The sequence below is a fragment of the Brachyistius frenatus genome, unplaced genomic scaffold (assembly GCF_029030835.1).
Source record: "Brachyistius frenatus isolate BFR_SWC_R1_liver_20210118 unplaced genomic scaffold, ASM2903083v1 Contig_13, whole genome shotgun sequence".
Classification (NCBI taxonomy): domain Eukaryota; kingdom Metazoa; phylum Chordata; class Actinopteri; family Embiotocidae; genus Brachyistius; species Brachyistius frenatus.
Window position 1 is genome coordinate 3,094,395 of NW_027210612.1, and position 119,384 is coordinate 3,213,778.

At 39.0% G+C, this 119,384-nt stretch overlaps 2 protein-coding genes across 2 annotated transcripts; one reads left to right on the plus strand and one right to left on the minus strand.

The window, feature by feature from the left end:
• Positions 1-10,951: 10,951 nt before the first annotated feature.
• On the plus strand, positions 10,952-55,221 carry LOC138617644 (VPS10 domain-containing receptor SorCS3-like). The gene is made up of 27 exons (XM_069692801.1): positions 10,952-11,765; positions 28,396-28,463; positions 32,240-32,339; positions 32,506-32,664; positions 32,843-32,916; positions 33,765-33,829; positions 34,481-34,599; positions 36,784-36,873; positions 37,108-37,287; positions 37,894-38,040; positions 38,944-39,046; positions 39,408-39,484; positions 39,597-39,688; positions 40,485-40,592; positions 40,862-40,979; positions 41,134-41,267; positions 41,882-41,995; positions 42,999-43,170; positions 44,648-44,834; positions 45,225-45,358; positions 45,781-45,904; positions 46,212-46,324; positions 46,652-46,786; positions 47,405-47,504; positions 48,385-48,490; positions 48,581-48,750; positions 53,792-55,221. The coding sequence occupies exons 1-27, from the start codon at positions 11,070-11,072 to the stop codon at positions 53,854-53,856; spliced, it is 3,750 nt and encodes a 1,249-aa protein (XP_069548902.1). The 5' UTR covers positions 10,952-11,069; the 3' UTR covers positions 53,857-55,221.
• A 1,600-nt stretch (positions 55,222-56,821) lies between these two features.
• On the minus strand, positions 56,822-101,674 carry LOC138617645 (VPS10 domain-containing receptor SorCS1-like). The gene is made up of 27 exons (XM_069692802.1): positions 100,842-101,674; positions 86,067-86,134; positions 84,930-85,029; positions 84,540-84,698; positions 82,998-83,071; positions 79,447-79,511; positions 78,826-78,944; positions 78,399-78,488; positions 77,340-77,519; positions 74,887-75,033; positions 74,182-74,284; positions 73,761-73,837; positions 73,056-73,147; positions 72,793-72,900; positions 72,376-72,493; positions 72,081-72,214; positions 70,940-71,053; positions 69,782-69,953; positions 69,311-69,497; positions 68,456-68,589; positions 68,235-68,358; positions 66,745-66,857; positions 65,777-65,911; positions 62,033-62,132; positions 61,543-61,651; positions 60,230-60,384; positions 56,822-58,826 (listed from the first exon to the last, which is right to left on the minus strand). The coding sequence occupies exons 1-27, from the start codon at positions 101,529-101,531 to the stop codon at positions 58,768-58,770; spliced, it is 3,726 nt and encodes a 1,241-aa protein (XP_069548903.1). The 5' UTR covers positions 101,532-101,674; the 3' UTR covers positions 56,822-58,767.
• Positions 101,675-119,384: the final 17,710 nt, after the last annotated feature.

Genomic DNA, 119,384 nt, shown 5'->3' on the forward strand with positions numbered 1-119,384 from the left:
TTCAGGCGATACTCACCAAGTTGTAAAGTTTAAAGTTCATCATAAATTCCCCTTGAATGGTAAATACCGTTGGCGAGCAGAGTTTCATGATACCAGAGTTACCAGTTTTAGGAAAACTGGCAAAGAATGTTGGTAAATATATTTGTATAACATAATGATTAGCAAACAATTGGTGGAATATTCTTTTCTTCTTTGCAGTCAATTTTTCATTGATTAAGTTCAATCAATGTACTTATTACCTGTACCTGTTAAAGATCACCAGTTAGATGACGTTTCCTGACTTATAACAGTATGGGGACCTTTATTCTATAAATTGCATTTATATACTACAAATTTGCAACAGTTTTGAAACACAGTGGTGCCTAGTTTATTATAATTTTGCATCACCAGTGGTAATGAATGTGTCTGCCATGTAGCAAATTGTTTATGCTGTGCGAATCTGCTAAATGTCATAACTTTGCATTTGTTTTCCTCCAATATCCGATCTTGCAATATAATATATGCCCATAGCAACTGAAACATGATCAAACTCTTTTTTTTTTTTAACTCTTGGTTAAGGTCAGGGAAAGATTGTGGTCTCTGTTTAATATTGAAAAGCCAACATTGACTTGAAATTTATCTTATTTAACATGTAACCTAAACCCCTCTTCATATGTTGCCCTGCTTTGTACAGCCACCATTCACCCTCCTTGCAAAAACATAGCACATCTTAAACGGGTAGAATATTTGCAGTGAGCATAATCCAGGCTTCAATTACATTTCTTAAGGACATAAGTGGCAAAACAAATTAAACCAGAGAGCAACAAATATAATTGTTATTCATTGTGCTGCAATAACTTTCTGAACTTGGTTTACATAAGACTTTGGACCCTGACAGCAGGGTTCATTGTAATAAAGAGCATGAGTGAGGTTGGATGCTGATGTTGGGTAATAAAACTTGATAGGCTAACAGTTGACAATCCAATTCATGCCAAAGGTCGTGGATGAGGTTGAGATTAAGGCGTAGTATGGGCAAATCTAGTTTTAGTTGAACCAAACTCAAGAAACAAACTCATTGCTTTGTTGCATTATCATGTAATTGTCCTAAAGTGTTGCCAAGCACACTATTGTCTAAAATAATCCTGTAGCCCCTGTATATTTCCCTTAATTGCAATTAAGAGGCAAACCATGGATAAGGATGTCCACATACCTTTGGCAATTTAACACTATGTAATGCTAAAATATATTGATTGGAACTTTTAAAATTTGATTATATTATGCTTTAAACTAATTCAGGTAAATCTATTCAACATTGTACTATGATTCTATTTTCATTCAGTGCAATATTTTATGATAAAATAAATGTTTTTTAGTTATCTCTTTGTTAGTCTAGTCTCTAGTGTAGTCCTCAGGCTCTCTTATTCTTCTTCCATTTCATTTGTCTCCATATTTCAGCCTGAATTGACCCCGGCTTTATAATTAGCTGCCTGTTCTGCTCTGCTGTGGTCTTTTAGGTATAGGCAATGCATTTGCATTGTGAGAACTGAGAATACAACTTTCTCACTCTTTTTATCTGTGTGGTTTATTGCGAGATTTACAGTGCAGCCTGTTAATGTGACCCCTTGATATTCCAATTGAAAAGTTGAAAAAAAGAAAATGGATTCTAACTAATACGCGAGTCTCATGGTGTGCAGTTGCATGTCGGGTGGGATAATGAGGCTAATGCAACAAGTAAAAGTGGTGGCTTGTTTATTCCAATGACTGTCCAATGAGATAAAAATACTAAAAAAAAATAAAAAAAAACTTTTTTGCTTAATTTTTTTAAATTTTATTTACAAGCAATTGTGTATGAGTGTTTGCAGCCACTAAACTAATGATGTCATTTTCACATCCAAGTGAATTATTGATCTCAGTGTATTTGCTGGCTGCTAAAATCCACCACACACATGCAGTGTATAGTGTAAGCATAAACATGCAGATGATGAGGCAGTGAAATGGGGGTTGTGGATGAGTTTACGAGCGTTTGCCTTTCGCTCTGGAGGTCAGATTATACAGTTTCATTGTTCAACATGATCATGTTCTTGTAGTGCTTTCATTAACATTGTAGTTGTTAAAGTCAGATACCATGGCAACATTTCGACAGCAACAGGGTTGGAAATGAATCATCAGACAACTGTACAGGTTGTAAAAAGTTAACAGATTTTCTAGGCTCATAAGAGTCAAAAATGAGATTGAAAGCCTCTGAAATTTTGTACCTTCATTCAGAAAAAGCAGTACGAGTGGATTCTGCAGCATTCTGTTGCTATTAGCGACCACTACTTGAGTTCCATACTACCTAAGTTTCGCTGACACTGGTAGTTAGCAACATAGCACACAAAAAATATAGATAAGGATATTTTATATACTCCACAAACGGCCATATTGACATTTTATTTGTTGGTATTCATGTGCTACAACTACGTTGTTAATTTGTCATTGAATTATTTTTTTCTGCTATTTGCAGAAGAGCTACCCGCTGCAAGCCAGCTGTTATGCTCGCTGACTATGTGTTGATCGACACATTACGATTACGGTTAGGTAAATAATATTCTGTTCTCGACAGGTGTTAAATGTATGGTACCCATAGAGTGACTGGGTTGTTACAAATCTTTAATTCTGCAGAAACTTTCATGGTCTCCTACTCTTATGTGCTGACAACTAAGAATAAACTTCCGCTTCAAGCGAACAGCAGTGCATTGGAACACCCGCTTGCAGCAATCACACTGCGTCTTCTTCAGGAAATTGAATTTGTTGTCTGATACTGCTTTCACAGTTGCTTCTAGTAATGACTTCAAAGGTAGTCCTCAGTCTTCACTGGAGGTTTGTTAAACTTGCAACAGAAAGTGCCCAACTACAGCAAGTAGTTACAGGTCAAAGTGAGACCTGGATGTCAGTAAACTATGGTGAATGTTTACAACAGGCCATTTTGGGAGATACTTTTACAAGGTGTCCAACCTGGGGGGTGTCTGCCTGTGTTTCTTAACACGTAGACCTCTTTCTACTGACGTTTTGTTCACATTCGGAAAGTGTTTCAATCAGACACAAGAGCTGTCTTCTGTCACTGGGTCAGTAAATACCTTCTACCATTGTAAGCTGTTGTTCCTTGTTGAACCATAGTGTCTGGTTTTCTATTTCTACAGGTGTTACTTGGAGTTGGTACTTTAGATGGTGCTGTGCTGAGAGAAGACGTTGATATGGTGAGTGATATAACGTATTACTTTTGATGGTAAGTCATGTTATGTAATTAGTTTTCCAATGAGAATTCTTCAAAGAACATTTATAATTATTGCAGATTGGAATGATAGGTAAATCTACAAAAATAAGAAAAAAACAACGAGCCTTTATTGAAACTACTATTTGCAGAATTTTACTTCAAAATTTTATGCAGTGGTAGATTATTGGTGATGATAATGATATGTGGCAAACTGCATGCTTCGACCAGTATTGTGTCATTTAGCAAAGAGCAAAAACATGACCTAAGAGCGATTTAAAATATATTATGATCACGTGGAGCGTGGGGCTTAACACCCATTGATAGTCAATGTTCAATAACAAGAACAGAGTGTAATCCAGGGTTTGCAGAATTGTATTTTATCTGTGTGGGGACTGAGTTGCACTGAGCCACATAAGATACAGTAGCTTGAGCATGGATATTCGGGGGTGTATTTGTTCTGTTTTCAGTTTAATTTGTCCTCTCTTGCATATCTTCTCGGGTGTGTATTTCTTATGGTCCCAGACAGTTTTCATTTGTATGTGTGTGAGTGTGAAGACGCACAATATATCTTCATATAGGTCTGAGCATGTAACGTATAGTAGCTTTGACAGATCGAAACCAAAATCATTTCTCACATCACGCCAGGGTGGGCAGTGTAGATTTTTGATTAACAGCTGTAATCGAACTTGAGCCCCTCTTTCTGAGCCATTTCCCATCGGCTGTCCAAAAAAGAACCCGGTTGGATTTCAAGCTGTCTCAAACTTCAAAAGGGGTGAGATGGGAAAGAAGCGAGGAAGTGCAAGTGGAGACACAGACAGAGAGGCTGGGGTGGGTTGGAGGGGGTGGGAATGTACTTGAAAGGAAGACAGAGAAACCACGAAAGAAAGGGAGACAAAAAGGAGATATGTGTGTGCGAATGCGTACGTGTGGTGGTAGGAAAAGGGCTGTTGGGGGTAAGCAATTGCCTGCCAATAGACCCCCCCCAAAAAAAGGGATGGGAGCAGAGAACACATCACCTTTGGCCAAGTTCTAAAGTGCTCATTTAAAAAATCTCTGAAAAGTTGCAGAGGTTTTTAAACAGTATTGACTTTCCTTTCAGTCGGGGCGGAAAGCCTAAAGGAAACTCGCTGAAAGTCCAAGTTAGCCCACACAGCTGATGTGTAAATGTGGGACAAAATCCATAATGGGGAAGACATTTCTCTCTCCCAGCTTCTCTCTTGTCAGCATAAAATATAACAGGACAGTAAACTGATACAACCATTACTTGTTTATGATGCTGTGGCAGAGAGGATAGGAAGGATGTTTTTTTTTAATCAGTTCTCATTCCGAACACGTCCAGGTTCCTTTTAATTTGCCATGTTACACTGCTATAAATCTGCCCCAAAATCATCCTAATACTAACAAGGGAGGGAAGGGATTTGGACGAACTCAGTGTCAAGCTGGTTTTTATCACTTTTCTAATCTAATCTATTCCTGTTGTTGTTTGCCATCCAATCATACTGGAACTAACTTTAATAAGAATACAGCTCGATTTCTAAATCTATGCACACATATATTCTCCCACAGTATGGTCTGACATCCTAAGCAGTATCTGTGAACATAGAGGTGTCAAAAAGCTGGAAACCACAGAATCAGGATTGTGTCCATTTTAACCTTAATTTAAAAACATTATTTGTATAAAAGAATTATGTACTGTACCAACTGTTCTTTTGCAAAAAAAAAACAACAACCTATCATTTCTGAAACGAGCAGTAAATGAATAGTTTCTCCTCACAGATTCCTTCTTAATTTCACTGTAATGCAATTGCTCATTTTATGGCTTCACTGTCTTTGAAGGGTTTAATTCTGAATAAGTATACATGTGTTAAATGGTAAGTATAGCACTTTATCATCTTAGCAGTCTCAAAGCGCTTTACAGTTTTGCCTCCCATTCACACACCAATGACGGAGCTCCCATGCAAGGTGCTTGTCTGCCATTAGGAGCAACTTGGGGTTTAGTGTCTTGCGCTCAGACACTTTGGCATGTGGAAAGGGGGTCCTGTGGATCAGACTGTTAATCTTACGATGAGTGGGCAACCCACTCTACCATCTGAGCCAAAGCTGCCCCAGTTTACATGTACAAATATAGGAGTTGCTGCTGTACTTATTGATCACTTGACATTCAAAATGAGTTCCATTTGCTTGAAGAACTGTGGACATGATTGTATTTTGCCATGGTTGGTTGGTTAGTGGCTAGCAGTGGGCGATATGGTCATGAAAAATAATATCACAATATTTTGGAGTATTTCTGCACGAACAATATTCTTGATGATTTGACAAAATACCAAAAAAACTAACATTTTATTATTTTTGACTGAAAGTTCAAGAAGATACAATTGAAAAGAAACAAGTGCTATTGCTTTGTATGTCAGCATAAAAGTAACCGTTTGCCTTTAAATATTTAGTAAAAATTAACACATTACAGTGTTTTGTTGAACATCTGATCTTTAGTAGCCAAACCACGCACATGACTGAAGCTCCACTGATCGGAACTGCAAGTGTATACAACTGTAAATCTATACTTTATTAAAAACATAATACAAATTATTATCGTGATCAGTACAATATGGCACAGCCCTAGAAGTGGCACTAACTGGGCTAAGGTTAAAAAAGATGTCAGATTTTCATTCATTCATGCATTTCTGCCCTCCCCCCTTGAAAAGAAATGCTGGTATTTTCCTTTATGAGGCAGATTAGGCATTTTCAAAGTGGGTCAAATAATTTCAGTTTGATACCAGATGGTGTTCGCTCTCCAGTGGCAATAAACAAACGTGTTCATTAAGAATGAACAGACCAGCTTTTTAATTGTGTCGATTTGTCAGTCCTAATTGCTGGGCAGAGTGCGGTGACATATTCTGTCAAACAAAAGATTTAAAAACTGTACGTGTGGCCACATAGAGAAAATAGAGAAAATAATTCATTCATTCATTTTTTAATTCTTCTCAGGGTTGTTACTTTTCTCAGAATATGCTTGGCAGCGGACAGGAAGGTTGTCAGTCCATCACGTGGTTGACAGACACAGACAGTCAGATACATTCCTGACAAAGTATGTCAGTTTCAGGCCTGAATTTCCCCCAACCTGTACGTGGGAGTAGCACTGAGACAACATGAAATCTCAGCACTGTATAGAAACTGTAGAGGAGAAATGACAGCACTATCTGCTGCAGGTACACTAAACCCCTTCTTAAAGGATCTTTCTGTTATTTTACAGTGTGGATATCATTTTTGTAGTTTTTGTCATGAATCCTAATAGTGATAATAACATTTTACTGAGTGATGTAACAGCTGAAAGAAGTGAGACAGGACAAAATAAATATTCAAAATAAGGGAGAAATGTAAAATTAGTTCTCAAACTCTTTATGTGCAATGAGCAACTGTGCCTCCCTGATAATAATTGCTTTGCCAATCATTATTATATTAAATAAATCTTTTATTTAAACAGGGAATCTCATTGTGATTAAGTCTCTTTTTCAAGAAAGACCCGTGTGCAAAACGAATACAGTTTAACACATTCACAGAAATACATTATACATTTTCATATCTAAGAAAAGCACATGCAAGTGTAATTTCAAATATCGGAGTACATTCATATTAAATATGGCAGTAAAATAAGAGACTATAACTTTAATTTGTATTGAATAGTGTTGCAGTTATATGCAGCAACGTATTTGAACCCAGTTTTTCTGAGGTCCGTGTGAAATACCTGAGCAACCTGGTATCCTGAGCCAACGCTGTAAGTCCTGTATTTAGACGTAAACAGCAGAGGTTACTAGGCAGCTTTACAAAACCTTACAAATAAAAAACATATATTATGGCTCCTTTCTGTTTGTTAAGGAGGACTATCCCACCTTTTTGGATAAGGTGCAATGGCGAGTGAGAGAAGTATCACTTGTGATAAAACTCAGTGTACCATGAGTCAAGAGGCTTAATTTTGTTTTGAGAAAAAAAACTTAAATGACAGGATTTTGTTCCCTAGTAACTATTTTTTTAGTGTAACATGCATATCATAGGGAGACGTTTGGGGTGGATGGCGGGCATACAAAGCTTTGTCAGTAGAGACTCAGGTTTGAATTCTGAGTCATGGGTAACAAAGGTAGGAGTGTGGTTTTGATCAAGTGTTAATAAATTAATGCGTGCTTTAAATTTTGTAATATTTAAACAAGACCAAAATCTTTTCCTAACCTTAATCAAGTGTTGCGAGTGTGCAAAAGTAACCATGAAATGCATTTTTATGCTTACTTGCTAATAGAGAATATATTGCAAGAGCACAGATTGTAATGTTGGGACAACAAATTCAATATTTGGCTTGGGAACATTTGACTGATATTCTCAATATCAATGTTCTCCAGTGTTCATTTCCACTGTTTTCTCATTATGTTGATAGAAAGTATAATTCCAATGGTGTCATATTTCTCACTAACTCCATTTTCTGTTGTCAAATTTGTTTATAAATTTAAATTGCAAGAGACAAAATTGAGGGACACTTTTATTTTATCTCAAAGAATGATACAGATAGTGTAACTGTAGGCTTACAACCTAACTGTTTATGCTTTTTGTCCCACCGTCTCTGTTTTCCCTGGTGCAATCTTATCAGCACAGATACACACAAAGGCCAAACTATGATAATCCAAGTAGCGATCTGCTGGAAATGCCCTTTTAATAATGGATTATGTCGAAGAATATAGATGACGGAGGAAAAACTATAATTGACCCTGGCATGTCGGACACATTTATGCAAACTGAAACATTACAGCTGTGTGCCAACGACGAATTACAGCTTCAGGAGATCAAATAAACTGTATTGATCTCCTGACAGGCTCGTCCCAGTGTTCATCATGTACAGAAAAAGGCTCAAGAACAAAGACATCAAAGGGATGATAGTGACTCACCAATGAGGGAAGTTATATTTTCAATGACAGGGCCAGTTTATTACAGTAGCAAACTGTCCTAAACGACCCCTCCCTCTGTGATTTTAAAATGCTTTCTTTCATCTAGATGATGAAGGCAGTACAAAATAAGTGTTTTGCCACCTGCAATAAAAGAAAGTTTCTCTATTTAATGGCATGGGTATAGCCGAGGAGGGAGTGCACCTTGCTGTTCATCTCCTGCATGCGAGTGTGAGCTGTCTGGGTGATGGCCATTATGGTTCCTGCTACTGCCTGTGCGTCCGCTCCGCCGGGATCACTGAAGTGTTGGAACTAACAAGCTTGGGATGCAGACAGCGGATGCACAAATGGGATTTTGTCCTGAAAGCTTTAGAGTTCGCTCCCTGTCTTGGGGAAGAAACAGGAGAGAGGATGGTACCGTTTGCAGCGACTCGCTGAGTTGTGCGCCAACAGAAATGAGATGATTACATCTGATAATCTTGCTAATGATCTACACTGGGGAGGAGAGCACATAAAATTGAATGAGCTACACCGATGTACACAGCTTTCAGCCTCCCCCTCTCATCTCTCTTTTTCTCTTACTCTCGTTCACCGTAGCTCAGATTTATGCAGAATCTGAGGTTCTCCACCCAGGAAGATTTGCAATATTCCTTTATAGTTTAAACACACAGGATGTGGGACACAGACACACACACACAGAGACGCACGTGGAAACTCACCCCCCAGATCTTTCTTCATAGTAACACAACTGCTCATCTCATCTTCCTTTCTCTCTGTCTCTCTCTGTCTCTCTCTCACACACACACACACACACACACACACACACACACACACACACACACACACACACACACACACACACACACACACACACACACACACACACACACACACACATGCATGCGCACAAAGAAGCAAACAGCAAATCCCCACAATGCTCCTGGCCCAAGGTTAGTACAGATTAAAAGATGTGCCATTGATGGAAGAGGCTCCTCCTCTTTCCACGGCCTGTCACAGCGTGTTTGGGAACAACCCACTTCATTTTAGCAGCATAATGGGTAAACAGGGTGTGATCAGTCCAATTACCCCCTCATTGCAAAGGTGTTCTTGCGGGAATGGCCTGTAGAGAGAGTTAGCTGTCTGGCGTGCGGCAGAGTTGCAACACTAGCACCTGCTGCCCGGAGCCTTCAGTTGTATGAATCTCAATTTGTTTGTACAGCTGTGGCAAAAAAAAAAAAAAACGGTGACCAAGACGTGAGCCCTCTGAGGAGGACAGCACCGCTGGTTGGTCCTGATTGCTGTTTTCACTGCACTGCCCGTGAATGTGTGAAATCAGAAGGTGCTGTTCTCAGCAATGAGCTCATGCCAATGTCAGTTCTTCTAGCGAATTGTTTTGAGATTGTTCTTTCTGTGCAGCTTTCAAGCAGTGCGTTTTACAGCCAAGTAGATGCATGATTTTGACGCCAAGAGTTGAGCCACAGTACAGTAACAAGATGCAGTCCTGAATATGAATTCTGACATACTTGTTTTCATGTGTTGTGTTCACTATCAAATGAACAGTAAGACAGGACAGTTGGCTTCTGCAGTCAGTCTCAGGACTACTTGACATTTTTATGCAAGTGTGAAAGTCACTGAGTATCTTCAGGCTCTGGAATGTTTTACCCTTGATGAGAAGTAGTAATTGCTCCCAGTTTATTTCAAAATGTCTATAAATATCATAACAGGTTACATTTTTGTCCTGCTTTTGTGATGTGTTTTCATCTTTGAAGAAGATGGAGCTGCTTCTCTTCGTGGCTCTCCCTTGGGCAGCTGTCTGGCAGATGATGCAAATGTATGTTTTACCTCCTTATCGCCATGTATCCTAATAACTTTTTCAAGTCCAAAAATAAGGCTTTTCCTCCCCAGCTCTGACATACAATTTCAGCAACAACTGACAGACAGCGCTGTCAGCAGGAAGTAAGAATTGCCTTTCAGGATTCATTGGCTCCACTAATTGAGACTAATACCTTTGAAATAGCATATTGATTTGGAGGAAGCTCAATTTTTTCAAATGTGCACTATAAAAATGAATGTATAATACAAAATGCGAAGGTGTCAAGATTAAAAGAGAGTTGTTGGAGGCTTGTTGCCTCTGTGGCAGCTCACGTCATGACGATGATGCCAAACATATCATAGTTTGACTTCAAAGCTGCTTTTGTTTCCTGGGCTGCTGTGCAGTAATAGGCCTGAGGCACATTGTTAGTGGTCTAATTAAACAAAAACCAAAAAAAAATCACCAGAAATACAGGTAGAATACTCCTGCACCACTCCACCTTAAAATGGTATCAGCCGTAAATCTTTATCAGGAGGTCCAACTGAATATCCCCCAAATGTAGTCTCACATGCGCACGCGCTCGCACAGTTGACAGGTGAATCCGATGTTGATTGATGCAAGCAAATGATGTTTTTGCTGTCGTTTCAGTGTCAATTTTTTTTTGCCAGAGAGTGAACACTGCTCTGAAAAGCCCAAATTAATTTGGCTGTCAACGGCTTCAGAGTCAATCAAGCACTGATTTGGATAAGTTTTATAGGTTTACCTAAACAGTCTAAGATGTTACTGAATAAAACCTCCGTTGTCCCTGACAAAAACAAAATCGTGTAATATTTTCAAAATTATTTCAGCATTTTAAAGCGAACGTCCTCATGAACAATGAGCTCGAACCGTTCCTGCAGTCACTCTCCGTCGGTGCGTTTGCCTGATGCGCAGCGCCTCCCCAACTGGTCCGTCACTTTGACAAATTCCTGGACGTGAGCGGTTCTGCTGAATGGCTTCTTGCTCATAAAGATGATCCCTTGAATATTTTAGAAGTTGAACTGCTCTGTCGCTCCATATTTTCTCCCCACTTGTAGACTATCAGATTTGGAAGCACACAATGGGACTTTGGGCATTTTGGAGTTTTTCTCTTTTGGCTTTTGTGTTGCTCTACCCTTTTCACCCTAAGTTTGTGGCTCAAGCGGAAATAACTTTTTCAAGAACAATCGACAGATTTTATCGCCTGGAGGTAACGCCACTGGAGACACGTGCAACCAGAAAATCAACGGAGATCAAAGTCTCACTCAAAGTCGACAATAGCACTAAAGTTTTTAGCGCTTTTGAAACGGAAGCACTCGGTCCTTCGAAACCGAACAATGGCCAGCAAGTGGACAATGCAACACAGAGTGGAAATGAGGCACCGATCGGCATCAAACCAAACTATCACAGCGGTGTCCAAATACCTGATAAAAAGTATGGTAACATTTTCGAGGACAACCAGGGACGAGCTACAGCGAATATGATGTTAGAAGACACATTTTCTGTCAGAGGAAAGAAAGCAAAAAGGAGTGTGGTTGCAACACACAGCGAAAACGTGGACAGGAGTATAAGTGGAGAAGCGCAGTCAAGAGAGAGGTTTGTGGAGACTGTTCAAGGTGTTTCCAACACCAGAGCCGAATACCGGCGTACCGGGGAGGAAGCCAGAGGGTCAAACCCGAAGCAAAGTGAGCCTCACCTGGACACTTCTACTTTTGCTTTGTCGGGAGACTCGGCACACAACCAAGCGATGGTGTACTGGTCCGGGCACAACAGCAGCGTGAGTTTCAGTTTTATAAAATCATTAAGGTTTTAGAGACCACGAAAATGCCCCTCACACTAATTACATTCAAACATTTTTCTGCTTGAAATGCTAATTTTGAACATTTTAACAGATTTACATTAATGTCACATTTTTACGCACAGCTACCTCAGTGCGCACGAAGGGAATTCATCCTTAGAAATACATTATTTCAGTGGAACAGTGGCTTGAACTGAACAATGCATTTGCTCTTATTACATTTATGCTTATGTTTTCTGTTATTGCCTATACGTGGACATTATGAGTGTATGCGCACTGCGCGCCTGTTTGCGTGGATGCCTGGTGGATGTGACAAGTGCACAGTCACATCCAGGATTCCCTCACGTTTTTGTTTTTTTTAAAACTAGAGTCGAATCCGTTATTTCAACAAAGTCTTTATCACCTGAAGTTTAAATGAACAGTTCATGTAAATTCGATGTGACACCGAGCTGAGGGGAAGTACAGGCGTTTTGGCAGCAATCACAACACATTAATTATTTATGAAATAATCAAGTAATGTCTCTCAGGATGGTGTAGTAGGTACAATTAAAAAGGATTGTGTCCAACCTCCCTTAATGTGACGCTGATGAAACACTGTCTGACCTTTGGGCAAATTAAACTTGCCATTGTCACTGACATTTAACTCACACATCCAAATTGCCTGCATGAATACACTAGTGCAGCACGTTTGTTGTTAAGATTACAAGCTTTACACTTCAAAACAGCTTAATGGGAATGTACACAACTTAAATGGATCACAAGTCATTGCAATAATCATCCATATCCCCCCCCCTCCACCACAAACACATGGACACACATTCACCGTCACAGACAGACACACACCTACCCACATCAAGGCTGCATGCACACACACACACACACACACACACACACACACACACACACACACACACACACACACACACACACACACACACACACACACACACACACACACACATTGTGGTTGCACGCAATTTTACCATCACAAAGACAAAGCATGGAGATTGTATCTCCCACTTTACATATACAGCATGCAAAAGTGTTTGTGAGCACCTGCATATATCAGGCTCAAAGATCTTACAACTACAAACAGGCTTGTACAAAAGAAGTGAACTGCTCTGCATTTTTACTTCAGGTAATTTAGATCACCTTGGTTTGCTGGGCAGAAGGGTGTGTGGCAGAAACATTAGTCTGGGACCACATGTTAAGATTTCTCTGTCCCAGAAAAACTGCAAATATTCCTACATTATCCAGGAATACAGATTTATTTCACTGGGTGGCTACAATTAATAATTCATCTCTAATTGCATTTTATTATCTGCTACTTCTTCTCTTTTGTGGTGTATTTCATAATGTTAGAGGCACCACAAGCTCAGGCCATGTTGATGCATCATTTGAGGACAGTCCAGAGAGACGCCTAATAAAATCTGATTTGTGGGATGCGTCGTGAAATATGTTGTTGCTTTGAGATGTCTTCACCAACGATGGGCCCTTTGTACTGCAGGACACTGTTCACTGCATCACCACTGATGGGCTTGTCACTGCAGCCAGTCAACATTTGAGATTTATACAGTCTGAACTCCCGTCTGTGGTCCCAAAAGTACGACTGAAACTGCAGAGCTTGAATTGATGGCATTTTATGGCTAGATGTTAGAGCTCTGGCTATATTAGATGTAAATGACTGATAATAAATCCAATCTTAAAGGGACATTTGAAGGAAAATTACTTCATTCCTGTGGTCTAGGGTAATTCTATCAAATATTCACTCCAAGACTTTGCCTGTGATCGGGCCAAGATGTAAAATCCCACAGGGAGTGAAATGAAAAAGATGTAGAAGGTGATGGTGCAAGCGCCAGCGAGGGAACTCCAGAGTTCAGATTTGATCAAGAATTTCATCGTACAAAACCTCAAATCTGTCCACAAATCAGTCTGCCAACTATTATTCGATTTCTGTGATTGTCTGAGACATCAAAGCCTGGAGTCATAGTTCTCTGGTCTCTGACTTTAAAAGAGATAACATTGATTGGACTCGACCATGGGAATAAAACATATACTGCACAAATTCCCTTTTAAATTCATGCTTCTTAACTACATGTAGTAACGATTGGCTGTGCATGTTTCTTACTCCTTAAATATGTCCTGAATGTGAATAGAGAGGGCGATGGAAAAATTCATGATTTTTAAAGATGTGTGCTATAAATATAAATATATAGAAAATGAACTAATGAAAAATACTAAGAAATACACTTGGCTGGGGATGTCCTGGATGGCAAATCAATATTTAAGTTTTTTTTTTTTTTTTGCCCCACATGGATGTTAAGTCCTGAATATGATTATGTTGGTAATCTTTTTTAAACTGCCATTGCAGTACATCCTATTGTCAAGGGAGGTTGAGCCCACCCTTCGCACCCCCCTAAAGGCAAAAGTCTTGGTGTGTAAGCCAACTGGTGATCAGGGAGTTATTGGCAGCCAAATGATTTTAGGCTCCTGATTGACCATTTTTACAAGCTCCTCGCAGACAGCTGACCAAACTAGGACAGTGTGCTGAAGCGGAGGACATTAATGAGCATCTTTATTGACTACACCTCCCCTGAGCTTCTGCTGCAGAAATGTAGCGGTGTAACTAATGTCCAAATACAATGAGAATGAAGGACTGGTCGTCTTCATTTGCCTGCTATTAGACTCTTGGCCAGCCATCGATAAGGCCAGTTCTCCTTGGACCCTGAGAAAATCTTTTGTTGTTGTTGTTGTTGTTGTTATTTCTTCTGAGGTGGCGAGAGTCAAACCAATCTGTCAGTTCTGTAACATCGTCGTTTTTTGCTGCTACTGACTGGGAATCAGACAGGCCTCCGGAGCCGTGTTGTCCGCATGCTTAATCAGAATGAGGCCGTTATTGTTGCACATAATCTCATTGGTATAAACAGACAATAAAAAAGAGGAAATGGCATGGCCCTGGGGGACACCTGTGTTTAAAAGCGGTTCATTAGATAGACAGCCATTCCATTTAACATGTCAGAGCTGGTTGCACAGAAACTCCTTGATCCATAAAATCAAATGGAATGGGTTCCCAATTCACAGAGGCGTTTGACCAGAGTTTGGCGCTGTTACAGGATGATGAAAAGTGCATTAAAAAAAAAGCTGCCACTGTTGTGGTGTTCGGATACAACAAAAGGAAAAGTTTCAATGTGTGTTTGTTTTTATGATAATTTCCCACATTTCTCTTTCATGTTCTGGTCTGTTGCTTCTACAGTCATAATTTGGAGGAAGATGCCTCTAATAATAAAAAAAAAAAAAAAATCACTTGATGCTCAGTGAAAGGGGCTAATATGTGACACTCTAAAGCTTTTAATCCATGCACTTTTAATCATCCTCCATCTCTCAGGTTGCTTGCTAAGGGAATTTTGATCCATACTATGTTTAATAAAAGCCAAAACGGTTCATTCTCTCAATCGAGTACAAATTATTTCCCTCCACTGGCACACGTTAGATAGTTCTGACGCACCTCAGTATTTGAGAATGATTAATTTCTTTTAATTTTTAATTTCGTATTCACATGATGATCAGTTAGCTTCCTGATTTGTTTTAATGAATGTGGATTTTAAAGTTGTTGCCAATGGAGAACAAAAAAACAAAAAACAAAATATATATATATATTTTTTTACTGCCAGCCATTTTCATCCCCTACCTGCGTGTCCCTTGGGGTGTCAGCACCACACATCTGTTCATTAATCCAGCCCGTCTCGAGCCTCTAGGGTTGCCCTCTCCGCTGATGTGACTGTAAGATGCTGATAGAAACAGCATCAGTTCTTTGTGCTGCGTAAGGGGAGGGAAGGCTAGCTGTAGACATAGCCAGCGGGTGTGACCACTGCACAAGTGGGTGCACCATTTGATGTGGTTGTATCCATTCTTCCCAGCTATTGTGATATGTTATTTTCATGTGACGCAGTTATGTGTTAACTGTTGTTTGACTCGTATTGCTGTCACAGGATCCTCAGCCTTTACTACAGATTGCTGTTGTGAGTATGGATGGAAATGATAAATAATGTTAATTAGAGCCAAGTTGAGCTATCTACTATAACTCTCTCAGCATAGTAACACTGGTGAGTAATGGCACACGTATTGCTATGGCTATGGCTGAGACTGCGACAGACATAGTACTGTAACATTGATCAAGACAGTGTTGCAAAGCCAGATATTCCCACCAGTATTTGAACCTGCTACTTTTATCAGATATGAAAAGTTCAGGAATGGCTTCATCACTACGCTCAGCCAACCACGTCAGTTCACACGTATTAAAAACACAGTCTTGCGAATGAAAACAGCCAGTAGCCACAAACACAGTCATAATCAGAACAACAGTGATGCCCACATACTGTAACACCAACGAGCCAAACCTCGTGTTCAATGATAAAGCAAAAACATTGATTATCTTGTAGCAATAATAGAGGTACATACAGGATGTATTTGACGTTAAGGGAACTGTTGGTTTTTGTCATAAGTGTGTTGGATGTGTAAGAAATTGGCCGCCGTAAACATGAGAGACATTGCTAGTGGCCAGATAGTTATGGCCGGATGACCCGGTCAGAGTATTTAGAAAATGCCAAGGCTTGTGGGGTGCTCCCAGGCAGCCGAGATGAATATCAGCAATCTGATCCGAAGCAGCTCCGACAATTTGCAAGACTAACGTGCTAACATTGATGTTGGCACGGTAACGCTCCACAATAATGTCTTGCTATTCTTAGATGGAAGTAAGATCAAATTCATTTCATGTGTCTGGCGTGACTGTTGAAGTGTCACAAAAGTTATCTCATACATATTTACAGTACTTATCAGTACCTATCCCTGCAGCTATGTCTAAGGCTACATTCGGAGCTTGGCCCTGATGTGTTACAAGTAGATTGGTAGTTGCTAAAGAAAACTATTCATCAGGGACTGGAAGGGCATTTTTTAAACATGTGGAGAAAAAGGCAGTATTTCCCCTCGTTACTTTCTTTTTGCTGTGGTATTATTTATTGGCACACAGGATACCAGTTTCACCCTCTCTGCAGCAATAATTCAGTGAAATCCCAGTTTTTACTTCTCAAATGACATGCATGTGTGCCCCCTTTTTTTTGTCATGAATCATTTGTGCTCAGGGACCATAATGCATCACATCAACATATCCTCTCAGCACTTCTCAGCACTTAGACTTTAGTTTTGCCTCACAAAGTGCATTTTAAGCAGCAAATAAAGGCTTGCATCACTTGTATGTTCAGACACACTGTCATCGCTTGATTTCTTTCTGCTTCCCTGTCAGTTGTTTCTCTCTCTCTCTCTCTCTCTCTCTCTCTCTCTCTCTCTCTCTCTCTCTCTCTCTCTCTCTCTCTCTCTCTCTCTCTCTCTCTCTCTCTCTCTCTCTCTCTCTCTCTCACTGTTTAAAACCTTCACACACATGTAGTACACACTTTTATGTTTTATTGTTAATCAAAGAGACGAAGCGGGTGCAGAATCATATTTGACAGGTTTGCATGTGCTTAATTAGTTTAATAAGTGTCACAGTGAGTTAGACACATACTATAGTTGTGATTAGGTTATGAAAACAAATTTATGCGCTTTCTGATTGGGAAAATCATAAAATTGAAAGTCAAATTGGGAGGCAACTATATTAATCATCGTAGAGACACAAACTGTGCCGCTTTATGAAAAAAGTTTTTATATCTAAAGGTCATTGCTGATTTTGTCTTTAGTTTCATCACTCCTAATATTGGGCAAACCAGGTGACCCTGCTTCTGTAACATTGTGTAGAGATTCAGTGAGCCTTGAAGCAGCACATTGCCTGAAGCAACACAGCAGCTACTATCATGTTTAAAGATGACTAGGATTGCTCAGGTGGCAGTCAGCTTAGATAATGGTTTGACTTTGCAGTTTACAGTGACAGGAATGTATTAGTTGCACGAGGAAATGGTTTTCATCATATCAAGCGAGATACAAAAGACCCCAAACTGAAGCACTACAATCTGTGCAATCAATGGAAATGATGAAGAACTTCCAAACACAAAATGGCACATTTAAAAAAAAATACAATGCTCACTCAATGGGTGTGCTGGAAAAAATATTTTAAAATGACTGGCTGCTTTTGCTTTGGAAAAAAAATAAAATGTTGAGTTATAGTCAGAATCAGGCCATATAAATGAGCATATGAATATGGATCAAAATTATGGCAAAATATTAATCAGAATCTTTGCATCGGCAGGACTTGACAGAACCTACACATCATTTACATGAGTCACTGATTGTATTGTAACACTTCTGAATTGTCATCATTTATGATCGTCAGGAGAGTATAAATCTTTTGAACAACAAAATAAAATCGAATTGTACTCCAGCGTCACTCGAGTTACCATTTCATACATCCTCTCAGGCTGAGGCAAATAGCCTTTAATTACTGATTTCATGCTGTGATTTTCTGCTTGAAGCTCTCTGGTAGTTAAACTTGCTGTTCAGAATGTTTAAATGACCATCTTTGATTATATTCCCATTCATTTCTGTCCTTCTTTGCCATACCTATTTTTTTTTTCAAAGGTTAAAATGTTATCAAAGACATAATTGAAATTTCATCAAGTTTGATTGTGCTTTTGTTGCCTACTGTTGTACAATCATGTCTCTTTTCTGATATGGAGATGTTCTATAAACAAAGAGTTGATATCTCAGCCATTAGGATGGTATGGACAGCCGATCTTTGAAATGAATGTTTGAAAAGTGGTGTTTGATGCTTTATTATCAACACTTTTCAACAAGCAAGTAAACAAAGACCAAGGCAAACAAACAAATAGCTCAAAAGTCACATCATATACCAAGCAGGTATAACATCCATTATTCAATGAACATCAATTAAAGCCAACATACTTATCAAAAAGACAATATTTTCCCACTCTGGGCCACATTATCAACCATGCCTTCTTGGAATTATGTTTATTTACGAAAAATTTAGGATCAAAAGTATGTTTTGATAGAAAGATGCTGCCTAGATTATGTTTTTATCACCAGAATGAGGAAACATAATTTCCCACACATCACAAAATGCTGACACTGAATGTGCTGTACCTTCAAAATGAAATACACTGATTATGCATTTCTACAGTAGCCCTGGGAGCTCAGGGCTCTGCAGCTTAAGAAAATACATGGAAATAGACAAAACACAAACAAAGAAAAAGTCTTTATCAAGATGACAACAAGCACAGAATTTAGAAAATGTTCTGCAAATATGCACAACACAACAAAAATGTTTCCAAAGGACACTTAAAAGTAAAAAAACATGTCTCGGCATGCTTGTTGCTATGGTTTGTGTTTATGACGGTGTTGAGGTGTGCTATCCATCAATGGTGTTAGAACATGAGCTAAAATAAAATATATGTTTCTGGTATATTTTCCAGATGTTTGTTCCTTAAGTGTCCTTTGGAAACACTTCCATTGTGTTTTCTGTAATGGGTTGAGTTTTCTGAATTTGCAGCACCTTCTCTAAATGTGTTTTCAAATTGAAGACGTTTTTGTAATTTGCTTGTTTTTTTGTACATTTGCATGCAGAGAGCTCTCAGGGCCGCCATATATTTCTCCCGTTTTTCCACAATATTGGACTGTACAACAAAATATCTGCTTGTAGCAACCAAAGCATGCTAAAAGCCTTTTATGGTTTATGTACTCACCAGGCTTTGTTTATTGTTATGGAGAGATGGGGTTCTTACATTTTGAAAAAGGCACCAGTTACTTGAAGCATTTAAGAAATCGTATTCCCCCACTCACCTTAACCGAAGTATTTTTACTGTCCAAACCACATGTGGAACTTGAAGATACAAACCCTAACCAAATTCACTGCATGAATAATTGACGCTCCATAGGAAATCATTTGCAGTCGTTGCATCCTACTGGGTGTAGACCTCGGGTTAATTTTGAAACTATTGGAGCAGCTGAAACTCCACCACCACTGCAACTACATTAAAAAGTCCGCCCCTCAGAGTTGCTGAGTGAACGGTAATGCAAATGGGGTGTCCAGACTATAATCACAGTGAAAACTGAGGCTGTGAGCAATGCTCTTTTGGAGCCAAGCTCACAAACCCCAGTCTCTGATGTCAAATACCTGTACTTTGAATGTCCACCAGTGTTGCAAGACAAGACTAAACATTTTTCATGGTAATAATTTTTTTTTTCAGTGTTGGGGAAGATTCAGACATCTCTTAACTGCTATGCTCTGATGGCTGAATATAAATGCAAAATTCATTAAAAAAAAAAAAAAAAAAAAAAGCTCTTGGTTGGTCTGTTTTATCGGTATACTTCATCCAAAACCAATGACAATTATCTTTACTAAATCTCTTGGATAACAATAGATTAAAATTCAATATGTTGTCACATATAAACAGATGGAAGGTTTTAGGCTTTTTCAACTTCATTGTATTAATCTGAAATGACATATCATTTGGTTGACCATTGTCGAGCCCACTGAACTTAGTTACCTGCCATTCTACATGGATAGTAATAGGGGCCTCTTCACTTGACTGTATCTACATCTTTTTGACAGGGTAATCCACCTAAATGGTACAGAAAATAGTCCAAAATTAGCACAAGACACTCAAAACAAAATGTACCTGCCCAATCAAATAAAAGTACCACAACTGGGAAGAAAAGCACTGACAGCCACTCCTTATCATTTCAGTTTGGTATGACAACGTAGCATTTTGTTTTCTGGTAAAAAAAAAAAAAAAAACTAACAAAAAAAACCCATTCCTACCAAACATAATCCTAGCAGCAGTTATATTTCCCTCAGAACACAACTGGCAAAACTTGCCACTTCGAATAGAAATTACATTTCTACAGGAAATAAAAACTCAATGATGTTAACTGAACCCCAAATTCCCAGTCTCTGCATCCATGCATCATGAATAATACAAATACATAACAGGGGAAGACAGACAAAACAAAGTTATGTGGGACACATTTAGTTCATGATCTGAGTCTTTCAGCACTTTTGGCAGTGAAGGGGGTCATTTTAGGTGGAGGGCTTTTCTCTTCCAAAATCTCAAATTGGACTCACTACTGCCTTTGGCTCCAGCTCAGACCCCCCCGGGCAGAAGCCGAGCCATTAGGAGCCAAAGCTGTGAAGGAACAGACGAGAGTAGAAGAAATGTCTGAATGGTCTTACATTGCACAAATTTCTCCAGAATGCAAATTAGTGTTCAAACTTTAAAAAACTGTTCTTTTTTTTAATATATTGATTTTATATTATCATGTCTCTCCTTTGTACATTTCCAGTTTTGATTGTAATCTGTTGCTCAGTGAATTACAGGATAACGCACCAACACAAGTAAATGTATTGTAGTCATGCTACTGCACCTCCAACCTCTGAACTCCACTCTGCATACTCTAACAAACCAGAGAGGCACAGAACAAAAAAGCTTGTGAGGAGAAAAATGCTAATGTTGTATTTTCTGGCTCTCAATGCCACTTACAATGCATCAAATTAATTTTAAATTGCACAGGACGTAACTAAAACTTTGTCAGATGTGTCAAAACATTTAAATGACTTCTGAAATTGCCATCAGATTTGTCCTTGAATGCTGCGTTCCTCATTTTCCACCTTTTTAGTGCAAACTGTTATGCGCCATGGCATGACAACATTAAAAGGCGGAAGAAAAGGAACCAAGTGCAGTTCATATTTCGATATGTAGTCTATTAAATGTATCTCGTTGACTTTTTACCCCGAATTTTCTTCAACAACATGAAGCAGAGACAAATCACAATCGTTTATCCAACCAAGGGCAAACAGTAGTTTATTGTGTGTTGTTTTTAGCAGGAAAGAAGCACAACATCTTCTTTAGAATAGAGCTGTATTTGGAGTGAAACTCTTTTTTTATGTAACCCATTTCATTAATTTCCCCTCTCCATAATGGACTGAATTGATTGGTGAAACCTCTCAAGCTTGAAGCATTACGGTTATATGACCAAAGCTCAGAAGTGGGGTGGATAAGCAAACATAGAGACAGCAGACTAATGCACAAGGGACATTTTGCTGGGGTTTACTTGATGAAAGCAGCATCCCCCAGAGTATGTTTTCACCCACAAATGTACAAACAATCAATTTGGTCCTCAGATAAGATGAGGACAGAGTCAGGCCTCTCTTCGACCGCACCATTTCTCTTAAAAGACATTTGTCTCTCTACTAAGTGCTCTACTTTGTTGATGTCCTCACATAGCCACAATCAAGATGTTGTGTTTTTCCTCCCTCCACCCACTTGCAGTGCATCTTGATTTTGCCCTCGCTGCTGTCAAGCCTTAAAGACATTTATGCAAATTTTCAACCAATACTGTATTTCTTTTCTCTGCAGGTGTTTGCATCACATAATTTCTAATGGATGCATGAATATATTAATGTTCTTATAAGAAAAAAAGGAATAACAATTTATTACTGGCATGTTGGATATGTTGTGACACTGGCGTTGTTAAGTGTTGATCTTATTTCGATAGATAGATTACCATCTCTATTACAAGATTTCAAGCATGTATTTTTAATTCCCACTCGACTCCACAAAGGACACAAAACAATCATTTTTTCTTGTGCTTGGATGCTGATCTTTCCCCTCATAGCACAAGAGATGAAAACAAAAGTGATTGTCACAATCGACCTGAAATGTTCTCAGTGTGGGTAGGAGGACATTAATTAGACAGTTGACTTAAAGAAAGAACTGTGTTTGTCAAATTACTCAAATGACTATTCCTTGCCCTTGGCTTCTGTCTTCCCTCTGTTAATGAAGTTGAGAATGTAATGAGTTTAACAACAAATTAAACTGCTTTTATTTTGTGTCTTAGGGATTGCATCTTCGTGAACAGGCGAGTGAAATGCAGTGTAGTGAGGTGAACAATGGAACCCCAGTTTGCTCTTCTCACATTGATATGCCGGCCTTTGGTGTTTGATAATAGCCAGGATGCATTAAGGGGTCTCTGTGGATCAGCATTATTGGGTAGACTTGGCTCTTCTCGCTGTGTTCGTTTTTCACTTCACTTCCTCTCTCAGACCACTTCCTCTGCTTTTTATTTAAAACAGTAATGGTAGAGAGTACATTTTTCGGGCAATCTACTCTTGAGTCAGGTATGAAAGTGTGGGAATTAGGAATGAAATTACAAACTCCCTTTCCATAAAAGTTGGGTTATTCATTATTGTTGAACCTTTATTTGAATAAAAAAAAGTACTAAGAAAATAGTATGTATTCACTAACCAATCTAATCTTGTTTTGTAAATATAAACACAATTTTTAATTGAATGCCTGCAAACAAAAAACAAAAAAGCTGTGACATGGACAAAATAAGAGCGAAAAGTTTAAAGAATACTCAAGCTGCACCATTTTGAAACATTCCACATTAAGCAGCATGATTGAGCATCCACCAAAGGCTCAGTCTTTGCAAGATGGGTACCACCACTTTGTGCCCGACTTTGTGCAAGAGATTTGTCGAACCGTTCAAAAAGAAAATTTCTCTGTAATTCTGATACGCAAAGAAAAAAACCATACATCAGTTCCTGCATAGAACGGGCCAACCAGTCATGAACTGGGCCCGAACTCATCTCAAGTGGTCCAAAAGTGTGTAGAAATGAGACATATTTCTAGTCTGGTATTACCAGACAGAAATTCAACTCATGAATATGTAGGTTTGGCCACACTGTATTGATGATTGTTTCCTATTGTTGAGCGTATACCTCCGGTTAATTGAAAACTATTGGAAGAGCCTTTAACCAGTCGGCATTGACCACCATATACTGTATGTTGTGCACTGAAACTCTGCCACTGCTGTCATTGCTGAAGCTACTTTAATTTCATCGGATCCCAATTGTCACTGATTGGTCCGCCCTTCAGAGTGGCTAAGCAAACCCGAATGTTAACGGGGTTTCCAGACTGTACTTTAACAACTGTGAGCTGACAGAGCATGTTTTCTAGACTGGCCTGACTGCAATCCAGATTTGTCTCCTTTTGAAAACAACTGGTGCATCATGAAGAGGAGAATCAGACAACAGACTGTCAAGCTGCTGAAGTTTTGTGTCAGGCAAGAAAGGGCAAAGTTCCACTAGCAAAAATTCACAGTTCACAAACAATTAAAAAAGAATAATTAAAAGGAAAGATGAGACATTTATATTAATAAACATATCTCTGTTTCTCTACAAAATACAAAAAAGTTGGTCAATGCATATATTGGAAATAATTCCATATCCTTTTGTCATTTGAATAAAGACAAATAAATCACAGATTCAATTTTTATAGCATTTTTAATAGCATTTCTTTTATATCCCTTATTTTGATGATTAATTTATTTGTCTTTGATCTGTTTTACAGTAATATCGTCAAGTCGTCTTTGTTACAGATTTTTTTTTTAGGCCCGAATATATATACCTTAGCCAGTAATGATACATTGGCATCATTTTTCTTTTCTTTCCCAGAAAAAAACACACATATCTGACTCTTTGATGCTAAATGCTCTGATATTTACCAACTGTGTCTGTTTGGTGTTGAGAAGGTCATGTACAGGAGGGTTTTGAAAAGTTTCTACTGTACGCAGTTTCCTGCTGTTGACAAAAACATCCCTATAAAAGCTCAGAGTTAAACAGATTGTGAAGTTGTAGGCTGGAATTTCAAACTATTAGCTGAAATTGAAATTTGCTGTAAAGCTTGATATAGCTCCCTATTATAAAAGTATCAATTAACGCTGCTTGAAAAGATAAGTAGTGGGGCATTTTAGAGGGTAAAAATAATGTATCACTTCTCCCTGCTGTGATGGCAACATTGTTCCTTGATTGTTTCAAACCTAGCCTGCCATTTCTTTACTGCAGTTTTATATTACCTTCTTGAATTGGAAGTTTGTAAAACCCCAAAAGTGACACTTACAGCACACCTACTGCCAAAGCAAAGAAAACAGCAACCTCATTCGAGGCTTGTCAGATTATGTTTGAATCAATCACTTCTTTTGACCTTTTACCTACCTTTATGAAATCTGCTTAGGTCAACAAAACTGACCTCCAGACAACTGTCAGAGAAAGGCAGCATATCTGGGTAAAAATCAACTCATGAAAGCTTATATTTCAGAGAAGATTTAATTGGTGTAGACACATTTCAGCGAGTTGTCAGACATTTTGATGTTGTGGTTCGACTCAGAGGAGCTAAGTAAACAGGGGTTCCTCCCAGGAGATTGGTCTCTCTGTATGCATGTGTTTACCCTACAGTGCAACATACAAAGCGTATGTGTATTCATGAGAATGTAAATGTGTATACCATTTTAGTGATGAACTTTTAAGGGACTAAAGGTAACTAAAATAGAGATATGTGTCAATGCTTCTGTGAGCAACAGCCGTTAGTCGTGTTATTACAAAGACCCTAACATCATTCACTGCTATCAACTCTGGGGGTCCCTTGGAAATTAATTTAGCTCCTTCACTTGTCCCCTCTGGTTAGGTTCAAAAACAGTGCCAGATCAACATAAAAGTGGCAGAATTCCTCACATTTCTAAAGATTGTTACTCATTTCCATGATGTGTTACTTCTGTGAAAAAAAAAAAAAAAAAAAAGACAACAGTCTGGAGGTGTGATGTGTAGAGTAAGGGATCCTTTTCTTCCCTTGACTACCCAATTAGACAGAAGCAATATTTAAGGGGTGCCGTCTTAATGATGCATTACTGGGGGATGAATAAGCAAGAGGTTCCATTTGATGCTTGGTGCTAGAAAGCACAATATAACTCTGCTGATGTGCAGCAATAGTCTGTTATTTTATTTTATTAATAGACATATTGCAGTACAGTACACTGAGATGATTCATACCTAAATTGCGAGCTGTGTCCACCAACATGGTGTTGAGCTGCCTCTTATGTCCCACTGAAGCACCTATAAATTGGAGCATTTCTCTTAAAAAAAGAAAAAAAAAAATTATCGATGTGGAATTTGGAAAGACATAATTTTGGTCCAACAGTGTGTATCCGTGGCTGCATACGCTGCATGCCTGAACGCCTGTGCAAGTGGAGTGTGTCGATCTGCGCGCGGGAGAGGAATTCGCGTTTAGCTGATACAGTATATCACTGTGACATTATGCCTGTGAAACCTTTGTTGCCATGGAGGCTGTCTATTCAGGCATCTGAGAGAGTCAAAATCTTTGCATGGCCAAACAGCACCTGACTGTGATATGCCTTTCATGTTTAGTTTTTTTCTTCTTCTTTACCTCATGAAATAGTCTGGTTGTAAAAGAAAAAAAAAACACAGCGATAGAAGGTATCTGGAGAGCTCCCTGTAAAAGGAAGAAAGAGAGACCGAGTGAATGAACGAAAGAAAGAAAAAAGGAAGCAAAGAAGGGAAAGAAAGCGACAAGAATAGAATGTTAGGATAAAAGGATGACTAAACTCCTCGGAGGGTGAGAGCCAATCTGAAAAATGATTGGTTGACTTTCCCGGGGCAAAGCTCTCTTTGCTCACATCAATAAAACATAAACATGAATAAATGCACTGCTTTTGGCCTTCCAGGGTCCTTACTTAATTTCATGTATGCAAGTGAGCGATGATATGCATGGAGAGTCGTATTTACCTAGAAGGCTTAAAATAATTCTGGAAGCCATTTTGTGTTTGTTTGTTCCCAGTATTTACATAAATGCAAGGCTGCACCATAAACTCTTAGAAATTTTTTGTTTAATGCCGCTACATTTGTCGGGATCTAGCAGTGTAACTCGCGCATCGGTGTGCAAGTCATGTGCCTACCCTACTGGTCTCTGCATTTGCATAGTAGTTGCTCCCTATCGACTTGAGCCACAGATGCACAGCTTATCAATAATGTTTAGGATGTGGGAACACACAGTCTCCAGTGATGTACACATGATGTATCCACTTAGGGACAAATCATCCGAACAGTCATCTGCCTCACTAGTCTGTTGGTCCCCGAGGTAGATCTTCACTGACCCAATTCAGTGGGTCAGCTTTTGTTAATGAGCCAACCACACACAAACATTGAAAACAGTTAAGGGAGAGCTTAATGGCAATTACAGCTCGGGGTGCTGAGAGGCTTTGTGTTATCAAGTTTTGTCATTTGGGGCTTTTATTTATTTAATTTTTTTTAGTTTATTTAACATCCTTAGCTGAATGTGTGAGCATTTCATTAAAATTAGAATTCACATGCAAAATAGCACAAGTGATTTAAACCCATAAAACTGTGAATATCTATTCAATGTTCACTCAATTAGTTTGCCATGCTGGATATTTGAATCCCTATGGTTAAGAATGAGGCGCTTCTAGATTGACACTGATCAAATCAATTCCAGGTTCAATTTACCTCGTAGTATTTATAATGTCGCACGACACCGAGCCATTGTTGTTACTGAAAGAAAACTAAAGAGACAAACGATCAACAGTTTGGCTGAGTTTTTCTCCCCTATCTATTTTTCAAAGCAGGCAATTAGGCCTAACATCACAGCCGTTTAACTAAGTCTGTACTCCAAATTGATTCAGACTCCAGCGTTGGACCTTGCAGACATGGTGCATTTAGTTATGCAAATGCTTATCTCTCTGCGTGATTGGTTAATTAACCTGTAATGCAGATAGTCCCAGCCATGCACAGTGCTCGTTTGATGGCTAAATTGTGGGTCAATTGGGTTTTTAACATTTTCAAAGCAGACTTACAGGCGTGTCTTTGTTCCTCCGAGTCTTGTATGGCTTTTCACGGTTTAATGACTCGTTCCATGGGTCCCAAAAGGTTAATGTGTTTAAACTCACTGTAATTGAGCTTTTAGCCTATCTTTCAGGGTATTCTTTAAAAAAAAAAAAAAAAAAAAAAAATTGGCATATTATGTCATGTTTCTGCTCCTTGATTGTTATTATCTACCATCCTCCTCCCTCCCTTCATGCCCCTGCCCTCAACCCTCTACCCTACCCCTCTTTCTATCCTGAGTTATGAGCATCCCCATGGGAAGTCATTTATAATGCCATTCGAGTGACAATAATGTGTTTGCACACCATTTCACTCTGCCCTCTGTGGCTAGGCAGGTTTTTATGGGCCCCATTTTTTGTTTCCCCTGAAACACATTGTCCAACCATCCTCAGACAACAAGCAGTAGCCCAAAGTGGAACTGGATGTCGTCCAATGAGTGAAATAAGTGATATCATGCATGTACCATTAGAGTGTGAGATCCAAATTTACTGGTGCATTTTTTGCAGCTAAACTACTTAAGGATTTTGAAGGTAAAAGCGAGGCTGAAGCAAAAAAGGAAAAAAGGGGATGAGAGGTGCAGTGCAGCCATTGAATGAATTTCTTTTCATTGTTCACTGAACAATTATGTTCAGATTTTGCTGTCATGTAGGTATCATTCCACATGAGATACAGACACAACTCTTGACAGCCCACATGGATTTTTTTTCCCAGATCCTGCCAACAGTAGACTGACATCTCTTGACAACAGGAGGATCACTTGTCATTGAGATAACATACCGTATCAGGCTGATAATTGTTAGTAAAGAAATGTACCAGACACTTTGTTGTAGACAGTTAATATGAGCATTCATGCAAAAGCTTTTTAATGCAGACCTTGGCATGTAATTAAATATGTCTGTTGCTGTTATGTCATAGGTGATCCTGATCTTGACGAAGCTGTATGACTTCAACTTGGGGGCTGTTACCGAGAGCTCACTCTGGAGGTACGTTTTTTCTTATGTTTTAATCATTGCTATTTTTTCCTCTTCCAAACGTAAACAGAAAGGTTATAACATCATGGCAGGAATTTTATAAAAATGCAAACACACAACCCTAAAAACAATAAGAATAATATATTCATAGAGAGTGCTGTATACCGTAAGTATGATTTATAGTGTGCTCCCTTGCTAGGATATGAACAATCAAGTTGCACTGGAAGCCAATATGAAGTATGTTTTAATAAAGCGTTCTGAAGTAGTTCAAATTGAAGCATCCTCCTCTTGGCTTCCTGCAGTCCCATAAATAACACAACTAACACCGTAACAATCTTTTAGGAAAGGCCCAACCTATTTTCTGGCAGCGCAGAAACTTTGCAGAAAGGCTATTGCTGATGGATAAACAGGAAAACTGGGCTCAGGGATTCTTTGTTTGGAATTTTTGTTGAGCTTTTTCTCTGACCTAAAAACTTTCTAATGGAGTTTCTGATTGATTATAGTCTGTAACCTTTTGTTTCAGAGGCAATTGACATGCAATTGCTAGCATATAGCTGTAGTAATTTCATTCAGTATGTATTAAGAGGTGAGTTACAGTGCCCTGTCAGGTCATAAATAAGAATGGAATTCATTAAGGATTAGGCCATAGAGCCCAATCCAGCCTGTGATATGTCTTTTCTCTCACCTCTCCCATAGCCTGCAGAGAACTCATTTCATTCTGAAATGCACGTGAAAAAGAGACCATCGGTCCACCAAGCATAGAGTTTCAAATTAATATCTGTTTCACCAGAGGCACCACAAAGATTTACACCCGACTTGACACATTTTGAAATCCCATATTGTGTACAGGAGGTCTTCCATCATCAAGGTGTCTGCTTAACAATGGCACCACGAGTAAATTAGAGTGTACCTCAGGGGGTGCACGAAGGCTCTTAGCATGGGCATTAGAAAAGCAGAGATTTGAATGTTATGAAAAGAAAAAGGGAGTAAATGATTTCTGTGATAACACATTAAATGATTTATGACTACAGCTGCAGGCCTCTGTTGGTGGCAGAACGCTGTGTGCAGATCAATGGGTGACTTGCAGAATCTATCTAGCCACGCATCAAGTCCCTTTGTGTTTTGAGATGACTGCCTTTTCTGCTAAAGAAACTTTGCAGTGTAATTACATCGTTTAAGAGGCTTTCTTCCACCTCCACAATCAAAGACAGATACGCCAATTGAAAGGGAGTACTTAAAGCGCAGATACAAATGTGTTTAGGGGAAAGTCTTTGAAAACAATGTCAACAGCAAATGGGACAATTCAAGTTAATGTACAGACAATGATAGCAGACACAGGGTGTCTATCCAATTATACAGTGAAATTACATTTGGAGGCACTCAGGTAGAACTGAGAGTGTGGATTGGCTGTTTGTGGCAAGAAGAAATATGAAGATTGGAATGACAAACACATCTACCCTTGTCATGAGGCGCAGTTCTGTGAAATGTCTTTACATGTTACGACAGATTTGAATTCATTATTTTATTTAAACACAGGTCATTTAATTAATAAGGTCAAAAACTGGGTCAATTACTTTCATTTATTTTTCTCTTTTTGTATTTGTTTTACAACACATTTCACATTAAACCTTGTTTTAGTGAGTTGTCACACTGTAGCAAATGAATGCAACACTTAAGTGTTTCCTACTGAAGATAAAACTGAATGAAAGACGACAGAACTAAATATCTAAATCTGTTGAAAGCAGAGAGAACAAAATGCCGTTCTGGCTCTAATTTACATAAAAAGCTATGTGAAAAGGGGTTTCACCACTGCACTTGAAAGGATGCCTTTAAAATTCCTCCCTCAGTCGTCGATCATCTGCTCGTATGAAAGGACAGTTATTCCTTCTATACTTTAAGCTTACAATGTGTTCATCTTTCAGAATGATGTCATATTCAAGTACTATAGCTGTGCTAGATGTTTTAGCCCTGCAACTGTAAATTGCATTTACTGTACACACTTACATTACTGCTGAGTATTTTCCAAAGCACACCTGAACTTCATAAATTGATTTCCTACCTTGCAGGCACCCATTGGTTTCATTACATGTCAGTGTAGCATGAAAATCAGCTTTCAAAGACTTGTAGAGACTCTGCTTGACATGTATGACGTGTTTGTCAAAGCTGCATTATTGCTGCTGTGAGAAGGAGCTGGCTTATTAATGTGCCAATCTTTTTAATGCACAAATCTACCTGTTAAACTTGTGCTTCTCTTGATATCCATATTTTCTTTCTGGTTGTCAAATAGTATTAGAGTTTGAGCTTGCTTTAAAGCAGTAGCAAGCACCCGTCTTCAAATTAGCCTCTGTGCGCTCTTGTATTGCCATTAAAGTGACATTTCCCTAAATTAAATAATACCCCCAGGCATATCCTTGTAAACACAATTATACTGTATTTACATTCAGTATTACTCACCAAAATGCTTTTTTTTTCTGTTTAAAAAAAAAAAAATCGTACAAAAGCTCGATTGTTGTTTACATCCATGCTGATATAGATTAACAGTGTTGTATTCCATCGCTTTGTCTGCTGTTTCTTGGTGGGTTACTGTCACCAATTGCTTGCCGGAATAAACCGTAGGATGTCGCACACGTAACCTCCCTTTCATGTCATAGGCAAACTAATCATTGAGGCAAATGTATTAATCTCTTCTTTGACTGCAGCTTCATCCTCATCAGCTGATATTGAGAGATTGTCCTCCTCCAAAAAAAGACCCCAGAGGTATTTTGTGCAAATAGCTTAATGTTAGCAGTTAATGTTAAGTGACCTCCAGTGGTCGTATAAATACCGTAATGATAATCTGGTGTCCCGGAGATGTGACTTCGTACAGATGACATCTATAAAATGTGAGGTTTTTTTCTCGTCCTGATGTGCTGAGTTCAGTGGTAGGCTCGCTACAACAGCAGAATTAGGTGCATGGAGATCACTATTTATGCAATTACTTAAGTATTTTTTTTTTTTTTTTGTCTCAAAACACAAAAGTGAGTTTCTGAATCCTGTTTATTGACAATATTTAGGTCTCAGTCTACTTGTATACGGCTTTTTAAACCAAGTGGAGATTTAGATGCATATTAATATTATGATAGCAGCTTGAAAAATGATTGTCTAATGTTACAGCTAGTTGATAGAGGCAGGTGAGTTTAGCTTTGCTTCATTTTTTATTTGAAATTTGTTTTATTCATATAAATACACAATGTGCAAATTAGTATGAGACTAGTGTCTTACAACATCTTGTGATTTTCTTCCAGCAGGCTTTGGCAAACAAAAATGGGAACTAATCAAAATATTTCTCACTTGTGGTCAAAGCTTTATGTTAACAGTGATTTATTTTGTCTGTCTGTTTGTGCACCACTGAGTCCTTTTAAAAGGTCTGCTTTTTATTCAACTGCCACCCACTGCTTATTTTACACATTTTGGTCATTTATGAGTTGAGCACATATAGTAGACAGACTGACAAAGTAATGACAGGCAATTTTTGGTGCAGTACATTTCATAACACAATACTTTACAAGAACAACAAATACACATCAGCATGTGGCTCGTCTCCGCAAGTTGTTTTCCATCCTTTAAAGCAAAAGGCTGCCTGAATGGTAGAAAATTGATCTAAAAACACACGGTATGCTCCGGAGAGGCAGTCATGTAAAAAATAAGTGATTTGCAGTTAATGGGCTAAAACATGCCAAACCACTTTAGATGTGTCATTAATGGATTTTTTTTCATCAAGCATGCAATGTTTTTTTGTTTGTGTCCAGATCCACTGATTACGGCAGCACCTACATCAAACTCAACAACAAAGTGGGTTCAAGGACAGTTTTAAGTTACCTGTATGTCTGTCCTACCAACAAACAGAAGGTCAGCATTTTCCCAGTGCTTTTATCTCTCTGTCTGATCTCTTACAAGCTTAGTCCTGATATCAAATTATAGTCTCTTAAAATCGCTGGCAAATGACGGTATCTCTGTCTCTCTCTCTTTCGCTCTTCTAATGCTATATCCCCTGTCTGGGCCCTCTGTACTTTAGATAATGATGCTTAGCGACCCAGAGGTAGAGAGCGCTGTTCTCATCAGTTCAGATGAAGGGGCAAGCTTTGAAAAGCATACCATTAACTTCAACATCCTGAGCCTGCTCTTCCACCCTGCACAGGAGAATTGGATGTTGGCTTACAGTCATGACAGCAAGGTAACCGCAGAGTGAATCCACAATAAATCTTTAAGTAGACATAAAATAATATATGATGCTGAAACCCTTAACATTTCTTGTTTTTATGTGATTCTGCTGTGGATGCGACGATAGCTGTGGTTGTTCTTCCTCCTAAAATTTTAAGAGTGACGAAGATCAGCCTCATTTTGTCTTGCAGCTGTACAGTTCAATGGACTTTGGGAGGAAATGGCAGCTTGTTCACGACAACGTGATGCCAGGCAGATTCTACTGGTATGATTATATGGATCCTACTTTTTAACTATTTTGCTTGGTGATTGATCTTAATTTGCATGATGATAGTGTTCATGACCCTATCCTGTCAGAAGGATCCTGTGACCTCCTGTCAAAAACAGATCTTCCTCGTGGCAGTCAAGCACAGAACTGATTATATCCATGCCACGTAGACCTGAAGGAATATTATGCTTCTTTTTTCATCGCACAAACATGACATGCTGTTTTTGTTGTCGCTGTCATTTAGTAATCTCAACTGCGCGGGCACAAGGCAGTGAATATTGATGTGAGCCCATTTATCCCTGTTTGTCATGGTATGTGTCAAACGAAGTGTATTTTTTAGCCCAGAAAGAAAGGGCATGGGTTGGAGGACATCCTCTCCACATGCATGAACACTGAAATGTCTGATAAATAAGAAGAGTATCGTGGATATTGCAACAGCCGAAACAATGCATTATTTGTGCCTTTGAATACTATTCCTTCACGCACATTGTGTCAGATAGTTATTTTTCAAAATGATGTTGCAGCCACCAACAATTTCTTAACAACACACATTTGCCATGGTAGATATTTATGGGAATAGCGGATGTTTTGTCACCCGCTCTCCCTTGTTGTTTCCTTTGTTGATGCCTTGGTGAATTGAGATTAATTGCCGTTGGTGGTGCAGATTCTATGCTGACTGATCTACAGGAGATAAAAACATATTGTGATAGGTTTTCTCAGAATAGGGATGTCCATCTGCAGCTCAACCTTCAGCACTCTCTTTTTCAAATGTTTCCTTCTCTTACCCACCAACCCCTTTTTTTTCTGCTCCTCTATATCTTTTTCCTTCTCCTGCTTTCTCAAAGGGCGGTAATGGGGCTGGACAAAGAAACAGATGTGGTCCACATCGAGACCCGCATCGCGGAAGGCCGTGAGTGCTGCACTCGAGTCTGCTACAAGCTAGAAGCAGCAAGACCCTGAGGACCCCTTGGCTCTCATTTAGAGCGAGGTCACGGACAAGATGAGACCTGTTCTGCTGTTCATATCGGTCCCTGAAGTCAAGTAAAGCAGAATAGGTGCCTCCTGACAAAAACGGAGAGTTTTAGTGGGCTGATAGATGTTTCTTCTCCTTAATCTATCCCCTGCGCTTCATAGGCAAACCTCAGCTCCCCCTTTTCTAAACAGTGCGGTATATTCTGTCAAAGCAATTATAGGAGATAGCTGCGTTGGAAAAGATACTCATATTCTTCCTGTGGTGAGAAATTCTTGATCTGAATTAGCATACAAACCCTTCTTGTCTCACACAGTAACATCCTGAACTTTTTGTTGTCGTGTGACACACTCCAGGAGCCCCGACTGTATTAGTATTGAATTTCAGCTAATTTGGATTTAAAAAGTGCCAACTGACGGGTACCAGTGGTTAAATATTACCCAACCTTAAAATTGTTTCAGAGCAGTGAACTTTAAATGGATTTAGCATGTGCAGTACAGACTGTATATCAGCTCCAGTGCATACAAAGTGCTTTTTGAAGGTAAATGGTTGTAATTTCCTTCTGATCAGTGTCCTTTTGCCTCTTTACAGGTGCTCAGTATGTGAAGTGCAGAGCCCAACGATGCACAGAAGGCAACAGACAGTACCTCTTCCCTGGATATGTAGACACCAACTCACTAGTTGTGCAGGATGAATATGTTTTCACACAGGTTTGCATAGTAATAGATTACATTTCTTGCTTAAACTAAACCAGTTGTCTTCATCTTTTCACGCAAAGGCTGCTTTCTCCATGAACTTTGATTTTTCTTGGGTTTTTTGTTTTTATTTTGCGCCATTGTGCACCCAATTCATGCTTTTCCATCAAAACCCACATAATGGCTTTCCCTCACACACCTGTTCCCCACTGGCCCCAATGTGTGTTTTGATTATGTTTTGTCTCGTTCATGTCAAGGCACGCTCAGTGTTTGAGTTTCCGCACAGACATACTTCATGCCTGAAAAATGTGTTTGCTCGCTGAGAGCACACGGCAAAGGAACTGTGAATAGACAGGTTGGTGTCCTTATTACCATTCACTCTGACTTTGACTCCAATTAGACAGCTCCAGTCAGGGTCATTATCAGAAATTAAATTTTCAAATGCCCTCCACTGTCATTGATTTCTATTCACAGCTAAGCAATTTTCTCGCAGTTGGTCAGGCGTGATGCATTTGGTCATCCCTGTTTGACTCCAACTAAGTTTCAGGCAAATAAAAATCGAACGATAGTAGTTTTCCAGGGCCGCATGCTTTCATTTTGAATAAACACCCCTAAATGTTTGCTGTTCATTTTTAATTTATTTATCCACAGATTTAATCTTTTGATATGGCGGTATGATGTTGCAGCAGAAATACTTTAGCAGTGACCCAGTTTCACTTTCAACACACTTAATCCACAGACTTGATTGGAATGGCTACGATGTAAGAATGAAAATGTATATGAAAATTTTTTATCACAGCGTGATTCAGAAATGGTGATTCAATAAACTGCCCAAATTGCATTTAGCTGAGATGAGATTGACCGTTGAGGCAGAGGCAGACATCAGGAAGATGCTGGTGAAAATAACTGGACACGCGAAGAGTGTCTGCGCCGAGCTGTGGCGGCACAGATGACTTTCTTGTGACTTTCATTGCTCGGGGCAGTTGGATTTAACTTGACAAAGAGTAATGAGGTTATCGATTGGGCTACAACGAAATAAGCAGTCTTCAACACCTCCAAAGTCTCTTGGGAGAGAAAGAACAGCCAAGTGCAACATCCTCAAAAATGTGGCCTGGGAAAATGCAGCTCATTGATTTTCGATAGATTATTCCATTAGAGCCCTAATGTAGTGTGTTGGGGGACAAATGCCATCCTTCTAGTTGATTAGAAAATAAGCAATCAAGTCGTGTTGGCCTGCCTGTAAGTGGATGGGAAAGTAGTAGTGCATTAAGATCTTCAAGACACGCTGTAGATAAAGCCAACCCAATTTTCAGTAACTCTTAGCTTCAAACTAATTGAGATAATGACAATAATGTCTGTTGTGCTTGTAATTTCAGTCTTCTTTTGACACTATGTAAGTGTTTTATCAAGTTGCTCATGCGTTGAGAATTATTATACGGTGCCTCCTTCAGGAGATGTTTCAGCTTCATGTACTCGTATTTCACAACACAGTTACATCTGGGATGGTGGTTAATTCGCATACATTACACTTTAGATTCTTAGATTCTTATCCAGATAGATAGATCGATTCTTTGCCATACAATCGGCAAGGCTTCTAATTGGTGGCAAACTCATTCTGCAGCATGATGACAACCCCAAAACATCCAGACAGAGTTATAAAGAACTGTCTTCAGTGAGTAGAAAGTGGTATGGTGAGCCAGTTTGGGATTATACACGGAGACAGAGGACACTGAGTCTAAATCTACCAAAGAACTGAAGATGCTTTGGAGAAACCTACCTGCCAAGTAACTTTTGAAAAACAGTGCACAAGTTTACTTTAGAGATCTGGTGCTGTTTTTAAGGTAAATCGTGGTCAAACCATCAAATATTGATTTAATTTAGGTTTCTTCTTTTTACTTCACTTTGTTAACTGATAAAAACTACAAATGGCATTCACCATGATTGTACGTCTTTTAAAATCCTCCCATCCCATTTTAATTTCATTTTTTATTTTAATTTAATCTACATTTTCTATGTAGGAGAAAGTCACATTTATAGTATCACTTACAAAAACGTACGAATTGAAAAGAAATCACTGACCTAAAACAGGAAAAAAAAATAATTCCTGTATTCCATACGAAAAAACAATATGATGCCTCAGAAATATGCAAATGGTGTCTGATTAGAAAGTGACAAAGCTTCTTTAACCTAATTTCAAAGGTAACCAAGTCAGGACGAGCCAGCTACTTTGTCTCCTACATGAGAGAATCCTTCAAGCGGATGAAATTACCGAAATATTGTCTGCCAAAGGTAAGCGACAAAGACACAGAGTCAGTATCCAATTACAAAAGATGTATTTTTGTAAAGAAACATGATTATTGATTTTGTTTGAATCACCTTTTTTTCTTGTCACACTTATGCAATTAAGGTGGCCTCTCTTTGGAGTCACTGATTTTTTTTAATTTTTTTTTTTTAATTTTTACTTGTTGTTCTCACCCGTTTTCTCTTTCCACCTCTCTTTCTCCCTCCCACACCATCCTACAGGACATGCATATCATCAGCACGGATGAGAAGCAGGTATTTGCTGCCGTCCAGGAGTGGAATCAGAACAACACTTACAGCCTGTACATCTCAGACTCCCCCGGGGTCTATTTTATCCTTTCATTAGAGAATCTGAGAACCAGCCGAGGACCCGCCGGTAACCTTCTGGTCGACTTTTATAAGGTGTGCAGTTAGCCTTGTTTACAGACTGCTGCTGTCACTGCAACACTAATTATCCTTACAGTGATAACACGCTAGTGGGAAACATCTGTCAGTTTACAAAACTAGGATCATAAGTGAAGTGGGACCTAATCAATTAACCTTTTTTACAATAAACATAACACATGCAGCAGTTTTCATGTGACATATTAAAAACACTACAGTACCTTTATTAACAATTCCTGTGTTTTCAGTACTTTTACTTTTGACACTTAAAGTACATTTTGCTGCCAATAGCCTGCTTTACTTCCACTGAAATTATATTTTTAAAGCTGAGGATATTTACGCCTTTAACAGTAATTTTATATTGGAGTCAAGTGAAGTCTGCGTTTATTGATTTTCCACATATGCAAGCATCATACGTGCAGGAAAGCGAGACCTCAGTGTCACAGAACAAATAAACCACAATATATATATTACACAGTAGTATCGTTTATAAAACTTACTACAGGATCTGAATACATCCACTGCTGCTCAAACATTGAATCAATATTTGTGGATTATGGGTATATGATGTATTTGTAGAAAGTGCTTTGACAATAGACACATTTTTGTTGTTTTCCTTTGCAGGTTGAGGGGATAAATGGCATGTATCTTGCCAACAAACTGGTGGATAATCATATCAAGACTTTCATCACGTACAACAAGGGACAAACATGGGCCCTGCTGCCAGCCCCTGCCACTGATGTGACTGGAAATAACCTTCACTGCATTCTGGTGAGCCTTTGGGCAGGGGTCATTGAACGCTCTAATTCATGTGAAATTAAGCTTATGATATATATAATTTATCAAATGTTTCAACCTCATCAGCTGCGCTTCAGATGTGCTTTGATTCAGAGCCACATTTGCACAAGGCCAGGTGCCAGCCTCGGCATCAGCTCGGCGTTTTAGTTTCCTAAATGGTCGAGGTGCTGCTTGACTGGAATATTCTTATTATCAGTGTAAGGCACAGAGGGTCAGCAGGTTTAGTTTCAGGGGTCCAGACTTTCCATTAACCTCTGGGATTTCAATTTACTACCTGTAGTCACACTGGACTAATGAATGTTAGATTACACTGAATTACATTATACGGCTGTGTTGTTATTCAGCAGGAATGATATTCACCTCATCCAGTCCGTGTGTTCTTCAAAGGCTCTTTGAAATAACGTGTGTTCTTCAGTTAATAGCAGGTTACAGTCTTTCTCTGTGTTGTACAAATGACCAGTGGGCTCTTGTCTTTTTTCTGACCCTTCCTTCAACCTCGGCTGTTTGAAAAGCCGTATTGATGTTTTTCAGTGTGCTTTAGTCAGAGAGACGAGTGAAATGATTTGAATCAATTTTGCCAGTTTTATCAGTGCATCTTGGGGAATTTTAATTACATGCCTTGTTTGCTTTAGAATGAAACAATTCAAATGCCCTCCATGTCCTCTGAGCCATCTTCTTTCTTTCTTTTTTTTCTGGCTGGGGAGATGAGAAGAACAAAGTATCTTTGTTTTATAAATGTTATCTGAAAATGTTAGCACTTTCCTCTCAATGGGAAGAATAGTTTGAAAGCAAGGCTAATTATAATGGCTTCTGTTAAGATCTGAGATACATATTTTTCTCAGCTTGTTCTGTATCGGAGTCCGTTTTTGTTGACAGCCATTTTGTTCGCTGCATCTTCACCTGGAGATGTCGGAGAATCCCTACACATCTGGACCCATCACCAGCAAAAAGTCTGTCCCGGGAATCATCGTGGCTACAGGTACAGTCACCTGAAGGACACACATTTGTAGCGGTGGAGACTTTAGATATTTCTAGTTTCTCAGGTAAAAGCATTGTGGCACTGCAAGCACACAAACACAAAATTAATCACACAGTGCCCTCCTTCTGTCATTGGAATCAAATATGGAAACTTCAACTCCTAAATCTCATATTTTGGGTGAGACGATTAGGTTGCAGTAAGTTATAAACGTGTCCTCCGGTGGAAAATGAGGACACGCACAGATGCACAGAATAACTCCTAATGATTGTATCAGCTGATAAACCGTATACAGTAGGTGTGTTGTGGCGTCTTTGCTATGTAAATTCACTCTGACTGAAATTATTCACGCTTTTGTACTCAGGGAACATTGGAACAGAGCTGTCCTCCACCAACCTTGGAATGTTTATAACATCTGATGCAGGAAATAGCTGGAGACAGGTGAGATCCATCTCCACACTGCATGTGTTTACCATTAACAGATATATCATATCAAAAATGTGCTGTAATCAGTGGAGCAAATGTGTTTTTTTTCTCATATGTACCAACACAGATTTTCAATGAAGAGCACAACATTTGGTTTCTTGACAATGGTGGAGCATTGGTGGCAGTTTTACACACAGTGAAGCAGACTCGACACTTGTGGTGGGTGAAGCTCGCCTTCAACAATAGCTGACGCCATAGTTACTGTACTATAGGTGCTGAGAGTTATAGAGGGAAATTACCTGGGCGTAATTTCATTTTAGGGGGTTTGATGCGGCATATGATTGCAGTTAATGTTTTAAAATGCTGATGGGCCAAGTTTGCATGATTATTGTATCGGAGCTGCGGCTTCAGAACTGTCAGAATCATTTCCAACAGAAGAGAGTGTGTTACAGCTTTGTACTCTTGGTTGGATATGATGGTTTGAGTGCTTTTATGTAAATGAGAAGCAGAGCAGGGTGGAAATAGGAGACTCAGAATGCCCTCATAAGTCCCTCATATTGTGGGAGCTTCGTAACATTATCTACTTTGATGTCCCTGCACACTACAGCCCTGTCAAAAGTGATTAACCTATGAAAAAAGGTGATCTGAAACCCCCCAAAATCTATTTCTAATGTTCCAACCTGAGTAATAGCTCTCTTTTTCTCTGTTGTGTTGTCACCTTCAAAAATCTACCTGCGACGAGGAACATTTGTTCCCTCGTTCAGCCTGTTGTCGAGATAATTTTTCACATTTAAGAGAATCCAAGGTCCTTCATTTTTCAACTGTGGCAAAAACTAAATGACCTCAAATCGTTTATCATATTTCTTCATACCTTGTTTTTCATCACTTTACCTGTGTACTTGGGATGTTTAATGTTATTTGCATAGAGAAAACAATATATTTATCCACTGCAGTTATATAAACCTGGATAGATATTCGTGCATTGACAATTGGTACCTTTTTTTTTTTAATGCAGGATCAGTCTAGACGAAGGAAAGAAATGGGACCGCCATAGTTTCTCTTCAGCACCTCTGTATGTGGATGGCGTTTTAATGGAGCCAGAATCTGACAATCACATTATCACGTAAGCTGAGACACACAGGTACAATCCTGGAGGAATAAGACAAATATCAGGCTTGAAGAATTAGCTCTTTTGTTGATGTAAACAAAGAAAGGTCCAACAGTTTTTCCCCGGTGACTAAAACTTTTCATCAAAGCGAATGTTATCTTGTCTGTCAATGTAAACGACAGACTTCAGGTTTGCAGATGCTGCACATCGTATCAGAAACCTGCATATCTGTATCTCAAGATAATCTCAGCTGAAATGTGCTTATTTTATGAATCATGTTCCAGTTTCTTCGGACACTTCAGCCATCGGTCAGAGTGGCAATTGATCAAGATCGACTACAAGGGCCTCTTTAGCAGGAGATGCATGGATGGAGATTATCAGACATGGTACCTACACAACAAGGTAACAGGAATGTTGATTACTCCTGATTTAATGTCAACCTAAAGAGAGGCATGTTTGTACACTTAATTAATGCCTGAACAAAAATATTTTTTGCTGTTAGTTTCCAGAGTTTCATTCAGGTCATTGCAGATAATCTTTTTCCTATGTTTAATAGGAAGAGCTGTGTGTGATGGGTGAGAAGCAGATCTATATGAAGCGCAGGCCAGGCAACCGTTGCATGCTGGCCCAGGACTATTCCAGGATCTATTCCTCAGAGCCGTGCGTCTGCACAGCCTATGACTTCGAATGGTAATGTCTTCCGTTTGTGTTCCCAGCTGGGACTCTACTGTAACCCAGACATTCACCCCCGGGGATTCTTAATTTATTTCATTACAGGTTTACTAAACAAGCCCCTCTACTTTGAGCATCCAATTCAATTGTATGTAATTAAGGCTGCTTGTCAACATGTGTAATAAAAAAACAGAAGTATCAGTTTGCAGAACTTCGTATGCCTTAATATCCATTCTAAATTTCATATCGACTGGGTAGCCAATATGACTGTATTCATCGAATCTAATTATAGTTCGAAAAATATAGATGGGAGTTAAGAACTTTTCATCGTGCTACTGCAATTTGCATATTGTCAAGTGACTTATTAGAATTCAATTAATAATGAATCGTTAAATTAATTTTAAAGATCTTTTATTCATCTGTCTGAAATTCTGTTTGATCCCGCTTGTCTGACAATCATGTCTCTAGTTATGGTCTTAAAATATGCCACCAAGCTCCAACTGTGCAGCATTTGCCCCAGTACAGAAGCTTGTAGAAGCTAGATTCTTTTGAGTAGCTGTACTTAACATTTCATGAACAGTTGTGTCTTGTTTTGTTTTGTTTTGTTTTGTTTTGTTTTGTTTTTTTGGCAGTGATTATGGGTGGGAACGCCAGGCAGATGGGAAGTGCTCCCCTGCTTTTTGGTTTAATCCAAATGGTGCGTTTAAAAGCTGCAGCACCAGCCAAAGCTTCCTTAACAGCACAGGGTAAGTGTCTCCCAATGGTCAGCACATCCATCCCGTTCTCCTCCCAGGGCGACAAGTTCTGCAGATTTGTCAAAGTTCACTGCTGTCACAAAGACACGCACAATGTTCTTTAGGTTTAGGCACCAAAACCACTTGGTTAGGTTTAGGAAAAGATCATGGTTTGTGTTAAAATAAGTACTACACAAATGGTACGTATGTATGTGAAATACATCATGTAAGTTTAACTACTTGCTTTAATTAATAGAAATCCATGTTGACTCTTGTTTTCTCATGGACTTCAACATCTGTCTTGAGGCTGAAAGTCCCATGTTTGATTATTCCAAATACTTCAGACCTCCTCCCAATCCTAGCATTGTCGCTTTTTATACTCATCTCCTGATTTCCTTTTTGAAAAAGGGTGATCAAGGCACCGAACCCAAAAGGCCACCTTTTGCGTTTCTCTGTGACGCCAGCTTTGACAAAACACCAGTATTTGAGGCCCTGGAAATGAGAACAGGTTGGTCCTTCAGAAAGCAATATTATTCCACTCCACCTTGTTTGTCATGTCTAAAATTCAAAACCAAAAAATAATAGTTTACTGCCTCTTGGCTCAGAAATAAGGCTCCAGAAATTGAAAAATGTAACTTACACTGTGTCCCAATTCCATAATAGATAATAATGCAAAGCAGGTTTTGCTTATGCGGCGTATTCACACTCAAACTGACAAAATTGAATATACTGACAGAGATATGTATGCATGCTAAATCTGTGTGCTGTTGATGGACGCTACTGTCCCACAAAGAACTGCAGGAATGGAATTGTAAAGAGCTGCTTACAACAGGGAAAAAAAACGAATTGTGGATGGTAGTCACACCTATTTTCTGTGTGTGAAGAATTAAAATCCAAACCGTGTCCATTGACAAGTCTTCTTTTTATGCAGTGTTATAAAAGCTATGAACTCTAGTATTTGCTGTAGCTCATACTGTATATGTTTTTTTTTTTTTTTTTACTTTATGCTTTAAAGGTATCGAAAGGTTTTGTCTAACAACTGTAAGGAAGGGGGAAGGAACGTGTACTCGCCCAGGAAGGAGCCGTGTCGACCCAGAGCACCGCGAGGCCTTCGGCTGTCCACCAGTCAGGGAGAGCTCAGTGCTGCTGTTGGAAGCAATGTTACATTCATGGTCTACCTAGATTATGTGAGTCACTGTAGTGTAAAGAAACAGTTGTTCTAGTAATTGTTGTTAAGGCTCTGTTCGACCAAACTACAACCAGATTAGGTGGTGGCTCTCTGAGTCTGTATTTATCTACAGCGGAGCTTGAGCTAAATACCAAAGTCAGCATGCCAACAAGCTCATATTTGCAATGTTAACACGAGTGATGTTTGGTATCTACCATTTCTACTATCTTAATTTAGTGTACAAGTTTGCTAACATTTGATCATTTTAACTAAACACTATACAGCCAGAAGTTATAAAATGAATATTTTTCCTGTGATTGGTCATCAACAAAGGTAATAGAAAATCTGAATTTTGACCTGATGATGGCAGTAGAAGAACACTTACATGTTTTAATTTAAACCATCAAGGTCAACCTCATGTTGCCGCTAGTTGAAAAGTTGGGGGATTGCTCATCTGACTCGCCATTCGTAGAATGCTGGTGTGAACCTGACATCGGCCGACTATTTCAGTAGACACTTTTCACCATTTTCCACAATCTACTGTTGTTGGGACAGAAAACGACAGGACAACCACTGAGCTAACAATCTAAATGCTGAAAATGGCAAGTTTTGACAACAAGGCTAGGTTATTTTCAGTCTTTTACAGGGATTTATCCCTTTTTAATTCCAGGGTTTGCCTCCCCCACATGCAAATGTTTCACCAAAACAACTTCCCCCAGTTTGTGACCGCATTGTTTAAAGAAATACAAACAATTAAGAGCATTAAATACAAAATACAGCCATGGATGATGGGATAAATGTTTTTTCACGTGTTGGGTCGTCAACAAAAAGTACTGGGCACCCACAATTGCGACCTGAAAATAGAAAAGTCAAGAGTTATTCAAATTCAACCAGAAGGGATGATTATCTCATGGTAGCGCTAGCGCAAAAGTCGATCTCATTACTCTGGATAATCCTCAGATATCACGACAGATTTAATTGGAACTCTTTTCTTCTGAAAAGTGTTGAGAGGGTGTTGCTGATTTTTCTAAATGTAATGTTTCAATGCTGCGAGCACCACAAATGAAGCTTACTTGACCTATTGTATTATTATGGCAGCAGAAATCTCACACTGCAGATAGCTCAAGGCCTGGGTAAAGAGAATCGAAGTTAGTTCTTAAAGTTTCTGAAATTCTTGCGAAAAATATTTTAATAGCGGCAATATGTTGGTTTCTTATTGTTATCGGTAAGATGGCAGCAGATTGTAAACTTGTTCTTCCTACTTTGGGATACTTTTTGTGACCTTTTGTCTCTGCATCTCTCGTTTCCCCTTTTCCTCTCGGTAGAATTTCTGTCTCCTTTCATTTATATTCACCCACCAAATGTTTGTGACACAAATTGTTGGACATCTCAGCCTGGGCACTTAAGCAGTGGACTGAGCTTTCTTCACTTGTCTGAGTGAAGTATTCTAACCTGACCAGGGATGACAGAAGCTATGTCGTGCCATCTGTCCACAGGGAGACTCGCAGAGGACCAGCATTCAGCTAGACTTCGGGGACGGCATCAAGATCACATACTCTAACCTGAGCAGGACCGATGACGGCATCAAGCACATCTACAGAACGACCGGGATTTACCGAGTGAGAGCTTCTGCGGAAAACAACCAGGGATCTGACAGCAGCACACTGTTTCTACACATCACCAGTATGTGAATATGAAACATCATTACTGGCTCCGGCGGCTGTGCATATAGCATTAACCTCTTCTCTTTCACGGATAGTCACGTTCTCACTGCTGAATTGAATTTCAGTCATGGTTGCACTCATTTTATGCATTTTAGCCTTGGAAAATGCAAAAGCACACACCTGAAGCTAAATGTACATCAGCCGTGTTCACAATAAAACTCAGTGTTTGCTGCTTGCATTTATTTGATGCGTGTACAGATAAGTGGTGGTGTGTGTGTGTGTGTGTGTGTGTGTGTGTGTGTGTGTGTGTGTGTGTGTGTGTGTGTGTGTGTGTGTGTGTGTGTGTGTGTGTGTGTGTGTGTGTGTGTGTGTGTGTGTGTGTGTGTGTGTGTGTGTGTCACCGCCTCAGGTCCAGTGGAGCGCATATATCTCTCCGCTCCTATTGTAGCCATCAGGGGGAAGGAGGCCAATCTGACTGTGGTGGTTTGGCCGGGCCACACCAGGACGCTGACCTTTTTCTGGTGGTTTGACAACAGCTCCGAGGTGAGGAGCTTCTCCGTCTTCTTCCACTGTACTTGCACAAACACACACACACACACACACACACACACACACACACACACACACACACACACACACACACACACACACACACACACACACACACACACTCCATTCTCCTGTTCCTTTCTTGATGTCCTTGTGTTGTTGTTTACAATCTAAAAAACATAAATCTGCAGAGCTTTCCCCACAAATCATGTACAAATGTAACTGCCCTGTGTCTTTCTGGAGGAACCAGCTAAGACGGCTGGTCATATTTATTTATCACGTTGATTGTGTTCACTGCAGCTCCCACTTATTATACAGTGTGTCAAGGGCTGCGCATAGGTAGTATTCTATACTCGGCTGTGAGGATTCAGGCTTTTCTGTGCAAATATCTGTGTTTTTTTTCCTTTGAAATCCAGCCCATTATAACCTTGGAAGGAACCATCTCGTACACGTTTCAGAAAGGGGGAAAAAACAAGGTTACGGTCCAGGTTGCTTCTGCGAGCACTGTAATGCAGGACTCAAAAGTTATAACTGTAAAAGGTGAGTGGAGGAGACCGTCTTCAAAGCACTTTAATTGGAAGGATGCACGTTACATGAATATGCAATATGGTATCTCGGGGAAAGGGTGATACCTCTCGGTCAGCGCTGCAAGCTGCGCCACGTTGGTGTCAACGTGGACTTATCTAATAAAATGTCACAGTGTGCGAACATGAAATCTTGGGGAGCAATTAACTTCAAGGCGTATGTTGCCAAATGAAAAAAGACAAAACGGCACATCAGATTAATCAAAAACCAAACCAGAAGTAGCGTTCATATTCTAACAGGCATTACCTCACCTTTTCTCCAGAGTTCTTCAGGTCGCTGCTGTTGTCGTTTTCGCCAGCGCTTGACGAGCACAATCCTGACATCCCCGAGTGGAGGGAGGATATAGGCCGTGTGGTGCGGACAGCTCTGTCACAGGTACATCCAGTCCCGAGAGATCTTTCCTGGAACAAACGTCGGACATCAGTGGCTTTCAGGGTCATTACTATTTTATAACTGTGTGCAATAATGACATAGCAGTCAAGACATTTTATGGTCTATGTGCAATCCTTTTTATGGTTTATTTGTGATGACAGTTCCCAGATACATTTACATAGTGTTAATAGCAAATGATGATGATGATGTCAAAATGTTACCCGTGAGAGCGCATTGTTGTTTGTGATCTGGGCTTCAAAGTTAAAGTTAACACTTTGCAAACTTGAACCTCCACAGTGGAGTTATACCTGCCTTGTCCTGTCACTGCAGGTGTCTGGAGTTCAAGAAGATCAGCTGCTGGTCTCTCTGTACCCTGGACTTCCAACCACAGCCGAGCTCTTTATCTTGCCTGACGAGCACACATCGAGTGAGCACAAGAGAAGGAGTGAGGAGGCTTTAGAGGCGGTAAGAGCAGCGATATGTGGCTATGTTTGGTTAGCTATTAATAGGTGTTTCCTGCTACTGATATGACGCATAAGATAATATGACAGGATTAGATATTCAAAAAGGATATGAATCATGTTCATCACTAATTCATTACGTTGATTGATTGATTGATTATGGCTGCGGTTTTTAAGTATGTATAAGCTACCAAGCCAAATGACGTTTAGAGGAACAATATAACATTTCTTTTTTCACTTTTTTGCTAAGCATTAGATGAGTTAGAGACAAAGTGTTAAATCTCTGCCGCTAACACATTTTGTTAGCTTTCTCTGTACACAAACAATATTTAAAAGCAAAGAGCCAATCTAAGTGTGCTACCACCTGGTAAGGTAAGTCATTATGTGAAGCTAAGCTAATCACTAAATTGAACTAATAGCTCCATACTTAACAAAAAGACGTTTGTTAGTATCAGTCTTTTCTTTAAACTCGGCAAAAGAGCAAAGAAGCCTATTTCCAAAACTGTTAAACTTTTCTTTTAAGAGCGATGCATAAATTACTGGTTCATAAAATAATGAGGCCGTCATGAAATTTTAATGTCGAATAACGTTTTCTGTGTTTCTTGTTCAATACCTAAAACAGATATCTGATATCTTTGTCACTGCCCTGAACCAAGGCCTGATCCAGTTCGAACTGAAAGCTGATATTCGCATTATTGTGTACATGACTCAGCAAACCTTGGGTAAGTTTTTTTTTTTTTTTGTAACCTTGCAGTTGTTAAATTTAAAATCCTTATGCAGGTACATAAAAACAAAACATTCAAATAGACCTTAGGCTTAATTTATGCCAGTTTAGTGCAGCATGTCTACACATCCACGGTGCATTTGTTCTGCTTCCCAGTGTGCAAAAGATAAGATGTGCCTTTCTTAGAATGGATTGACATTGATTTTTACCCAATTGCTGAAAAAAATTTAAACAAGGCAAAGACAAAGAAACAGTGCTCCCGGAGTGAGATTTATATGATACTGTATATCACAGGATTTAAACATCTTTCACAGTGTGTCAGTTTTGTACCTGAGGCGGTGAGACAGTAGCTCTCATTTGAAATCAGCCGATCAATGACATGATTGACAAAGAAAGCATTTGGTATGCACTGAGGAAATCGGCAGGGTCACCAGCTCATTAGCATATCGCAAAAACGTGTCGATCCGCCCTGCATGGCTTTACCCTTTTCATCCACCAATGGATCTGTCTTCATTTGTGTCTGCATACAAAGGTCTGGGTTGCCTTTAAAATGATCCAGAAAGGTCATAGACTTCATAGTCTCCACTTTGAAGGAGAAAAAGAGATTGGCGTCGAGGGGAAATTCTTTGAATATTGCATCTCAGCATTTAAAAACCCATGACTATGCATAAGCTGCTACCTGCATGACGGACCCTGGGGAGAAACAGCGACCTCCTAAAGGTTCCCTTTAATGCCCTGAGGGGATAACATGCAGAGAGCAGCTCTTCAAACTGCAACTGTAGTTGGTACATGTCATGGGGTAATGAAAGTAATCTCCTTGCAATAAGACATGGCTTAGGAAAAAACAAAGGATTTAACATGCTGCGTTTGCGTTTCAGCACCGCTCGTGGATTCAAACACCATCCACAGCGGGTCGGCCATGCTGATGCTGCTCAGTGTGGTGTTTGTTGGTTTGGCTGCATTTTTCATCTACAAGTTCAAAAGGTGGGTTCAATAAAATAAGAAAGTAAATTGAGTTGAATGCACCCGTAAATCAAAAAACAATCATGTTTATTGTTTTGCTGTCTCCATTAGGAAAATCCCTTGGATCCATGTTCAGACTGAGGACAGCCACGAGAAGGAACCAGAAGTGATAAGTACGGTCGATCAGAATGACACCATGTCCAACATGTCCAAGGTCAAGCTCAGCGATTTTCCCTCTCAGAAAGAACTCATGGAGAATGAGCTGGAGGCCAGGAACAGAGGTACTCACCACTATTCACATTTACAATGTGTCATACTGCATTTTCAGCAGTGGTGGAAGTAGCAATGCCACAGTTTAAAACATTTTGATAATTATATTTGAGAAAAAGTATTTAAAGTATAAAAGTACATATAATGCAACCAAAACAGAATCTGTCATTGTTAAATTAAACTGTGCCTTATAGGTATTATTACTGATGGAATAACACACAAAGTGCATTTTAATGTAGGTGTAGATGCACATTATACATTTGTATAATCTTCATCTACAAAGTAACAGGTACCAAATAAATAAAATAAAATGTTTCAATTTCTTGGCAAAATGTAATGGGGAAAAGTATAATGTAGTATAAAATTAAAATGCTACAGTACAAGTACTCACAACTGTACTTAATAAATGTCAAATATAGAATAAATGTTACTTTCCGCCACTGATTTGAAATGGATATATTTTAGTATGTAGGAAATTCAGTCAAAAACTAGTGTGTGACAGCTCTGATGCACTGTTTTATGCAAAGATTAAATTAAATACAGAATATTAATATCTGTGAACTTTTCTAATCTGTTAATGACGGATTTAAAGGATCACTGTCACTGTAAGAGACTGATACTGATTAACATTTTATTGGCCTAAAAATACATCAGTAAGCTTCTGAATAGATTTTAATGGCATTTCAGACAAAACACAATGCCATCGTTTCAGTCTTATTTAAATGGCTCCTTAGTGAGGGATGCGACTGCACATTGAAGTGCAACACACGTCTGAGCTGCTCGAATGTCTTTATCACTGCAGTGTGTCATAATTTTGCAAATTGAGCACAACTGCAGCGTCTGCACAGAAACCAGATGTCACCGTGACAAGTTAACTTTTTGATTGCTGTGTCTGACGTCCACTGTAATGTCTTTTAGATGAGAACGATTCAGTCCCCGAAGACAGTGTGGACACCTTGATAAAAGTAGCATTGCAGTGGTCCTGACACAGACATGTGGGCTGCAGGCCTTTTTTCTGGTCACTCAGCACTTTGTCTTTTCTTCATTTCTCAGCTGTTTCTACCTTTCCGAGTCCTTGCTGATCTGAAACAAATTAACTCCTTTTTGGTTGCTTTCGAAAGTGTTTATTTACTAAAGGGCAAAGCAGCATCAGACGTTTTGATCTGAGGCTCACTAGATTAAATTAATTTACAACCTGCTGGCTGGAGATTTCATTAATACTCATCAGCTTGGGTTGACTCTCATGTATTCTTCTTTTGGCTGAGAATCAATTGTTCCCACGAAGCTGAGTCTCTTTTATCTAGTTTCAGCTATTTTACGAGAAAATGATAAAATCAGTCATCTGCTGGAGAAGGTCACTATCCAACTCACTGCAGGATTGATATAAAGGCAGAAATATGTCACTAGAGACTCAATTTGAATCATTTCTATTTCTAGATAACAAAAAAATATATTTTATTTGGAATTGAATTTGAAATTGAATTTCAGTTAACTTGAAAGTCATTGTAATTTTGGGAAATTGTGTTTATATGAACTGAAATTGTATTTAATCTTCATGGAAAATGTGATTACAGATTCACAGAATTCCTTTTTGGCCAGTCAGCACTAATCGGGTGTTCCCAAACTAACATTCCAACAATGTCTGCCAAAAAACCTTTTTGAATGTTCCCAAAACATGTCCTTACCAACACAACGTTTGTAAGGACATGTTTTGGGAACATTCAAAAAGGTTTTTTTGGGGGAATGTTCTTTGGGAAACATTGCGAGAACAGTTATTTGGTAATATTACATCAATGTTTAGTAGGGAAAATTCCAGGAACGTTTATCAGTGAACATTCTGGGAACGTTCTTCTGAAAAGTTGAGGTAACGTTTGTTAGGTAACATTCAGGGAAATTTCCCTAACGGATGTTCCCTTAGACGTTCTGTTAGGAAATAATGCAGGAAGTGTCTATGGGAAGCATTGTGGGAACATTCTTTGCGAACATTGTGAGAAAAGGTTTGTTCGTTTAGGAACGTTCCGGGAACATTTGCTTGAGAACAATCAAGGAATGTTTTTTGGGTTTTGTTTTTTTAGGAAACGTTGTGGGAACGTACTTTAGGAAACTTTGTGGGAAGATTTATTAGAGAGCATTGTGGGAACATTTGTAAGGGAACTTGTTAGGGAGCGTTTATTAGGGAACGTTCCAGGTACATTTATTAGGGAACAGTTCAAGAATGTTTTTTTGGAACTTTACAGGAATGTTTGTTAGAGGAACATTCCAGGAACGTTGTAAGAGATCATTCTGGGAACGTTCTTTTGAAAATGTTGAGGGAACATTTCTTAGGGAACATTCCAGAAACATTCTTGGAGAAACATGGAGGGAACGTTGGGGTATACAAGGTGCTGATTAGCCGAGAGGACATTTTTAAGAGTTTAATTTTCTGTTTGGATCTAAAATGGGTTCAGAGCAAATTAATGCAATTTAATAATATTTCATTCAGATTCCGTTTTCCAATGTAATTATTGCAAGTTTAATAGTACAAAATATGAAAATTATGCAATTCCGATTCAAATTAAAAAATGTAATGCAATTATTAAAGCTGAGCAATTAAAATTTTGATAAATGTTTCAAATTCAGTCTCAAATGACTCATATTTCTGCCAATGATCATCATTCATGTGTTTTGAATATTACCTTCATTGATATATCCGCAGCATTTTTTTCTCACTATTACACTGTAAATACTCCGACATGTGGATTTAATTATATTTAACACACATGATGCAAACAGAATATCCTCCTCATATATGCTTCATACAGCAAAGTTTTTTTTCTGGTAGGTCTTGCTCCAGCCAGTAAGAAACATGCCCCCTACCAGAGGAAAAATACTTACTAGTTTTAATTTAATTACTGTTCTGTGTCCTCATTTTAGTCCAAATGGCTTTGCAAGCCCTAAGAAGAATCTGCAAGTAATTGATAGTTGCCTAGCGCAGATGGAGCTATTAAGTAAAATCACAGTCAGAATTTATTAATTTTAAAGTCAAGATTTGCACATTTAAAGCAGATTTTGACAGATGAAAATGAAAAATGTAATGTAAGTTTAGTCAAGGATCTTAATTTGATTCATCTTCAATACAGAATGATTAAAATGACATCGTGCATGGGCTCAGTGAAATTTACGGTTGAGTTGACATAAGGATTAATTAGGCTTCAGGATTTGATATGATACATCGGACGAGGCAGGAAGTTGTCAGGACAGGTCTGCACAGCAATCAAGTCAGTAAGTCAAGAAAACCTTTAGTTACAGCTCCATGATCAGATTTAGCACATTTAACATTCATGCACCATGACGAAAAAGTAAAGTTGTTGTTTTTTTCTTTTCTTTTTTTGTGAAGGTGTGATGGAAGTATTTATCAAACCTCCAAGAAATACACTTATGTTTTCACCAAAGATCCCCCTGAGGAGGATCACATGTCCTCACTAGCAGTAAAGAGTAAAACCTAGTGTAACTGGATTACCTTTAAAGGACCAGTGCGTAAGATTTAGGATCTTTTGGCAGAAATGGAATATAATACTCATATTTATGTTTTTATTAGTGTTTAACGAACTGAAACTAAAAAATTTTTTTTTTTTCATTACCTGGAAATATCCCTGTCATATCTTAATAGACAGTGGGTCCTCTTCTACGGAGTGTGCCATGTTGCACCGCCATGTTTCTACAGCAGCCCAGAGGGGACAAACTAAATACTGACCCTAGAGGGTGTTTTTATTTTATATTTTTATTTTGTGGCCACCGTAAATTCTCCTTCTCACTTGAAAGGGGAGGGTGAGCCAAGGGATGTTTAGTAGGTTGCAATCTGCAAACTGACTGCTAGATGCCACTAAATTCTGCACACTGCTCCTTTAAGAGCTGCTCTTATTTGATCACAAGTTTAATTTATTAACAACAGCCAATCAGAGTCAAGGATTTTTTTCTACATGTGCTCTGCTATTTATTCCCTTTTAAAAATCCCCCACACTTTTACCCAGTGATACAACTTGTAGTTTATCTGCACCAAAAAAAAGGGTAATTTGCATTTTTATTTGTGTGAAATAAACAGTAATCTAATATATTTATGAATATATTTTATGTATTTTGGGCTGAAATAAAAGGGAGCAACAACAACAAAAAATAGGACAGGAAAGAAATTGTGCTGCTGGTAGACGAGATCCAGAGAAATGAACAAAAAGTGTGTACTCACCTCTTTCTATGTAGAGCAGCCATCTAAGATTTACTCTTTTTAGGAGCATTTTTAAGTCATAAGAAATGTGATAAATAGCTTTAATTCTTAACTCTTCCGGTCTCTTCCTCTTTGAATACTGCCTGTCTTAATGTGATTACCGTAGTAGTTTCTGCTGAGTGTCCTTAATGTTAAACTTGTTTTATCGTTTTCCTCACAAATTGAGATTTTGCTGCATAGATGTTTTTCTTTAAACATGCACCTTGTAAAAGCAATTTAAATCTCATAAATCATTATTCCTTTCACAAATCTGAAGTGACAGCCAGATCTTAACCTTGATGAATTTATTGCCAAGTTATTAGTTATATGCGTGAACATGAAATTAGCTTCACACTTCTTTATACAAATGAGCGAATTGAAGTGTCTTGACACATTTGAGACATAAAAGTTCCACCTTTTTAAATGAGTGCCGGTGTCTGCACAATCTGAACGACCCCATTGGCACACGGATCCTATCTCATCAGGCCTCCATCACCAGCTCAGCCCTGCTCAGACAAGCCACGTTGCTTTGGTGTGACATCAGGCGGCTGTTCAGCCAAAATGCACGGGGGATTTGTAATTAAGTGTAAAAGCCTGTACAAACCATTTGATCTTCAAGTAAACAAAAACTAAAACAAAAAAAGATTTGAGAAGACTGGACTTAACTTTGAGTTGTTTGGTTGATGATACAAGTTAGTGTGTCACCGTCAAGTATCATCTGAGTGCCATGTTGATAAAGCCAAAGCATCTTTTGATGCCACGCAGTTGACTGCCCCTTGCAATCACTCCGTTTTCTTATTTGTTGTTTGCAGGAGGAATCGGAAGAAATTTGGAGAGAATTGTTACAAGAGAATTTCCAAACTGTACTAATGTCTAAGACACAAGCTCTGTTAACGAGTAAGTACTGATTGTTGTGTTTCAATTGTGCTCAAATAGTTAGCTTTGTAGGCATTGTTTTTTCTTCTTTTTAAATTTTATTTTTTCATGCCGATAGCTGCTATCGTTCAAAATCCATTTTTTAAATCACACGGATAGAGTAAGTATCTAGTTTACAGTACTTGATAGGGATCAACCCACTGAGCCAGACTTGGAGGGCCTTTAGTTTGAGGGCGGTGAACTGCTGAAATGAGCTAATAACTGCACAAAATGTTCACGTTGTATCAAGACTCCCGAGCTCTTTACCACTGCCATGGATCAGACATAGCTAATAATGGTATTGTATAAATATTCACCTAAATTTTTCCTTTTTTTTGTTACTCCCTTTCACACATCTGTATGAATCTTTATCCAAATAATATATAAATAGTTGGTACTGAAATAAGACATTTCAACAATACCCTTCTATAGAATAGAAACTGAGAATAAGGTTGACATAATGTAAATAGGAGAAGTACCATTAATTTGCAGTTTAGTACAAGAGAAAGAATGTATACAGCAGGCTTTTATTGTATAGAACTATCATGAGTTGCAATATGGATATCTGGCCCGTGAGGAATATTATAATGATATTGTACAGGGTTTGAAATGATGAATTTAATATATAAAAATGTGTTTTTCCATCTTACTGTACTTGTTGTTGATGTTTTACTTCTAACTTTAATATTTTCCACAAACAAACAAATTGACCCAGGCTATAAAATCTTCCAGGCGTAACCATTTTATTTTGTTTTTCATGATTTTATCTTTTTTCTTTATATCCTGAATGGATAAAACAACCCAAACAACAAGGAGTCGTCTTGCTCAATAGGACAGAAGGATAATTAATAGGTTATTCAAAGTTTTGTTATCATAGAATTTGTCAAATTAATCGCTTCAACTTTATGCTCTGGATAAACATTTACCACCCTAAAACTGGAGGTCTTTGAGTTGTAAATATAATGTGTATGTATAAATCTGACTGAAGTGAATGCCTATGAGACCGAAACATGTGGTTGGTTTTGCTCTGTAAGATAACATGGTGCTTTTTATGACTGTTTCTGAGACGATGGTGGTACTCAACATGAAGGTTTGGCCTTGGAAATGGAAATATTGACAATATGTACATAGAATAAGAAGGGGTTTAAATCTATACACTAGCTTCATCCTACTTTATTATAAAGTCACTGAGCAGGCAGTTGTGTGTTTCCATGACTTCAAGTCCAACAAAAAGCTGTATGTTCCCTTTTCTTTTCTTTTTTTTCTTTTTTTTTTTTTTACAGTAGCATGCCCTAATTATTTGATAAGACTATAAAAAAAATGACATTTGGGTATATATATATATATATATATATATATATATAACATGGTGATTTTAAAGTTTACTTGACACATTAAACAAATTATTAAACACCTTGTCTAATAGTCTAGTTGTGCAATGGCCCAAAAAGTTGTGCATGATATAATCAATGATATTGTTCCTTTTTGTCGATTATATAAAAACTGTCTCGTTTTAAATCACATTTCTTACTGTGAACAAATTGCCATTTTGAAAATGTTCAAAATAAATGTATTTTTATATGGAATTATGCTTTTCTGTTATGCATGCATCCCACAGTATGTGTTGTAATGGAATATGGAGGATTATAATATGATTTACACTCTTTCTCCAGCAAAAGGATGCCAAGCCAGACTTTTTTTTTGGCTGACACTGAATGAGAAATGTCTGTGGTGTCGTGACAAAAACCTGAACATTTCAACGGGTTCGAGCAGCTTTGTTTTTACATCATTTTCCCAGTTTTATCTGACACGTAGGTGCCTTGTAGCAGCCAGTGTATCGGCCTTTAAATGGTCTCACAGAGGCTCTGAAGCTTTATGGGCAGAAGTGTGATAACACCCGTGTGAAGATTCCCATCTGACATTTAGACCTGCTTCATCACTCTATCACTCAACCCGCATGTTTCTATTGAATGGGAAACAATTACTGACGCTGTAGTTAGGTGACAGGAAACAGATGATTTTGTAAAGGAACTTTATATTTTCTCCTTCTGTTCTACGATTTAGAAAAAAAAAAGCACATTCAAATAGACAGCGAAGTCGGAGGACAAAAGCGTGTGTTTGATTGGCTGAAATAACTCCTCACATTCAAAGCTGTGGCGAACAGGCCCTTGTTCCTCTGTTTTGCATTTTGTTTGCCACTTCACCAGCTTCATATCGCACACCAATCTTCATCACTCCAACAGTCATCAATGCCCCGAGTGCCTTATTCTCGCTCCTGCTCTCAGTCTGAATTAACACCAAGGCCTTTCTCTAACTGCCCTGGGATGTTCGGCGGTGCACAATCAAATTGAACGGTGACAATCACTAATGGATGATTCGCTGCAGCCAGACACTGTAATGTAGCACTCAATGAAAGGAAACATGCTCATCAATTTCACACTGTGGCTAACACAATATTGCTGTGGGTTATTGTTGGGGGACATTTTTCATTCATGCTGCTACCTGGACAGGGAAAAAAATCTTTCTTGTTGATTGTGTGCGTGTGTGTGTGTGTGTGTGTGTGTGTGTGTGTGTGTGTGTGTGTGTGTGTGTGTGTGTGCTGATTTTCTGGAGAGGGGATAATTAATTTGTTGCACAGTGGGAGAGCAAAGGAACCAGCCCATTAGAATCACTCCAGGCTACTTGATGCTTTTCATTGTCCTCTTGCTCGGCCCCATTGTATCATTCAAATTGCTGCGCTGAAACTTTGCCCATACTAAGCAACACTTGTTGACAGAGAAAGCAACTAACTAATTCCACAAAGTCAGCGTGCCTTTCAATCAAAACTACCAATTTGTGACAGACAACACGGTTAGCTTTGCCCTTCATGAAGTTGACTAGTAGTCCATAGTTAACTGCTTTTGTTTGAGAATGACTTCCACACTGGATCATTGTTGTTTCTGCTTTATTCTGCAACCATGTTTACTTCGGCAAGATTAAATGAAAACACAGTAACAACCCACTGAATAATCACGTCACTTGTAATGGATGAGTTGTCTAGCCTCTCAAGAAAGAGAAAATACTGCAGTTCACATTTCTAACATTTCATTTTTTTTCCTAATTAAGACGCATTTTAAGTAGCTTAAAAGAGCCCAAAAAAAAAACATCATGCAAATATGTTCACAATCGTATTCATAGGTTAATTATTGGGAATTAACAAAAAACATTATTAAATAAACAACGAGCACAAAATAAAACTCATCTGATGATCGTGTGGAGAGTCCAAGTTTGTCTGAAGACGAGTATGAGTTTATTTATGCTTCAGGCTCAATCTGAGGATTGGAGGGAAGAAGTATGAAGAAGCCTCGAGTCAATTTGTCTTTCTGACACATGATGCTGACAACACTTAAAAAGAAAAGTTTGATGAAGAACTACTTCAGTACTTATCCCAAAGAGACAGCGGCTGACCAAAGCTGTGTGCGTAGGCTGAGCCTTGTTGACAGGAGATACGTCTTCTCTATGTCTGTCCCCCGCAGCGAAGGAGATGAACAAATCTGCAGCCTTTTGTCCACCGAGTCCTTGGGGCCAAACCTCGAACAGACTGCAGGCTTCTCTGCATTACTGTAAACTGAGGAGACGCCATGCGTAGATGCTGGTATCATCTCGGTAGATAAACAGTCCAGAATTAATCAAAACGGGTTTTAGCCCAACCTGGAAAAGAAAACATTTCTCCTTTCAAACCAAGTGTAGATTCAGCACCGTCCTAAAAAGAAGGCACCACAACCTTCAAAGCGATATCAGTTAAAAGATGAGAAATATTTTGCAACTGTGTCAAGGAGCCTTTTAACTTTGTGATGGTAAATCTGGTGTCTTCGTCGTCGTAGGCGATGGATGGCAAATAAACCTTGATCTAATAACTAATTAATCCAAGTACAAATATGTCACTGAAGCACACTTTATTTTACTGCATTACAGTGGAGCTTCAAAGTTGTTCAAAGGAATCCAAAAATGTACATTTTGTTCTCCTTGTAGAAACCAAATAATAGAAACCATCCATAAGGATAAGAATCCATATGGATGGTTTAGATCTGCCAGAACATCGGTGTATAATTTGTGTTAAAGTAGGTTCAACATTTATGCTGTTGGCATTCATTTGGAGTCCTTCACTGACACTAAAAGGACTTCTTTGAGTCTCCTAAACAAGAGGGATTGCTCAGATTCTCATCTACTGCGTATACCTATCTACTATAATCCTCTGTTCTTATTTTTGTCATGACATATATAACATTTTGAGCGGCAGCGAGACAGGCATGATGGAATACACAGATCTGGGACTAGGAGCCCTCCTTCATCTCCTGGATATTGCAAGCTTTCATTTGATGAGAATCTGGTGATAAGATTTACTGATTGTACAGAGCTTAATGAATCTCCTTCCCTCACTGTCTTACTCAGATAAGCTATTTCCACATAGTTGAAATAAAGCAAACTTCACAAACACAAGTCCAAAAACAGAAATAGAATATTTTTGGAGATATTGTTACACATCGCTCCCGTGCTGCCGTATGATATTTTTATATTTGAGAGGACGCAGCTGTAACCAGCTGAGACAAATCACTTTTACTTCTTCCATTATGGATGTACATTATTTACATAAAAAGATCAATGTCCTTGCAAAAATACAAGTATTTCAGTCAAAAAGTGTTCCTTTTCAAGAAGCAAGTATAAATCTGTACAGTCTCCTCAGAGGGATTAGGCAGCACAGTGTGAACTGGTCCATCCATGCATGGGTAGCAAAACACTCGAGACCATTCATTGTGACCGTGGTTTCATAGCTTGCTGGAAGTAACTGCCAAAGAAGATGTATTGCTTTCGAGTCGGTCATAGACTCTCAACATTAAAACACACGGGGCGCTTCATCAGAGAGCTTGATGTCTGTGTGAGATGGCAGGTAGCCTGGCAAGGGAGAAGAAAGGAGAAAAAACAGGAGGAATTTTATGTAGCTATCTGCATAAGGGTGTATTTTTTTTTTGCAGGCAAACACATTTATCTTGGATGGGTCGATTGTTCAGTTTCGAGTAGAGGTAAATCAGCCGGAACTTCATAGATATTTCTTGGTCAAAATGCTTTCGCCACTAGGCTGCTTTCCTGCCGCACTAATTATGTTATTGGGTCAAATAATCCACCCAGACGTGTCATCACTTCAGCTCGCACTTGATTGTGCTTCACTTACCTGTGCATACTAATACCCCGCGATGGCAAACTCGGATTGGCAGACACATAAATAAACAAGCACATATTATATCCCGGAGAGTGGTATGACAATACATGGGGATGAAAAATAGCATCAGCACTTAACATTAAGTGAATATCAAGCATCTCTTCCCTGTCACTGACATTGTTTGCGGCCGCTGTTCCTCTTTGCTGTGGCTACTTTCTATCTTGCTTTGCAAACATGTTATTTACAAAAGATCATTGTCTTACTATGCAGATGGTTTTGGGTTTTTTTTATGTCGAGGTTGCGAGGTTTCCGTTACAAGCCAAACAATAAAAGTTCAAGCGTTATCTGTACTTCAACATACTAAATAGTACATTTATGTGCAAGACTAGCAGAGGAAAGAGAGTAAATGCTTCAAGCTTGAAGTTTATTTTTGTGAAAGCCATTTTGTCCTCAGTGTTTTGTATGCAAAGAGCCGATTCGGTCTACTAATCCAACGAGAATGATTCACTCTTCACACACATCAGTCTCTTTAGTTCAGTTTGTGATCAACTTTGTAAATTTCCAGTGAACAATGCTAAATGACTTCTAACCCACAATCCTGCCAATGCTGTCCAGAAGATCACACCAGGAAAAGCCTCTTTTTGAATGTGTTGTGTCTACAGTTTGGTTTTCAATTGAAGTTTATGGAAGTGTAATGTGTCTTTTCAGCTTCCTCATAGGCGTCAATGTAAAAAGATTTTTATAGGAACTACTTTATCTCGAAGAAATAAATGAAAACAATTTACAGTGCTGTGTGTATATTATCCAAAGTAAAGGTGAAACTGTTCCCAGAAAGAAAAGAATTTTGTCGGGTTTTTTTTCCCACTGCTGTTAACACTACAGATGAAATTCCACCTCCAATATATCTGGTAAGTAATCATGTGATTTTAATCATAAGTACACCAACACTTTGGTCTTCTTGGACACCCATGTCTATTCAATGTGCATGGTAATAACCAGACCTCTTTTACAAAATAGTACCACACAAAGAGTGACGGAATATAATACTAAATGAGGAACAGACCTTCATCGTCCAACAAAAGCTGAAAAAAGCTAAATAAACCCTGCAGCTTTAAGGATGAAATAGAAACATACATACCTCTGCTGGTTGAGTCCAACTGTACATCCACATGATCGAGAGAGGTCAGCTTGTCCCCCTCAGGGTTTGGGATGGCTATCGAGGTCACTGTCGGGATGACCTCTTGTTCTTTGTCGGGCTGCTCCGCTGTGTATGTGTTCATGCCCGGGATCTTCCTGTAGGTCGTGCAGAGTGGGGGGAGAGAACAAAAAAACCAAAAGAAGATTTAAAAAAAAAAAAAAAAAAAAAAAAAGGCAAGTTAATGGAAACCTGCCATCAGGTCTGTTTCACTAATGCTTTCACTAAGCATAATGTGTCACACACTATTTTTAACTGTTAGGGATGGCAGCGGATTGCTTGAAAGCTGGAAAACTAGGGCATTTTGCATTCCACTGGGCATTGCTCTCTCACTTTCATATTGTTCACCTAAGTTTTCAATCAATTTTTTATCCTCTCAGATGCATCCCCCAATTCTGCTTTAAAACTAACATCTTGCATTTCTAATTTCAGATCCTCCCCTTGTGACATTGTGCTGCAGCTGCTGCTGTGACATTTGAGGGAGCTTAAGAAACTCACAGTTGATTTCTTAATGTAGTAATTCCAATCCTGCAAGTTCAAATTAAGTAATGGTTTACTTTATAATGAGTAAAATTTCACAAACTAAAGAGGAGCTCAGCCCTTCCCGGCATGATAGGCATGGGATTACCTGCAGCGGAGGATGCTATTTACTGTATGTCCCTCACTGTATAATATATGTTGTCTCAGGACTTATCTCCTCAACCTTTCCTGCCATTCTGCCGAGTGTGCCTCACCTTGAATGGTTGTGTTTAGCATTTCCGAAAAGGTCAACCCTCACATTGTCAGATAGATGAATATTGATAACTGCAGGACTCTGACACCCATTCGGCACTCTGGGAGAATTGATTAGACTGTCATTCCCTGTAATATTCTGCAGATTGAGACAGAGGGGAATTGTCTTATTCCTCAAGCTATTATTGTGTCGCCGACGTCCATAACTCAGAGATATATGGAGTCTGAATACTTCTGTAAAGTTTTAGGAGTTCAGCAGTTAGGTGGTAGCTTGTAGATAATGGGAGCGACTGAAAATGTGGCTGTGCAAATACACACACACACACACACACACACACACACACACACACACACACACACACACACACACACAGACGCACAAAGCAATATAACATCTTATCACAAATATTTACAGTGATGTGTCTGAAAATCTGAGGATTAAATTGCACACATTCAGCCAAACTGATCTCCCTTTGAATGATCCCTATGTGCAGTTGCAATCTATTGTATCCGGCATACTGTACCTTTTAAATTTATATATTACGAAGACAGCCAAGCCCATCAGGACGACTGACACGAGCATGATGACTGCAGTGCCGCTGTGGCTGCTATGACTGCTGTCCACAAGAGGAGCTTTTAAGGAGGGAAATGGAGAGAAATGAGTGCACATGCATGTTAAATGAGGACAAATGCATATTTTTGATGTCTTATATAAATATAAATTGTACTATAATCCTATTACATATCAGGGGAGAATCTGAAAATTATAATAGGGAGAGCTAATCAGCACATGAGTACATGCATTAAAAACAAATAATACACCCATTAGATACTTAAAGACAAAAAACAGTCCGTTGATCAGTTGTGATTTATAGATTTTAGTTTAAATTTGAAAGTGAGTTTGTTGTCGTCTCCATCCACAAACTGGAAGAAGTGCACGAAGTCTGACCTCAGACGACCTGGAGAAGGCGGATCAGACTGCCGTTTGTTCAGGTTGGTGTGCGGCAGACTCACCTGGAGACAGCTGTGTGGCGTACACGTTCACCTGCACGCCGGGTTTGAGTGTGAACTGGATGAGGTCCTGGTTCAGAGCACTTAGCAGAACCTGAGAAAGCTATGAGGAGGAGTGACAGAGCGGAGAAGAGTCCGTTAGTAGCAGCTGTACGGCAATATTCCACGGTCATCAATATTTCAACTGCAGTCATTTCATCCAACAGCCTGAATTATGAATCTGAATTTTTGCTTCCTTCTAAAGAGGAGCAAATGTTGATGTGACATGTGGAAAACCAAACCTGCTGCCCTGAAACCGAACAAGCTTAAATGGCGTATGAGGGCGTTCTGCTTGTGGTGTGTCAGTGACATTTAAAAAAATAATAATCTTTTGCTATTTTTATCTCAGCAGGAATTTTTTTTTTACCTGTATTTTTCGTCAATATACCTATATCAAAGAGAGTGTGATTTACCCATTTAAAAGTTGAGTGAGGCAGCGTTATTGGAACTCAAAGTCAGTTTTAATAGCATCAAATAGCTGTTTTAATTTTTCTCCCTACAGAGCCTCGCGTTTTCCTGTTTTTCACACCTTGATGAAGCAGTCATTTAACAAGAGACCAAAATGCCTTCCCAGTGCCCATTTGAGTCCTTAGCCATGCTTCACTAATTCCATCTCGCTCTTTCTAAAATCTTTCCACTGGTTAAAATTAGACTGCTCTACACAGTATGAATAATTACTTTTTGTTCTAGTGGCATATCAGGGTCAGTAAATCTATTACACATTTTAATAAGCTGCTCCACACATAAACTCCACACATCCACATGTGTATGTGTGGGCACACACTCACTTAATGCCTCCGCATCGCAAGTCATTCACTGGAGATGAGAACAGTGAACTGAAGATTTATTACCCTATTGTCTGTGAGGTTCTGCCAGGTAATCAGACAGGCTTTAGATAAATACATCTCTTTAATTCCCAGTCCAGGCCGCTTGGCCCAGTTTGTCTCCCTTCTCGATGGTGCCAATTATATGATGCATCAATGTAATTAAATAGCTATTAACTTGTAGCTCAAGACTGACTGTGAGCCAGCAGAATTATGTTTACGTGTGATACATCGCGGTCCTCGCCGCTATGATGAATAAATGAGCTTGTCTACCCTGTGCTTTAAAAACATCTCTATCTTATTGTTTCGTTCATCTCTTTGATAGCTTTCCATAACATGATAAGAAATCAACTTCCAAGAATCTTCTTACGCAGTAACAAAATAATAACAGCCACAAAGCACGGCGGCTTTGATGTTGTTTTCATTATCTAAAGGTCTATGCAAATTTCTAAACTTCTAAAAGGTGGCAGTGAGTCAGACAACTCGTTCTGGGATACTTTTTATTATTTCACTGATGTTATGGATGCTGTTTCAGTGCTTTTACACGGGAAGGCATTGCCCTCTAGTGCTGACATGATGCATTACTCTTCAGGCAGCATTCAAATAAAAGGTGCATGTGTGGGGACACAAATATTTAGCACAAAAAATATACATCATCTCGTTTGAGCTTCTATGAAAGAATGAGCGCAATCAAAGAGAAAAAACGTGTTTTTTTTGTTTGGAGGCAAAAAAAAACAAACCTAAATTGGCCATTTAAGTTTGTGAGGCATGATTAAAGCACTCTAAAGTCATGAATACAGTCAAATTAAGAAGCAGCTCTTTGATTGCATGACTCTGGTATGTGGGAACTACACAAAGAGAAAGTATCAAGCTGCCATTGAAAGTGCGGAGGTGTTTGAGATGAGATGGGTCCTGTGTGCCTGCATGCTAATAACGCTGAGCCAATTCCATTCCTCTTGTTCTCTGTGTTTTCCACTTAATGGACCACACCAAAGTTTGAGCATGTTTTAGCACAATTACCACAAAAAAATGCACAGTCCTCATTACTGCTGACCTTTTCCGAGGCGTGACATCGTATTTTTCCCACCCACCATGCAGCCAGTGACATCCATTCATTTCACCGCGGTATGAAAATACATTTGCAGAGACTTTAAACTTGGCTGATTTCGGTAATCCATCACAATGAGCATCATGTCTGCATTTATTTGTGTCAAAGCTAACCTTACTGTTGCGCGGCGATGGAGTGTAGACTTTCCAAATCAAGCTGCACTTAAAACTGTCTTTCTATGCAACGATAATGTAACTGACAAAAATAAATGCGGACATGATGCTCATTGTGATGTATTGCCTCACCGAAAACAAGTTTCCAGCCTCCACAAGTAGATTCTCATTCCTGACTGCAATAAATTAAAATAATGGCTCATGAAAGAAATGATTCAAACGTGAAATAATAATCATAAAAGATCTGGAAAACAATTAGTAATAATGCTGAGTAAGTTTGACTTTTCACCTCTTGTACTGCAGACTGTCTGTCTCAAATACATAAAGTAAATAAACTGGACCCGGGACTAATAGTTAGAGATAAGACTGGAGATATTGTGCAAGTATTGTCTCTATTTATTCTATTTGGTAAATGCTGTGGACAAACAGAGACAGTCCAGTGAGGATGTAACGTTTTCTTTAAATATAAGATTACCAAAACTCCAAATATGGCTTGACTGTCCAAGTCAGTGAGAAACTGGAGAAAGAATCTGAGATAATTGAGGGTGATTGTAGTGATATTGTACATGGGAAAGCCAGATAAAGATTACCAAAACAAAAATAAACAAAAAAAGGTTCTCATGGACAAAATTTATGTTGGAGGCAGTGTGGTAAAAAAAAAAAAAATGGCTGACCATTTTCATATTTTTGTCCTTTAACTTGTGACAATTATATGAAAAATATTTAAAATAGTGTAAAAAGTGGACGGCATGCTGTAGCCTACATGTGACTATAAAACATATATAGCCCCTTTTACATTGCTGAAACCGGCTCTACTCTCCTGGACTCTGCTCGCTTTTGGTACTTTTGACTTTCCACTGTAGATTAAACCCTTTGCAATGCAGCGTCATTACATGAAACTACAGTGATGTCATCACACACTTGTTGGTTACTTTTGTTGGCCACAAAACAGAGGGACATCTGCACCCCCTCAGCTGACCACGGTGTAGTTATGCCAGTTGCCATTAACCAGGTAGTCAGGTGATTAAAAAACATTGCGGCTGCTTTACTAGTTTGGAACTTCTTACTTGGAATCACAGACACACACTTGGACTACTGCTCACAAAAGTTTGTGCAACTCAGTTGCTGATTTTGATCAAGCGACAAAACTTGGAGTACTTATACCGCGTACGTCTCAATGCTGCACTCTGTCAGCATGCAACAGGAGCAGTCTCAGTACTTATTGATCAAGCCTTATAGCTCCTGGAACCAGTTACTAATCATAACTTTAACCCAATGGAAAAAAAAACCACAAGTTTAAGTGGATTCAAATCGGGTTGTGGAAAAGTGGAAAAGGAGCTGAGCTTATCAGTGAAAAGCTGTTGCTGTATGAATATTGTATTGTCTGTAAGAACTTTCTCATTGTGTTTGAAAATATCAATAAAAACAAAGCAGGAAAACAAGATGTAACCTTTTGGTGAGAGGAACACCATAAAACACATTCTCTACAACCGCTAACTCAACAGTGCCGTATGATACTCTAAAGTAAAGGACGTATTCTCCTGGGACCTTCTCTCCAGAGACTCTCTCTTTACTTCTCAGCTTACTTTTTCTTGGATTATAGAAACCCACATTCTACTGAGCATCTGTCAGCAGGTATTATAATGATTTAATGAGACAGTACCTGATCCAGGTGCGCCCACTTTTCATCCACGGCTCTGTCTCTCGCCCTCCTCTCAGGCACAATGAAAACCTCTGCTGTGGTCGGTAAACCTGGAAGCACTGTGACCAGGAGCCGATCCTCACTGATTCCTGTGACCTTTAATCAAAACAACAAACCCTCATTAAAAAGGTTTTTTCATTGACTTGGAGGTCACCTGTATTAATGAGTAAATACTTTCTGCTTCCTGCTTCACACATCATTTGCCCAAGTACCAGTCACTGTCAACATGTAATGCACGAATCAAGTGCAACATGCAAGCTCAATTTGACAGTGTTTGGTAAAGGCTGGGGCTTTTAGTGCATTTATGCCGTAACCAGAGGTCTGCTGTCAGTTTCCTGGTGTAAAGCTTGGTAATATCTGACAAGACAGAAGGTCAAAGTGAATGTTTCATACTGAGGGCTACTGTAGGATATATATAGAGCTCAGTAACCAGGTCTTTTACATAACACGCTGCTCTTCTGACATGCCCACAGTGTCTGAAAGGGAAAACCAGACACACTTAACAACAGACAGGCTCTTTTTACTTGGAGTTTTGGTGTTCTCTCACCAGCAACGGGTAACTGAGACAGCAATGCTTTTACTGCCCTTTAGTGTTTTGACATGTTCGGTTGAAAGCCTGCACTGGTAATAATGATTCCAGGCGATGTGCTAAGTCAGCGTGCAGAGGTTAACAAGTAATTACACAGCAAGTGAGGTTAAAGACACCACAAGTAGTGGAGTGAAACACTTGACAAGATCACATGCACACATTACAAATGCTGCATAACAAGAACAGAAATGTTATTGGCTCACTCGACAGGGACTTTGAGTTCTTCTCTCTACACCAGTGTAAAGTTGCTAATTGCCAGAATCTAAATGAGGTCTTTCAGACTTTACTTCATTCCTGAGTGTGTTACGGACTTTATAATACTAGCAGCTGAAGAACTGACCTGAACCATGCAGCTCTTTACGACTCTGCCGATGTCCTCTCTCCACTCGGACACCCCGGGATTCATCTCGTCCAAATTAGAAGAAAAGGCCAAAATATGTGACCGGAAATAATCTGAAAAACAGATTATCTTCAGTCTAACTTCACCATGTAAAATCGCTCTGTGCAATAATCCACTTCAGATACTTGAAATAACCCTTACCGTGATTGTGAGGTCAGTTATGTATTTTCATCAGAAAAAAAGAGACTCTAATAGACTTAAATGGCAAAATGATTGCCAAATTGAAACTGACAAATAGAAATAGACATATTTCTGCCTGGAAGTCCAGTTTGTTTCATGCATATTTGGTTCCCGTGTCCTTCCACCCTCATTTTGGAAATCTGTTGTTGATTCCTGTGCATTTATCATATTGATCTTGCACTATTTGCAGAAAGGAAATGAACGGCTGCTCGCTGGAGATTTGCTATCCTGCTAACTCCTTCACTCTTCAAAGAGAAGCCCCGGGAATTTCACGAACTTTGGCAATTCCCTATGAATTTTGATCTTTGGAAAGTATTTGAGCCAAATAAATGGTGTGAACGTTGATGTATAGCCTATATGCGTTTGTATCTGTGTACAGTATGTAGTTTTTGTGTTACCCACTCATGGGTTGCCTTTGTCGAATTCTGTATATTGTAATCGTATGTGCTTTTGTTTGGATGGTTTTTGATTGTGAATTAATTTCTTAGTGAGATCAATGATGTAGGCCTTGAGCATGTACAAGTTCCATATGTTGTTGGATATGTCTATAAAAGAAAGTAAAATATTTTTTACAGTAAAAGTTACTGGCAAGGTGATTTGTGAAATTAGACGTAGATAAGTTATTATCTGCTTCTGATTTTCCAAGCTATTGTCAAAGTATAACTAATCAATACATTTTTATTTTTAAAAAGTTTAATTCCTGACATTACAAACAGCGATTTTTATTTAAAAAGAATCTTTTCACAGGTTTCATAAATTTGTTTTTTTGGTGCTTTCAGTCGTATCTCATGGCCTTTGATTCAAGGTTCAATTTATTTGTTATTCCAGGCATATCCATAAAAATACACATACGATGGATTGAAAATATTTATCTTAAGTCAAGGGTGCAAGGAATTTAACACGCATCATTTAAAACATAAAAACAATATGAGTGACAGTTAAAAGACTGGTGCAAAGCTAAAAGTGCAATTCAAGTAATTGTCCAAAAGGTTTTTGCATAACCAAAACTCTGCAGTTATTTAACAACTTAATCATCACCACAGCAACTCTGCAAACTACCTTCTGTAAAAAAAGGCTTTGAGTTTTGGCTGAAAGCTCCAGAGCCTTTTTTAAAATGTCAAAAGGCCATGACGTTTTTAAGAATTGTATTTATTTACTCTCAATTTCAAAAGACAGAATCGATTCCACATTTTTCACTTCACTATGATATAATTAGGCTGTCTGAGTTTCATAAAAAAAATATTACATACCATAAACTGCCAAGCTCATTTGGTCCTGATGGACAGTATTACCAACTGAAGCCTGAACAGTGACAGTGTGACTTCCCTCCTTGGAAAAAGTGAATGACGTTGCTCCATCGAGGGTCACGACAGGCTGAAAGGCAGACAGGCAGGAGATTCAATGGAACTATCTACCATCATGTCACTCACTAAGTAGAGGGCGTGGTGTCGAATGAGAAAGTGAGGCTTACCTCCGTTTTGTTATCAAACCACCAGTAATAAATGACTGTTCCCACATTACTGGGCCGAAGCACTGTTGTCAGGTTTACTGCTTTGTTCTTGATGACCACTGAAGGAGCCAACAGCTGGACCTGCTCAAGTTGACCTTTAGAGAGGAAACAAAGTCACACCTTTTATTAAAGTATGGCTAATCATGGTGCTTCCATGGTGCTCGAAATCTAAAATCTAACCAGAAGCTACGTATTTAACCATATTCTGGCTCAACAATGACTGCCTGCGACACACTGTGCATATTGTGGAAGCTGATTGCACTGCAGGAGTGGTTGGACAAGATGTATTGATGCTTTTTGTGACCATGAGAATGTCACCACTGGAATCCATTATAATGAGTTGAATTTAAGGCGACTACCGGTGTCCTGCTCTGTCAATGAGGAGACAACAAACGGCTGTTTTTTACACCTACGCAGGATGAGTGACACTCTAAACTTTGGATGGAGATTTTGTATGGCGTCTTACTTTAATGAGGCAATTTGAAGCTGCAGAAGAGTCAGGAATGTATTTGCTCGAGTGTTTTATTATATTGTGCCTTTCTAAAGGCTCACAAGTTGAAGTGTCTTGACCTCTTGGAAGGCTGCTGGATCTTACAGTCTGGGACTAGTCAAAGATTAAGGCTGTAGCTTATATTGCGGTGCAGTCACTTTGTATTAATTAAACAGGAATTAGTCCCTAACAAATTCATTTTTGTGTCAGGAAACTGTGTCAGCTATACCCCAATACAAAATCCTGGCCTGAGTTTAAGGGATATTACATGCTTTTGTTTGTTTAAGCAGCAGCATATGAAGGATAGTTTACTGGTTTTGACTCACAGGAGACGTGGAGGTAGAGTATGACCCTGTCCAAGCCCAAAGTGTTGCTTGCTGTGGCAGAAACTTGGTAGATGCCAACTTTGCTGTACATATGCTTCACCCCGTCATCGATGGAGGTTATGTTAACATACGATATGGCGGTCCCGTCACCGAAGTCCACTGTTATACTTGTCATGGAGCCAAGACCCTTCAAAAATAAAATAAAATACTGTCACTCACAATGTGACCTCAGTTGTTTGTCAGTGTCCTTGCTGACAAATAACAGAGTAAATTCTCCATAATATCTACGAGAATGAGGTCCTGTTGTAAATCACGTCACTGCATATTTACTTGATACGCCGCCGCTCCAGCCTCTGTGCTACGTTTCTGACAGCATCTTGATATACAGTGCACTAAAGGAAAAAACATGCAGCCTACAAGCATTGCCCTAGAACAGACACTACTGTTTCTTTGTTGAAGTGAAGTCAGCACCTCTTCTAGAAAGACCAAGAAGGTGACATTCCTCCCCAGTGTTGCGACCAGCGTCCCCTCACTGGTGAAGAGCTGGAGGCCCCTGGGAGCCTGGCTGGGGCACTTTTGTCGTCTGGGGCTGTACCTCAACAGACTTCCCTCGGTGCAGTTGTTAGACAAAGCCTTGCGATATCTGCAATTCATTAAAGAAAAGTCACACATGAGCTCTGCATGACTGTAAAAGCAGACACACATGCACACAAGGGGAAGACATTCATTAGAGATATACAACAGTGGCTCCCGACATTGTTGTCTCACATTCCCCACAGTCCAGTACTTTTACTAACTAGTTTTCAAGCAGTCCTCAGTTGCAGCATGTGATGTCCAGAGTGGTGGGAGGTAGGGTTCCTTCAACATATCACACTCTCTCCTCTCATCTGGATTAAAACCAAAATGTTCCCACAGCGGTGCTGGGATTTTTGGCTTTGCAACTAAATCATTGATCTTCATGTCAATAGATGCTCATCAAAATACAGTCAGTCAAAAATGAGAGGTTAAGCGCGTCAAGATAAACAGTCAGTGGCGCTCATGTCCCCTCGTGTCATCAAACCAGAGCAAAAGTACAGGACGAAATAAAATGACATCATCAAGAGCGCCAGTCAAACTTTAAATGGCAGAAAATGACTCAGAAACAGTGATGTTTGTTTCACTCGGCTGTTTTTATACAGTTGATAACTAACAGTTGGTCAAAATGATTGTGATCCAGCGATTATGAATTCATTGTAGTGGGAGGTATGCTATGTGCAGTCGGCATAATGTGGCTGGTAGTTTATTGTTATTGTTGCAAATATATACTGAAGATCAGCCTCATGCCAATTTTTAATCCTGTTTGTGCTCTGATTTTCCTGCTTAAAACAAATTTGTGGATATGTTAATTCATTTAAAAAAACAAACAATTTATTAGTCACCACAAACTTTTTATGTCCACCTCGGTGACTGTAGAAATACCCTGTTTCAGCATTGAACATTAATGTGAACAGTGCGTATTATGAAAACAATCATTTACACACAGTGAAGCAGACGATTTAAAAAAAAAGAGGCTGGTTTTAGAAGTAACGAAAGACATCTGTGCATCAACTACTTCTGCTGCGGAAGTTATTACGATCGAATCAGGCGTACCCCGTGGTGTTGAGGAAGCTGTCCCCGGTGATGCAGTTTTTAGATGTTGCTGAAGGAACGAACCAGAAAGAGAGAGTGCAGCTTCCATCAATCTGCCTCTCAAACCCGTAGTCACTGTTTCAGAGAGGAAAAGAGACACACCGAGGTCTTATTAAGATTTGTTGTCATTCATTTAAAATGTCAAATAGAAATACTCAGCTGAAATAGAGTCAATAAGTGCATGTCTGCTGCCTACAGAAATGTCCGAGGCTAGCAGCTCCAAGTATTGATGTTTTATGTAGCAAACATTTAAAGCAGAAAAACACATTGTCCATGTTTACAAAAGCTATCATTTTGCCTTGGCAAAGTCTAAGGGATGTGTTATAATTCTTTCATCACCATGAGAGCAACACAATCTCAGGAGCCACAAGTCTTTTAGTAAAGTGGTGTTTAGCTTTCAATCAGTGTCAGTCATATAAGAAAGATAAAAGAAAGTATGAGACAAAGTGAAGTGATACACAAGTATTCAAGTCATTTTTGTTGGACATTCAGAAAAGCGATAACAGAGTCTAGACTCACTGTTATTTTTTATTCTGTAAATCTGTTGAAGTACACTTGAAAAATGCAGCAATATTCTGCTATTACAGATTTGATTGTGAGGTTTGGCCTTCAATATTCTCAGTAAATCATTCCTATACAAATAATTTGAAACAATGACCATGGAGCAATGTTTTATAAACTTATGGCTTCCAAACGAGTCATTGCAGCACAATCATAGTTCATGAATTAAGTTTTAGTAGCACATTATTTAAGCCTTGTCTGATGTGCCATGCCACAGAACATCAGTTTGATTATTTGTAATTATTCATATTTTTGCCATATTATTATGATATCACTCTTGTATGCGTTGCAAAAATATGCCCTGCAACAACTGACTTTTTTTTTTATCAAGTTACATCTTGTTGACAGTGTACAAAAAGTTGACAAAAATATTGCAAAAATAGAAATGACAAGTTGTGAATTATAAAATATGACTCTTCAAATACTCATCTTGTTGTTGCCTTATGTTTGCTTCGCAGACTCTGCCTCTGGAGATTGATCAAGTGTTGTGCACTGGATTTAATGAAGTGAAAAGAGTATAGCTGCACAGAAGGGAACTCACCACTCAAAGTCTGCCTCTGTGCACGGGCAGGAGTCTGACATCTGGGAAATATACTGATCTCTGGCCTTGACACATCGAACGTTTGCTTTCAGTTTTTGGAAGATTCTCTTCATTCCCATGATGCACACTTCGCCCTGTGATAAATAATGCATCATAAACATTTCAGAGGTTCTTATTCTTTTCTCTTTGCCATCTTGCTTTTATTGTGTGACTAAATCAAAGAGATTCGCTTGAGTTTAGTCAAACACGGAATCCCCATGTTATCAACAGTCAAGTACCTGAAAGATCCCATTACCTCATTGTTTAACTGCCATGTCAGATAATCCTCAGATGTGCACTGCTGTTGGAAAATGGACCGGAAGTCAATCTTGACAAGCTGCCACTCCGATCGATGACTGAAATGACCAAATATTCTGCACAAACAAGTCACAAAAATGAGGTCAGAAACATTTGGTATATGGGGCAGAGTCAAGAAAAGAAAGCTGGAATATGAAAACCTTATAACTCCGCTGATTTAAAATGCACTGACTTTAATCCACTGTGGGAGAGGAACTCCTCCTCTGCATCTCAGGCTTATTTCCAAACAACATTAAATAAAGTCAAGGATATTTATGGAATCCTCTAAGTCGTCATTAGGTTAATATATAATTAGCCAGTGCAGTAATTAACCAACTGGAGACACCATCTCTTCACGGTTCCTTCCTGTCCTTACGTCATTATAAGGGTGTCCTCTCCAGGCTCCCCCAGCACCCCATCAACGTAGAGCGGAGAGGAGGTGAAGCTATATTTGTCCCAGTTTCTGCCCTCATCAAAACTCAGCCTGAGGGAGAGAACAATGGTTGGATCATAGACAGACCAGCTACAAATAGAGCAGAATTCAGTGAAGAAAATCCTCAGCAGGAAAGCAGTCTCACTCCTTGTTTTGAAGATTGAATAGTCTCTAAAAAGATGCTGTGCATCCTTGGAGAGCCTTACCAAATGTGTCTAATTGGCAGAGGTGTGTGTCGGATGGCCACCAGAGATCCTCCTTGATTCAGGAAAAACACACTGTACTCTTCCTGAAAAACCTACAGACACAACCAGCTCTACTTTATCACAGCTGAGAAAAACTCACAGTGCCAACATAAGGAACATGCATGCTCACACGTACACAATAAACAAGCAGGAAATCACAACTGCTCCTAACACAGTCTCAGTTGTGTGAATAAATAAAAGTGTCAAGCAAGTGTTGCTCTCTTTGTTGATTTCTGGAGTCTTAAGCCAGTAGCAAAAATCTGTATGCTCCCTTTGATTTATTTGTTTTAAAGATCAGAGATGTGCAAGGCTGGCTGTCAAACCTCTCATCTTTAGTTCTTTGCAAAGGCACCAACGACTGAAAAGCGAGATATGAAAGTTGCCATTGGATCCTCATATTTCTTGTTGTGCTCTCTTGTTTTTAGTTCAGATAATGCCTGACAAATGTCATCTTTTTTTAAAATGTCATTCTGTATATAGAGTGAAAGTTCGAGAGAAGACAGAATTTAACACAAAAGCCCTCTATTTTGCTGAATGGATAAAAATATATGAAAAGAATAATACGATCATACTTAGCAAAGTAATGTAGAAAGTACTGCTGCAGCGATATATGCATTGTAGAAGTACCAGTATCACAAAATGTTATGTAATGTTAAAATACTGTACCTCTCTCCAGGTGTTTCCAGCATCAGATGTGATGAAGATACTGACATTATTACTGGTCAGCTCAGGTCCAACCACACCTGAATACAAAACCAAAGAGAATAGCTCTATTTTTTTTTATCTTAATATTTTAAGTATGTCATTTAAACAGTAACCAGGCAAATCAGTATGTTTATTTTTTTTAAATTGAATGTTTTGTCCTTCTTTCCACTGAAGTAACACTGAAGGAACAGCTGTGCAGAAAAATTACATTTCATTTCATTTTGTTAAGTGTTGTAGGCTGAGTAAAACAACGCAGGGAAAAGAACTGAAGAACGGATTCGACTGGTAGTGCTCAGTGATATGATCAAAGAACAGCATTAAGGCAGAGAGTAAACAACTGTTGGGCTGTGCTAAAGAAGAGCACATAAAATAATCTCCTCACCCGACGCTATTATAATTCCTGGAGCTGAGTCTTTGCTGACAATGTTTCCCGAGGTGTAAGGATTCTCCGATACATGAAGGTGTAGATGCAACGAGCAGTACGGCTGCAAAACACAAAGGAGATTAGTTTTCTGAAGCGAAAAGGTATAAATGAAAGGCTTGACACAGATCTGGTTCATGTGAAGTACAAGCCATCATAATAACTGTCCTGAATTAACAGTGAAGCTTTTATTACTCGACAATGATTTCGCTATTATATCTTCTTTAGACATAATTGATACGTGTAACTGTTACTATGAATTTGCTGCACTTCAGCACACTAAAATGATCCCAATAATTCTGATACAATATGTTATACAATGCAATATATCAAAAGATATGATAAAAATCCTTGCCAAACTATTGAAATAAATTATACTATCAGTGTTAGCTATATTAATACAAATAATATAAGAATGGTTGGGTTTATGAAATATAAGGGACTGTTATGTTGAGACTAATTCATATTTGATATAAATGAGTAAGATTTGCCACACTGGACAGAAGATTTGCTAAATTAGGGGAATGGTCTTTTCAGTTACAAACATTCAGAGCTGTGTTGCTATGACACAGATATCGTTGATCATGGTAGGGCATGATTCAGTGCAGCATTTTTGTGAGAAGATAATGGAAATCCAAATCTATTTCTCGTCAGTGGCCCACTTACTTGTTCACAATAGACCGTGTTTCCCTGGAGATCGGTTGTTGGAGCCTGAAGAAGACGCCAGTCTCTCCCCTTGTTGTATGTGATATAAGTTTTGACTTGGTTCTCAACAACTTTATTTGACAGGAACACCCCTTTAATCCCGGCAACCTGCGAACATGAGAGACGGAGAGCGGTGGGGGGGGGGGGGGGGGGATAACCAGAAAGGGAGGGGAAAAAATAACCGTAAATTATTCAAACTTAAGTAAAGCTGAAGGCCTAGTTCGGAGAGGAGGAGATGTCTGAAAGTGATAGCTTTTCTGACATGGAGCACTATTTTGGACCATCTGTAGGACTCTGCAGAATCAAAACAACATATGGCACAGCCCTGAGATATTTCTTCTTCTTTGTATTTATGTGCACGGAGATGCAGGCTCTCACATACAGCTATCACTTGAGTCCACATTTCTCCTCCATTTTAATATATCTTTGTCAAAGGGAAAATTACCCTTTCATATCTTCTACTGGTCACTGCACCTAAATGTTTGTGGGCATAACCTGTGTGTGGAGGTCAGAGGAACGACTGCTGGTGGCAATCATAGATTTGTAACAAAGGGATGCTTTTACTGCTGGCTAAGGATGAGGATAATCCAGACTGATGCATACATGTGCACGTCACTGCAACCTCATAGTAGATCTGTCAGCATGTTCAGTGCACAAGTTAAAGCTGCTATTTCTCCTGCATTATAACTATACACTGCCAGTGTCACCAGTGTTTACTAAACGTGTGTATTCATGGTATGTCATCTCGAGACTCAACCTGCTAAATGTTTCTTTTGTGCAGCACTAATGTCACATGAAAAGTATAATAAAGGCAGGCATAAAGTGGACATGAGCGAGACACTCAGACGAATGTAATGTACTAACATCTGTTCCATTATGGTGAAGACATCCAAGTCATCTGAGTGCGGGGTACACTTAAGAAAAACACAGCACAAAATCAAGAATAACTCTGAGGGAACTAGGCTGTCTGTTGGTACTTTACTTGTCAGAGCCTGTTTTATTGTTCAGGAAAGCTCCCGAATCAGGAATTTAAATTTGTATGGTGCTCTCAGATGTACACGGTGGCCTCTTTATTTGTATGCTCTCCCTACGTTACCTTCAGTGACCTCTTATAGTGAAGATAAAGGGTAAATAAAGGAATAGGAGACTCTAAATTACATGTGAATGTGAGTAGATTGATAATTAAGAGATTTTTTAATTTTATTTTAAGCATATGTGAAAAACAACCTTTACTTCTAAAGAACACAAACCTGTTATGTCTCAAAGGCAGATGAGAACCAAACACATGACACAACAGGAGGTTCAAAAGTTAAAAAAAAATATATTTATTTAAGTGAACGAAGATGTTGCGGCTGGTACAAAAGAAACGCGAGCCAAAACAGGCTGAATCCAAAAACCAAGTCCAAAAATAAAACTGAACAAACAGACATGAGGGAAATGAGAAGAACTCAAAAAACCTGGATGAAAGGAAACTCCGGACAAAAGACAGGGTTGAAGTGGACTTAATGTGAAGGACTGACAACAAAAGAAGGCCAAAAGGACGGATATAAGCAGATGAGGCTGATGGTAAACAGATGAACCAGATCAACGAGTCGGAAACAAAATGGTAGGAACAGAAAATGACAAGACAGAGGAAGATTCCAAAATAAAACAGGAAAAGACAATAGACTAAAGTTACACAGGAAACCCAGACTGAAACTAAGAAGATTAAATAGGGATGAAGTCCAAAACATGACAAAAGCAAACCATGACACGACCTGACATCTTGTAGAACAAACATTTCATCAAAAAATGTTTGGTAAATTAATAAAAGATGACAATTGTTGTTATTGGCAGGTAAAGTAGTTTAAAACACATGATAATATAGTCAGAAAACTCATTTGCAAGGATATTAAACAGATTAAAAAAAACAGAACAAACAGACCTGATCAACTTTTAGAACCCAGATATGATAAATATTTGGCCTTTTTGTTGGATGAATAATATAAATTAATACTTAGGTATAAGAATTATTCGATGACTTATGTTGTGATTTGTCACTATGTAAATAAAATTGAATTGAACTGAATTAGATTATCTATTAGTTGATTAACTAATAATTAATTAGTTTCAGCCCTACTTTAATATAAAATGTGACAAACATGGCATGAACACAGATTTGCACAAGTGGTGTATATTTCATAACAGAGCATAATTTAGCACGTATAATTGGACTGATCATTGCTCACAATACTTACTGCATTTTTGAGAAGCCAACATGAGAATTAATAAATATTAATGAACATTATCCCATAAACTGCAGCAGTTACAAAACCAGGGCAGTGATTTGAGCTCTTTCAGCTCAACAAGCCTCAATAATACGAAAACATGTAATGAGTTGAGAGTACCAACCCAACAGCACTGTCGCTACCTACCTCATAGAGGTCTATCATGATGTTGCCCTCCGGACCTCCACTGCTGACGACATCCTCCAGCATCAGGGTGAAATACAGCCCTCTGGACTCGGACATGTAGAGGTTGTAGGAATCATTCTGGTGCCAGTCCTGAATCGCTGCCACCACCTGGTTATCGTCTGTGCTGATTATCTGCAAGTCCTGAATATGTGGAATTAATGAAGAGATTGCCTCCATGTGGCTTAGTCAGCTAACCAGCCGACACAATTTTAAGAATTGTTTTAAAGAATGAAAAAAAAAAGTGTGAATGTTCACACAACAGACATGCAGGCAAGCCAGCGATTTGTCACTTCTCCACATCATTCAGCAATTAGACCTCAGGCATTTCAAGCCATGAACTAAAAATGAAGGCAGAATCCATATGATTTTACTGAATCCCTTATCCAGAGTGAAGAATGGTAAGTGATATGTGTCCTTCTCAAGGACATTTTCACAGAGGTCGATGGATGGATGGATGGACAGATTTATCGAAATAACACTGGAGGCAGCAAATCTCTCCTGTTGCTATGACACTGTTTGTCAAACTCAGCCCCCCCCCTCCCCTGCTGTCCTTTAAGTAAATGGAAAGCAGTGGAGTTTTGTGCAAATGGAAATGGTCTTCCCTGTTTCAAAAAGTTCCTTTGGAGTTCTGGGGAACACTGACAGAAACTCAAGATTATTTTTTTTTTTTGTAAATATTTGTTAATACAGACGAAAGAGAAGGTGAAAAACTATGCATTGGTTTTACATAAACAGAGATCTAAGGATATGAATATAATCATGCATAACTGAATCAGTATTCAGGAGAATTATAATGTGAGGAAAACAATTTAATGGATTTGCCAGCAAACATTATCACTAACTTGGAACAACCCTACTTAAAACAGTTTAAAAAAAAAAAAAAATCAACCCACAGAAAACCATGATGATGCTTCAAAATAGCCTGCAGGAATAAATAGAGTTTCACTGTAAAATGTATGTTGCCTCTTCCACCGCATGTGCTCGACCTGCCAAACACCACATTCTTTCCAGTAATCCTACCTTTGGCAGAGTATACTTGGGGAGCTTCATCGGGTAGAAAGAATTTCTTTTATAGGACACATAATGGACAGACTGGCCACCTACTGGCACCTACAAAAGCAATATATAGAGATTTATAGCACATTCAAATTCAGGTAAATATTTATAAACATTACTGCATACACTGATTGCTGGAAGCTTGTATCAAACAAGTTAAACCACCATCAAAACTGAGTTTGCTACTAATTATGATGTTGTGCATTATGGTAGAGTGAAGTTGTAGTAATACACAACACCGTGATTTCAATTTCCCCCCATCCTTCCCCAGGATAATGGCCCCTTTTAGTTAATGAAAAACATGACTGTACATTAAGATGCGACTGAATGCATTAGTTTTACAGCTTTTGATTGTCTTTTAATGAAGCCAGACCTTGCAATAAAAACCCACCTGGATGAAAACGTATTCATCCTGAACCACGAGGGAATTGGGGATGATAGAGCCAGGGAAAGGCTTGCCCTTGTTTCCATCAGAGCAATTCTGAAGTTTACAAGTTATGTACTGTGACCCTGTGGATAAGCAAGAAATGAGCACAAAAAAAATACAACAAAGGGAGAATCAAGCAACCTTCTGTAGTCCACAATCAAGGTTCAGCATTGCTTATGCTCATGGTATCAAGTGGGCCATAGAGGCAAAGTTTTGGGGGCCAATCCTTATTCTCACTAATAGATAAAGTAGAGAGAGCTGTCCGAGTGTGTTAGCATCAGCCAAATGAGGCGGTCTCCCCAGGGATAGGGCATTAACACACAAGGCCTTATGGAAGTGCCCCCCTCTCTGCACTGTGGCCAAGAAAAGAGCCAAGTCACAGCCTGGCCCTTGAAAAATGAATTAGCTTAATCGCATGAGGAGTCTCCGTGCAGTCAGTTCAGATGGGAGAAGAGTTTCAGAACAGCCACCATTTTTTTGGTCAAATTCAGGTTTAAGGATTGTAAGAAAAGTTGATAATTTGATGTAAAATCTGCTTTAAATGTACTTTTCTATGTTGCCAAGTTAACAGATGTTATGACTCACGTCCATCTGAGACACTGATCTCCAGGTGAATCATCCCTTGCTCTTTGTCCAAACCCAGTCGGGACCTGTAACATCATGACAAACATCTAAGAAACATTAGATTCCTGCTTAAAGACCATGTCTCTTTTTGCATTTATTACTAGAGACACAATATTCAGTCAAATGTCTAACCTTGTTGGCTTGTGGCACTGTAAAAGGGAACAATGTCTTGGTGTTACCTATAAATCTAGCCTGCTGAAAACATGAGCTGCAAGCAAAAGTCCTTGTTTGGTTTACACTATATGTCCTTCTCGTTTTTGTTATTATATGTCCTTGAAACATTTTCCATCTCAGGGAGATGGATGGGCCAGCTCTTAGGTTAAAGATCAGCCTTTTTACACTGGACTTGAAGATTTACACATCACTAAATACAAAAAAAAAACACCACACAAACCAGTTTTTACAAAAATTTTAGTTGTTACTGAGTCATTGCCAGTCACCGTTTTAACCAGCTAACTGAGTGATTTAACTGTTAATATGTTCATATGCTAATATGTTCACAAATTAAGAGAAAAGGAAGCATGTCAACATTTCTGACACTTTGACATAATGCCGGTAAAAATGCCATACTGGTTAGATTTTTAAATATTTCACGTTACAGTAAACTTCAAATAACATTAGCATAAAATCGCTCATTCTACAGTGCATCAACACTAATGCGAACTGTGAAGTACAAAGGCTATTTCATATATAAACTAACTTAGATTAATAACATTTAGAAAGGATAAGTAGTTAATTTAATAGATTCCTCAAGCTTATATAGAAATAGTTTCAAACTAGCTAGTTATAAGAACTTAGGAAATATTTATTAATCATAAAAGTATTCTGGTAAACATGAAGAAAAAATTTGTAAAAAATTTGACAAATAATTTGGTGTAACAGAATTTATTCTCTTTCCCTTAATTACCTTGTGATGGCTCGGATTTATTTAGGAAACCTATTTGACCACCAGGATGGGAACCACTAATTTAGAATAGACTTCGCATTTGTAATTTTACCGTGTTTGTTATTTATTTTGAACATCAGGTGGCTTAATAAGACATCGAGGCAAAAAGCTGTACAAACTGCTTTGATGCTGTTCTAGGCACATTATAAAATGTGAATCTCTGAAAATAATAACAAAAACAAAGAAAAATGAGAAACCTTTTCAGTAAAGTCCATTTCGCTTGGATTAATCATAATGTTTCTATTAAATGCAATATTTGTTTTCGATTCGGGTTTTCATCCTGAATTTTCCTTGTCTTACAGGAAATAAGCGGCAACTCTGTTCTCTCGGGTGTAATAATACAAGAACCATTTCAATAAACACCGGCCTGAAGGACGTCTGACCTGCACTGCTCGTTATGTGTAAGGTGTACTTATCCATTTCATTTACTTTCACTGGAGATTCTCCATGGTAAGTGCAGAGCGACGGGAGTGACCACTTGTTGTATTAATAGCAGCTGTTGTGACAGAAGATGGGTTTCTTCTCATTTTCCTTACTGTGTCTGAACTATAATATAAAAAGCCCCCGTCCTGCTTCCCTCAGCACTCTGTAATTGCCTCACAGCTCCATCTCTTTTAATGGACTTTCTGTCAAATACTTCATCCAATTCTATCAGTGAACAGCAGCTCTTGCTCTTATATAAACCCCTGCAATGTTACACCATGTTCTCCCATAACTAACACACACCACTACGACTGCCTAGTAAGGGCGACTGTTAACATGTTTTTGAAAATCATGCTCATCAGTTTGCTCTTTGATAAGTTGAGCAGTGCTGGGTTTAATTAAAGTAATTCTTCATGGTCAATCTCTGATGCTGTGGGGAGTGGTTTTTTTTCTGGCATGTTTGGTTTACTTATTTCCTTCAAGACAAGAGAAAGTGATTGCTTATTTAAACATAAAAAGTTTTGGTTTTTGATTGATAATTTGTAACACCCCAACTTTAGACTGATTGCAAAAAATAAAGACATTGCTGTCTTTATTTAGCATATTGATTCTAACTGGAAATAACGACTGAAAATATATGGAATATATTGATAGGAAAGAATATGACTTGTAAATATGACTGGCTCACTAGAAAGATCCATAACTGTGAAATGTTGCATGTACACCGATGTGAGGTGAGATTAGTAAGGTGATGCGCTTAAGGTGAAATTTATATTTGGTATTCATTTTTTAAAACATGTTACAGTGTGATACTCATGATACTCAGTGCAAATTGTTAGTGATGTGTTAGGAAAGACCATCTGTTAATGTTTGGTACAAACATAAATTATGAACACATTCCCTCATGAAACTCAAGTAGAGTCTAGAAGCAGATTTCACAGGCCCTCCTCCTACCAAAAACAACACTAGTCGATTGTTGAAGGATGTTAAAACGACCTATATTTTTGTTTATTTTGACTTTTAGTTGTCAAAGTAATTATGATGGGAGCAATGGAGGAAGTTGTGTATAAGCTGGGACTGAAGTTCATTGTTTGACAAACTGCAACTGTATTTTTAGTGTCTTTTAGATGCGGGCTGGGAATTTGACAATAAATAGGAACTAACCACACTCACACAGACACAGAGTCGGTCTTGTGGATTTACTTCATGCAGCTGTTTTAGGTTATGTAGCTGTTCTAAGCTAACTGCAACCTGGAGAACCGTTAACCCAAAGTTTACCCAAGTTTCTGTATTTTATTGATTGGCAAGTTATTACTCCTCAACCACCATGAAAAACTAGTGTCATACATCCAACTTTGAGGATAACAAATACCAGTGGTTTTGCTTTTTAATTCTGAGAGGAAGAGTATGAAAAGGATTTTGTGGCCAACAACTATAAAAACTATTAGAAATTAAACATTTATCCTGAGCCACAATTCCTGTACCAGCTCCCAAGAACTAATAATGCTAAAACATTCAAAGAGACACCCAAAAGCTCTCTGTCACATTCTCAGCCCTGATTCAGTGCAATATACATCAGGTATCATACAAAATAAATGAAAAACTTGTGGATGGGATTCGATGTGTAACACACTGTGGTATCCCGACACTATGTCGACAATATTTCATGAGGAGACTGAGATCAACAGTTCAAATATTAATCAGTATGTGTAAACTAGACACTTATTACATTATGTACAAAATTGGGAAAAAAGAAAACATACATTATTGATCAGTACAAGATCTGCCTTTCTAAAACACCAAGCTTGTCGTTTGGTAATAAAAGTGACTTCCATCGAGTCATATTTGACCTTTGCCGGAATAACAAACGTCACCAAATTTAAAAATGTCATGACATTTCCTAAAAGTACACGAGACTCCAGAACTCGTTCTTGTTAAAGGGTTAAAATCTAACTCAGTAACCTTACTGTTTTTTCTTAACATTACTGTAAATGAGCTGCTGCTTATTTCCCCTCTGTACTACTGCTGTGAGCAGAATGCATAAAAATGAATATGGTTTCATTTACATATTTCGTATTGGAAATACTGCAGCATTTTTCTACCACAAAGACAAACACTGCAAAAGACTGATAGTGGTTCTCACCAGTAGAATCTGTTGGGGACGACGCCGTCATGCACAAGCTGCCATCTCCTCCCAAACTCTACAGAGACATAGAGCTGAAAAATGGGAATGCATAAATCAGTACACGAAGTACAATATAGAGAAATATTTTTCAAAAGAATTACTTCCAGATTTATGTCCGACTGCATCATCAAGCAGCTGTCAAATTTGTAGATTTTGTGGCATCAACATGTTGATGTTGTTTTTAATATTTCACTACTGAGTGCATACTTAATGTAAAAATGCATGAGTTATGAGAAAATCAATCAGTTCTTATACAAATGCAATAATATTTTTAAATCAGGCTAAAAGTAACACAGAATGGTTTTGATCATCTGTTCTGATGCCTTGAATACAGCAAGTTAAAATCAATGTGTCTTGTTCTTTCACTCAGCAGGATTTCAACCAAGCTGACAATTTAAAATTGCTCATTTAGCTGTCATTGTAATTTTTCTCCATGAAGCCATTTTTCTGGTGTTCAAGCAGTCATGACAGAAGGCCTGTCATCTTGCCTTAATGATTGTGCCGCCAAAGTCTTAAGCTCTCAGCTTTACAAGGATACGCGACATCATTTTGACTTATCTGAGAGCTCGCAACTTTTTTAAAGACATGGCAGACAATCAATAACTGTAAAATGAAACCAAGCTAAGACTCATTTAACTCAGGCAGCGGTAAAAGCGAAGAGAAAAACAGCTAAAATTTTGCTTTACAAAGACATACAGAATGACCTGAAGGTGAACTTCTCGAGAGCATCTTTATTTTGACCCGTCGATGGCTCTCAACTAAGCTCTCATCTTCCTCCCTGCACCATTTATCTCACTTCTCAGACCTTGACTGTTTTTCTCCCTGAAAATCAAGTCTTCCAATGCCAGGCTGGAGAGGCCGAGCTTGATGTCTGTGGGGTTGAGTAAAGCAGACAGCGGGGTTCTCACACTGAGTAATGGACGGTGTGTGCTTATGCTCACAGTCCTCTGTGTGTGTGTGTGTGTGTGTGTGTGTGTGTGTGTGTGTGTGTGTGTGTGTGTGTGTGTGTGTGTGTGTGTGTGTGTGTGTGTGTGTGTGTGTGTGTGTGTGCGCGCGCGCGTGTGTGTGAGCTGGTGGATTGTTTGGGCGTGTCTCCCTTGTTAACTTTCCCCCGCGCTGTCTAGGACACATCCATTCAAAGCTGTCTGCCGCCAGACCTTATGACTTGTTTAGGTGCGCAGGTGATTCGCTGGAACTGCAACTGCAGCCTCGGCTTAAGTGGCAGGTGTCTGTGCACATGAAGACCATGTCCCGATAGCTAGCTGCTATTATCAGAATGAATGTTTTCGACCGGGATGGCAACCTGTGTTTTGTGTCATTTTATGGAGATATTAGTTTTGCTGTGACCCCAATCTGGCAACACACTCAAACAAAACTAACAAACCATAATAAGCAGCCAGTAAGCCATACAGCACAGCTCTTATTCACACACAGACATGGTCGTTTACATTTTCAGTTTTTATTCCAGCTAGTTTGTGCCATCTGAAGGCTGCGTGTTACCTTTTGGTCATGGCTGTAAGCCAGAATCCAGTCCTCCTGCTCGGGGTGAAAAAGCAGGCTGAGGATATCAAAGCCTAAGCTGTGTTTCTGATAGGACGCCCCCTCGTCAAGGCTAATGAGCAGGCTGCTCTCCACCTCTGGGTCAGTCAGTAACATGATCTAAGACGAGACAAGAAAAGAGACCGAGGAATCAGCGGCCCACCTTGACAGCATCCGTTACACAGGGTTTAAGTGTGCTTGTGCAACGTGCCACTTCAAGCAGACGCACATGGAAGGCTCCTGCAGGGCTGCTACACGGTGAAAATGAGAATAACTGCCACACAGCGACAAACTGACTGACACATTTATTCAGTACAGGTAGGATTTTTCATAACACACACTGACACTTACCTTCCTTTTGTTGTTCGGACTCACATACAAGTAGCTCAGAATGGTTTTTGTCCCGACTTTCTCGTTAAGTTTTTCGTATGTGGTCCCATAATCAGTTGACCTAAAATTTAATTATAGGATAAAGTAAATTGGTTTCGGTGGAGAGTAAAAGAGAATGAAGCAACACCTACTAGTTAAGATGCTGATGGTATCATTAAACATAGCAGGCAAGCAGAAAATTGCAACAGCATAAGTAATTGAAGGCAATTTACTAGATGAATGGAGATTTTTTTAATTATCAAAACAAACAAAAATATCCTGTGTGCATGGCACGCATGGCTCGGGGGTTAGCTATTATTATTATCATTGACTCTTTTGGTTTTATAAATCAAATGGAGGACGTATTTGCCTAAAAGCTTGACAATGGCGGGGTTTTGGAATGTTTTTTTTAAAATGCATGTAAATTAAAAACTTTTTTTTTTTTTGTTAGTTATTGTCACCAGAAAAGATATTGGTTTTAGTTGCTTTGCGTCAAATCAAAAAAGACAGCTATGACATGTTTTGTACTGTATAATATAAAACACATTGGGGGTTCTCTAAAATAGGATATTCTGTTGTAAGTGTGTCAAATAGCTTTTGAGAAACCCTTAATTGTTATCTAATCCTGACACTGACTTCACAAAGTGAAAGTAATTAATTTAGGGAATCTCACACAACCCAATGCTGTTTATCTGAAAATAATGATAATAATTACAAAAATCTAACATTATATTTCCCATCACATACTTTTTTCTTTTGTAATGACCTCATTAGAAACCAGAATGTAGAAAAGTTTAAAGTTGTAGCCCTTCCTTTTTCCACAAAATGGACTTTCACATTTAATGAAGGTGACATGATAACAAATCATCTCCACAGACAAAGAAATACAGTACGTTATCCTCCATATAGTTATAAGTAGTAAGGATAAGAAATGTAATTAATTATAACAATGGATTTTTTTTTTTTTATTTTTTAATTCAGCTTTTAAATGAGCTCTCCGGGGATCAAGGAAGAACATTAGAATATGTCACTACATTAATTAATTACAGGTACAAATACAACATCAGTCTGTTGTGCAGTATCTATTCCCAGACAGTTATACATGACAGGAGATCTTACCTCCATAAAGAACTCTCTGTTACTCTGCCAGAGTTGAAGTCGTAGTATTTTGTCAACATGAGAATCACCTACAAAACAGATGAAACAAATTACAAGCGTCGAAGCAATGCATCATCAGTGTCACATGGTTAAACAAAAGCCATGCATGCATGCCTTTTAAACTCCCCAACAGACACGTCTTTATTAAAAACAAAACAAAACAGTGATGGCGTGTCGCCCCACTGCCCTGTGCATTTTCTCTGGGGATAATCTGATCATGTATGTATGCTATAATGTGTTTGAAGACACAGTAGACTACCAACACATAGTCCCGCTGGTGAGCTAACTCAATGAATAAATAAGCCGACACTATAATTTATTCCAGGCACAACAAGGCAGACCTCGTAAATATCATGGACATCTATTTTGAAGAGGATCATGAAAAGTGTCACAGTCGTATGTGGTTTACAAATCACAGGCCTTTACCTCACACATGAAAAGCTATCGATTTCAAGATGTCTTGTGAATTAATATTAATAAGTGGCTCACTACGGACATTTCTAAATTTGCCTCTTTTTCTCAGAAAATATCAGAACCTAAATCAAAGCTGCTGTATTTGTACGTGATTACTCATGCATGAAGTCATGTTTACATGCTTTTGACTTGTAATCTCCTTTATCCTCATTATGAGGAAAAACTTCTGCTTATTTGAGTATTTAATGACTTCAGTCAAAAGAATGTATTTTTAAAAGTAAAATGCCTGATCATATTTACACAAAAACAGTTGTTCACATGGTGCCCTTCATCCTTTACACAAACTAATTGCTCCAGCAACGCCGTAACTGCGCCGTGCAATCATAAAACCTGCAGATCATATAGCTCTCTTGGGAAGAATCTCGAGGCATCTTGCTCAGCTTTTCATGGCTACCATCTAATTATCAAGTGTTATGAGTGTCCGGGGTAACATTCCCTATAACAAGTAAAAACTCCATCATGTAAACAAGAAATTTGAACTTCTTTATTAAATCCCAGATTTCGGAAATTCCAAACACAAGTGATTTTCTTGGCTCAAATCAAACCAGTCGGTCCTTCTTATCTCTGCTAGATAAAAGCATGCCCCCTCTTAAACCTAATTGCTTCAGTCAAACAGAACTGTGACGGACAGACACACACGAAGCACGTTCAGGTCACGTACAAAAACAAGACGATTTTGACTCTAAATCATCCGTTTTTTTGTCACTGGTGTAACATCACAAAACACAGTAACAATTGCTATAATTAATGAATGCAAAACATCAAGTGCTCCATCCTAAACACTCAGTCTCTAATCTCTCTTAATTGATTTAGTTAATTCCTGTTTGGATAAACATAATCACCACGGAGACAATGAAATCTAATAAAGCATCCCCCAATGTTTAGCTAGAACGCACAGAAATTCCTGTTATTGTGTTAGGTTTCTAACTTTTAATCAAATATATTAAATGGTTGCAATTACTTATTATTGGTTGAGATTCATTGTTAGGTCTATAAATCATCTAATGATAGAAGATGCTATTCACAATTTTGCAGGGCCAAAGGCCACATTCTGTGTTCCAATACCAATACTACCACTACTTAGTATGCAGGAAAACTTTTTATTTTGTTTATTTACCAATACACAGTATGTGAAATGTAGTAAGCCAAAAATACCAGAATGTCCTACTACATCCAGTTGTAATTTGCAATATGCAGGCCAGCATGCTTCCCTGGCTGTTCTGACCCACAATCCACACAATCCCCAAATACTTCACATCGACTGAGCAGTCGAGAGAGGCGGAGGTGCTAATGCTCCACCCGGTTGCAAATCACAAAAAGGAAGGAGTAGAAGAAGAAGATGCAATAGAAGGAAGTGTACTCGATCCAAAACGCATCTTTTTCCTTTTACTTAAAATGTCGCGCTCCGGATTGCAACGGATATGACCAAATGGGGAAAAGTTCAAAAGTAGTATGTCCCAATTATAAACATACTACATGCAGCAGTACATACTCTATAAGGGTAGTTGCAAGGACGTACTCAAAGCAAAAAGGAAAAAGTATGCGATTCAGAATGGAGCCATCTGCTACATCCTGTCTTTCTCCACACGTTATATTTCGTAGTGTCTCAATTCGCGTACATACTTACACATGCTACTTTGAGTGCATAAGTGCATTCACACGGCCAACTATGATAACATGCGGTGCATTATGACCACCTGGATGATACTTAAAATGGTCCACAAATTGAGTATAGAACGATGGACACTTTTCACACTCAACAGTCGCCAACATGGCTACGTAGCGGAAAGGAAGGGACCACCTACCTCAAGTATTAGCAAACTGCGGCAACTGAAGAAGCTGCAGCACTATACCAATGCAAGTTGTGTTTGTTTTTCAATAAGTACCCCTATACTGTTGTTAGGCCAAAGCCGCCAGTATGTTTATTGTGTGTCTTAAACAGGCAACACAAAAACATGTTGATTTTTGGGGGGAGTTATCAAACAAAACCAGAAGATATGTTACTGGGTGATGTAATAAAACTTCAATAAAATGTGATGTAATAAAATGTTCCGGTTGTTTCCGGTAAGCGGAGAACGGCCGTGTGCAACTCGAGCTAACGCTACCTTGTCAAAATCCACATACTACACGAGTAAGTGTACAATCATCTAAGTGTACTGATGGAAGTACACTACTTCAGAAGAAGCCATTGTTTTACATTTTTTTATTTTATATACTCACTTCCTGTCTTTGTGTGTTTCCCTTCCGTGTGATTGTCTGCCGTGCCCTGATTAATTTCACCTGTGTCTGATCATCATGTGCTTCCCTTCTCATGTTTGCCTGATTTTAGACTGACTTTACTGCCAAGTTTTTTCCTCAAGTCTTTGCCTTAATGTTCTCTGCCTGTTATTCCCACAACATTAACCCAAAGATATTCTATTTGAAATATGTTTTCCTTTAAAAAATGATCTAAAATCAACAATTAATATGAAATATTAATACAAATCGATTGATGGTTCCAGCTTGGTTTTGTGCCCCGCTCATGTTTTCCATTATGTCTTTACCTTATTTGTGCATTGTAAATACTAATCACATACCACATTGCAACACCACCCTTCATCTTTCTGTAAATAATGCAGTGAATTGAAACTTTACAGTTTAGATTTATTTCCCAACTGTTTCCCCTTCATGTGACTTAGAAAGCTGGAGCTCCTCTCTGATTACTACACCTTGTGCTGAATGTATGAAAGTCTTTGTATGAGCACTAATTCGGAGGTCATGTGCACGGCTTGTTATAACTTTGGTACCAAGTGTCCAGACTGGTTTGCAGAGATTTATGGTCCTCCAATAAAATGGCCTTCATACCTTCCAAAAGTCATACTCTCATGGACACTGTCATGAACAATAAAACAACCTGCAGCAGTCTGAGAATTAAGACAAATTAAGCCCCCACCCATCCTCTGTATGGCAATTAACTTTCTGCATTTACTTGGGAAGAATCCAGAATTACAGTGAGATGTAATGTGCATACACCTTATTACTGTGCTGTGTGAGGGATGTTGAAAGTGTAAGGTGAAGTTTTATGGCTGCGGTTAACACATCACCACAGTGATATAATATTCACTTTGTAGATATTTCTGTGTCACACAGGTGTTTGAACCTCAGCATGTCACACACGTCATTAAATTGCTATTTCAAATCACTGGATGAAGGCTCTTCTTTTAATGATGCACCACAGACCGGATAATGGCAGCTTACACTCTGAATTTAAATCATAATGCCATATGTTTAAGCATACCTATCCCATTGAATTTCACCAAAGGTGTCGCATTAGGTGTCAGCTACCGCGTAGTACGTGGCACATTACACTGCAGTTGCACCTACATATCTCCAAACTGGATTACTTGACATCCAAGAGCAAGCAAATAGATTTTCCTCTCCCTAATCCTTTGTAAAATCTTAAACCTTGAAGGTAAATAGACGGGGATGAATGAGATCATTACGTAAGAATGAATGCAAGCTTAATGGTGACTTAAAGGGCTTAAGGTGAAGGGATTACTGGTGTGAACTGAAGGTGTTGTACGAAGAGGAGTACGGGTGGCCTAGAGGTATCGAATAAGCGGACATAGGGGGATTTCTGTTATTAAAGGAGGAACACATGAGACAAATGAAATGAGCGATGGAGTACGCTTTACAAATCATTCCCGCTCTCTCCAACCCGTTGATCGAGCCTTATCAGCTGTTGGAATTAAGTTGCCTCATCAATAAAACTGTCATCACATTTAGACACAGCAATTAAACAGATGGATGGTTCCATAAAAGCAATTGTTACAGGAGTTACTGACTGGAATATTAATAATAAGAAAAAATATCACATTATGTGTCTATAGGATTTTTGCTAAGTGCACATTTGAATTGGCTCCAGCTCCGCTTTGACCCTGAACATGTATAAACAGGTTCACTATACAAGCAGTCATGCATTCTATTGTTAATATGAATTAAATGAAGTGTACCAACTTTAATTATGAGGATTTGAACTTCACAATTTTATATCATATGGCATCAAGATAATATGTAGTAATGATATTCCAGTGTGTGATAACTGGTGAAAATAAATTAAATGTCACAACTAAGACAAACTAATTGGGAGGAGAAAGGCGAGAACACCTATGAACGGGATATCATCACCACAGAGGTGTTAACAACGTGGCAGCGCGTGCCTTTCAAAAATTAAAAAACAAAGCTTAGCAAGTAGATTCAACCAACCCCCCGCAGGAGCCGGAATAACATGAAGCACCAAACTTCACCTGATACAATCACCACATTAAACAGAATCATTTAACACCTTTAATAAAGAAAGAATTTCTATTTCATTGTTTAGTGCCCTGCGACTCACGCCACAGCGGCAAAACCCTGCAGGAGAGCACGCCGTCGTATACCTGAGCAGCACCTGAGAGAGACACACAATGTACAGAGGCTTCTGTCTGCCACATCAATTTATATCACTTCATTAACAAAGGCAACATTTCCTCGTAGACCAGATGTTGTGCTGAAGCTGGGTTGTTTGAAGTCAGAGCTGTCGGCTCTCCCATGGATAGCGGGTCACTGCAGTCATAAATTATAAAGCAACTTCACAATATCACTTTGCACAGCATAAACTATTGGCGTCCTGATAAAAAAAAAATTAAAAAAAACTGGTATATAAATACAAGGAGGAGTGAAAGCCCAGTGAATAAATATGCTGAAGATTCATCCATTGCTTCACTTGTAGGATAATAAGACTTAGAACATTTTACTCTTGAAGTAAGACAATTCAGTTGTAATGTGACTGTTTCTGCTACTGTGGCAGACCACTGATCTGTGAACAGCATATAACCAGTATTTTAAATGGTCACGGTGCAGGTACTTCATGTTACAGCCTACAAGCAGAACAGCAAGTGTCTGATGTTATTGGACTCCTCATGCTGAGACAACGGCAGTGTGTTAGAGTGGAATCTCGGTTGATAAGTCATCTGAGACGACTTCCTTCTTTTTTGGGCTTATGCTCGCGCATCATTTGCTTCTTCACCATAAATGAAAAGCCCAGGCAAGTTCAGCCGCAAGGCTACAGGCGGCCTGCTGAGCTCGGAGGCTTCAGCAAGCATGTGCGGGGAGGGGGGTCTGATCAATGGAGGCAAGATTAGACAGCGAGCGAGTAGGTTTTTTAACCTAACCAAAAAGTTGTGTGCACTGTGTGAGAAGTTTTTTTTTTTTTACTTTTCAAAAGTCTTTTTAAATCCTCAGCACAAATTTGGAAGTGCTGAGTGAGATAGTAAAAGATTAGTCACATTTTGACAAACTAAAAGCTCCCTGGACTCTTTAATAAAGTGTATATCCTCTGACATAAATAAAGTAAAATAGCTCATTAGATAGATATGCTGGGGAAGGATTCCTCTCAGCCATATGTCTTATTAGTCTCTGTGTCTGAAACCTCGTGTTCGCCAAAATACATCAGTATAAATCCAAAACGGAGAACTTGAGTGAGCGTATCAAAGTTATGGTTTTGAACGTAAGGCTTTTCTTACAGCAGCCAGATGGCATAACTCATTTGAAGGAGTAATGCAGGTGGCCACCGTAAAATGAAAGCGTTCTGGAGCAAAAAATGAGGTGCAAACTGAGCAATAACCAACAAAAGAATATTGACATCAGCAACCAGCTGGGAGTGTTCTGATTCATAGACGGAGTACCGAGACACACAAAGCAGCTGAAAACTGGAAGGAAAAGGCATTTCTAAGATATAGTGGTAACTTTAAGATTATCTCATGTAAATGATAAAGAAAAATATGGACCTGCACAGCAAACAACACAAAGAAGTCCAAACACAAGGATGTGTCTGTGACAAAAAAAAAAAAGGTGAGATCTTATGATGCATTGTTCCTGGCAAATTAATTTTATCCTGGTCTAGAATAAAATCTTTACCCGATTTGGAATTTCTGCTCTGCTAGACTGCACTCGGTGGAGAAGAAAGGAAACCCAGGAGGGGAACAGGGCTTGCCGCTAAAAAAAAAAACACACTCAGCAGGATTTCGAGGCGTTAGAGAACCTCACCACAGGAAGGCTTGGTGGCTTGGCAGAGCTGAACTCAGCCTGCCAGTAGTTTCTGTGCAGTGCTGAGCATTAAAAAAATAGTCGCTGTGTTTATCCGTGCAGTATAGGCCACACGGCAGCCACAAATTTGTCAGAGAAAATAAAGTCCCTGTCGGCAGTTGCCTTAGGTGGAGTCTAATCATTATGTATTTCATGAATTTATTTATGTGTGTGATATTTGCTCCCTAAAACAACACTACACAGCTCCCCCACCCTCCTCCACCACCTCTGCCTCCACAGTCTGTCCATCACAGCCACCCAGGAGAAAGGGGAGCCAGTGGAGGTCTGCTCTGACAGCTCCGGCCAGGGTTGTCTGAGCATGTCAACACGCTTTATGAAGGAAACTACATGTGTCCAGAACAGGGCTGTTTGTGATGGTACGCTGAGGAGGCAGAATCAAGGTGGGGGTGGCAGGAAAGATAAAATGGTGGAAAGGTGCTAAGGACTAAACTGAATTTAACGACCGATCATATTAAGCCTCCTTTTCCTCCCCTACCGTACGACATGGGGGAATCTCACCGTCATCCAAATTAGATGTAGAGCTGCAATTTTAGGTGTAATTGTTTCAGACTGCTTTTATAGAACAACAAGAAACACTGAGAAATTGATCAACTGGGACAAACGTCCTCGTTTTGTCATAAAATGTTCTCATAAATCAGAATAAAGTGTGTTCAACCAACTAAATAGGCATCTATGTATATATCCAGTAAGCTTTATGTAAAACACTAAATAGTCCCTTCACAATAGAAACCTCCTTAGTTTGAAAAAAAAGTTATTGTTTCAGCTGATAATAAAAAGACAAATATTACATTTACATGTACACACAAATGTGGTTTTAAACAGGGCTGAGGTGTACTTGTGTGCAGAATATTTTCTATGGATGAAAACAACACTAAGTTATTTTGCTTTAACTACATGTATTGATGATTATTGATAAACTGATAACAGGAGTTTGGTTAATCGTCTAACCTGTACACATGGTCTTCATTGACATCCTCTGTTTATATGCAGCCTCCATGTTGTTAAAAAGAGGCTTCTATTCTTCTTAAAGGGATAATTATGCATTTTGGGAATATATTATTATCATTATTATACTATTGCCACAAGTCAGAGGAAAAGATTGATACCACTCTCAAGTCCCTCTTTCATCATGAACTTATCTTGTTTTCCCTCTCCACACAGCTGTGCGTCACAGTTTTTGCTCAGTTTACTTTATTTTTATTTCAACCTATTTGATCCTGCATATTTAATCACAGTCTGTATTTGATATTTTTCTTACATTTTTATGTTGTGCTTTTCAGACTTTAACATTTTTCTTTGAGTGAGGCTGTCTTTGTACTCAGAATATAGTAATTTGGGTAAATACAGTATTTTCACTGTGACTCGAGAACGCTGTTCAGTCTGGCAAGAAAAAAAAGAACCCTGCAAGTCACACAGGGTGAAGGCACCTCTTTCAAGTTTCTCAAAACTCTGCAGACAAAAAAAAAAATGTTCAAGCCTTACGTTCACTATTGACATTTACATTCTTCACTAATGCAGTAACACCATCATTTTGCTATTACTTGGTTGATTTGTCATTGATGTTGAAAAACATGTTTGCAGATAATTCACATTGGCAGTATATTTGTATTCAATATATCTTCTGCAGCAATGACCTCCAGTTATAAATTCACGATTCAGTTCAGTTTAAAACTAAGTTGACAAAAGACTTTCTGTAAGTCATGTGTGCAAAGCTTCTGTGTAGGCGTTGGCAGTTACAAGTCAAATGACTATAACCAGAGATGAAATAACACTAGCTCTGTTTTCTCTTTAGGTCATCCTTTACCTATTTCCCTCAGACTGATTGATGCCGGTGCTCAAAACTTAATTGTCTCTGGGTAATTTCAGTAATTACAACATGACATTTGTCTTCATGGCACTAAGTGTTTTCTTTCATTGACTTTTTCTCAAATTTGCTTATTTTAAGTGGCTTCTCACTCTCCACGGAACAGTGGTGATTAAAAACTGTTGAATAAGTTGGATTTTGTCATTGAATGGGCACAAAATCAACTGACAGTTTTCTCATGTCATTGTTCTTTCAGTCCAAGCCTAACGCACAGTAAGACCCATCTCAACGACATAAAGAATCTCAAAAGACAGTCTTGCTCACATTTGTTGGGTTTTCAAGGACATTTACAAAAATTATATAGTGGGCCTGAGGAAGGTCAAAGAATTCAATAGTTTGTCCAGTATTCAGTCAGTGAGTCACAGATGTAAGAATTTGCATGAAACTACACCCTGCACACCTAGCTCAGCTTCAGTATGCAGAAATGGGTGAGACAATTCACCAAATGAGGCAGATGATGGGACACTATGCACCAAGCTATCAGAAGAGGGGGAGGCCCTCCGAAGAAATGGAGAAGTAGAAAATGCGATGAGAATGAGAAAATGAGAAGCTGCTCCTCGAGGTCGCTCAAGGTAAAGATAGAGGGGTTATTTTCCCATGAGCAGAAAGCTGATGGAAAAACTCAACAAATGTTTCAGGCGTTGTAGATTTTGAGTACCCAGGAGCAGGCAGCTTCAGGCAGAAAAAGATTATGACGACCCTTTTTGGGAACAAATGGAGAACCATTAACCAGAACTCATTCTGACTAAATGCCCTATAACTGAAGCTCGAAGCTAAAAAAAAAAACAGATGTAGACAGAGGCTCTCCATCAATAATCCTATATTTTTAATACAAAAACTCTGAGTATTGTCCTGGAAGCTGTAAGATCTTCATCGTTCTGGCACTAAGAAAGAGGAAGAAGAAGAGAAAGGAGAAATTGGTGCTTCTGCGCACATTTAGGACAGCAGTGCCTTCTTCTTTGTAAAATGAATAATATAGCGTTGCCTGTATAGCTTTTCTTTCTGTGTACAATTTTAAGTAATTACCGTCACAAACCTGACATTTGAAACGGCTTAATAGACTGAAAACAAAACAGGGCAGATGTGTACAAGGTCATGGGGGATTGAATGCACTGGGCAAGACCCAGTACAGTTTGACAGCCTCAAAGGGCAAACAGAATGACCAACACATTCACACCTACAGGCAATTTAGACTTGCTGATTCACCTTGCTAGTCTTTGGACTGTGAGAGGAAACTAGAGCGCCTGAATAAAACCCATCCAAACACAAGGATGACATGAAAACCAGGCCAATCGCTCCCTCAAAAGATCACATCATTCATTCGAAATGTATTAAATGCAACCCACTTCGACGAACCTGAAAAATATGTTGTAGACGTAACGGGGCTGTAGTCATTTAAAGTGGCACCTCTTGCCTTGATTTTTATTTTTTTATTTCTTGGCAAATTTCACCCCAAAATGGCCCAGAGATGAGAGAACTGAGCCTAATTTCTTCCACAGTGGTAGTATTTAAATGCTCAGTCTGAGGGGGGGGTACATTTAGGCAGCTGTCTAGCAGTTTCAGCAACACAGCTGACTACAATTCCAGTCTGATTGTCCACATGGCTCCCAACAAAAGATTTGTTATGAACAAAAGAGCTTGTTTCAGTATTTGCAGAGTGGTATTTTACATGTTGCTGCTAAAACTGAGGCTGTGCTGTGATTTACCTGATGTTCATTGTAGAACAGACTGTGCTGATGCCATGATGCCTCTCTCTTTTCTGTCAGAATTGTTGAGGACACAGTCGTCCTGTTTCAATAACTTTATTGGAATTTTTAATGGACAAAAAGGGATGGGGGTGTCACGGTCACGTTCATTGTGAACACCCATTAACCTGGTATTAAAATTCACAGTGTGCATATATGGGTCTGTCCCCGCTCTATTGGAGATTGTTTCCAGTCGTTACATCTTAATGGCATAACCTTCAGTTAATGTTGAAACTATTGGAGCAAACTTTAACCAATCAGCATTGACCACCATATAACGCAGGTTGTGCACCAAAGTCACCAGGCAGTAAACTATAGAGACTCCCCCAAAGTGAGCACAGTGCATCACCATGTCTGTAAATGACCATAGCAGAATTTTAGTTTTAGTTTTAGGCATTGTTATTGCTCAGGCTTCAATTCCCCTGTTGAAATTGCTTCATCTAATTCCACCACTGCGCCCATCGTTGGAAATACATTTTGAAACAAAAGTTTGATTTCATCATTTTTGCAGTAGCTGAGCGAACCTTAATGTGAACAGGTTTCCAGACTATAATCACAGCAAAGACTGACGCTTGAACAATAGGTGGGCGGAGCCAGGCTAAGCACTCATGTCATGACCAATTGATTGATTCATACAGTGTAAGCATAGTTTTGTTTGTGCAGAGAGGAGAATTTAAGCAGGTGCCTTGAGTTAATAAGAAAATTTACATTTTTATGTCACCTTTGGCCACAACTTTTCCATTTATCAGTCAAATAAATAAAAAAAAAATGCTTCTTCACATTACTTGTTGTACAGTTCAATGTCATAATTATTCTTCAGCAGAGCTCAACAGTTTTCTCCGTAAGGACATCCTTACATAAGTGAAGAGAACCACAATGCAGTGTACTGACAGAGGAACAGGCCCTGCAGTGGGCCAGCAGCATTTTATGATGATTTTTATCATACACAGCGTGTTCAAATTTTAAATAAATAAAAAAAAGTAACGAACCTAATTAAATCTCAACTAAATCAAATATGTTTTACAGCACACTAATGACCTTGGGCTATATGAGCCCTTACATACCCTGCTTTAAAACATGTTGTGCTCTCGGCTGCTCGTAAAGGCAGAGTGGATCTTTGATAAACAGTGAATTGAAATTATTTATCTGCCCGGCTCCTGCAGGTAGACCGTTCAAGGCTATAGCATGAAGGCTACGTTAGATGTACACTGGAATTCAGATTAAAGCAAACATTCATTCATTCTCCTCAATTAATTATGATTTATTTTATTCTGATCAAATCCTTTAAACTTGCCATTTAATTGTTGTAGTGAAATTGTTCAAATCCAACGAGGAAACACTTGTTATTGAAATGCAACATGGTGCTATACAGATAATAACCACATCAATCAGTGTAGCAGCAGCTCCTGGACGGAGCACTGTTTTGCATTTTTCCGGGTTTTCACGTTGACTAAAAAACTGAACTGACATGGCAACTTTGTTTTCAAACTGTGATAATTGGACACGTGATAAAAGAACTGTAACATCCACCAGCTAGGACTCATCAGCTAATGACTGGCAAAATCAAATCTGGAACTGGACAGGAAAACTTAACATCAAAACACGTCAATGTCGAGCTTAGACAATGTGTATCACAAACTGACTGACGTCCTGAAGCTCTAATACTGAAACCAGTTATCAGAATGGCCTGAAAATGTAATTTCATGTGTGACAAACTCAACATGTGACTGTCAAAACAGTTTCCCACACAAGCTGAGTCCCATTAACCAACCAAACGTAGACATGTCTATGAACACTGAAAGCATTTATCAGCCTCTAAGCACTCCTTCTTTCTTTGTATTTATAGACCAATGCAGCGACTGAAAACTGTTACAAACTGTCTCTCTTTTATCAGTCAACCTCTACAAGAAGATTGTTATTGATGTCTAAATGTCTTCTTATACCCGGGGAAGCTGATTGAAGCCCTGAGGAGTAACTGTTAACACATTAAAAAAAGATTTTAATTAGGGAAAGGAGAACTTGGTGAATTCTCAAATAGATTGCTACTTTAAATAGATTCATAAAAAGAGCCCACCAGCTGGAAAATCTGCTAGATTTCTCGAATCACAAAGTTGTGTATGTAACTGTGAAAATGATGAAGCCAAATCTTGATGATACTGTCTTCAATCAAAAGTTTCAGAGTATCACTGACTCATGCAGTCGATTGTTACTGGATTAAAAACAAGCAGATATATAATAACACATTATTAATATTGTATGACTTGCTGATCCTTACCTCAGTATAATACCACTCGTATACTGTAACTATATTGTGTTTAATGTTTTGGGTAATAATCTTGTTTGTTTTATTGCCAATAGGTAGGCGTCTGAACACTAAATATGAAGTTAAAGCTGGCAGGTTAAAAATATATATCTTAGCATAATGTATGGAAGCATGGAGAAACAGCCAAGATAAGACATATTTCAAGCTTCCCCATAAAACCACAACCCTTTTTGCTTTTGTACAGATTAAACAAACATAATGTAAAATTCTGAGGTGCTGGCAGGTTGTTACCTTTTGGATGAGCCAGACTAGCTTTTCCTCACAGCTTCCAGTCTTCATGTTTAACTAAGCTGGTTCTAGCTTCATATTTTCTGTACAGACATGTACACAGTAGAGGTTTCTTCACACTGAACTCAGCCAGAAAGCAAATAAGTGTAATTCCCCACAAGCCACAGTATTCTTTTGAGAATGGCATAGATGAAAACAAATATATACAGTAATGTTTGGGTGTGTTTTGGTACCTTGTCTGCGAATTATAACATTTCTTTTGATGACGCAGAAAGATCCTGCCTTGGTCCCATGCTCTGCTAATGTGCATGCAGCCCTTAGATAATGCATTCAAAATGTGAATTTCCACTTGTGCTGGCTACACAAAATTATACATATATGTGCAGCCAAATGACACAAACTCATAATAAAGTAACTATCTATCTATCTATCTATCTATCTATCTATCTATCTATCTATCTATCTATCTATCTATCTATCTATCTATCTATCTATCTATCATATGTTCTTAATAAATAGATGACTAATAATAATTTCTAAAGAACAATGCAACACAAGACATACTGTTGCTTATACCCGAAGGCCCAAAAACAACCACTATTCAAAAATCTCTGCTTTCCCAGATTAAGGCCAATAACCATTACACAGTATGAACGTGTGTTGGATTTTGATCGTGGAATTGAGTTCAATCAGCATTCTTTCATCTTAGTCGTGCTTACATCTCACGCAGACTATACTACACATTTCACTGGTCTCACTGGAAATATTTAGGAAATACAAGTACTTCAAGTTCTGCTACGTGACTCTTGACCAAAACAAGAAAAAAGAGCAAATTGAGTGACGCTGGTTTTAGTTGCACTTGACGTGGCTCCACGTATCTTTTAGAATTGATTTTACAGTCTCTTTGTTAGTAAAGATCCAAATGGCGTGGGACCAGCTTACATGGAGGACTCCCTGTTGTTTTAAGTGGCCTTCACGTCCACTCACATCCTCCACTGTGGGTTGTTTGAAGCTCAGAACTGCATAAGACATAAGAAAAATTGGATCCTCCCAAACTGTGGACTGCCAGTCCGCTGGATGTAAGGGAGGCAACGTCAGTGAGCCATTTTAAGCAACATGTCATTTTTGTGTCAGCTTTCAATTTGTCATTTAACTTGGAATTTTTTTTTAATGTATTTTTTAAGTGCCCATACAATATGTAGCATTTTATTGTATATTGATTTCTGTGCTTAATTTCTCTTTACTGTATAGCACTTCCAAGCCCATATTATTTGTATAAAGAGTGATGGACACATGAAGTTAAATATTGATATCATTATATCTACTTACCAACTCAAACATTAACCTTTTTTTTTTTTTTTTTTTGAGCAAGTACAAATAGCTTCTATTGATTTCACTTGTGCAAAAAAAAAAAAAACCACTGCATGCCTGTAACGAACCGCAAACATCAGTGACAAAAAATGGGGAGAGCTTAACAAAAGAATCCATAATTCATTTCAAACTCTATGCAGTACCTTTAACGATAATCATCTGGCTCTTTTTCCTTTAAATTTTAGCTGTACCTGCCAAGTCAGCTAATCATCAATAAATGTGTGTGTGTGTGTGTGTGTGTGTGTGTGTGTGTGTGTGTGTGTGTGTGTGTGTGTGTGTGTGTGTGTGTGTGTGTGTGTGTGTGAGAGAGAGAGAGAGAGAGAGAGAGAGAGAGAGAGAGAGAGAGAGAGAGAGAGAGAGAGAGATGGAGAGAGAGAGAGAGCGAGCAGGGTAAGACAGACCCACAAGATTGATTCCTTCAAACTCTGCAAGCTCTCAGCAGTCTCACTTGTAATCTCTATCACGTCTGGTCAGTTCGCGCTGATTCACAGTCGAAACTAAAGCTTCAAATGACTCAAATGACAGAAGAACGTCTGTGCGCGAACGCTGACCACACTGCGTCAAAAGAGGTCCGTGCGTAAATGTAGAGCACACAAAGTACTTACGCTACTGTTCTGTCCGGACCAGTGCACCATCGCCTGGTTGTGAGCGGTGTCCTCGGTGAGTGCGAATGTCGAACTTGTGAGCTGAAACTCCTCCTGGTCCGAAACCGAAGCAACCTCCCCGCCCCCAGGTCTGAATCCGGACCAAGTCTCTGCGCTCCTCGCACTTCGTTTCCAACTGGCCACATCACTGCCCTCGTTTACCGTCACATCACCGTTTTCAACGTAAGAGCTGTTATTTTTGCCATCACCTGTGCTATTCTCGGTTATGTTACTGGCAGAGGGGGCAGTCGCGCGTGATGCACTTCGAGAAAGCACTTTAGGGCGGCAAAGTTTTTGGTGCCCGTTCAAGACATCCTTCTGCGGACAACTTGTGTTATTTTCCCCCAAAAGTGGCTGCACTTTGGACGAACTTTCTTCACTCGCTGTTGATTCCGCAACGTTGTGCTTTTCGTCCCCGCTGGCGATGAATGACCCTTCGGTAAATCCAACAAATTCTTCAGCTTGTGCCTCGCTAAAATTAGTGAAATCCAGCTCCGAGAGTTCCCGGGGAAACGCTGCGATGAGAGGAAGCTGGCACGACGGAATGCACCTTACCTCCGCTTTTGTTCCGTCCAGGATGGAAGTTGTGGTGAAGAGCCAAATCCACTCAGAGAAAATGATAAAAAGGCAGTGACCGAGGCGCGTCTCCATTCTACGTTGATTCCGACTCCAGGCGTGTTAGAAACATATCATTTTTAGTCTTGAGCGTTTGTCTGTCATCACCTGGTAAAGTGGAGTCGGTGAATGCACTGTGGGGAGGTGCAGCAGCGCGCGGACAAGTGTTCCCAAGTACTGATGCAAACGATGCATCAGAGGAGGAGCTGGAGGCTGAATCCTGCACGAGAGGGGAGCGGGGCCCATACCCCCGCATCCTCGTCTCAACCTGGACGAAAAAAAAAAAAAAAACAGCAACTGGGCGTGCTCTTAATTAACTTATATGGAGAGGCGCGTGCCCTCCTAGGGGTCTTAATTCTGCTTTTGATCAGCAGAATGACATTTATTATCTCACATTAAATAACCATATAGGTCATTATGAACAGAATTAAAAGACCGTGAAAGGGGGAGGTGGATGGGGGGAAGAGGGGGGGGACGACTCTGGGGCAAAATCCAGAAACATTGGTGGCTCTGCATCTGGTGGTCTTTGTACGGAAATGTTACTGACAGAGGCTTTTGGAAGATACAATGAGGCTTTGCATTAGCGCAGGTCTGACTAATCAATTAAGAAGATTGCCTGTGTTCACTGTCAATTATGCTATGCAGGTAACGACTCTGTTGTGGCCTGCCTGCAAAATGGGTTTAAGATTGTTTCACTCAGGTTGCACTCCTGTATTATCCTTTCAACACAGCTGAATGGAGAAAATGCATATTCCCCAAATTTGAGATTCCATTTTTTGGGTGGCCCTCTCTCAGGTTAATGGAGGCTTTTATGACAGAAAATAATGAGAAAGATTCAAAACAGAGGTGAGCGAGCAATCACTTTCGCTACAAACCTCCTCTCATATCTGCTGTTGTGTATAAGTACAGAAGAATAAGCAGCAGCCATGGCAATAATCGTGAACCCATTATTACCATGCAATGCAGACCCCCCAGAATATATTGTTATATTTCGCTATACTTTGGGCCTTGTTCCAGTCAGCTAATGGTAAACCATTAGGAGAACTAGAGCCTGTCCAAACCCTGTGATTAGATTCTATTTCTGGGCAACATTTAGTCAATAGGATGAGGATGCTGTTGACTGGTGACTGATGCCGAAGAGACTCCCTATATTGAGCTGTGTTCTCCCCATTGCTCTGAGCTGCGACGTGATCCTGTTCCACATACGGGTCAACTGCACAGAGATGTCTTTCATTGCCAGCCATTAGTGATGCAGTGAGCAAGAGCTGTCTCAATCTGTTTCAGTTAGCCCCCACCAGACAAGGGGGAACCAGTCTATAATGCAGATTGATGGCTGACTGAGAATTTCAATCATGGAGAACACTGGCTAAAAAGCTCAAGTCTTGACTGTAATGCAAACCTAAAGCACTGTCCAACAATTACAATACAGAACACCTCTAAAAGACAACAATGACTGTGTGTGTGTGTGTGTGTGTGTGTGTGTGTGTGTGTGTGTGTGTGTGTGTGTGTGTGTGTGTGTGTGTGTGTGTGTGTGTGTGTGTGTGTGTGTGTGTGTGTGTGTGTGTGTGTGTGTGTGTGTGTGTGTGTGAGACGCTTACACAATGTTTCACATCTATTTTCTTACTTGCTGCAACTTTGCCAGCGATTCATCTGCAGTGATGATCATAATGGATTTTAGACTTGAGCCGTCTGCTTAGTTTAGACATGGATGGTTGTGCAAATCCTGCGTGACTAGTTTCTGTTTTACTTGTAATAATTGTTTAATAACTGTCATAAAATATTGATACAACTAATAATTACTGTATCTATTTATTAATCCAGTGATTTTTTTTTTCATGAGTGACCATTTTGATTGTTTAAATCACAAAATAGTGAAAAGGGGGCCTGACAATTTCCTAGTGACTAAAGGTGACATTTTCATATAACTTGCTTTATCTGAACAATAGTCCCAGAGAAATTCCATTTACAATGGAAAAAAATGAAGAACAAGCCGTAAAATGTCATGTTGAAAAGCTGGAACCAGACAATGTGTTGCTTGAAAAGTGACTTTAACAATGAATCAGTTATTTGAAGAGATGCAGAATAAACTTTTGTTGATTGACAAGTTGACTGTTCAATTAGATTTAGATAAAAAGTTGTGTTTTTATTTACAGTGTACACTCTGAGTCCATTGTGGGCAGATGAAGTTGTGTAAATATCATCCTATATAAAATCAATAAATGCTTTTCAAAGAACTGAACTGAGGCTTCTGAAATCACATTCCCTTATAAAAATCCCTGAAGGCAAAAGAGAGCACAAGCCAACTTAGTGTGCAAGGTTGCAAAAGGTGCATTCAAAATCAAATATGGAGGATCTTTTTGACTCGTTCACAGATTTTAAATTTCACTTTGCAAGGTGACAGATTTCAGGACGGATGTCGTATAGCACATTTGTGTGCGCAACATGGCAGCTGAGTGGAATCATTGTCTGTCGACAGACAAGATTGCTGCTTTGCTGCCTGTCACACTGACTGAATACAAACTGCGTTATGCTCCCTGAGCTCCTACTTCTATGATGGGAACTTGTGAGCAGGCAGTGTGAAGAGCACACAAAGGAATGAGGCGACAGCTATCTGTGTTGTTGGATTATTCTGTGTTTTTAATTAAATAGAATTCAGCGGAAGAAGGAAAGAGCACTGTGGAGGCCATCTCTGAAATTAGTCTTTTTCACTCTGATGTCTGCTTCACTTTCACAACTGCCCTGATTACTCTGCTCCTCATAACAGTAAAAAAAAAAAAAAAAAGGAGAAAGACAGTCAGGACATTATTCATGCACAGTACATTGTCTCACCCTGCTCCTCCAACTAAAAAACTAACACCTGCCATCAATGCTGCTTAGCATTGAATATAAGCTGCAGTACGTGTGCAGGACAAAAGCCACACCACTGCCATGGAAAAGTGAACTTTCTTTTCTTTATAATAGATAATTATGTAAACCTAAACCTCTTCTTAAAATTAGAGCTGTAAAAGAAAGTGTTACTTCTGTGTGGATATGTTACACAGCCCCTCATGCTGAGGTAGAAGGTGTGGGGGTAGCAATATATATTGCATCAATTTAATGATGGACACCGGAGACATTCACTTCAATTAATGCTGAACACACTTCTGGGGCACTAGGAGAGAAAATCACCTTTTCAAATAATGATTTCAATTACATTATTGAGAGATACGGTGAAATGCAATACAGGCAGCAGGTTAAGTGCTCAGCCCCCATTGAAATGCTGCAGGCTACATCTATTTGATACCAAACCCTTCGGCTACTCTTTCAAACAAGTCTGCTGAAGTGAGGTGAAGTGGTGGGACTGTGCTTTTCAGAGAAATGTATAAAATGTGAATAACAAATCCATACAGATACCTGTTAATATCTGGAAATAACAGAAATACGCTGCATTTGTACTTTCTCCTACTGTACTTCTGTTTATTTTCTGCCTTCTTTAGTCTGCAGTTATAGTTAACTGACTCTCAGTTGTATGACGTCTGATTTAAAAACATTACTTATTCAGCACAGATTCAGTAATCAGTGAGGTGGATTTCCCCATGAAAGTACCTCTTCACCATTTCGTTAATCTTCATCCTTCTTAATATTTTTGCTTAACCTTCAGTGAGCAGAATTTGCCTCAGCACAGCTCGAGACAACAAACACAACAGCAGCCTAATATTGTACTACAAAGCTTCGTTAATCTGCCTTTAAACAAGTTCATTCTTCACACAGTTTAAGGGAGTTCATTTTCTTGGCAATGGCGCAAACATTTTTCCTCATTTCACTCCTGCCACTGATTATATCATAACCTTAGCTCAGACTATAGTTTAGTGGGTTTGACCCAATTGTAGTTAGAATATGATTATGAAGTTAGAATAGCTTCAGGCACCAGTTAGGAACATTTTCATCAAGTGAAGTATAATGGCAAAACATAAACAGTTATGAGAGAAATTTTTCATAAGTGGTTTGGGATTTTTGATTTAGGAAATAAGTTTGAAAATGGTATTTTTTTTATGTGCATCATAAGGACAACGCCACCTTTTTTCCAAGACATATTTCTATGACATTAACAGTTTTAATGTTATGTATCTAACATGAAGTAAATGTTCGTGGCAAAGCAGGCCCCATTGCAACATTGCAAAAACAGGCGTTCTAACATGGCATTTTCTCCTGGACTTGAACCCTGGACTTCCTACCATGCACGAACCACCATGCAAGTCACATATAGTCACGTATGGCGTTAATTGCACCTTCTGCCCCCCCCCTAAAGCCTTCACAGCTTTAACAGTTCATCACATGACCTGCATCACGTTACCTCTCAGTTCACATGCTTCTTCTTCTCACACTAAGGTGACACCAGGTCAAACGAAGACACGCTCCCCTCGCTCCCCTAGTGGATTGTTGGGTGGATTGCACGCTTTACAGGCAACATGTGATGTCAAGAAAAAATGTAACAGAAAAGTGCAAACAAACGTGAAAAAAGTCCAGGGTCCTTTCGGCCTTCATCTAAATAATGGCTTTGTCAAACATGTGTTTTAAGCTTAAGCACTTAGGAACACAAAAAAAGGACAGCGATAGATAGTTACATAATGAAGGTATTCAATATTCACTGCATCACTTCTTGGATATTGAAAATGTGTTTAAATTCATGTTGGCCAGCACAACCAACCAACTTACTCAGCTCCACTGAAGAGCTATTTGTGGCTCAGCAATACTGTAGACACACATACACTAAGTTGTATTGTATTTTTCTAGGTTGCTTGTTGTCTGTGTTGACGGTCAGAATGGATTTCAAAATGTAGTAGAGTAGAAATACAAAGTAGCAGAAAGAAATGAAATACTCAACTACAGTACAAGTCAAAACGTTTAACCATGACTGCTCCATAAACTTAACTGACAACAATCCCTAATCTTTCCCTCAATCAACCAAATTGAATTTGTCCCTAAACCTAATCAAACTACATTACAGCCTAATATCCTGTTTCAAAAGGAAAATACATCAATTTAAATAATCTAAATGTTCATCAAATTATGCTTATTTGGTTCTGTTCTTTTGCGGAAACGTCAGTACTGATGTCTTTCTCTGTACAGTCTTTACCAAATGTAATTTTGTTTTTTATGTGGTTCCCCTGATAAAAGCTATAACAAAGTAATTTGCGAGACATTGCTGCTGGACTCGAGGTAGAGTTCATTTTAGGATAGCAAATTCTCCATGTTTGCAGACAATGGCCCCATGTTTTATTGTTCTTTATAAAAAAAAAAAAAATTGAGACCTTGGGAAATGATGGCTAGGGTAATTCATCCCACTTTTAGATTAATAATCTTGAATCCTGAAGGATGACTTCAGGTGATCCGACAAAGCGGGGAAAGTGGAAAAAGTAAACTAAACCTGAACCTGTGGTTGAGGACACCCTGGCTGTAAACATTAATATCTGAGAGAAATATTGAAATGCTGGCAGTCTGAAGTTCTCCTGAAGTAGTTTATAATTAAAAGCTTTAGAAGTCCTTCATGTCCATTTAAATGCTGTGGTGATGACAGAAGTCTGGGCACCTTGCAGAACATATTCAGATTAAAGTTTTGTCTCTTTTTTTATACCTCCTCATTTTAGAGATCATTCGTAACATTCAGAATTTGACTTTTGAGTAATAGCCTCACAATAAATATTATAAATAAACTGGATAAATATTTGGAAACTGTTCCTGCGGCATATTTTAGAGATGAGCAGGATAAACCTATTCTTCAGTTGGATAAATCAAACAATTTTGGACACAGTGGGAGTTACAGTTTATATCAGCTCTTCATTAGGCTCCTGCTGCAGAGCCACAATAGACTGGTAATTATCAATTATAGATGTGCCCATTGTAACTGCTTCCTCAATTTGCAAATGACACGAGTCATAAAACACAGTGCTCTGTGGTACTATTGATTACTGAAGGATGATAAGTACAACTACTGAGTTTGACATATTCATCGGATGGAAATCCACAAATTACATTTCCTTTACTCTGTCTGTCTGTCTGTCTGTCTGTCTATAGATATGCTGTTTCATAGCATATTTTAGGCAACTTTAGGCTTTTGCTGAAAAAGACAAAATACATCTCAGCTTATGACCCCTACTGTGACACGTAAGCGTTTTCTTATCTGATACCCCTATTGTCAGGATGACATCTTTCGTCTGTCTCTTCGTGGGAGGAAAAGCAACCTGGCTGGCTCCATCCAAACCGGGAGTTTTTTTCACTTCTGTTTTCGTACGGATTAAACAAATTGGATGTAGCACGTTAAATAGTGAGGTTTACAGGCGCTGGTAGGCGGACAGAGCCTGTTTAGCTCCTTGTGCAGTCTTTATGCGAAGCTTAACTAACAGGCTGTATCTTCATGCTCACCAACCTCCAGCAGGAATGGTATAATGTTCTCATGTAGCTGTATTCTCTCGACTCTCTGTTTTCCAAAACCTTGAATTATTCCACTAAACTAGGTTTACACACCTAGCAGTTTAGCCTGGGAAGCAACAGGCTATTTTCATGTTTCACCCTCCACAGCAGGTGTCTTCTGGTCCCCATACTTTCACTAATTTAATTAGTCATGGAGAGATGCCTGAGAAAATGAGAAGGTCATTTCCACTCACTTCATGTGTTAGTCAGTAACCACTAATGAGGTCATCTCAGCCTTTCCTTACTAGTCTAAAGGCCATGGCAAACTTAAAAAACACTGAACTTTGCACAATAATAAGGCAGCCAGGAGGGGGTAGGAACTCCCACACAGTGCATCAGTAATTCACAAAGTGAAATGTTTCATCCTGGAGAAGACCCCTCTTATTTTCAGGAATGTCATTTTTGAGTCATATGTAGGAGCCAGAGAGAGACATCCTTCCAGACATCAATTATTAACCAAAGCTTATATCACAAGCTCATAGATCAAAACAGCAAGCTTGTAACATACTACAGGGCATCTCATATATTTAGTGCTGCCAGAGAAACACAAACCTAAAACAGAAAAGGTTAGGCGTTTGAAATCTGACGTGAGCTCACGAGTCTTTGTAATTTTCCTGACAGGTGCACGGTATGGCAGAGGAACACTGTAGGGTATGTGAGTCTATCTTTGTACTTCTCCATCAGAGGCAGAAGATTTTGCACCACCACAGAATAGGGTTCCTGTGAAAATGAATATTTTATGACATTGCTACCAGGCTATGATTTGTAGCATAAGAGTAGATTTGCATTCTAAACTGCCTGTTGTGCAAAAAAAAAAAAATTCATTACCAACCTTAGATATGTTTTAAGTTACCCAGAAGTCCAAAAACATGTGATACAGTGTTTTCTGTTGTCTCCCCTGAGGTTGAAAACCACAAGGCAGGTAAAAATATTTACCCTGGGTTAAAAGCCCACAATTCCCTGACTCATTAGAGTCATATTTAGCACTGGGAAGGCCAGATTCCAGATTCCCCTCTGCTGATACTAGTGATAATAAAGACCTTTCCCCTTCCTCCAATATTGATGACACAGTGGCCATATAGCACTTTATATTGTATATTTCCAAATCTATTTTTAGATTTTTTTTTTTTTTTTTTTAATGCACTGAGTGAACTTACCTGATGTTTTTGGCAGCTTCCCATTGGTAGTTGGGCATCTCAGAGTCAAGGTCCTGTTCTGCTTTAAGCACTGTTTCAAAACAAAGACATTAGAGGTGAAATGAATAATGTAGAGTCATTTCTCAGTAAGAAGTCTGGACACTTGCCCCAAGGGGGGCTGCGTCATTCTTCAAGCCCATGTAACCTATATTTGTTTGAGTTGCTTTTAACAGCCCGTCGGGGAGCACAACTTTCCAATACAACTGGCTCGCAACATTAAAATGATTCATTATGAAGATTATTCATCTTTGTCCTTGTGCTGTGATGCATAAATGTGATGCAGCATGTTCATCAACGCAACATACCTCCGACGGTATGTATTTTTATATGTTTTTGGTTGCAGACCCAGATATAGGCTGCAAAGTGCTTTGTAACAGAAGCTGGGAGAAGCAAAGCCTGTGAATTCGCATCTGTTTGAAGTAGAAATCAAAAATAACCTCGTTGCCTCTGCATTCCTGAGCCGACTCCATCCGAATCGAAAGAACCTGCCACTCTCCACCTTGTGACACAAACAAACTGGAACCACCTCAGGTACTGGACGCTGATTTGCATTTTGTATCAAGTTCCTTGGTCCGACGCCAGGACAGGCAGAAAAAGCTGCTCTCCAGATATGGAGGCCCTGATTGAAACTGTAGGCTGAGTGGAAGCTCTCTCTGTGTGCTCTCTATATAGAGAGCTCATTAGCTGGAGAGACCTGTGTGCATTGTTCCAAGTCTGCAGAGTCAGCGAGGGAGCCACTCATCATTCCACACAATCCAGACTCCAGCACATCTGGTCTGACCGCTTCAGGGTGACCTGCACACACTCAGGGAAACACACACATGCACATGCAAATGTTGGCAAACATAAACACTCACCGGTGCACAAAGAGTACCCTGATACCAGAATGCACATAATCTCCTGGCTGATCATGCATGCATTGTGTCGACAGAGCCCAGAGGATGAACAGCATTGAAATGTAAAAGACTGCACACATTCTCTCACACACACACACACACACACACACACACACCTCCACACAAGCGTTGTGCTGTAATGCCTGTGATTTACTGGCCATTTTACGTGCAGTTGAGATGACCACCTCCAGCGCTGACCCTGCACTGCAGCTCAGGGACTCAGATATAGCATTTTGCAGCACTTCCCCAAGAATCCTTAGGCACAGCCAGCACCTGTGCTGTCAATCTCACCATATGAAGGTTTTAATTTAGAGGCTTGAAGGTCTAAAATGCACCGCTCCTTTCATATAAGTCAGTCCCTTCTCTGTTATTCCCAGTTGTCGATGGTAAAATGAGCTGCCCGGCAATGCAGCCTGGTTTACCAAATGCAGTTGTGTGTGCTTGTATCTATAATCCTTTGGCGTCAGAAATCTGTAGGAGGATGCAAACAGCACACAGGTGATTCTCATGAATGGCATACGGATAAAATGAAATAAATCTGTTCAAGGGAGAGGCCATGCCTCTATTGAGAACATGTCAGTATGCATTCTATTGACAGACTCATTTTATCTGGCTACGTCATTTCTAAGACACACTGAGCTCTGAGTGGAAGAAGAAATTGACTGAAAAAAACCCGGAACAATGGTGCAGTAGGCCACATATTGACTCTCTGTATCAGTATAAAAGAAATATACTTACAGGACTCACTGCTGCCATTTCGAAAGACAGAATTAATCAATGGGGTTCATTTGAGCGGCTTTCAGATAATGGCACTCGCAGAGAGCTGTCATTTCAGATTAAAGCCACTATTAGAAATCAATACTTTTTAGTCTCTTTTTGTTTCCGATGCCACTGGGAAGACGTGATATGGCTGCCTCACAGCGTGGCCTCGGAGATACGATGAGATCACCTTCATGATTCAGATGGGGTGTGAGACAAAATGAATATTATGCACCATATTCCCAGCCCCATGACACTTAAAACTGACGTGAATTATGTGTGCAATTATGCAAACTCCCACATAACATTTTTCTTTTGTGATATTTTGGAGAGAAAAAAAAGATGTAGGAATATAGCTGGTAACACCGTGAACAGGATAATACAATCATACTTCTGTCTAATATAACTGAGATATGGGAGGATGACCTGAGTCTCTTCATATGAAGTAGCTTACTTAGACAGATCTACTTTATTGATTCTGTTGCTACCAACAGTGAAACAATAAACAACCTGAGTAGCTCGGAGGCTTAACCGTACTTCAACGGAAGAAAAAGTCCAGGGCATTTTGTATTAAAGCAGGTGGGCCAAAATTTTTAGGATTCTCAACTTCATTTCTCAATTTAGAACAATGGTTTGAAAAGTGATCAATTTGAATAAGTTACATTGTTTTGGTGACATAATTAAAATAGTTACACTACTTATTACATTTATAACAGGGCACCTAGTAATTTGCCTATTACATTTTAAAAGTAACTTTCCCAACACTGATGATAACACTGTCCTGTTTAAAGATAAAAATGTTGAGCATTTTAGGAAAGAGAGTCAGACGAGGAGACCAATTCCACTTTCATGTCTTAATGCTAGCTAAATATACACTTCAAACATTAATTTAGCAATTCAGCTTAGCAACAGCAGCCAGCTGGGCCCTGTCCAAAGTTAACAAAATCTTTTCTTGTTTTTATTTGTTTCAAATCCATTTAGCAGCAATTTGTTATTTTTAGACTTTGCTTTTGATTCTGGAAGGATTTACTATTGACTATTTTTATATTTACTATACAGACATGAGAGTAGTAACTAAGCGGAGAATTGTATTTTGTCCTTTAAAGTGTTCCCGCCTCATTTATTTCTACAGAAAGGGGAAGACACACCACTAATGCTCACAGATGCTCGTTCAATAAAAGGAACAACTGGTCCATCCAATGTGTTACGGTGCTGAGAATGAGGTGGATAGAGTTGTTGTTTTGTCAGTGAGATAACTAAGATTAACTTATTTTTAGTGAAGAGCCTCCACAAGACGAGTTTGAGATCTGTGAAACGACTTCATTCCATTTTTCATCCACACATTACTCATTGTCTCCTGTCAGATAATAATAAATGGAGTTCCTAGTATTTCTAGGAAACATCAGTACCAATCTCACATTTCTTTTCCGAGTCTCCCCATTGTAAACTTACCTCCTGCTTTCGGCTAAGCTGCGCAGGTCTCCCACCAGCTTACAATAGGCAGGTATGATTTGCGACTGGTCTACATTATCTGGCAGCAGACAGCAATTTCAGGAGGGGTGTTTAAGCAGCTTGGACAGATGTGCTGTAAGGATTAGACCACCTTTGATCCAAACGTGTCCAATCAATCATCACTATACTTTACTTATAGTTTTCTGGATTATTATCAAGCTTAATATTATCTTTGTTAGACACCAACAACGGCTTCAGATAAGATGTAACAAATGTAAATTGTATTCCCTAGCTGTCACAACACCTCTTCAGAAAACTGCTAATTGGGAAGACTCAGCCTATTCTCAGTTGCAGAGGAAGAAGAAAAACAGAAAGATAAAGAAAAGAAAAAAAGTGCGAGACTTCGACGTCCAAGGCTCGACTGTCATAGCGCAATGTATCGCTGCTCCTCTGAGATTTGCCTCTGTGAGAAGCACACACAAAGGCTTGCAGACTCCTCAGTCGAGTTTTATCGGAGGTGTGAGAGAAGAGAGAGTTGTCAAGGCCATCAGAAATTCATTCACAAACCTTGTGTAGGTTTGCCTTAATGTCTGTGAAGAATTGTACGGTGACGTCAATCGAATCTCTATTTCTGGAAGCATTAGTATTCTGTGTTAGGGTGATGACACTGATACTTTATTCAACTTCATGACCTCATCATTATCCAGCCTCTGTCTCTATACTTTATTGTGAAAGACTGAAATAAGAAACATGCCACAAATGAGGCACAAGCATCTCTCATGGGAGACTATCAGAGTTCAGTGGCTGCTCAGAACATTTTTGATGTGACAGCATTGGAAATAATGTTGGCATCAAAGCTACAAATTTTGGGGCAAACTCTTCCCAATGATGAATTTCAGTGTTATTACATTTCCGCAGTTCTCATTGTCGATATTTTTTGTGGACAGAAAAACGGTCCCGAAGCCCACGTGGTACAAAAAACATGGATCCTAAAGTACATCGCTACATAACAAACAAGTAAAAAGGCCTTACTGTGGATTTGGTTCTTAATTCATAGAGCTCTAATTTCACTTGAAATCCTGTCAGAAGTCTTCAGAGACCTGTTAGCTGGAGGTTTTAAGAAATAAAAAGGTTGCATTGAAGAGTGTGACTCTGAAATAGCCGTTTGCCCCAGCAGTGAACAAAACTTGTGATCTCTCCATTTGCAGGAAATGTACTGAGAGAGAGAGAGTTGAAAAGTTAGCATGTAATAAATTATCTTAAATATGAGACAAACAAGTAGCCTATTAGTAAGATATGGTTGCTGGAGAACTGCCAAACCTTTTTATGTTTTATGAATAGAGATGGAAAGTCCAGACAGGGATACCCTCAGAATGCACCAAGAAATATTCCCATTTTTGGATATGCACTGGATGTTTTCTAACTTTTAATAGGAAATGAAATAATTAATGACAACATGTCTGAACTCTTTCATTCTGAAAGGAGCTGAAACTTTTATGAGCGCCATCCAGTTTTTTGAAGCCTGACGTAGGAAGCCCGGCCCTCTCTGTGGCACACTTTTCAGACTTCATGAATAAAATACGACATTCACATGGGTGTGCTTAAGCAACAAAAAGGGACGCTGACTGGGTTGTTCTATAATGATTTCAAACAGATCTTTTCTGAAGAAAAAAACAAGACCCACGAAGTAATTGGCACTTTCAATGTAAAGATCTTTTCATGATCAAAGGGTATATTGTCCTGATGTAGAGGAATAAAACCAAAGAGAAGATGCTTATGATTCTGCTTTCATAATTTTTTGCAAATTATAGCACGAACAGAGGTTTGATTGCATCGTGAGGCAGGCAAGCTTGATTCATTTCTTGTATCTTGTACTGGTTTCTATAAAACCCTAGAAAGATGGGCAAGCCATGAATTCTGCCCATAAAGGTTTGAGTCACAGCAGCTAGCTGTCACACACTGTAAGTCATTACAGACAACACGACTAACATGATGCTAATTCAGAGCTGTTTGAAGACCAAATTACAAAGTCAAAGTGAGGTTTCCATTGGTGTTCGAGTTACACATTGGGAATATCAATAAGCCAATAAGTTATTGGTCTGTTTAGTTAAGTTCCTGCTCATAAGGAAAACATCTGGTGTTCTTTTCATGCAAAATGGGGTTGACCTGGATCTTGAATGCATAAAATTTAAAAAAAAAAAGAAGCATATTTTTAAAATATTTGTCCAATTCCTTGGTTTAAGACCAAATAACCTACTTACTGACATGGTAAACATTCTCAGGTGTTACCATGCTGAAAATGCTGAATGCTTAACATATGTGCTACACATCCATGTTGGTATATTGATGTACTTTACTAAATCATTCCCATTCCCATTGTGTCAAATACTGATGTTTTGTTTAAAGCTCGCTGGCGTCTCAGCGATACGCACCAGGTAACTTGCATTTTGACACTAAAAACAAAAGGTTAGGTTTTTGAAAAAATATGATGGTTTGTGTTAAGATAAGTACATAACCTACATAAGTGATATCACATATGTCATACAAGTTTAAAACATTACATAAGTTTACTGTCATATGCTATCTAAAATGAATCCTGGTTGACATTTGCTTCCAAACAGACATGAAGACTGGTCTCCTGGGTGAAAGTCCTCTGTTTCGTCCAACTACTCCTTACTTCCTCCCCGCATGGACTATCTCACTGTATATATACTACCTCTTCCACCTTTGAATCGTGTGGTTACACCACTGACCCCAAAAGGCACCTTGGGCTTGTTTCTGAGACGTCAGCAGGATTTATTTGACGCCCGGGAAATGAGAACAGGCTGATTTAACTCAAATCACCACTGTGCCTAACTGCAGGAGAGGAGTCAATCACTACATGGCACACTCACTTCGCTACAGGACACCCCTGCTAAGATAACTAACCCTAACCCCTACATTAACCCTAAAGGGACTAAATGGCCTTGCTGGGCCTGCATAGTGGGCTGAGAACCTTGGATTGGTTGTTATGTTGTGAGAAGGTTAAGGTTAGGGATAGTGTTGGGGACTGGTGAAACAACCAATCACAGCAGCGTAGAGTTTAGAGTGTGTGACCCTCTGGCGTGATGGGTGCGCAGGGCCAGCAAAGGCATATGGTCTCGCCGACACTAACCCTCACCCTAACCATCTGCGTAGTAGGGGTGTCATTAGTGGCGTGCATCCACAGATGGACTTACTTGAACTACGGCCTCACAGAGTCAAAAGAATGCATGACTGTAAGACTCTTAAGAGGCGAGTCTACTCAAAACTGCTTGTCAAATGGTCAAAAAGCTTCAGAAATCCCTTCTTTGTATTAACTTTGCGAAACTGATGAGCTGACACTCAGACCCACTTTGTGCTGTGCGGAGGTGGAAAAGAAGGCAAGGTTTGATCTCTGGTTCTTCCTTTTCATCCTTGAAACAATTATTTCTGTTATTTTGTATGTGAACTGAGTCTCACCCTATCAACGCCTTCCAGGTGAGAGAGACTCAGAGTGTTCTTTAAATCAATATCACAGCTGTGCAACTCCAGCTGTTTTTTCACTCCATCTATTAACATTTATGATTTCCAACACTGGTTACACATCAGCTCAAAGAAACTACTTCTGACTGAGTATTGCACAGCCCTTAGTCTTGTTATAGTGATGACTTGCTTGACAGTGACTTGGAGAAGGAAATATGACTGTTCATTATCATTTAATGAAAAAGCATCATCTTAACTCCAGGAATATCGTTGTCTAAACTGGCATGCAAACTCTGTCTGTGGTGTTAAAGTGCTCCGCTTTGTATGCCTGCCATGCAGTTTCACCATTTCCTTCATTGAAAGATATGTTGCCTGAAAACATAATCAATGTGGAGGTAGCTTTTCTTAAAAACATATATGGCAAAAAAAAAAGGTGTAATTTCTGGGCTGTGAGAAACTCCATACAAGATCATTATCTCTATCAGGAACAGGGCATTGTTTTGGTGATAACAGAGTACATACTCCTATTGGCCTTTTTAAAAAGGATTTTCTAAACCTTTAACCTATAGAGCTGTGCAGTGTATGAGTACCACTGGGGATTCTACTGTATATGTGTCACTTTTTTGATTGCCTCTGAGGAGCAAGGAGGAGACCTGCCTCGTTAAAAATGAATGTATCAGAGGGACAAAAAAATCAATGGTTATAACAATGGAATACATTTAGTTTTCAACCCAGCAGCGACATCAGGGACACCTCAGTCGGCAATGATATGATGAACTCATTAAAATGATTGAAGTTAGTCTTCAAAGAGCTACAGTTCAAATCCCAGGACAGCATGCTAACATGAATCAGAGCCAAGATACTGAAGTCATGACCTTAATTCTTTCATTTAACCGTGTTCTTTTTTGATCATGACAATGACAAGCAGGAGCACCTGGTATGGCACCCAACCCTGGACTATATTTCATGAACCAAAAGGGCTTTCATTTCCATCTATTACATTCATTATCGTGAATTATAGGTAAAGATTCCCCCAGGTTTCTGTACAATCTTTTTAACACCTTTCCTTTTCCTGCTGAGTGCAAAATGGTGCAGTGGGAGACAGGAAGAAAGGTAAGGTTTAATTCATTTCTGCAGCACCTTGCTAAGGTTAGTCATTGGGAAAAAAAAAAAAAAAAGACAGACACAATACACGCAAAGATGCACACAATGCCAATAAAAGCCCAGCCTGTAAAAGAAAGGCTTTCATGTGTCGATTAAAAACCGTTTACCCTGCTGACCAATCCAATATCAATCCCAAAGGTCCGCTAAGGTCTCAAATTGTCTGCTTTTTCAACTGCAACTTTTACTGGTTGTAGAACACATGCAAGTTTTAAGGATTACACCTGCCTCAATCAGATTTCAGCACTGCCAGCTTTTGAAATAAATACGTGAATGTATTGTCAGTGTTTAATGTAAGCCGATTTCATTTGTATTGCACCTTTCAACAAAATTATTTAAGCAAGACTCAAAAAAGGGATTAAGATGACATCTAAAAAGATATTAAAAAGGTAAAATAAAATAAATAAATAAATAGGAAAAAGATGAGGGCAGGCTCAAACAAAAAAGACTTGAAAGACAAAGAACTAAGAGTTGGAGTGGATCTCAGGTTTTCAGCAAGTTTATCCCAGATACGAGGTACACAGAAAGGCTGTTTCTCTGAGCTTTGTTTTGACTCCTGGGATAGAAAGCCCGTCTGGACGGTGAATAAAATAACAGCAGATCAAAAATGTATTTGGGCCCTAAACCATTCGGTCCTTTACAAAACCGTAGGTGGCATTTTAAAATCAACTCTGACTTGCAGGAAGTCAGTGCAAAGACCTCAAAAGTGGAGTTATGTGTTGCACTGTCTTGTGAGACTCAAGCAGCAGCATTTTGAATAAGCTGCATCAATGTAATCGACTTCCTCAGAGACTTGTGCCCTGTGTTGCATTTTAAAAACTGTCCGGTGTGGAGCTTGTACTTTTGTTGAATCCGTGAATAGCCTAAGGTACATCCCTAAATGAAATGCAGAGTGAGCAGCATATCTTTCGAGGTTATCCGAGATATTATAATATAGATAACAAATATTCATGACAATAAGGAACACGTGGCGAGACTGGGCCATCAGTTCATACAGCTACGATAGGATTTCATTATATGTTGAAAAATGGGTTTTTTTTGTTTTTTTTTATCCTATTTCGCTGTTATTATCTTGAAATACAATATCTAAAATACTGATACACAAATACACTGCTAATGCTCCAGAGGGCAAATAGATGTTGCTGAGAGATGATTGAGCTGCGTCTGATAATGCATCCGACAAATCTATTCAGTGTTTCCTTGCACTCTTTGTGTTTAGTGAAAAATACATCACAATATATTTTGCCACAGTAAAAAATAATTCATGTCAACCTCTTTGTGAAAAAGATGCTCTTTTACATCAGCAGTTGATTTATGAATACTGAAAATCTTCAGAATATTGATATTGAATGGTTTCACTTTGTTTAACAATCCTTTCAAAATGAGGAAAAGCATTGAGCCTATTCTCTCATTTCTATTTGAGCGAAACACCGTGTTGCCAGAGAGGAATTGTATCTGGGAAACTAAACTGTCAGTTGTGGCCAAAGTTAAATTAAGTTTGAACTCAAGAGACTGTTTGCTGCACTCTGCATTGACGGTCATGTTTTCTACACCAAAAACTATGTGACTTCCTCTCTACTCTCATCGTTAAAGTTGCATAAGGAACAGCAGCACAGAAGTCAGTCGGTCTGAATTTGATTACAAAGGCTTGTTAGCACTTCCGCTCGACAAGTTGAGCTTTTGCTGGTCATTAAACAAAAAATAAAAAGGTTCATGATAATAATAACATTAAAATGAACTTCATGCCTTCACCTTTTTATATACTAAAGTTCCACCATTAGGTCAAAATCTAACCCCTGATGCTGATCCCCTGACCAACACCACTTACAAGCAAGTGGTCTAATGAGGTGCCAGTTTACCACCACAATCTGTTGTCCTGTATGACTGGGAGTGCTGCACGGTGCACACGATTGCACTACTGTTTCCTCATGTATCTGGAAATCATCTCTGGGTTTAAATGGGAATGTCTTTCTTAGGTGGGAATATCTTCTTTGTGCCTGTCCAGATTTTAGAAAAGCATCCGTCCTGTGGTGTCTAAAAATTTGAGCCAATCAAAACGCGGGACATCGTCTCAATATGCGGGACACAGGACAAGTTATAAAAATGCTGCGAAGTAGCGCATTAAATGGGACACCTGGTTACTCTATATACCCGCTGAGTATGTTGGCAGGCCAGCATGCTGATGTTAGCATTTAGTTTAAAACACTGCCTACACAGAGGTGTTAGCCTAGATTCAGACACTGTTTTGCTAAATCGTAAACAGATTTCTTCACGGTTAGTATCCTCACTTAACACTTAACAACACAAAATGATTTCCATGATCGTGGTTCTTTGAAGAAGAACCAGTCTGACAGTGGGCAACAAAGCACAGCTTTGAATCAAGGTATAAACTATGTCTGTGCTCCCCTGGAAAAAATGCAAACTAAAACTGAATGGTGCTGCTCCAGTAATATTAATTATTCTTGCACAGTGAAAAGCCTAAAGTACTTGAT

What these genes read in the sequence shown, in the direction of transcription:
- LOC138617644 (XM_069692801.1), top strand. Translation starts at nt 11,070, where the DNA reads ATGGGACTTTGGGCATTTTGGAGTTTTTCTCTTTTGGCTTTTGTGTTG. An exon ending in GGGAATCATCGTGGCTACAG is followed by an intron (nt 39,047 to 39,407) that starts GTACAGTCACCT and finishes TTTTGTACTCAG; the next exon opens with GGAACATTGGAACAGAGCTG. An exon ending in GCTGGAGGCCAGGAACAGAG is followed by an intron (nt 48,751 to 53,791) that starts GTACTCACCACT and finishes TGTTGTTTGCAG; the next exon opens with GAGGAATCGGAAGAAATTTG.
- LOC138617645 (XM_069692802.1), bottom strand. Translation starts at nt 101,531, where the DNA reads ATGGAGACGCGCCTCGGTCACTGCCTTTTTATCATTTTCTCTGAGTGG. An exon ending in AGGAATTATAATAGCGTCGG is followed by an intron (nt 73,838 to 74,181) that starts GTGAGGAGATTA and finishes TTTTGTATTCAG; the next exon opens with GTGTGGTTGGACCTGAGCTG. An exon ending in TCTTGGTCTTTCTAGAAGAG is followed by an intron (nt 69,498 to 69,781) that starts GTGCTGACTTCA and finishes TTATTTTTGAAG; the next exon opens with GGTCTTGGCTCCATGACAAG.